Source organism: Eretmochelys imbricata, chromosome 11 (genome assembly GCF_965152235.1).
Source record: "Eretmochelys imbricata isolate rEreImb1 chromosome 11, rEreImb1.hap1, whole genome shotgun sequence".
Classification (NCBI taxonomy): domain Eukaryota; kingdom Metazoa; phylum Chordata; order Testudines; family Cheloniidae; genus Eretmochelys; species Eretmochelys imbricata.
This window is the reverse complement of record NC_135582.1, coordinates 10,028,857-10,173,035: the sequence shown is the minus strand read 5'-3', so window position 1 is coordinate 10,173,035 and position 144,179 is coordinate 10,028,857. Positions and strand designations below refer to the sequence as shown.

The window sequence follows — 144,179 nt, the reverse complement described above, 5'->3', positions numbered from 1 at the left end:
TCTAACACGACAGGACCCAGAGCCAGGTGTTGATGGCAGCTTGCTGCTCAAAGCCCTGCCTTTTAAAATGGAGGAGCACCTTTGGTGTCATGTCCTTACACGACAATCCCCGTTGCTCCTTACACGTGTTGCCAACCTACATGAAGATAAAGACAGGAAAAAAGGGCTAAGGAGTTGCCTGAATAAAATAAATTCCTTTCTCAATGTTTTCTGCATAAGACATATGTCCCAGGTGGCAAAGTCCTTCCAGCTATTACTGTATTTTCACATAATCCCTTCAAGCGTACTGTGAGGTGAATGACCATGGGTCTGCGGAAGGTATAGATCCCTGGGTTTCCTCTATTCCTTCAACAGAGCTCACCCACTGAGAGCCAAATACACCTTAGGAGTTGGAGGGCACTGTAGGCTGACCAGATGTCCCGATTTTATAGGGACAGTCCTGATATTTGGGGCTTTTTCTTATATAGGCACCTATTACCCTCCACCTCTGTCCTGATTTTTCACACGTGCTGTCAGGTCACCCTACCAACTCCTCATTTGAGACCTCTATCCAGGAATGCATCCTAGGGTATTAGCAATTTAAGCTCAAGAAGTCAAGCCAAATTCTGATCTCAGCACCACCAGTGCAGCACCATGGAAGTCTACAGAACTACCCTAGTGCAACTCAGCAGAGAATTTCCCCTATCAGCTTTAAAATGCCTCCGTGATTCAGATTCCAGTGGTATCTGATCGCCACTATGTTACACGTGAAGATAAACAAGAGGATCACAAACTCTGCCCTCAAACAGGCATGCACAATGACTGCCATGGGAACTCCATGTAAGCCGCCAGTGGCAGAGGTTTTTTCCAGCAAAGGGACTATGGCCAGAGTTGCTTCATTCAAAAATAGCTACAGGAACAGAAGGAAAAGCCCCAGCTGTGATGTTTAACTAAAGGCATGATATCAAGACAGCAAGAGGGTGACCAAACAGGGGCCTCTGGTGTCTCCCTACAGGAGACTGTCTGATGCAAACTGATCCTCCAGCTTCTCTAAAAGGTTTGCTTTATATTCACTATGGAGGCAGAAATTTAATCCCAGAGAGTGAAATCCTGGCCCCCTTAAAGTCAATAGCAAAACTCCTGTTGACTTCCAGGATTTAACCACAAGTGTTTCTGTTAAACTCTGTTATTGCTGCTAAGCATCTTTCATTTTATTCACCTTGCAACTGTGAATACCTGTAAGTATTAAACTATGACTCCTTAAGAGATGTTCTGTGGCTCTGATCACTTAAATCATATGAAGAACCTAGTTGTAATCTCTTATTGGGGTGGAGGTATTTTGTATGCACAATGCAATATCTTCCACTTAACTCAGTCACTGGTTAATTAGATTAAAGCCTCTGGAATCTATTTATTTGTATTAAAAGAGCACAATTTCCAGCTTTTATTTTGATTGCTTCAGGCAAGTAATATTGGATAATCTAATCACTGGCTATAGAAAGTTTCTATTTAATTAATGAGAGGCCAAAGAAGGAGGGAGAAGAGAAAAAGGAGCCCTTTGAAGACCCATGTGATAATTAAAGATGATTGCAACTAATAGCTGTGTTTTAATGTCAGTAACAATTTCTGAGTAAGAACAATCATGAGTCACAGAGGCATGATATGTCCCTCAGGTGCTCATATGGATAACAAGATCAATTGCGGATGTCAATCAAAGTGAGAAGAACAGGCATGAATCAGAGGAAGTTGCATTAGCACAGACTGTCAGGTCCCGTTATTATTTGGTTATTTTTAAGCATTGACAATATGGCTTAAAATATGGCTCTGTACAAAGGCCAAATGAACACAGACCCTGTTCAAAGAGCTTACAAGGCGGAAACACACACACAGATCCACTTTTTGTGGACTGCATGTTTTTCTAAAAGATCCGTTCTAGTTAAAACAGGAATTAATTCAGGGAAGTTCTATGACCTGTATTATACAGGAGGTCAGGCTAGAAAGATGATCAGTGGTCCCTTTCTGGCTTTATAATCTATGACTCTATAGTGCCTTTTTTAACCAGCGATCTCCAAGCACTTTACAGCCAATCATGAGTTAAGCTTCAAACCATACCTGGGAGGTAGAGAGGTATTATCTTTGTTTAACAGATGGGATATTTTTTGCTGGCTTTTCCCTTCTGACTTTATAATTAGGCTTGGCAGAATTCAATTTTTATTTCTTGATCATTTCAGTGGATAATATGTATGTTTATTTTAAGCACTTTTTATTGTTATCTGCTGAAATTTTTGCAGTTGGGCAAAATTATGGGTTTTAAGCATGTTTTAATTTTATTATTAATTTTTAGATGTTCACAGTTGCAGGAAATTATGGCAGGTCAACCAATGGGAGGCTCAGACAAGGATTATTTGACGAGGGTAGACACTGAGATTCTGAAGTTAAAGCTTTTTGACCACTAAAACACAAATTGTCAACATCACCTGTCAAAGTATACAAAGTAAATATCTTTACATTCAACTAGTAAGTTCTCGAGCAGCATTTTTCGTTCTTTGACGATCTGTAAATTTCAATGATCACTGATGGAAATATTTTTTTTTTGTCAGGTTGTGTGGGTCCAGTGAAATCAAAGTTTAATGATAAAAATTGAATCCATCCAGGACTATTTATAATCTAGGAACCTATGAGAGAGGGATTCTTTAGGAGGGATTTGCATGTGGGGAAGGTGATACTTTGGCTTAGCAAGAGCTTTAGAGTCTTAACAACTTAAAATAATAACGAATGATAATCGTACATTTATATTGCACCTTTGATCCAGAAGGATCCAAACGCATTCTACAAATCCCAGCATTTGCAATGGAATCTACTTGTCTCACCAACAAAATGCAACTACTTTTGGGGTGAACCTGAAAGCCGTTGAATGGGGCATTGCAACACTACACAGCTGCTCAGGCCTCTTCTACTAGACTGAGTGGAAATATACAAAGTGCCCATGAGCTGAAGCCAAGCAAGGAGGAACAGTTCAACACAGGGAGTGTATCTGAGAACACACTGAGACTCAGAGGCTTTGTGATAAGACGCAGAGAAGTTACCTGTAAAACCAGCATTAGCTATTTGTTCATATGATTCAATGTCCCACGCTAAGTGTTTGGATATGCAAAAGCATAGGAATTTTAACACCAGATTAGAGGCATGGTCTGTCTAATCCAGAGTAACAGCCGTGTTAGTCTGTATTCGCAACATACCACACAACAGAACCACTAACCCAGGAACCTATCCTTGCAACAAAGCCCGTTGCCAACTGTGCCCACATATCTATTCAGGGGACACCATCACAGGGCCTAATAACATCAGCCACGCTATCAGAGGCTCGTTCACCTGCACATCCACCAATGTGATATATGCCATCATGTGCCAGCAATGCCCCTCTCCCATGTACATTGGTCAAACTGGACAGTCTCTACGTAAAAGAATAAATGGACCCAAATCAGATGTCAAGAATTACAACATTCATAAACCAGTCGGAGAACACTTCAATCTCTCTGGTCACGCGATTACAGACATGAAAGTTGCGATATTACAACAGAAAAACTTCAAAACCAGACTCCAGCGAGAGACTGTTGAATTGGAATTCATTTGCAAATTGGATACAATTAATTTAGGCTTGAATAGAGACTGGGAGTGGCTAAGTCATTATGCAAGGTAACCTATTTCCCCTTGTTTTTTCCCCCCCTCCCCAGACGTTCTTGTTAAACCCTGGATTTGTGCTGGAAATGGCCCACCTTGATTATCATACACATTGTAAGGAGAGTGATCACTTTAGATAAGCTATTACCAGCAGGAGAGTGGGGTGGGAGGAGAGAAAACCTTTTGTAGTGGTAAACACCCATTTTTTCATGGTTTGTGTGTATAAAAAGATCTTCTGTACTTTCCACAGTATGCATCCGATGAAGTGAGCTGTAGCTCACGAAAGCTTATGCTCAAATAAATTGGTTAGTCTCTAAGGTGCCACAAGTACTCCTTTTCTTTTTGTCTAATCCAGTATCACGTCTCTGACAGTGGTCAGCACCAAATGCTTTAGAAGAAGGTGCAAGATACGCCTACTGGACAATTCTGAATCAACCTGCTTACAGGGGAGTTTCTTCCTTACCCCTGTCAGTTAATGGCTGGCTTATTCCCTGAAGCATGAGGGTTTATGCCCCTCTGTGAAGGCGTACACTACCCTGGAAGGGCCAGCCAGGGGCCGCAATCAGAACCAACTGCATATAATCAAGGAGCCTCCCTTCTCTATCTGAGGGCTGCCTTGTCTAAAACAGGAAGAGGAAGCTGAAGAGGGGGAGATGATTAGAAGCTGCAAACTGGCAAGTGATTGCTGGTCAAAGTCTCTGAAGACTGGATCTGGTCAGATCCAGAGAGTTCTTGTTTTGGACTTTTAAATTTTGGGCTCTGAGGTAAGGGCCTTTAAACTGTTCTCCAAAGCTCCTTTCAGGGGGCTTCACTAAAGGGATACTTACTTATGGCTTGGCTTCTCTTTGCACTGCTCTAAGCAAACACACTTGTTAACACCTAGTCAAAGTAAAGCAAGGTAATGGGCAATATCTATGCCACACTTGGCTAGGAGGAGGCATAGAGGGGTGGCCCATTCCTGTACACCCTCATAAAATGTAACTGTCTGCTTTCATTATCCATATAATTGTCTGATCCTTTTATGGACTCCATTGGCTTTTGGCCTCAGTGACATCTTGTGGCAATGAGTTCCACCAATTAAATATTTCCTTTAGCAATGTTACATTTCCTGCCATTCACTTTCACTGGCTACTCTCTCGTATGATGGGAAAAGGTAGATCTGAGCACCCAACTACTTCTCTGTCCCATTCATTATTGCACATACCTCTATCCGGACCCCTCTTATTGGCCTCCTCCCTAAACTAAACAGCCTTACTCTTTTCAGTCTCTCTTTGCACAGAAATCTCACTGGGCCTCTAATCACTTTGGGTGCAATCTTTGGATCTGGGAGTTTTGCATTGATTTCAGTGGGCCCAGGGTTTCACCCTGTGTGTTTATTTCTTGTTAAACTTTATGATAAATAAATGCCCCTAGTGTGCATGAGCCACTGAAGTCCGGAAACTACACAAGTCAGAAATGTATTCTTATTTCTGAGCTCTTACTGGTACTTGTTTGGCAATGGATGGATATAATATGCCTAAATTCTCAGATCATCATAGGTTTGGCAGGGGGCCTGCTCTCTTTTTGGAGATTTTCAATTCTCATATAGGTAAAGTGAGAAGAGATCTCACTCCATGCACAGAAACAACACAGCTTGTGGGTAAATTATGCTTCCTAAGAATTACCAGTTTGCTTTGCCCTTGTGCTGTTCAAATATTGCATGAACCCTGGGGAAACGGGGAGAAGGGTTTGGTTTGGTTTTTCTAGGCTACACCCTTCATCACCTCGGTGGTCACTTCGATTTTGCATGATTTGATTTTAATATTAAATGTACCACCAAAACTTTGTCAGTAATTCTGAGGGCATGTGTTTTTCAAAGATGGAATTACTTCTGGATCTCCACAGAAGCATCCCTCTATCCCTCTCTTACTCCCAAGGAGGTCAGAAGCCTACTTACTCAGAATGGCAGACTGTCCACACTAGAGTCATACCTCATTTGCCGGTAGAGATAAGTCATTCAGACAGCTTGGAAGTAGGAGCCAGAGCAATGGTTCAGCTAGATCAGACAAGATGAAATTTCACCTCAGCTATCAGCTGACTAGATCAGCTAGAAGCAGCATGACTGTAACACCGATTAGGCCCTATCAAATTCACAGTCCATTTTGGTCAATTTCACAGTCATAGGATTTTAAAAATTATAAATTTCATGATTTCAGTTATTTAAATCTGAAATTTCACGGTGCTGGAATTGTCGGGGTCTACGAAAGGAGTTGGGGGTGGGTGTCACAAGGTTACTGTGGGGGGGGGGGGGGTTTGCGGTACTGCTACCCTTTCTTCTCTGCTGGTGCTGGCGCCGGGGCTGCCTTCAGAGCTGGGCAGCTGGAGAGCGGCGGTTGCTGGCAGAAAGCCCACATCGGCAGGCAGAGCCGCCGCCAGCAGCAGCACAGAAGTAAGGAGGGCAGGGTCTGGTATTGCCCCCCTTACTTCTGCACTGCTGCTGGCGGGTCGCCGCCTTCAGAGCTGGGCACCCAGCCAACAGCCGTTGCTCTCTGGCCACCCAGCTCTGAAGGCAGCGCAAAAGTAAGGGGGGCAATACTGCAAAACCCCCCAAATAATCGTGTGACCCCCGCCCCCGCAGCTCCTTTTTGGGTCAAGACCCCCGATTTGAGAAACTCTGGTCTCCCCTGTGAAATCTGTATAGAATAGGGTAAAAGCACACAGGAGACCAGATTTCACAGTCCATGACGTGTTTTTCATGGCTGTGAATTTGGTAGGGCCCTAACTATGATCCAAAATCCACTGATCTCATTAGGAATAGCCCAGAGGCACCACAAAACTCTTCCTCACTTGCTGTTAACATTAGAAGGCAAAACATCAGTCCTGCTCAGGGGACCACATGTCTCAGGGTAAAGGGAGATACATGCACTGGATATATGCATAGTAGAATCTTTCCTGAGAGGTGGGCAACATTTTTCAACCAAACCTTTTTTTTCAGCAAAGATGCAGATTCAGTGACACCAGAAACAGTTTGTGAATTTGTGTCTGTTTTGCCAATTTTTTTCAGCTGTAAAACACCTAAAAACCAACCCCTCACCATCAAAAAAAAAAAATTGTTTTGATATTTTTTTATATGAATCAATTTGATTTTCAACTTAAAACAACTTTTTTGGTTTGAAATTTCATTTCATTTTATTTTTAAAAAATGTACAAAAATGCTCATTCTGCCTGAAATATTTCATTTGGCCCAAAACAAAACAAAAAAATCAAATTTTCGACTGGCTGAAAATTTAATTTTTGACTCAACCCAAAACATATTAAAATTTTTTTTTTGAATTGTCAGTGAACTGAGAAATCCCAGCTCTTTATCCAGCTCACTCTTTCACTGCTAGGGAGCTAGCTTGAACCAAGACCCAGTCATTCGTGATATAAATGGTTGTCTGCTGATGTCTGCTCAAAGATGTCATATTATTTCCATAGAACCACTAAGCAGACATGGAGATTAACAGACATAAGAGAAGGCACAGTCCCTTCCTTGAGGCGTTTATGACCTCCAGTGCTCTATGTGAGCTTTGCTTGGTGGTCTTACAAACCAGTGGCAATGTACCCCCCTATCATCAAAATTAAGTGTCAAAAAAGGGGCCAATGAAAAAATTAGCACAGACCCTGAACTGACCTCTCTCCCCAAGAGGGAATTCCCATTATGAGCCAGTCCGTGGCTTTAGATCATGGCCTGTCTTGAAAGAGGGCACAGAGGGGCTATGCTGTAGGAGGAATCCTGTCGGACTCAGAGTGGTGCACCCTGGAAGGGCAGCTCCACCACACATTGAACAAATGAAGTGAGTGCTCCCCACAGCACCAGCAGAGATCTACACCCCATCCCTCCCCCACCTCCTTGAAGGGGGCTAGCATTCCTATCAGCGCAACCCTGGAACCGTGTCCCCACTCCTCACCCCAACAGTGTAGGAGTTCCAGGAAGCTGGACATCATCTTGTGCCTTCTTCCACTCAGGGCTGGCCATAGTCAGTTCCTCTGTATCCCCTAAAGATGGGAAGGAGACACCAAGCCAGGATCTACATATCTTTGCTGCATTCCTGTTTTCTCTTGCGTATTCCTATCAGACGTTCCATGTAATAGGAACTATATTCTTATTTATTCATAGGAGCTAAAATTTTGCAAGTGTCTTACTCCCATTGTTTTATTCAGTAATCAGGATTAGGCAAAAAGTCTGCAAAGTATTCTTTGTAGAGAACAGAAGTTGGGCAGTAATAGGAAGCTTTTTAGCCGTGGAAAAACTTTAGTCAGCCATAAAAGTTCATAAAATAAATTCCCTTTTCAATGGGCCCTCTGGGGCCTAAAAATAAATACCCGAGGATTCATGTAGTGGTAAAAGTCGATAAAATCTTTGAAGCAAATGGTCTATTGAGAAATTATGTGTGGAAATAAATGGATGGATTCTTCTACAAATCTCTTTATAGAGGTGCATTGACATAATGAAGACAGAGTACGTGCATTAGTAAGAATCCTCTTTTTAATGACTGCTATACCTTATGGTTTTCTTAAAGCGATGGGTTACCACTTAGCAATTTTTCTAGGAAAGAGCCTGAAACAGCTCCACTGGAATGGGCCAGTGTAAGTTAGAACTCACTCTTATAATTGAAAGTAGCTTGAGTTAAAGAGACAGGACACTGAGCCATGTGGAGATTTGGATAAGGAAGAAATCTTGGTCTCTCATTACGTTTCCGTCCCAGTCTGGTGATCATTGAGACCGTTGCCAATGGTGGGTGATATTCGCTCTTCAGAAAATATTCAGTTCAGTGAGGAAAGCTGGTCTTGGGGTTAAAGTACTGGCATGGCACTCAGGAGATCTGGGTTCTACTTCAAACACTGCCTTAGATATTGTACGTTACCTTCAGCAAGTTATTCAACTTCTCTGAACCCCAACTCCCGCTCTGTAAAATGGGGGTGATGATACGTTCTTTCTCCCACCCTTTGTTGTGCCTACTTAGTTGGTAGCTATTTGGGGCAGGGGCAGCCCTAGGTGTGTGTATAGTGCCTAGCACAAGCGAGCGCCAATTCTGGATGGGGCCTGGAGGTGCTATTGTAATATAGATAATCAACAACAAGCCCTCTCCACATTGCTGTGTAGCTCCCATTCTCCTTAGGGTTTAAAAATTCACGTCTGTGTTAACTACTAAGCGCTGATCCTGGCCCCATAGAATTCAATGGTAAAATCCCCATTTACTAGAATGAGATAAGGACAGATAAGCTAGCTTTATAGCTCTGTGTTGCAACAAAGATCTGTGGGAAAGGATGCTGAGGATCTAGCCCTGGGATCAGATGGCAGGGGTTCTCAGCGGAGGACTCTCAGGTCTGGAAGCTGCTTTCTGCCGTTGGTCTGACAGAGCCTATGTTCGTAAATCTTTAGAGCACAATGTAAAACCCCTCTTTTGCCCTGACACTGGCTGGTGAAGAGGAAGGTTATTTCTTTAAGGACGACTGGCTGTTGGTTAGATACTACCTCTGAGTTATGTTGTATTTTCACTTTATCATGAACATTTTGAACTTGAGCCTGTTACTTAGCATTTGTTCTGGTGGGACATTTTTTAATTGAAAAATATTCCTGTTTTCTGCCCAGCCCTCCTTATCTGGATCACTCGTCCACCACTATCTAAGGATTCCACAGGGCATCTATGTTTCATTAGGAATCTTGTACATTTGGGTCATGCTGACCTTGGCAGCATGATGATAAAGACAGGATTTGTTGTGGTGGATGCATTCAGAGGCTCAGGCAATGGGCAAATGTATTTATAAGTCTGAATAAGTAACTTTCTCTTCCTTTTGAGCCACATGCAGTAGCTGATCTGCTAAACCTCAGACATTACATTAGCATTCTCCTGCACCGTCACACAAGGTCACCAGAGATAATCTGCCAGCAATCTGATTTTTACCAAGGCACAGTACAATGGAAATCAATTACTGTATATTGCATAGAATACCATGCATACAGATTCAAAATTCAGGGTTTCTGAATAAACCAATGCCCAAAGTGTTAATTTAGGACCAGCCATCTGGTGTTTAAAGTGAAATAAATTTCAGATCCCCAGACATCACGTTTAATAACTTACCAAAATATTACATCTGAGTTTTACCTCTATAAATTGAATTCTTTCAGTGCTCCTAATCTCTTATTTTAACTTGGTATAAAACAAGGAAAGACAGACAAGCCAGACTAACTGGAGACACACGTCAGTTAAACTTTCCCCCTTCGCTGTGGTTTCTCTCATGGTGGGACAACAAAGTTGAGATGGGGGAACCTGCCTAGATAAAATATAGATTTTTTTTTTTTTTACCTAAAACTCAGACTATAGCTGAATAGAATGTATAGTTAATGTTATGCTGGAAATAGTGTGAGAAATCCCATTAAAAAAAACCCTCCCCTCCCAATGGGTCAAATTCTCTCCTAGTATCCTATACTTTAGGTTGGAGGTTTGCAGAAACAAACCTGTGCTAGCTCTGATCCTGCAAGCTGCAGCAGGAGCTAGCCTCCCAAGTACGTGCCTAACGTCTTGGATGGAATCATACATGGGGTGGCTATCCTGGCCTGCTGCTCGCACCCGTTAGGTTACATGCTATTTTTAGCACACTAGCTTGATCAGAGCTAGTGCAGCAATGTCTCCTTGAGCCAGAATTTACACCTCCAGCTCAAAGTGTGGACGTACCCTCAGTGGGAGCAGCTCCACCCACTTCAACTGCATTGTGCCTTCTTACTCCTGTATTTTCCTGTGAGCTGTTGCAAAGAGACCACTGCAGTTTAACAAGCACCTGGCCAATAATGTTTCTAACTGCAGAATCTGAGTAATTATTTTATGTATCAGTTGGATAGCAAACCAGTATTGTGCCTGATTATGTATGCTGTTGTGAAACCCTGCAGTTCCGCATCATTCAGAACTGGGACCAACCAACCTCTGAACATTGCTAGAAGGGACAGTTTGGTTGTGTTTGTGTGTGCAGTTCCCTGTTCCCAGCCAATGGGAGCTTCGGGGGAGGTACCCGGAGGAGCGGCCAGGGCAACACACAAACCCTTGTGCCTGCCCCCAGTCCCGGCCGTGCCCTGAACTGCTCCTGTAGCCGAACCCCCTGCCCTGAGCCCCCTGCTGCACCCCAAACCCCTCCTGCACCCTGACCCCCTGCAACACTCCAACTTCCTGCCCTGAGCCCCCTGCTGCACCCTGCACCCCTCCTGCACCCCCTGGCAGAGTTGGGGTCGGGATTTCAGGGAAGGGGTTGGAATGGGGGCAGGGAAGGGGTGGAAAGAGGTGGGGCAGGGCAGGGCCTCACAAAAGGGGCAGAGTGGGGGGTGGTCAGTGGTGCGGCCCTTGGGCTAATGTACTAGTCCTCATGTGGCCCTCGTGGTCATTTGAGTTTGAGACCCCTGTTCTATCACCATGCACTGGAGTCCATAGAAGTTCAATTTGTAGAGTTGGGCACCAAAATGTAACAGCTCTGTGGCCAGATGCATAGTTTAGCTGGTGAGACCTCTGTGTATGTGCAGGACCAAAGAGAGACGGCCTAGAAGGGTGGCCAAACTCTCCCAGAGTGAGGACCACCTTCCCTCCCGATCAGGATTACATGATATCACTATGGTAATGACAGCAATTGCTTACGTGGAAGAGTAACATCAGGGAAGCATTTAGCGTATTTAGTGCTGTCATTAAAGTGATACGTGGTTTGAAGAAAAGCCATTGCAAGACTAGTTCTGGGCCATCACACTGAATGGGTTCCTTCAAAAAGAGGGAATTAGTCTGTCTAGTTTTGTTTTCTCTTTCATCTCTCTCCTAGTCTGTTGTTCTCATGTAGAAATAAGGAGGAAAGCCAGTGCCATGTGCCCAGCCCAATCACCACTGGCTAGAATGGGCAGGGAAGCCATTTTCTTCCCCTCGGATGTGGTCCCTCCCGCATAAGCCTGACGCCCATTGGTGGAACAGGGTGGAAGCTCTGTGCTGCTACCTGTTGATAGGGAGGTCCCATGCCCAGTCCAGCATGTTCCCCTAGCCCTGAGGTCACATGAAAAATTAAGAAAAAAGAAAATATGCTGGAGATGTTTTACCGATCACAACTGCGTTTACAAGCCCTCTCTGGAAGGACTGCGTGCACCCCCAAATCAACACAAGGAAAGTCAGTTTTACATAACAGCTGAGATTTGTTACAGAAATATGGCTCATTTCTTTAATTATTTTTTATTTTAGTTTTTACAAGGAAATGCTGGGCTTCTATAAACGCCCGTGCTGACTAAGGAGTTCTCACACGGATTTTGGCTGAACAAGCATTTCACACTCAGATCTTTATGATACAACTGCATAAGTAGCCAAAAAGGAGAGTTCTCTACGTGCTTGGGTTCTTTACATTCTTGAATTCTAGCAAGGGATTAAGATTAACACATGGTGCTGAATTCTGACATTCATTTGCGGTTTATTGCATATTGTCACTGATGTGTTCATCCTCTTTAATCTCCTTTTAGAGGTGTTTTGCTATAAATTATTTATGTAACAAAACCATATGGATAGGAATTAGGTACTTTGTTACTTCCTGTTTCATTGTCTATCCAGATGCCAAATGTACATCTGCGTGAATGTGGTGGTTTAAAATGACACAACATAAAAAGAGCATGTTGTTAAGACACACTATTGAGGAGACAAATTGTTCCTTAGTGTATGTTGAAGAATATTTTAACAGTCACCATGTGATCCCCTCATAGACTCTTTCTAGCAGCGGTATTAACAAACGAGCGCACAGTCCTTACTCAGGAAAGCACCACTGAACAGAAAAGGAGTATTGCCTGCAAGATCTGACCCTTGCTTCCTAGAGTATATTCTAAAAATACACATGATTTGCTTTCTTATGCTGTGGTGGGAGTCAGGATGGTCCGAGTAGCTGCCTAATTAGTAGATGACGTTCAAAGATGTACAAATACCCTTGATTTTGGTCCCCCTCTACACACTTTCCCTGTTCATGCAGGCTTCGGGAGATTGGGGGGTGAACTCACTGCTCATGGATCTGCCCTTTTTTTACATCGAGCTGCTTCTTCGGCTACCTGCCCTGTTGATTTTTTTAATGGACTACAGACTCTGTAAGATGAAGTTCTCAGCCTTGCTACATATTCTTTCTCACTACTCTGTTACAGATTCGTCTGGCCCACAACTCTCAACTTGCCAAGGCCCACGTGTGGGACTCAATGCATGGGAAAGACTGAAAATGAAGGACATAAACAAATTATCTACACAGGAACTTTCAAATCCTGTGTGTTTTTTTTTTTTTTTTTAGTGTAGATACTCCAGTAGCCTCATTTTCACCATACTAGCTTTCTGATGTAAATAATCTTCAACAATAAAAGAGAGAAAACCAAATTTCTGTGGAATATAGTTAACTTTGGGGCTAAATTTAGGGAAATCCCTCAAAATGAGGGACATTAGAGAGATATGATCTGCTGGTAGCAGAGATGCATTTTATTATGCTTGCTGGGAATATAAATACAGCAAGTTCTTACATGTCGAAAACACGTATATGCTCCTGGCTTTGGCCAGCTGCCTACAGAAAAATGCTCAGCTTATTGAAATGACAATAAAATGAAAATTCAGCAAATAAATACTTGAAACTGAATAAGATTCCAAATCAATAACAGAATAAAGGTGAATGGGAAAGTGGTTTTTAAATGGTGACCTGCAAATGTTGAAAGCCAAAATCCACTCCCTTTCTAAACAAAAGAAACTCTTGGAAGATCCTTAGAGGAAGGAAAGTAGATAGCCATTGTTTAAAATTAAATGCAATAAGGCTGATCATTTTAAAACGCTTGTAATACATGCATGCAAATTCCTACAAACCAAAACCCACACAGAAGAAAATGTTTCAGAGTAGCAGCCGTGTTAGTCTGTATTCGCAAAAAGAAAAGGAGTACTTGGGGCACCTTAAAGACGAACAAATTTATTTGAGCATAAGTTTTCGTGAGCTACAGCTCACTTCATCGGATGCATTCAGTGGAAAATACAGTGGGGAGATTTATATACATAGGGAACATGAAACAATGGGTGTTACCATACACACTGTAATGAGAGTGATCACTTAAGGTGAGCTATTACCAGCAGGAGAGCGGGGGGAATTCCCCACTGTATTTTCCACTGAATGCATCCGATGAAGTGAGCTGTAGCTCACGAAAGCTTATGCTCAGATAAATTTGTTAGTCTCTAAGGTGCCACAAGTCCTCCTTTTCTTTTTACAGAAGAAAATGGCTCACAAATGCTTGGGAAGCAAAGCTGGAAGCCCAGTTCTGATTCTAGCCCTGATTCAGGACAGCATTTATAAACATGAGCTTAAGTCAATCCAATCACTATATTGGATTGCATGTACTATCACCTCCAGAATGAGAAGGGGGAAAAGAGAGCACTCACCAGTTGAAAGAGGAGGAAATGCACCAAGCTGCATACAGCTCCAAAATGGCCCCATAGGGGCTGCAGGGGCCTGTCTCTGTCAATTTTAAAGGGCCAGTCCCCAGAAAGGCATGCTGGGAAGGAGTTCCTATAAGAAGGCAGCACTACAATGAGACACACTAGTAGGTAACAGGAAATCACTAAGGAGTTGAGTGGACTGAACTCTGTTTCTGTGATAGTCACATCACCAAAAATATAACACAGCATAACAATGAATATTGTTCATTCAGCTCAGAAGTTGTCATCTCCTGGAGGAAGTATCCACTGTCTTATTTGTACATCTGGTGTTATGTGATCTGAACTTACAGTGTCAGAGTTTGGATCTGAACTGATAAGATTTTTCCACAAGTAAACATTTTACCTTTGAGCCACTCTGCTCCTGAGGCCTTGTCAGGGAACAGAGCAGAAGCAACTATTGGATTTCCTTAATTAGCTGCCATGTTCAGTAACATACCTAAGACACATTCATTATTGGGACTGACCTCTCTGACCCTAACACTTGTTAGATACATTGGTTGGAAGCTGTGAGTCATCTGGCCCAATGGGAGAGAAACAGGAAACTCTGAGGAGCAGTTCTTCCCTCAGCTACACCACACACCCCAGGAGAAATCAGTGGGTGTTTACACTAGTATAACTAAGGTTTCAAACTGTCTGTACCCTCCCAGAGCCCTGCTGAAATATGTGGAGTGCTGTGCAGATACAGGGGTCCAACCATGCAGGATCAGGGCCTAAGAACTGAATTCAGCCCTCTTAAAGTCAGACCCCACATTTCACCTACTTATTTAAGCTATTCAAACACAAGCACAAACTGGTACTAATTAGCCACCTTACTGACAGTGAAGATGCTGAGGGTTATTTTGTAAAGGGACTGCTCTGTACAATAAAAATAAGCCTGCTCACAGTACAGCAGGCTGGGAACTTGCTGCTTCATCACAACAGAAATGGGGGTAGGGGGAATGCCCATGAATTAAACAAGTAGCAAGGAAGGGTGGGTGCATGGCTCCAACCCATAATACTCCAAGTAAGCCAGTTAAGAATCTGGCCCCTTGCTCTCTAGGGCTGTTAGGGTCACAGCTCTCCCCAGCACTGAACTCCCATCATGAAAACTAAATTCTTTATAAAAAAGAAAAACAAACAATCTAAAACTAGCTACTTTTGAATAATAGCATCCCTTGAACCGTCCAGATCAGGCCATCATTTCGCTGTGTAGAACTAGGAAAGGGTTGGTGGAACTGATAATGAAGCTAACTCTGTGATGGAATTGTAGTCTGATGTCCAGCTGCAGTTGGGCTTTCTGTACTTCAGTCTCCATGGGACAGATATTACCGATTCAGCTCTGCACTGGAAATTAGATCTAGTTGTATCATAAGTAACATATTAATGGTCAAGAAAAACTGATTAAGTTTAAAAATATTAGTAACATTAAAAAAAGAGATTAATCAACAGGCACCAGGTACATCGCTGGACCCATCTGTCTGCTGATCTCTCTGCTCTCAAAGTCCATACTTCATGTCCAATCTCTGGTTTGATCATTTCTTGGGCAAGCTCCTATACTTTGACAGTTCCTGCTATTTGCTTTAGGGGAGTGAGAGAAAACCACTTTCAGAACTGCCATTTGCTTCAAAAGGAGAATTATATACTGAGGTCTTATGTGATTTGTTGGACAGGTTCAGCAACCAGCGACTCCGCAGTAATTGATCAACTTCACTTTCATCAGTAGCTAGCATGGTTGTGGCCTGAGGAAAGACGAAGTATAGCCATGAACAAGGAATGAGACCCGAATTGGACTATTACTGCTGTTAGGCATAATGTATATTTAAAACGGAGAATAGACAATCCACGTGAGGGTCCCTTGGGCAGCAAATGACCTGCATGCAACCGAGAAAAAGAATAAAAGTTCTTCATATACCATGAGGCAAGATGCTAGAGATGGACTCTGCTTGCTGGCTTTCATACCTGGTGGTGTGGAGCCAGGCTACATGGCAGCCAAAGGATGAGAGTTGTGCTGCTGAAACCCAGAATCCAAAGCCTGATAGGTAGGAAAAACTATTTATTAGAAAGTCTGACTCTGAATTTTGTGGATGACACATGAAGCAGAATAAAATGCTGCTCATTCTTGCATAGTTACATCAACTCTCCAATTCTGACAGTAATGAAAAAGGTAACATGCAAAGGCAAAGAGCAGCTTCCAGCTGAGACAGGCTCAGCACGGCTGACTGAACACAGCCACCCGGGGTGTGTTTTAGCTCACCTAGCAGAGCTGCTGTCTATAGACAAAGAGAGACCGGATTCAAATCTTGATAGGAAGTCAACAAGAAGGATGCATACAAGCATCAGTTAAGCCACCACATGACTCCATTAAACGACTGATTGTTCACTGTAATAAACTATTACCACCCAAGCAAGCCCTGCCATTTTTTTACCGTTGCCCTTCTGACCTTAATTAAACTTATAACTACACTGAAGTATAAAATACTTTCCAAACATTTGATCTAATGCAAACCCGGATTAAATCAAGAAAATGTACTTCTTTAAAACTATAGATGTATACATACACACACAACTTACTCACGTGTATAGATGTCTGACAGATTGTGCTCTTACAGCATGGGTCCAAAGCCCATTGAGTACGTCTATTGGCACCCATGAGCTTTGGATCAGGCTCAAGGCTAGGCTGCTTCCTGTGTTGTTTGCGTGGATGTTTCACACATGAAAAGATGAGAGGAAAAATATCTGAAAAACAATCATACAGGAAAATGTGATTGCAAAACCACAACATTTGGCAGGGGTCTCAGATAGGAGTCTTTAAAAGTACTTTAAATTCAGTATTTGAAGTTGACTGAAGCCGTGAATTGGTGAAACACTCCAGTACATCAAAACATTTAGGCCCGGTTTTTAAAAGGAGTTTAGGCTTTGCCTTGCTCCTAGATTTAGGAGCCTAAATCTCATGTTTCAAAAGTGATTTAGGCATTTAGGTGCCAAAATCTTATTGACTGTTAATGGGATTTTGGCTCCTAAGTGTCCCGACTTGATCAGCTGGCAGGGCTCAGACAAGCAGCAACACAAGCCCCAGCCTTGCACAGGGGGCAGGCAGGGCTCAGGCGAGCAACAACCCAGCCCCACGCGGGGAGGGGGGCTGGGCACAGACGAGTAGCTGGGGCCAGCCCTCCATGGGGAGCGGGGCTTGGATGAGCGGCTTGGGCCAGCCCCACATGGACAGGGGAGGAGGAGGAGCTTGGGCTACCATGGAGTGCCCCATTTTTCTTTTGGGAAATACGGTCACTCTGTGCCTAAATCACTTCTGAAAATGAGTTGTAGCTTCTAAATCAGACCTTTAAACATCTGGGCGTTAAGCACTTGCTTAACTTCAGGCCCATACTTAAATCCCTTAGGCTTTGACTAAAAGTGATTAATGTTAAACATTAGCTTCAAGGGCTTTGGTGAACTAGATTTCAAGTTGATTGTGTCCCTTTAAGGCAGTGGTTTATATGGCATAGATTAGTACTAGGCAAACAAGCTTTGTTAGACCAACATCCCCAAAAAGACAGGAGTGTAAATTTCCAGGTGATACAGATGAGGCTAGAGACAACAGATCAAACTCTCTTTTCACATTTGTGCAAGCCCATTGCTTGCATTGCATTTGTCATCGGGTGACTGAGATGAGACCTGGACCCAATGTGTTACACTATACTGCTAATTACTTCCAAGTACTTCACTATAAAACAGAGTTTGTGCCAACTTATTATGCAACTTAAAAAAGAGAGTACAACCAAAACGCATAATTAACGTTCACACCCTAAATATGGTACAGCCAGATACAGTATCATCTTGAACAGAATATTAAGTAATGTAAGTAGGTAGCTTAAACCTACCAGAATTAAATCTCTGAATCCATTTACATTTGCATATTCTCTAATTAAATAATAAACCAAAATATCACTGTCCCTATTAAATAGGAATTAATTCTCTGAAGAGAATGTTTAAAATTACATTACAAAGTCTTATTTATTAGCATGCTGTGTATCCTCCTTTAAAAAAAAATGTACAGGGAGGGACAAATTAATCCTAGAGACCCACAGCTACTGTACGTCCTTCTATTCTATTCTGGGTCTTTTATGGCCTTCATCACTGGGACAAATGCATTAAGCAATATGGCTAGCAGCTTCCCCTTCTATTGTTCTATGGGAAGTGGAGGGGTACAGTAGTGTAGGAAGTACAGTAAAAAAGAAAAAAAATGCCATTTTCCCTGAAGGCTCCAATTAGATCCCAACTCCAATTGCCAAATCATCACTAGGTGTGAGGCCTGTCATGATATTTAGTAAAGAAAAAAGCTACAAATACAAATAGGCTTCCACACAGCTTGCATTCCAGCTTTGTCTTCTTTGTTTACCAGAGGCTACACTCTGTCTGGATTTCTATACAGCACCCTGAGACATCTGGTGGCTAAATAATGTACTGCAAGTGAATAGATCATCATACGGTTGAGATTATGGAGTGCAGAGGATGAATAAATGAGGCTGAAGCTGCTCCTTGATTTCCCCATCTGTTGCTGGCCCCTCCCCTTCCCACCTGGTCAATGTGCCATGAGGGGATTTAGTGCAGGGAAAATGGTCAGTTATGTGAAGGGGAGTGAGAAATGTGTGTTGCCACTTCCCATTTATGGTGGTCTCCCTCCCCATCAGACACACATGTCCCGTTCCCTCGTAATCAAGGTGGCCATCCTTCCCTCTTCATTGCACAATGGAGTAGAGAACACAGCGAGTTGAAGGCACTTTGTGATGTGCCCAGCCTCTCACAGAAGAAAGAAAGAGGAACATGAAGAAAAGCAGCAAATCACAACAGTGGACACTTCAAGCCATCATAGCTAAAAGTCTTAGAGAATCTGGGCCAAATTCTCTCCTAGCATACCTCCAGTGAAGTTTTTATTGGATTCAGAGGAATTATGAAAACAGTTTGAACTTCTACAAAATTAAGGCACAAAGGCCCTCAACCTCAAAAGGTATTTAGGCTCCTAAAATCTATTGATTTCAATGTAAGTTAGGTGCCCTTGGGGATATGGGCCAAAGAGCCAGATTGTATAAGGCTGTGGTTTTCAACCGGGGTACACGTACCTCTGGGGGTACACAGAGGTTCTTTCAGGAGGTACATCAACTCATCTAGATATTTGCCCAGTTTTATAACTGGCTACATAAAAAGCACTAACAAAGTTAATACAAACTATAATTTCATACAGACAATGACTTATTTATACTGCCTAATATACTATACACTGAAATATAAGTACAATATTTATATTCCAATTGATTTACTTTATAATTATATGGTAAAAGTGAGAAAGTAAGCAATTTTTCGATAATAGCATGCTGTGACACTTTTGTATTTTTATGTTTGATTTTGTAAGTAAGTAGTTTTTAAGGGAGGTTAAATTTTTACTCTCCATGCAGTTTGTAGGCATTTCACCTAGTGACTGTTCCTTTTAATTTCCATTTAACTAGCTTCCTCATTTTTTGTAGTTCCCTTTTTTAAGTTAAATGCTACTATGGTGGGTTTGCTTGGCATTTTTCCCCTGACAAGGATGGTTTGCTATTACCAAGCAGTTTAGCTATATTCACTTCTTGGTTCAGATCCTGGGCTCCACTCAATTTGATTCCTCCGCTGCAGGCTAATTCTTAGGCAGGTTCTAATTAAAGACAAGGGGCTATTGTCTCTAGGAAAGTTCTGGAGACACATGTAGATCAGGCATTGAAGAACTGCAGCTAATTTGAAGTATGTCCCTGAGCATGAGCATAACACCATGCCTTAATTGCAGCAACTGACCAAAAAGAGCTATTTAAGTATTTAGCATTTTCAGAATAATTTGGCTTTCAGGTTATCTTTATTGCATCACCTTGCCTATCATTACTCTTTCAGATCATTGCTTCCTTTGAGATGCAGGGCTCAGCAGAGAGACAGGCAGAGAGACATATTATTTAAATGTAAGGATCATTTACCTTGCAAAAATAATAATTCATTTCCTCAGTATTAAATATGCAAAGCATCACTACAGGCTTAGTGTTCACAGATACAGGCATTCTCTGAGAATGTTAAGGGAAGTTTGCTTACAAATAGCAAGAGGGAATAACCAGTTAATTGCAGATAATTATCCACTGACACAACGGCTGGTGTAGCACCTGATCAAGACCAGTGAAGATGAAGTGGGGTGGGGAGGGATAGCTCAGTGGTTTGAGCATTGGCCTGCTAAACCCGGGGTTGTGAGTTCAACCCCTGAGGGGGCCATTTAGGGATCTGGGCCAAAAATTGGGGGTTGGCCCTGCTTTGAGCAGGGGGGTGGACTAGATGACCTCCTGAGGTCCCTTCCAGCCCTGATATTCTATGTTTGTTCACTGTTGTTGAGTATAGTTAAAAAATTCATAACTCACCAGAGCTAGTACTGGTGCATATTACAAGCCCAGTTCTGCTCTTAGTTGTATCAGTATAAATCAAGAATGACTACAACGGCATTGCAAAAGGGAGAGGAGAATCAAGCCTTGCATCGATACAGGCTACTACAGGCTCTTACACGGGTGTAAATCAGGAGGCACTCCAGTGGAGTGACACTGGGTCAGAGAGAGTAGAATGAAGCCCCCTAGGCCCAATAAGACAGTTCGTATAGTCAATATCAGGCAACAGAAGAATGACTTTTGCAAACTAAACAAAGGAACTGATCTCAGCAGAGCTGCACTAGTGGCAAGGGCCTGACCCCTCTCCCGCTGAAGTCAGCTGGAGAGGCTGCTATTGGTTTTATTGGGAGCGGGCCCTAAGTGAGGGGAGAATTTGGTGGGTTTCTGGTTGGATCCCTACTGTTTTCCTCTCTCACCTCACAGCTGCAGCACTAGCACTGTGAGAATCGACCCTGAAGCGGTCTGATCAGAGATGGGATGAGACTTCGCTGCACGGAAAAAAATCTGCTTGAATGATGAATCTTCTCCCACCAACGCTTTGAGCTTCTGTCTAATTCATGAATGGATGGAGTCTGATCCTTCCGCATCAGAAGACCTGGAGAGGAGGTCAGACTAGACGATCATAATGGTCCCTTCTGACCTTAAAGTCTATGATTCTATGAAAGCCTAGAGCTCATTTCCTAGAGCTCTTCTAGGAGCTTAGGGTCCCTAGGAGCCAATTCCTGTCTCTTCCTCTTCTCGGTGCATGAAGTTCACGCTGAATAATAGCTCTTTTAAAGTTAGGGATAAACTTTTCCCCTTCACGTCTCTGGGAGTTTTTGCTGTTAACTGTGCTGCCATCAGATTGGTGTCTCTTGCATTCATTCATGCAGCGAGGGGGGCTACCTGTACAATCCTGGCTACCCTCTCCATGTCCTTGACTGATTTCAATATAAAAATAATTTAGATCTAGATGCCTGAGAACACCCAGCTCTATCAGTCTAGGGAGGGCCAGGGGGTTAATCTACACAGTGCATGTTCCTTTATCCCTCACAGTGATTATGTCAGCCTCAGTAACTGCATTCAGAACATCAGAGATGATATGATGGAACTACAAAAGCAGCCGTGAAGTTAGAGAGAAAAGGATTCAGAAATAAGAGTCAAAGAGTCACTTTTCAAGTGGGAAATATGAAATGAATGGAAGTGACCCAGAAGGCTGGGAAACTGAAGTGAAAGCCCCATGGCTGGTCAACAAAACACTCATTAAATCTTTTATGTTCCCATTTCTGACAATCAAGGAAAATCATAAGGGCTCAATTCGCCATGAAAGACATGGGTCTTTCTGCACTGCACAAGCTTATGAAAGCAAGTGAAGTTCAAGAACGTCCCTTCTGCATCCAATGTGAGAAGTCGGCTAACTGAGAGGTGACCCTATCAGACACTTTACTGTTATTGCTATTTGAGTTGCAGTAGCACCCAACAGCCCTAATCAGGGATCAGGACCCTGTGGTTCCAGTTGCACTATGCACTTATACTGACAAGACATTCCCTACTTCAAAGGACCTACAATCCACACAGAAATTAGTATTTTTTTTAAATTGGTCAATTTCAAACAATGCAAGTTAATTGTGTCCCTTTAGGGAAATAGCTCAGCAAAAACATTTATGGGAATGAAAATACTATTGGGGCTAAATGTTCAAGTTCTATTAAACCTCATGTGTCAGGGGCTAAATTGAGCACACCAACAGGGGGCAGGAAGGATTATTCCATCTCAGTACAGTACCGAGCGCGACTTGACATGGGATAGTTGCCTTCGGTTGAGCAGCAGCTCTGGGGAGTCAGAAAGGAGCTTGGCAGGCAGGACAGATCCCAGGAGTTGGGCACATTTCAGGTAGATCCAAGGCACGAGAATGAGGATCCATAGGAAAAGGAACGAGTAACAATGGGTGTTTTGCAAATGGAAAAAAGATCTTATCTATTCCTGAAGCAATCTCTACAAGCCAATCAAACAAGAGACACACCCTGAGATGTTCCTTTTGTGCTGCCCCTTCCATGCAGGAAGGTCCAGACCTGAAGGATGAAATTGACTGGCTGCTCTTGAGTAAAGCTGGGCAGGAAATGGTTTTCCCATCTCACAAGAATTTTCCACATTTAAAAAGTAATTTCCCGTCCTGAAACGAGACAAAAAGTTGAAATCTTGAAAAATTTTGTGAACCAAAAAGCCCCAAATTATAACTGTGCAATCTCTGGTTTTGATTGTGGCCATTTCCCTGTGTTTTAGTGTAAATTTATCAACATTTCAAAATGGAAAGTCATTTTGACTCAAAACCCAGAAACTTTCTTGCTCCCCAATATTGAAACGTCCTGTTTCGACAAGCTCAAAGCTATTTTTAACTAAGAATGTTTCAAGTTGAGTGTTTCATCAACCCTGACACTGTTTCATGAACAATTTCGGTTTTGACGGATTGGCGTTTTTCTGCAAAAAACAATATATCAAAAAACTCCCGACCAGCTTTACTCCTGAGCACATCAGTGGCTTGTGCTTTCTATAGAAGCAAGGAGGACAGTGACTGCAGGCCAGGAAATGGAAGTCATATGACCTGCCAGTTCCAGCTCCAAACCTGCCAACAACAAGTCACATCCAAACATGCTTTACAAGCACTAACCTTTTCAGAATGTCTCCAGGAGACAGTGATGTCACTACTATTGTGAGACAGAGCTGAACTAAGGGGAGGGGAATGGAACCTGCATCACAAAATACATTTGAAAAATGTAAATGAAGTCATTAACTATTTATAAAAAAAGGTAATTAACATCAAATGATGGGAGAGACAGAAACAAATGGAAACTGCTCCCAAAATTGTTTGCACATCAACATACACTCAAAATTCTTGCTAAGCTAATGAGGAGAACCTCTGCAGTGGCAGTGTTTGGGTTGTAAGAGGAAATAAAGTAAACAGCCCATTTAAATTATATAAAAAAAACCCTCCCCAAATGTAGCTGTGCTGTGTGCAGTCTGATTTGTTTTAGCCACCATGGGAAATGTAAAGTACACCAGATGTACATTATTTATCGCTTTAGTTCCCCCTCCCTTTAGTTCTTTGCCTAGTCTGCAAGTAACAGAACAGATTGGTGTGGTCTGGACTGCCGTTAATGCATTCTAAAGCAGCAGCAGCCTAACTGGATTGAAGTACCTCAAAAAATGGGGACAAGCAGGTTGAACCAAGCAAACCAAGTCAAGCAGGTCTAGTGGATGGGGTATTGGGCTAGGAGTCAGGTATCTGCCACTGACCTGCTGTGTGATCTCAAGAAAATCAGTATGTCTCCCTGTGCCTCTGTTTCCCCATTGCTTGTTTTGTCTATTTAGAATGTAAGCTCTTCAGGGTAGGGACTATTAATATACAGTTGTACAGAACCTAGCACAGTGAGTTTCTGATCTCAGTTGGGACCGATGCTGGGTGCTACTGTAGTATAAGTAAAAATAGGCCCCGATTCTTCTTTCTTTAATACTGGGGTAAAACCCCAGTGTAACTCCATTGACTTTACTGGAGTTACACCTGATTGATACCAGTGTAGGTGAGAACAGGACGAGGCTCTTGGAATGTGGCTGGAGCACTCTGGAGATTTGGCTGAGTTCAGTTAAGCCCTCAAAATGTGGATGTTTGTGTAAAACGTTGGCTTGGTGGAGTGATGACTTCCGGAACAACCCCCCACTTGGGGTGCATTGCCAAGAAGTGGGGCAGAGCTGAGGTGGCTCCCATGTTTGCTCAACAGGGGGATCTAGGAAATTTTCGGTGTTTCAACTGTGCCATCAGACGGCTCATGGGTTTTTGTCTCCTGCGTGCTGTGAGCTTTTTAAGACGTTAGAATCATAGAATATAAGGGCTGGAAGAGACCTCAGAAGGTCATCTAGTTCAACCCCTGCTCAAAGCAGGACCAACCTCAGCTAAATCAAGTTGCATGATGGCTTTTGTTTAAAAATCTTTTATTGCCTTTACATTTGCAAATAACTGACAAAAGCAGCAGACTGCAGAGCCATCTCTTTGCCAGATACTGACATCCATGTGTTAGATGAGGCGAAGAAATTGTGTTACCACTTTAAAGAGACCTGGCTAGAGAAGCGACGGCTCTTGGTGTTCCTATACCTTCACTGAGGCTTGAGGGGCAGAGTTCAATGGGATCACATGAGTGTCACTAGGGGCAGAATTTGGCCCAGAGTGTCTTTTTTGGGCTCTATTGAAGACCAGTGTGCTTAAAGGATTGAGAGCGCAGCACAGGGTTACAAAGGACGGAATCATTCAGCTCCCACAGGGGCAAATTTTCAAAAAGGTGGCTTTGCAAGTGCGACATAGGCTCACAACATTTGCAGCCTCCCTGGAGGGCTCAGATCAGACAGAGAGAGGTGCGCACACACAGATTTGCACTTACAATTTGTTTGCAGATGTGGGTGCAAATTGCACATACAACAAAGACTCGATCATAGAATCATAGAATATCAGAGTTGGAAGGGACCTCAGGAGGTCATCTAGTCCAACCCCCTATTCAAAGCAGGACCAATCCCCAATTTTTGCCCCAGATCCCTAAATGGCCCCCTCAAGGATTGAAGCCACAACCCCAGGTTTAGCGGGCCAATGCTCAAACCACTGAGCTATCCCTCCCATTTTTATTTAAAACTAAAGGATTTCACCTCTTTTGTAGGTTTCTCTTAATCAAAGAATATCATATCCCCCTTAAAAATATAAGCACATGGAGGCTCACAGACGTTTGAACCGAGAAAGACCTGCAGTGCAAGGTCACCTAGTTGAGTGGCTTTCAACCTTTCCAGACTACTGTACCCCTTGCAGGAGTCTGATTTGTCTTGCATACCCCCAAGTTTCACCTCACTTGAAAACTACTTGCAGACACAAAAATACAAAAGTGTCATAGCACACTATTACTGAACAATTGCTGACTTTCTCATATTTACCATATAATTTATAAAATAAGTCAATTGGAATATAAATATTGTACTTACATTTCAGTGTATAGTATATAGAGCAGTATAAGCAAGTCACTGTCTGGATAAAATTTTAGTCTGTACTGACTTGGCTAGTGCTTTTTATGTAGCAGGTTATAAAACTAAACAAATATCTAGATGAGCTGATATACCCCCTGGAAGAGCTCTGAGTACCCCCAGGGGTACATGTACCCCAGCTGAGATCCACTGACCTAGTCCATCTCCCTTCCCATACATGCTTGTACCTTTATTGTACATTGCCTTCTCCATAAAAAGCATGCTCCTGCATGCTTTCTAATTGCCCCACCCCGGTTATATTTTAGGCCCCACATGTTTATCTTTACACACACAAATAGAATCACTAGAAATTTAGTTGTAGCCTACACCTATTATTGTCTCATGTCTAGTTAATAATCACCTCCTAACAACAACACGGGAACTTTCCGTGTCTCGCTAGCTAAGGTACTTATACAGCCCCCATTACTCCATGTCTGAGTACTCATAACCCTCCTGTGAGGCAGGGCAGTGTTCTTATCCCCATTTCAGAGAGCGGGAACTGAGGCACAGAGAGACTAAGGCCATGTCTAAACTAGCACTTATGTCAGCATAAAAAACACCCCTGGGAGCGACGTAAGTTTTGCTGGCAATGCGCTCATGTGCGTAGCGCTATGTCGGCAGGAGACATCTCCCGCTATCTCCCGCTGCTCGTTGAGCTGGTTTTATTATGCCAGTGGGAGAGCGCTCTTCCATCAGCAGAACACTACAAAAGGGCTCTGACAGTGGCACAGCTGTAAGCGTAGACATGGCCTAAGTGGCTAACTCAAGATCACACCAGAAGTCTGTGCAGGGAATTGAACATGGGTCTCCTAAGTCCCAGGCTAGCACACCAAACCATTGGACCCACCTTCTTATCTGTGTTAAAGTGCAGAGTAATGCATCCCAAGCTGCTGACAAAGAGCTACAGACTTCTTTTATTCTTCTAAGTCTTCCCTGTCTCCTCTCATGCAGTTAATCACGTTATTTCAATTAACGGAGCTGAACTACCAGACCTGGCTAATGTGTTATTAATTGGATCATGTCAGATCTGGATGATATGGAGCGTCATGTAACTGTGAGCTTTCATCTTTTGCTTCATACCCCTTTCATTGATCTAATCTCTACTCAAGAATCACAGGGGTCCTATTTAGTTTTCCCTTTACACCCATCTTTAAAGTAAACCGATAGATTTGCTGCATTGTCTGGTATCAATTACAGGATGAGAAGAGCAATATTTAACTGATAATACTGTACTTTCTCAAAGAAAAATCAATGATTGTTTACGTTACCATCCTACAAACCCTATTTTAAAGTAATTCATGGCAGAGCTAAAGAGATTAATTTTATTAAGCTGTTATTAGGGGGCAGATATTATTCTGCTCCATTGATCCTGAGGTGATGGAAATATGATGTAGGACCATACATTTTCTATTGCAATTTCATTTGCAATCTAGAGCCACACATTAAAAATATGCAAATTCCAACACACCAGGCCAGACTTCTGGGAATGTAAATCGGGGTAGTCCTATTAACTTCCATGGAGTGATGATGGTTTGTACCAGCTGAGAATCTAGCCAAGACTTTTGGCTTAAAATAATTCCAAAACTAAAATACTGGGATTGCTCTAAAGCTGAGCTGTTCATGACTACGGCATGTCTCGGAGAGTTTTCAGCTGGCAAAGATACCCAAATATCCTCTTCAGGACCCCGTTCATATAAACCTAGTGAGTCTGATCCTGCATTCCCAACACTGGCAAAACTTCCATGGAAGTGAATGGGAAATTTGCAGCATAGGGACATCAGCTTATTCAAATAGATTTTTATTCTTCTACATGTACACTCATTTTGGCATGCTCTAGACCAGCAGTTCTCGAATTTTTGTATTAGTGATCCCTTTCGCACAGCAAGCTTCTGAGTGCGACCCCCTTTATACATTAAAAACACATTTTTTTATATTTAACACTTTTATAAATGCTGGAGGCAAAGCGGGGTTTGGGGGTGGAGGCTGACAGTTCGCGACCACCACGTAATAACCTCATGACCCCCTCCGGGGTCACGACCCCCAGTTTGAGAACACCTGCTCTAGACTTTGAGCTATGTCGTAGCATGCAATCATCCTGGCTAATGAAGCGCTTCCCAATCCATGGAGGTCATCTCATAGTACATCTATCCCGTTCATAACTGCCCTTCCCGTGTCTCAGCCCTGCCACACCCATGCTTCTAGCATGGAAAGGGATCCCCATCAGCACAGAGGAATCACTGCGGACAGCAGCCTGTCCGTCCACCGAGGCCAGGACAGCGTTTGCCCTTAAGTGAAAGAGAGGCATCTGTGCGCCCTTGTCCGTGAGGTGGCGGGTAGTTCAGGGTGGTGGCTGGGTGGGACTCTGGTGGGGAGGACGATTCATTTGTGTTGTGTTTACGTGGTGGCTGGGATACACGATTTGACCTCATCTAAGTGACAGGTCAATTTACTTGTGTATTTTAAAAGACTGCCTAGTGAGGGGTGGGGAAGAAGTCAGTAAAAATTAGAATGAATTGCTAATTCTGTTAGACAGCAATGACTTGATCATATTTCCAGTGATCCCGTAATGAAGATCCACAGGCTATTGCTACTGCTCTGTCGGCGTGCTCCTGCCAGGTGGTGCAGAGATGCCTGCATTACATCTGCACACCAGCACATAGGCCACACGGCACTGAGCTAGGGACTCTGTCCTAACTGCTCCCAACTCGCGCTGGGGGAGTCACAGGTTGCTGTGACTCATTGACTGGAGTCTACAACTGGAAGGGTCACAAAGGGTATGCCTACACTACAATTAGGGCACGTCTACACTGCAATTAAAAACCCGCACTAAGGGGCTGGAGCCCAGGCTCTAGAACCTGGAGAAGTGGGAGGGTCCAGCCCGAACCTGAATGTCCACACTGCAATTAAACAGCCCCGCATCCCAAGCCTGCAAGCCTGAGTCAGCTGGCACGGGCCAGCCTCCGGTGTCTAATTGCAGTGTAAACATACCCTAAGAGGCTACTCGCTTCTCTGATTAGGTGGATCAGAGGAAGAAATGATAAGATTCAGATGAGCGTTCCTGAATAGCCTAAAGCTCTCCTTCTGGAGACAACTGGACAGCATAAATGGGGAGGACTAGAAATGTCAGGCCAGTCACCAGGGAACATTTCCAAGTCATCTTAGCCTCAGCAAGAAGTGGCTCCTAAAAATAAGTACTGATAGGGGCTAGCAATCGTTTTGGTTAATCAAAGGGGGTTTGTTCAATGCTTTCTATTGTTTAAAGCGTGTATGGCTCATTGCCTTTTTATCATCTCTTACTGAAACATTCCCAGAGAACCCTGACGTTCAGAACAGACAACTCAGTTTCAGTCTGGGTGCTCCACTATACACTACAGCGATGAGTCAGTTATACAGAGCTCAGATTAGCAGAGATGGTGGGAAATGTCCCATCCCCCCCTACCCCCCTTACAGGAAATGTCCGCTTTCCACCGAAAACCAAAATGCATTCAGCTGAAAAGTTTCTATTTGGGGAGGTTTTCAGTTTTCCGACAAACCACTGACTATTTTCCAGGAAAGCCGACAATTTGCTCAAAGAAGCAATTTCCCATGGAAATAAGGTTTTGATGGAAAATATTCAACCGTCCCCATGCATTAGAGCCTCCAGAGCAGGTGGCAAACAGGACTCGAACATCTCTCTCTCACTGGATTAAATGTGATATATTGTGTCTGGAACTTAAACTCCCCTCCCCCAAGGACTTCACCACGAGAATTTGCTCAGGGTGGACACACTAGAGACATATCTAGCTTTTGGAGAGAAAAATCCCATACACCTTTTACTGGAGGCTTCCAAATGGCTTTCCTGAGTGACCTCTCACGATTTGATCACTGCTTAGAAAGCTAACAACACAATGTCCTCGGATGACGCTTTAGTGAGGACAGTATTATAAGGTTATCTGCCACCCATCTCTGCTAACGCACTACTTTTATCCTCGCCTTAGTAAAGGTTGTGGCAGTGAAGGGAGGAGTGAAGGAGTAATTACTTTCCGCTATTCTTGTAGTCAAACCCCATCATCATCGCTCTATTTGCTCTCTTTTCTGCTTTAATACAACAGGGCAGGTGTGAGCTGATTCTCCACAGCCTTGCACCTGCTGTGCCCTGTTTCTTGGGCCTGATTCTCACCACAGAAGTTATCAGGAAATTTGCCATTAGCTCCAGTGGGAACCAGGTCAGGACCTTACACCTGGGCAGAGAGAGTGTAAGGGCTTGTCTACACTACCGAGCGGGGTTGATCTAAGATACGCAACTTCAGCTATGTGTATAGCGTAGCTGAAGTCAACATACTTAGATCTACTTAACATGGTGTCTTCACTGTGGTAAATCGACAGCTGACGCTTTCCTGTCGACTCCACTCCTCATTCTGGTGGAGCACCGGAGTTGATGGGAGAGCGCTCAGCTGTCGATTTATCGCATCTAGTATAGAGCTCGCAGCCCCACCAATGCAGCCATACTGCACTATGCAGACCTTCTGACTCAGGCGTTCAGCTAGAGCTGCGTCCACATTGCAAAACGACAGGGCTTGGACCTATGCCACAGTGGAACTCAGGCTCTGACCCACCCCTCTAGCAGGGTCCTAGAACATAGGTCCGGAGTGCTTGTTGACCCGAGTCAGACTGAGCTGTGTGTGGACGGAAGGGGGTTTAGGCTCAAACCTGAGTCAGAGCTCGAGCTCATTGTGGAGTGTAGCCATACCCTTAGGGTGAACCAGGCAGATGGAGTTAGCCCAGTGTAATCCCCGCGTTTAGTTCCTGCATGGGTACAGGGGTGGGGGAAGAATGCTCTTTCCAGCTCCTGCTTGCAATGTGACTCAGCACCTCTGAAAATCAGGCCAAAATGAAAGGTGATGAGCTTTTCCTGCGTTGTTTGGAGTGATGCTAATTCCCACTGGCTCAAGTTCCTGGTGTGCCCCCGGCAGCTGCTGTGGCGCACGTGCATGTTTTAATAGAAAAGCCAAGGTTAGTCTAATTGTCGTTACTTTCCTTTAAGGAGAAGTATTTAGTTTCTGTCTTAGGCACTTCCACAGTATCTGAGTATGGGATGCTCCTTTAACAGATGTATCCCCACAAGACCCTTGTGAGGAAGGGAAGCGCTATTATCCCCATCTTACAGTTGGGGAACTGCGGCAAAGAGGGACTAAGGCCCAGATTATCAGAGATAGTTAGGGGCCTAACTCCCACTGAAATCAATGGAAGTTGGACACCTAAATACTTCTGAGGATCCAGGCCTAAGTGACTTGTCCAAAGTCACACAGGAAATCTTTGGGAGAGCAGGATCTTGAATCTGAGTATCCCATATCCCAAGTTACCCTAACCCCTGGCTCATCCTTCCTCCCAATAATAAACACTGTTGATACGCCCCGTCCCGTAAAGGAAGGTGGACTTTATGCTGTCCCATGTAGGACACTAGATTTGGCTCTGTTGGACCTCTAGGAGGAGTGAATCCCAGAGCCTCACACTGGGAATGCCCTTTCAGCACGCCTCGCCATAGTTTGTAATGTGCTGTCTGAATTCTCTTCAAGCATTCCATAAAACCCTTTGACAACAGCAGTGAAAACCCCAGCTGCCTTAATCCTCTCCAGCGATGGCTGTATTTCAGTGCTGGAGGAAGCATTCTCCCTACAGCTATATGGCTTGATCTTGCTCCCATTGACATCAGGAAGAGTTTTGCCATTGACTTTAATGGAAGCAGGACAATTTTAAAAACACTCTATCTTTTGGAATCAAAGAGATGGTATAAAAGTGCCAGAAATTCTTCTTATTATTATCATCTTCACAGATGCTGTATGTTAGGTGGCACCTGGGAAGGCCTCACCTGGTTTGGGTATTGAGTTGTGGATTGCCATCATCATTTTAACGAGAGTTTGATGGAGAGTCCAGTCAGGGCCATTTTAGAATCTAATACATTTGCGAAAGGTCCTGCAGAGTTTAAACAAACAGCAGCAACCAAGGCCACTGTCTTCTGCTGGGCGAGGTTTTTGCAACCAGAAATTCTATGGAGGCATCCCACAGAATAACTTGGCACTGCTCTAACCCATATATCACTGGAACAAATACGCCGCCTGATACATTTGGTGCATTTCACACTGAAATTGATGCATCACCTTTGGAATCAAATTTATCACCTCTTCAGTTACACTTCATCTACCGAATCAGAGTCACCACCTTCTGAATTAAAAACTCCCCATGAAGTTCACATCACACCATAAATCAGGCCAAACCAGAATTAAATGAATTGTATGCTAAGAACCCATTCATCATTCCATAGATTAAATGAGAAACAAGCTAGGCCTCTTAAAACTAGCTGTGCCAAAATATAGTCTATAGGATCTACGGGTGAAATCCTGGGTGAGAGCTTGGTCACTGACTTCAATGGGGCTAGGATTTCACCTTACACCTCTGTATAGGGGGATACTCAGGGATTTAGGATGCCAGTGACTCTCCATGTTAAAACATATATTCTCTTCCTCTCACTGGTGAGAGGTTTAAGTCAGGTGGCGTCCAGCTTTTTCACATCATCCGCCCACATTTGCAATGGCCTTCCTCTTAGAGTCACAGCTCTGAAGGCCAGTAGGGACCATTATGATCATCTAGTCTGACCTCCTGCAGAACACAGGCCTTTGCTTCATTTCTCACAATGCCTGCAAATCCCATGATGCTTTGCTGGAAATCAGATGCAATAGAAGTGGAATTGGTGGAATGAGGATAATCAGTGGGACACAGTAATACCAGGGTACAAAATATATCGGAAGGACAGAACAGGTCGTGCTGGTGAGGGAGTGGCACTATATGTGAAAGAAAGCGTACAATAAAATGAAGTAAAAATCTTAAATGAATCAAACTGTACAACAGAATCTCTATGGATAGTAATTCCATGCTCTAATAATAAGAATATAGCAGTAGAGATATATTACCAACCTCCTGACCAGGATGGTGATCATGACTGTGAAATGCTCAGGGTGATTAGAGAGGCTATAAAAATAAAAAACTCAACAGGAGATTTCAGCTATCCCCATATTGACTGGGTACATGTCACCTCAGAACGGGATGCAGAGATAAAGTTTCTTGACACCTTAAATGACTGCTTCTTGGAGTCGCTAGTCCTGGAAACCACAAGAGGAGAGGTTTCAAAGTAGCAGCCGTGTTAGTCTGTATCTGCAGAAAGAAAAGGAAGACTTGTGGCACCTTAGAGACTAACCAATTTATTTGAGCATAAGCTTTCGTGAGCTACAACTCAGGCTGTAGCTGACGAAAGTTTATGCTCAAATAAATTGGTTAGTCTCTACGTGGCCACAAGTACTCCTTTTCTTTTTATAAGAGGAGAGGCAATTCTTGATTTAGTCCTAAGTGGAGCACAGGATCTGGTCCAAGAGGTGAATATAGCTGGACCCCTTGGTAATAGTGACCATAATATAATTAAATTTAACATCCCTGTGGCGGGGAAAACACCACAGCAGCCCAACACTGTAGCATTTAATTTCAGAAAGGGGGACTACACAAAAATGAGGATGTTAGTGAAATAGAAATTATAAGGTACAGCACCAAAAGTGAAATCCCTGCAAGCTGCATGGAAACTTTTTTAAGACACCATAATAGAGGCTCAACTTAAATGTATATCCCAAATTAAAAAACACAGTAAGAGAACCAAAAAAGTGCCACCATGGCTCGACAATAAAGTAAAAGAAGCAGTGATAGGCAAAAAGGCATCCTTTAAAAAGTGAAGTTAAATCCCAGTGAGGAAAATAGAAAGGAGCACAAACTCTGGCAAATGAAGTGTAAAAATATAATTAGGAAAGCCATAAAAGAATTTGAAGACGAGTTATCCGAAGACTCAAAAAGTAACAGCAATTTTTTTAAATACACCTCTACCTCGATATAACGCGGTCCTCGGGAGCCAAAAAAATCTTACTGCATTAAAGGTGAAACCACATTATATCGAACTTGCTTTGGCCTCGAGCATTTCCGTTATTAATAGTCACTTCCCGCCCTCCACTGACCCCTCAGAACCCCCGACCCATCCAACCCCCCCGCTTCTTGTCCCCTGACTACCCCCTCCAGAGACCCCCGCCCCTAACCACCCCCAGGACCCCACCCACTACCCAACTCCCCTGCTCCCTCTTCCCTGACTGCCATCCCATCCACCCCCCATCCACTCCCCCATCCCCTGACAGGCCGCCCCGGACTCCCATGCCCTATCCAGCGCCCCCGTTCCCCATCCCCTGATCGCCCTGCCCCCAGAACCTCCGAACCATCCAACCCCCCCCGCTCCCTGTCCCCTGACCACTCCCCGAGACCCTCTGCCCCTTATCCAACCCCTCGGCCCCGGCCCGGCACCCTTAACACGCCGCTCAGAGCAGCGTGTCGGAGCCAGACATGCTGAAGTGCTGATCAGCTAGAGCGCGCAGCCCCACCCCCCAGAGCGCTGCTTTTCTGCGTTATATCCGAATTTGTCTTATATCGGGTCGTGTTATATCGGGGTAGAGGTGTATATCAGAAGCAGGAAGCCTGCTAAACAACCAGTGGGGCCACTGGATGATCAAGAAGCTAAAGGAGCACTCAAGGACGATAAGGCCATTGTGGAGAGACTAAATTAATTCTTTGCATCAATTTTCACGGCTGAGGATGTGAGGGAGATTCCCAAACCTGAGCCATTCTTTTTAGGTGACAAATCTGAGGAACTGTCCCAGATTGAAGTGTCATTAGAGGAGGTTTTGGAACAAATTGATTAACTAAACAGTAATAAGTCACCAGGACCAGATGGTATTCACCCAAGAGTTCTGAAGGAACTCAAATGTGAAATTGCAGATCTACTAACTGTCGTCTTCAGAGTAGCGGCCATGTTAGTCTGTATCCGCAAAAAGAAAAGGAGTACTTGTGGCACCTTAGAGACAAACAAATTTATTTGAGCAAAAGCTTTTGTGAGCTACAGCTCACTTCATCGGATGCATTCAGTGGAAAATACAGTGGGGAGATTTTATATACACAGAGAACATGAAACAATGGGTGTTACCATATACACTGGAATAAGAGAGATCAGGTAAGGTATTTTCCACTACATGCATCCAATGAAGTGAGCTGTAGCTCACGAAAGCTTATGCTCAGATAAATTTGTTAGTCTCTAAGGTGCCACAAGTACTCCTTTTCTTTTAACTGTAGTCTGTAACCTATCATTTAAATCAGCTGCTGTACCAAATGACTGGAGGATAGCTAATATGATGCCAATTTTTAAAAAGGGCTCTAGAGGTGATCCCGACAATTACAGGCCAGTAAGCCTGACTTCAGTACTGGGCAAACTGGTTGAAACTATAGTCAAGAACAAAATTGTCAGACACATAGATTAACATAATTTGTTGGGGAAGAGTCAACATGGTTTTTGTAAATGGAAATCATGCCTCACCAATCTGCTAGAATTCTTTGAGGGGGCCAACAAGCATGTGGACAAGGGGGATCCAGTGGATATAGTGTACTTAGAACTTCAGAAAGCCTTTGACAAGGTCCCTCACCAAGGGCTCCTAAGCAAAGTAAGCTGTCATGGGATAAGAGGGAAGGCCCTCCCATGGATTGGTAACTGGTTAAAAGATAGGTAACAAAGGGAAGGAATAAATGGCCAGTTTTCAGAATGGAGAGAGGTAAATAGTGGTGACCCCAGGGGTCTGTACTGGGACCAGTCCTATTCAACATATTCATAAATGATCTTGATAAAGGGGTAAACAGTGAGGTGGCAAAATTTGCAGATGACACAAAACTACTCAAGATAGTTAAGTCCCAGGCAGACTGCGAAGAGCTACAGAAGGATCTCTCAGAACTAGGTGACTGGGTAATAAAATGGCAGATGAAATTCAATGTTGATAAATGCAAAGTAATGCACATTAGAAAACATAATCCCAACTATACATATAAAATGATGGGGTCTAAATTAGCTGTCACCACTCAAGAAAGAGATCTTGGAGTCATTGTGGATAGTTCTCTGAAAACATCCACTCAATGTGCAGCGGCCGTCAAAAAAGTGAACAGAATGTTGGGAATCATTAAGAAAGGGATAGACAATAAGACAGAAAATATCATATTGCCTCTATATAAATCCATGGTACACCCACATCTTGAGTACTGCGTGCAGATATGGTCGCCCCATCTCAAAAAATTGAAAAGGTTCAGAAAAGGGCAACAAAAATGATGAGGAGTATGGAATGACTTCCGTATGAGGAGAGATTAATAAGACTCGGACTTTTCAGCTTGGAAAAAAGATGACAAAGGGGGGATATGATAGAGGTCTATAAAATCATGACTGGTGTGGAGGAAGTAAGGAAGTGTTATTGACTCCTTCTCATAACACACGAACTAGGGGGTCACCAAATGAAATTAATAGGCAGCAGGTTTAAAACAAACAAAAGGAAGTATTTCTTCACACAACGCACAGTCAACCCGTGGAACTCTTTGCAATGGGATGTTGTGAAGTCCAAGACTATTACAGGGTTCAAAAAAGAACTAGATAAATTCCTGGAGGATAGGTCCATCAATGGCTATTAGCTAGGGTGGGCAGGGATGGTGTCCCTAGCCTCTGTTTGCCAGAAGCTGGGAATGAGCAACAGGGAATGGATCACTTGATGATTACCTGTTCATTCCCTGTGGGGCACTTGGCATTGGCCACTGTCTAAGACAGAATACTGGGCTACATGGACCTTTGGTCTGACCCAGTATGGTCGTTCTTATGTTCTTATAAGTGCCTGGTGCACCATGGGAACCAGGGCAATAGTTTATGGGCTGCTCCTGGCACATCCCTCAATGCGTTTACATCAGCAGAAGACCAGAGACCAGGAACAGGAGCAGTTTTGTGGCTCTCCATCCTTTGCCGATGGCTGGTAACAACTCTATGAGAGACAAACCCACCCTCTGCCCCTGCCCTCTGGTGGGAGCCACTTATTTAAGTCCTTAGTGGACGTTTAAGCCAAAAGTCCAGATTCTCACACTGTTCTGCAGGGTCACTAGGTTCCCGGATTTGATGAACTCTCCTTTTTTACCTACCACACACACCTTCACAAGGGATCCAAGAGTTGCAGCTCTGTTTAAACTAGGGTTTATAATTGCTTATGGGAAGTTAGAGGGCTTGCAATAGCAAGAGAGTTGTCTGCAAAGCTTGCTAGCAGCTAAGACATAATATGCGATTGCCTAGGGCTTTTCATCTTCAAAGTGCTTTGCAAACATGAAGGGCTGGACTGTGTCTGCATAGCCCCCACCCTACCCCAATGGGAGCTCCTTGAAAAACACTGCCTCCAGGAGCACAGGAAAGCACAGCTGTTGTGATGCACTTGTACAGAGTGCAGCATTCACTGTCCCACATCCTGGCTGGTGCAAGGAAGGGGTGAATCATGGCCCCACACCACCCACTTAACGTTCACTAGGCAGATGCTGCTAGACTCATGGAGCCTGATCCCTAGATTGACTAGAATTGGAGCTGAGGGTGCTCAGCCTATGGGAGCACAGTCCAACCCATGTACTCCTTTTACTCATTCCCTGCACAAGGGCACAAGTGGAGGATGAAGGCTCCTTGTTTCTTCTCCCCTCATTTTTGTGCCAGGTGCAATCAACCCCCACAACACCCCTGTGACGTAGCCCATTATTATTATCATCCCCTTTTACATGTGGGGAAACTGAGGCATAGAATGACTATTAGTGACTTGCCCAAGGCCAGGGTGGGAGTCAGAGTCAGAGTGAGGATTTGAACTCAAGAATTCCTGGCCTGAGCTAAGATTGTATATCCCTCCTCCTCTTATAAACAGCTATTATTCCCATCCTAGCAGCATCTCCTTGTGTGCATTTCGCAGTGCTGTTAGGCAGACAACATGAAGCAAAGAAATTCTCCTTTTCTGTCCCTGTTCCCCAGAGAAAAGTATTACATACCTATGTGTAGTTGGAAGGCTTATTTAGCAAGATCTGTTCCTGGAGCAAACCCAGGCTGTTTTTCTTTTATCTGTCTATTAATCCGACCCCTTTAAAAATCAGCTCGAGAGCAATTAGATCTTGTCAGCTATGAGTTGACACAGCTTTTATTTAATTAGCACTCGGTCCAATAAGGATCCTCTTCATCAGTATTTCACTTACGCACGCACAGCTTCATTTGTTATGCCATTTCTCTCTGGAGCCAGATGGCTGCATTGGCTGCACAGCATTCATCAGAGAGCCAGCAGCGTGCACGCAGCTGGGAAAGCTTGGCCAACCTCCTGCCTGAACCCAGATAAAGGTTGGGGGCATAAATGTTTCAAATTAAGAAGAAAAGAAAAGCGAAGTTAATTTAATGCAGCTGACAGTGGTGGGAGTGACTAAATCTGGAAAGAGGATTCGGTGGTATAGCAAAGAAGGGGGTAGTGCAAGATTTCCCACAATGCCCCACTAGCATGCCTAAGATAAAAGAGGAACCAGTTTTCCAGACCTCGGCCAATATGGGGGTTAACTAGTGCCAGTGATGACAGCAGTTTTGTACGTTTTTTTCCTTATTCTCTGACTCCCTTTTTTCTGTCCTTCCTGGCAATGAATCTGGCACTGAATCACAAACCCACGTTGACAAAGCAAATGTTCTGTATATTATTGCGGTATTACCATTGCCAAGTGTAGCAACCAGCAGGGAACCTGTGGGGAGAAGCACAGGCTGCATGAGGGAAGATTTGGAGAAGGGGCCAGGAAGTCTGCCTGTGTGCGCATGACTTGAATGCTAGCTGCAGTTGCAACGTCTCTGTAAATAATTGCTTTAATAAAGAGCCTGTTTAGTTTAAGAAACATGAAGTCCTAATGTTATTACCCAGCATGTGGTACATGAAACACAAAGCATTCAAAAATCATGAAATAAGCTTAAAATTCATGACATATTTGGGGTCTTTTTATTTTCCTTCTGGGTTTCAAACCACTAGGCTTCAGATTTTCAACCAAAAGGGTCAGATTTTTTTTAATGAAAGCTGAGATTCTCCCACAATCACATGACTCCAGTAGCTGAGGCTTCAGGAAAAATACCAAATAACAAGACTTGCAATAAAATCATGAGAGTTGGCAGCACAGGACCAGTGAAGAATGTAGACCTATTTGCTCCCATGAGATATGAGTCACTCGCATTGAAGATACTGGGACTGAGTCACCCTGAAATGGAAGAATAGGACCCCACGTTTGTAGGCCAAAAGGGTCTCTTTCAGCCAGACACCTAAAGAAGTGATCTTTTTAGCCTGTGAGAGAAAGAGTTGCCTAGTGGTTAGGGCACTGGTCTAGGACTTGAGAAACCCAGCTTCACATCCCTTCTCCACCACATGCTCCATGTAACCTTAAGCAAGTATCTTAGCTTGAGAGACTCAAAGATATTTCAGTGCCTAACTCTCTTGATTTATATGGGGATCTAGGCTATAGCTTCTGGGTGTCTCAGTTCCTCGTCTGTAAAATGGGTATAATAGCATTGCCCTACCTCACAGGATAAACACATTAAAGATTGTGTGGCTTTCAGATACAACGGTGATGCGAAGAGCCTAAGATGGGCCCTCAGTGGAACTGGAGGGTGTTCAGCATTGATAGAAGGCACTCAAGACTGAGTCCTTTTGGCCTGAAGGCTTGTGTAGTAGGAGTGGCTAGGATACTCCATCCCATCCTAGCAGATGAAAGCCTGTCCTCAGTTATTTCTGCCTTTGTCACCTTTAGACTGGCCTACAGTATTGTGATATACCTGGGCATGAAACCTTCAATTCTTAGGAAACTCCAACCAGGAACAAAACGCAGTAGTGCATGTCCTTAGCAACACAAGCCACCCATGGGTGCATCACACCTGTCCTCTGCTCTCAACACTGGCTCCCCAGGGAATTTCAAAACAAGTTCATGGTCTCACTCCTTATTTTCGAAACACTCCATGGCCTGGACCCAGGAAAGATCATCTAAAGCTCTGGGACAAAGACTGGTCAACAACTCCCCTCCTCTGGCACAGCGGACCTCCCTATCGTAAGGGTAAAGCGTGTCTGTGCAGGATACAGAACCTTCAGGGGGGTGGGGAGGGCACTGTCTGAGACTGTGAAATGACTCCCCCCTCCAAACTAAGGACCACTACAAACCTCATCACCTCCCGCTCCAAGTGCAAGGTGCATTTCTTTCACCAGCCTTCTCTAATATAAACACAGAACAGATATATTTATTTATTTATTTATTGTAAAAACAAAACAACAACAATCCTACCAAAACAAGATTTTCCCCCTGCACAACTCTTCTACCCCTGTGGTGAGGATGAGAGAACAAACAATGTGTGACAGATGTGCAGTCATGTTGCTTAATGCACTAGTGGAAGGAGAACAGATACTATGGTGATGAGCTTGCTATAAGAACCTATATATCTAATGGCATAGAGAGTACACTTACATAGTTTGCAGATGATACCAAGCTGGGAGGGGTTGCAAGCGCTTTGGAGGATAGAATTAAAATTCAAAATGATCTGGACAAACTGGAGAAATGGTCTGAAGTAAATAAGATGAAATTCAATAAGGACAAATGCAAAGTATTCCATTTAGGAAGGAACAATCAGTTGCACACATACGAAATGGGAAATGACCGCCTAGGAGGAAGTACTGCGGAACGGGATCTGGGGATCACAAGCTAATATGAAACAACAATGTTACACTGCTGCAAAAAAAGCGAACATCATTCTGGGAGTATTAGCAGGAGTGATGTAAGCAAGACACAAGAAGTAATTCTTCCGCTCTACTCTGCACTGATTAGGCCTCAACTGGAGTATTGTGTCCTGTTCTGGGTGCCACGTTTCAGGAAAGATGTGGACAAATTGGAGAAAGTCCAGAGAAGAGCAAAAAAAATTATTAAAGGTCTAGAAAACATGACCTATGAGGGAAGACTGAAAAAATTGGGTTTGTTTAGTCTGGAGAGGAGAAGACTGAGAGGGAACATGATAACAGTTTTCAAGTACATAAAAAGTTGTTACAAGGAGGAGGGAGAAAAATTATTCTCCTTAACCTCTGAGGATAGGACAAGAAGCAATGGCTTAAATTGCAGTAAGGGAGGTTTAGGTTCGACATTAGGAAAAACTTCCTGTGAGGGTGGGTAAGCACTGGAATAAATTGCCCAGGGAGGTTGTGGAACTAAATCATTATTGGAGAGTCTTAAAAGCAGGTCAGACAAACACCTGTAAAGGATGGTCTAATACTTAGTCCTTCCATGAATGCAGGGGAGATGACCTCTCAAGGTCCCTTCCAGTCCTATGATTCCATAAGAATAGAATAGAACGTGTGAATTAATTCTCGGTGCAGTGAAAAGTGCCACACAATTTACCTTCTACACTTTTCCCCCCTCAGGGAGACCAATCTAGATACAAATGGTTGTGGTATAATAATTTGGCTTTAATTTAGCTGGATGATCCAGTAGTTAAAATATGTAGAAGCCTTAAACACAAATTTTGACAAGTGGATGGGCCCATGTGGAACTCCTGTCATGGAAATCAATGGGAGGTTCGCCCAAGCCAGGCTTGCAGGATCCGGTTCTGCATGAATTATCTGCAGGGCATTCTTTGTGGCTTTGCCATGAAAATTAATGGAACTTAAAAAAAAAATCAGTTACAACACGACAGTTCATAGATTGCAAACGTGAATGATGGTATCTTCACAATTAATGATTATGAGAGAGCAGCTGAACAGTTCGGTTCATTATGGCTGGTTTAATTCCCAGGCTATGTGTAAGCACAGCAGGTAATTGGGGCTGTCTTATCCTTAGCGTGACAAGGTGGGTGAAGCTGAGTATGAGAAAGACAAGGTAGAGGAGGTAATATCTTTTATTGGACCAACTTCTATTGGTGAGAGAGACAAGTTTTTGAGTTTACTCAGAGCTTTTCTTCAGGTCTGGGAAAGGTACTCCCAGCAAAACACAAGGTGGAACCGAATCTTTAGCATAAGTAGTTTGCATATATTGTAAGGGATCATTCAAGATAGAGTGTTCCGTTCTGCAGTCATAGGACAAGAAGAGGGGGTTAGTGAATTACATATTGTTGTAATAAGCCATAAATCCAGTTTCTTTACCAGACGTGAAGAAGAGCTCTGTGTGGCTCAAAATCTCTCTCACCAACAGAAGTTGGTCCCATAAAAGATATTACCTCACCCACCTTGTCTCTCTAATACCCTGGGACCAACATAGCTACAGCTGCACGACATATATTATGCTTAGTGTGTCTATCTAGTGATTGCACTTTGAAAACTCTGACTAATGCCTTTTACTTTGTAAAATCCTGCTCCCCAATGAGAGCTGCAGATCTCAGGGCAGCAACATTCATGTGGCAAAGTAGATCTTGTGGCAAGGCGGGACCTGGAAGAAGGAGGGCTCCTCTTTACTATCCAGCACATACACGATCAGCAAACTTCTCAAGAATGTCCAAGGAGAAAATGGCTGCAGTTTAGTGTTATATAAATTGTGACTTTAGTGCACATGAAGGATGTTGGATTGAGACTTGGAGACCACGGGACTGCATTCTCCACTGTCTTGAAGCCTATACCTGTGCAAATCAGGACAGTAGCATTTTACCCTTTTCCCAGTGTCGGTGACTACACAAGATACAAGGCAGTGATGAATCAGGCCCTGGAATCCTTTATTTGTATATAGAGCAAGCACAAAACAGGCACAGTGGTGCAAGCTTCCCTAGCACTTCCCTGACAATTAACCCTCGCCCTGCTCCAGGGGGGGGGTTCACCTCTAGAAGATACATCAGTCTTAGTGGTCCCTGTGATCTAATCTATATCAAAGTACCTCTTGCCATAGTATTTGCACAACACATCCTATATCTCTGCTGAGTCTGCTACCAAGGGCATTAGTTAGCGCTCATAGTGATGGATTTGTAGTGTGAACAATTGCCAGCTACGAGTTGAACTGAGTACAATGCCTAGCACAGTGGGGCCCTGATCCCTGTCTGGGGCTCCTAGATGCTACCACAAAACATATGATAACTCATTTCACCTAGGTCAGGGGTGGCCAAACGTACTGGTCCTCCGAGCCACATATGACCATCTTTAGTTCGAGAGCAGAGGCACATCTGCTGGGGTCTTGGGCTTCCGCACCCTCAATTTTTGCCAGGGTTTGCTGGCCCCACTCGATCACATGGTGCTGCTGGGCCCGGCAAGCTGGGAGCTGCGGGGCTGGGCCGTGGGGAGAGGCAGTGGCAAACAGCTGGGAACTGCAAGAAGAGCTGCTGCTTTTGCTGCTGCCTCTCCCCATGGAGCTAAAGCCCTGCAGCTCCTAGCCCTTTGCTGCTGTCTCTCCATGCAGAGCTAACACTTGAGGGCTGCAAGGAGGGGCTGCTCAGGGTAAGAGGGGGGCGTGACTCAAGCTGTTGGGGGGGCTAAACCTTTAAATTGTGCCCCCCCCCACTCTCAGCAGGTGCCAGTTGCCTCTGGCAGAAGCCCCTAGCCCCACCATCCTGCCACAATGCAGAATCCCCAAGCTCCCCCCCAAGTCTGGTAGGCAGAGAATGCAGGGGTGGTGGGAGCTCCGCAAGCCACACTAACTGTAAGAGAGCCGCATACGGCTCTCGAGCTGCAGTTTGGCCACCCCTGACCTAGGGCAACAAGCAGCCATCAGCTGGTAGCAGCTTCCCTTAAGGGCCAACCTAAGCCAGATACAAACAAGTTACTTAGACGTGAAAGGATCTGTCTCCCTTCAGCAAAGCCCTGGGTCATCCTTTTCCTCAGTAATAGTTAACTTGAGCTCCTAGATATGATGTGACTGGTGCATGGTAATCATATGGCAAAGTTTTAAGCAAGTGCTAATAAGCATCAAGGTTAAGATTTAACTACAAATCCAAGATGTCTAAGATACATGGTTTATCCCAAGATTGAAACCATATATGTAGCTAAGATGAAATATACCGCAGTGTTCTTTCCCTCTTACATGTGTGCTGGAGACTGACAGGTATTACTTCCCTAATGAGGTTTCCTGATCAGATCTTGCTGCATTAGGATCTTGTATTGGAAAGTAACAGAAGGTGCATATGAACCAGACTGTGAGTGCTGTATCATTTTACTGGTTACCAAATACAACAAAAAATGAAGACTTAAGAATTAGAAACCTTACGTCTTTGTTATATAGAGCGTTATCTCAGGGCAAGCTTTGGCACTTGCCTGCTTTTGTGCCCTTATATTTATTCTTATCTTGCTTCATTTTTATTATTAAAAAATCTTGTAGCTATATTACAGAACTATATATGCGAACTCTACCAGTGTTGCCAACTTTTGCCATTTTTAGTGTTGCAATGATCTGGTGTTTTTCTCAAAGCCCCAGCTCGTGGAGTCATGTTATTTCATCAGCTTTCATTAAATAAAAAAGCAAGTTTCTAGCCCTCATTGTTGTGAAGAAAAGTTGAAAACATGACTTACACACACCCCACAGCCTTAAAAACCAGAAGGCAAATAAAGAGAATCCCAAATGTGTTATAATTTTTAAAAGTCAAATGATTTTAAAGGAACCTCATGATGTTTGGGGCCTGGTTTAAGATTTGTGATAATTTGAGGTTGGCTATACTTTGTTTCAGAATATTGCAAACAAATTCAATTTTATGTCAGAAATATAGTCCAAACACTGGTGAAATAAATGTATGCCCTATGGGTGGAAGTTCCAGAGGGAAAGAGCTCTCTACTCTGTTCATTGGTAAAAAGGGAAAAGAGCTGCCACAGAGAGCTTCATTTGCGTAGGCTATTTACCCACAATTCCTCTAGTGACACTTGGGGAATCACCATAACTAGACATGAACTTGGAATTGGGGGTAGTAGGCTCCCAGAGAGGCTAGAACTCATTTCTAAGTAGTCAGAACACTGCTCAAGCTCCTACATACATCTGGCTTCCCTCCTGTGGGGAGATCAGCGTAACAGATGATTCAGAGAACAGCCACAGAACCAAGTAGACTCCAGTGATACCTTGTCTGTCTAGCACCTTAATAAAGCTGAATTGCTAAGCTGAGTCAAGTGGTGGAGCCTCCAGGAGGAACAAGACAAACAGCTCCTCTGGGATGGGAGATAGGCCTGCAGAGAGACACTAGGATGATTGGTACTTGCCGATCCTAGCTGTAAGGGGGGTCTAGTGGATGAGTGAGGTGGTGTGGCCAAGGGACTGTTACCTGTAGGATGTTCAGATTAGTGGGTGGGAAGGGAGTTGAATGGACTGCTGCCAAAGCCACAGGAAAGGGGGGCAAGGAGTATTTGATTCTTTATATGCATATCTGTTCAGTTGCTGGGTTTTCCCTGGTTCATAACTGTGTCCCCTTTGTCATCATGCAGATTGACTTGTTTGTACACAATCCTGGAGGTGCTCGTGAGTGGGGAAATTCAGTCTCCTAAGGGCACCCCGGAAGGTGAGTTTAGTTTTCTCACATTCCTGGGTGGGGGCTTGAGCTGGTTTAATTATGTGTCAAGAGGGTCTGGGACCCTAAATAGATTGAACTTGGCCCTAGCGGCCCCAGCTCAGAGCAGAACCACAGCGTGGTAGGGGCTGTCGGCAGTACTTACCGATCGCCAGGTTCGGTGTAGCCGCTCTGCTTGCCGTGCTGTCTCTGTCCCGCCCTGCAGCCACTTCACAGGTTGCCCACTCTGAGGCCAGGAGCGTGTACTTCTGACACCTTAGGTCCAAGCGACGTAGCACAGCTCTCAGACACCAGGCAACGGGGGGACCTTGTTGACTTCAAGCCACCTTTCCACCCTCCCAATACTGGGCAGCCACAGGGGTTGCAACAGCACCCAGCGTAACAAAGGCAGCCCTGAAGGCCCGTCTCAGTTACAGCAGCCTGGAATCTAGGCCCTGCTTCATACTGAGGCCCACCCCAGCCCCACTCCTGGCACGCTTCCTATGCCTTTAGCTTGTGAGGGGGCCTTCGGAAGGTAGCCTTACAGCTGTTTTTGATTATGTCTGAATCAGGAGGAATCCTCCCCCAGCTGGACATAGAGCTCTTAAGGCCTCTTTATAGCTCTCTAGACCTTACCATGTTAAGAGCTCCGTGTACAGAGAAAGCCATTTCCAGTGCACCACAATAAGAAGCTTTAGGGCCTCACAAATTCCAGAGATATGTCACCATCTATTGGCACCTTATCTATTAACTAACTAATATTTACAGACATCGCCTTTATGCAGCAGTCCAGTTACAGGTGCTGTACATATACACAGTATCAGACAATCCCTACTATGAAGGCATTACGATCTCCACAAACAAGACAAACACAGGGTGAGAAAGAAAAAATGGATCTGTTTGCAGGATCTTAATGTCAACGTTTTGCATTTAAATAAAAGGAATAAAGAAAGAGACTAAACACTTTAACAAGCAAATAAGAATTTTGATTGGAAGATTCAAGGTGACGATAAGGATGAAAAAGTTGCTCCCAGGATGGGATTTAATTCAAGCTTCCAGTGGTCTTTATTCACATTGTTTCTGTAAGCATAGAGGACAAAATTACCTGCAACAAAATTATGTTTTAAATAAAATAATTACTAATCCCAGCCAGCTCTGGTAGTCAGAAAGATTGAGATTTCAAACCAAAATGCCCGGGGGAGGGGGAAAAGCAAGCTTGTTAATTTGTTTGTTAAATATTTGCAAACTGTCACATCAATAATGCATAATAAGAAAATCCTGGTGTTCCAGAACCAATGCACACTACAAAGCCACACAATATTACACCTAAGCCATTATCAGCAGCGCATTTATTATTATAATAGATGAAAAACAAGCTTCCTGGCTGAAAAACAAGATCAATTGGAGCTCAAGCTATTTCCTTATAGTCTAAGAGCTGTAATTAAAATGCAGAATATATGCTCCTCAAAAGAAATTATGAAAAAAACCTGCCTTATTGCAATCAGCATACACCTTCCAGCTCAGAGGCAGCAGCCATAGAGGAGGCAATGTGCCCCCTGAATTCAGTTTTCTCTGCATCAGGGGCCCGATTCAGAGCCCATTGAAGTTAATGGAAATCAGGCCATGGGACTGCAGGATGAGAAGCCTCAAATGTATGTAGCTTGCACTGAGCTGGCCAGTTTAGATTATGAATTGGTTAGAGTCTAGCAGATGCAAATTGGCCTTAAATCACAATGTTCCTTCCTGGCCTTAAAAGCTATGACTGTAAGGATGTGAAAGCGGGTTCAAAAGATTCAGTTCAATTTAAAGTCTATTACAATAACTGAATATCAATAGATCAGGACACCTGAGGAGTTGCACTTTTACACAGTACAATGATAATTTCCAATACACAGCCCAATATTGCAGGTTAACATTGACTTCTCCCAGGAGTTTTATCAGAACAGGGCCTGCTGGACAGGCTCTATATATTATAATCAAGCTCTGAAACCATCCTGCAAGTGCTGAGTGCCCACTTGTTATGATTTTCCATATGCTATGGGCAAGCAGAGACCTTCAGTTTAACTAACCTTTACTGTATATTAGAAGAACAACAAAAGAGGAAAAAGGAAGGTCTGCAGGAGAGAGACAAAGTTGTGTTTGTCTCTCTCCTGTAGCTGGCTGCATCTGAACCTAAAATGGCAGCTGCATCTGTAGCAGGGTCTTCACTCAATTTAAAGATACATTGCACACAAATCAAACTGCAAGAGATCCAGTTTACAAATGCCACCCTAGATGACTTGGGAGTTGTCGGCACTTAGTAATTTGCAGACAGTTGCTCAGCACCTTACAGGCATGGGGTTTTATTTTGTTCAGACAAATAAGTGACTACTGAGTTCTAGAAATCTCTTGCTAGCTCTAGACAAACTACAGTACATTGTCTTTTGATGTTTAATCCCAATCCCCATGAGATCTATAATACCACATACACAGTGCAAATTGGCTCATCAGATCGGTTTCTCAAAAGAACCTAGCTGAATCTCACTCTTGGATGAAGACAGTGCCTTTTAAAAGTGACCCTGGTTCTAATGATTTGCTTAGTTTACTCTGTTTAAGGTTCTGTGGCATGAGTGTGCTTAGACTGAGACCGAGGGAGCAAGAATGGGAAACCATGACTAAGAAGATGGAAGTGTCGACAGTTTGACAGCATGAACCAGGGGGAACCAGATGAGAAGCCCAGAACAATAGAGGAGATTGAAGAGATGAAATAAACATGGGGATGGATGTCACCATTAATAAAAATCAGGAGAGCAGTCAAACCAATGAAGAATAAGGCTCTCGAGGAGTGAACAATCAACTGCTAAGAGAGATCTACAACACCCAGAAGTGGAGGAAATGGCTTGGGAGAGTCAGAACTCAGGCAGAAGGCAGCACAGTGCTAGAAAGCTAGAGAAAGGTTACCGTCCAGTGCAAAAAGGAAGGAGGGGCAAATACAACAGTGTTAGAACACCCAGGATATATTCTGCTCTGAGTGATGCAACCCAAGTGAGACCAGTGCACACTGGTATAACAGAGAGCAGAATTTAACTGATTTAATAGTTGGGTGTGAATGGATAATTTCATGCAGAAGAACACGAGGCTCTAATGGTCTGATGGGGAAAAGGGAGCATCATGTGTATTAGGAATTCATATTTCTGAGGGGGTTTGTTTTAGTTGCTTCTTTTAAAAACTCTCCTTTCAGATACACCAGTGTACTCAGCAGGAATTTAGAACATCTTGTTTTGAGTGGACTATATCCGTCGTTTCAGAGTCTGACAGCCTTTTGCATACTAAGGCTATGAAGTAAAGCTTACAGTCCTAGACTGGTTAGCAACCAAGGGAGGGTCTCTTTAAGAATGCCCTCAAAAGGCATACAATTGGTTCATTTCCATGTTGATCAGCTGAGCCGGGCATGTAATGCTCCGGGAATGAGCAATTTTTTCTTAACACAGTGATTGTTTTATTTCCTGTAAGTTCTGTAATACATTGTGATCGCTTGTCAAGGCAAAGCATGAGACAGGATTCCGCATTATTCATTTGAGAAGCACTTGCAAGAGAGATGAATTTAGATGCCCGCATTAGGAAATGGTTGGTTTGCTTCAATAATCAAGTGATGTTATCATTACTATTAATCTAGTTTAGTTATGAGTATTTTATTTTTTAGAAGAATCTTTTTTTAATAAATACCTATGGTAATTAAAGAGGGCTCACAACATTTGCAACTCTGGAGATGCATGCGGGAAAGCAAATACCTGGCAGTTCAAAGTGGCAGAACAGTTAATGGTCTTTAATCAACAGGTTTCAGAGTAGCCGCCCTGTTAGTCTGTATTCGCAAAAAGAACAGGAGTACTTATGGCACCTTAGAGACTAACAGATTTATTAGAGCATAAGCTTTTGTGAGCTACAGCTCACTTCATCGGATGCATAGAATGGAACGTATAGTAAGACAAATATATATATATATGTATACACATACAGATAAGTTGGAAGTTACCATACAAACTGTGAGAGGCTAATTAATTAAGATGAGTTATTATCAGCAGGAGAAAAAAAACTTTTTGAGTGAAATCAAGATGGCCCATTTAGACAGTTGACAAGAAGGTGTGAGGATAATTAACATGGGGAAATAGATTCAATATGTGTAATGACTCAGCCACTCCCAGTCTCTATTCAAACCCAAGTTAATGGTATCTAGTTTGCATATTAATTCAAGCTCAGCAATTTCTCGCTGGAGTCTGTTTTTGAAGCTTTTCTGCTGCAAAATTGCCACCCTTAAATCTTTTACCAAGTGGCCAGAGAGGCTGAAGTGTTCTTCTACCGGTTTTTGAATGTTATGATTCCTGATGTCAGATTTGTGTCCATTTATTCTTTTGCATAGAAACTGTCCAGTTTGGCCAATGTACGTGGCAGAGGGGCATTGCTGGCACATGATGGCATATATCACATTGGTAGATGTGCAGGTGAACGAGCCCCTGATGGCGTGGCTAATGTGATTAGGTCCTATGATGGTATCACTTGAATAAATATGTGGACAGAGTTGGCATTGGGCTTTGTTGCAAGGATAGGTTCCTGGATTAGTGTTTTTGTTGTATGATGTGTGGTTGCTGGTGAGTATTTGCTTCAGGTTGGGGGGCTGTCTGTAAGTGAGGACTGGTCTGTCTCCCAAGATCTGTGAGAGTGAGGGATCATTTTTCAGGATAGGTTGTAAATCTTTGATGATGCGCTGGAGAGGTTTTAGTTGGGGGCTGAAGGTGATGGCTAGTGGCGTTCTGTTATTTTGTTTGTTGGGCCTGTCCTGTAGTAGGTGACTTCTGGGTACTCTTCTGGCTCTGTCAATCTGTTTCTTCACTTCAGCAGGTGGGTACTGTAGTTTCAAGAATGCTTGATAGAGATCTTGTAGGTGTTTGTCTCTGTCTGGGGGACTGGAGCAAATGCGGTTGTATCGTAGAGCTTGGCTGTAGACAATGGATCGTGTGGGGTGATCTGGATGGAAGCTGGAGGCATGTAGGTAAGTACAGCTGTCAGTAGGTTTCTGGTATAGGGTGGTGTTTATGTGACCATCGCTTATTAGCACAGTAGTGTCCAGGAAATGGACCGCTTGTGTGGATTGGTCTAGGCTGAGGTTGATGGTAGGATGGAAATTGTTGAAATCATGGTGGAATTCCTCAAGGGCTTCTTTTCCATGGGTCCAGATGATGAAGATGTCATCAATATAGCGCAAGTAGAGTAGGGGCTTTAGGGGACGAGAGCTGAGGAAGCGTTGTTCTAAGTCAGCCATAAAAATGTTGGCATACTCTGGGGCCATGCGGGTACCCATAGCAGTGCCACTGACTTGAAGGTATATATTGTCCCCAAATGTGAAATAGTTGTGGGTGAGGACAAAGTCACAAAGTTCAGCCGCCAGGTTTGCCGTGACATTATCGGGGATACTGTTCCTGACGGCTTGTAGTCCATCTTTGTGTGGAATGTTGGTGTAGAGGGCTTCTACATCCATAGTGGCCAGGAGGGTGTTTTCTGGAAGATCACCGATGGATTGAAGTTTCCTCAGGAAGTCGGTGGTGTCTCGAAGGTAGCTGGGAGTGCTGGTAGCGTAGGGCCTGAGGAGGGATCTACATAGCCAGACAATCCTGCTGTCAGGGTACCAATGCCTGAGATGATGGGGCGCCCAGGATTTCCAGGTTTATGGATCTTGGGAAGCAGATAGAATGCCCCTGGTCAGGGTTCTAGGTATGTGTCTGCACAGATCTGTTCCTGTGCTTTTTCAGGGAGTTTCTTGAGCAGATGGTGTCATTTCTTTTGGTAATCCTCAGTGGGATCAGGCACAGGACCAGATCTGCACAGGGGTATTCTATCTGCTTCCCAAGATCCATAAACCTGGAAATCCTGGACGCTACTTGAGTAAAGCAGCTTGAGCACACTAAGGCGAGCTCCCTGTCGCCATGAAGACAAGCCCATAGCGCTGCTGTTGAAATCATTTCACAATAGTGACTGTTGTGCTCCTGAACTAGAGGGCATGTGTAGGCCACAATTAGCAGCCACGGCAGTTGCCATGGAACTGTGCTGCCTGATTTAAGCTTCCATTTAAAAAAAGTTTCTTGTGATTGTGAAGATAAACTTGTGAAGGTGAAGAGGAGGAAAAGACCCTCATATCTCACTTGGATGTTAACTCTGAAACCTAAAGATGGCCATTCAATATCAACCCCATCAGCTGTCTGACAGCTGATCATTTTAGCAGAAACATCCAGCAAACGTGCTTCGCTCGCAAGCCCACTCTGTCTCACAGGCCTCCCCCGGAGGGGACATTTAGTATGCCTCTAACACAGGCACTGCTGCACTGAGTGTATCATTCATTTTCACATTTGATGCATTATAGTTGTTGCATTTCAATTGAAATGAGTCTGAATTTCTGACTCACTGCATCAGTGCTGTGGAACCATTTCTTCAGGAACCTTTCTGCAGAATTCCAGCTTGCTGCAGAGTCATGGTGCAATAGTTAAAGATACTGGCTTAGTAGCCCTGAAGCCCTCTATAGCCACAGGGCAGGTGCACTTGGGCAGTAACAGTGAACAGTCCCCCAGGCTGCCCCACTCAGTAACATTTTGAGTCTGCTGGTTTTTCCTTGGGAAAGCTAAGAGAGGCCCCTAATTGGCACCTCTAGGTCAGTCTTGGTGTCATGAATTCTTTAGTGTAATTTGTAAGCTATTACTTGCCACGCTTTGGGAATTTTCTCTTTAAAACAGTTTACAATCCCTGTAGCAGTCCCCTTTAATGTTTTTTCCAAAAGGTCTGGAGTCCGCCACTATTTAATCAGCTGACCTTTCCAGGTCTACAATCTCATTTTCTCTTGGGTTAATGTGCCACAATGACTTCAAGCTACTTAAGAGCATTTTGTTTATCGGAAAGTTGGGAAGACCTTGGTTGCAGGGACCTTTCTCCCCACCTCTACTTGTGCATACCACACGTGACTCTCCTTGCCAGGAAGTCCTCCACCTTCTTACACAGCATCTGAGGTCAAATCACACGCAGTGACAAATTCTATTGGCTCCTCTTTCCCTGTCACAATTGAATTAGTTCCTAATGTATTGCCCAGGAAATAGATGTCTTGGTAGACAGGCCCAGCACAAAAGCCAAGCAAGCCTCCCCAGCTCCTGTGCCTCAACCTCATTCAGGTGGGATTAGCTCTAGGGTTGAGAGACAGGTTAGCCCCCCATGCCCATTCACTCTCTAGGCTTATAGCCAAAGCTGCCATTTAGTGCTAGTTGGGTTAGGTGATGAACCCGTCTGCTGGCATGAGACCCAACAAGACAGTGCCTTGCCCAGTGGGCAGTGCACAGCTGTATTATCATGCACTATATATGCAGCACCATAGATGGGATCGGCACTTCACAGACAGCTAAGAGACAGGGGTCAGACTTCCAGCTGCTGTAAATTGACATAATGCCATTGACATCAATGGAGCTATGCCAAGTTACACTAAGTGAGGATCTAGGGTCTGATTCTAAAGGGATTTAGAAGCAGCTAGGTGCCTAATGGGATTTTCAAAAGTGCCTAGGCACTAACAGCCAGTGAAATCAACGGGAGTTAGGCACGTGGACACTTTTGATAACCCCTCCAGCACCTAAATACCCTTTAAAAATCTGGCCCTTGACCTGTGGTACAGTCCATGTTAGAGGAGGCATGCTGTGACATGGGGAGAGATTACATTCGACAAGGTGGGATGGGAATGGGAGGGAGGTTTGCTCACTAGAAGAGCCCCAACATTACTTGTTTTCATATTAGACAAATTATGTTCTGTTACGCTGGCATGGGAATGTGACACAGCGCTGGAAAGAGAGTTGAAAGAGGTGGGGTTCTGCATAGGAAGTGGCTTGTGTATAATGAATGAGCAGCCTGTTTTTGGTCTGGTTCTGTGTTGCCAAGTCTTGTGATATTTTTCCCAAAGCCCCCATTGGTGGGATCAAGAGACTGCATGCAAATCTCAGCCATCCTTTTACAAAAACTAAATAAGTTTCTAGACCTCCTGGCTGCACAAAGAAGCTTGACCTAAGTTCAACCTAAAAACCTGAAAACTAGAAGACCAATCCCAAGAACCCCACATTTATTTATTAATTTTTAAAAAACTATGGTTTTTAAGCCATCTCATGAATCTTTTGGGTCTAACTTATGATTTTTGAATTCTTTGGGTTTGCCATACTGCTGGTTGTGCCTATGTTTTCCAAAGCAAATCTGTCAAACAGCAGTTAGTGCAAGTGAAGAGACGATTCTGCATGGGAATCATCATCAGGATGCAACCCTGTAAAATCTGCTACAGAATTCTACCATAATGGTCCAAACCACTGCCGTTTATATTAATACCATTCTGACAGTAACTTGGCCCATTGCTCTGGAATCCAGTGGTGTTTTTTCCATAAGGGTACACCGAACCAGAACAGGAACACCACCCTGCCAGTGCCATGGAGGAAGGGAAGCATGTGGCAGGAGTGAAGAAATTAGAGCCTCAATTTGCTCACACTAGAAGGATGAATGTTGTTATTCTTTCCTAAAAGTAATGGTAATGGCTCAGAGCCTGACAGGTTTATTCAAGAAAGCTTCTGTTGACCAAAATGGGAGTTTGTCTGTGTGATGGCTGTGTGAAAAACTGAGTAAGGGCTTCACGATTTGGCTCATTGTTTACAGCTCATAGTCTTTATCTCTGAAGGAATCCTGGGTTGGAAACCAATCCAGATCAGCTCTAGCTCCTGAGCACTGGAACTGGAAATGGACTGGGTTTGTTTTCCATGTGTGACCAGCAAGCTGAGCTCCCTCAACTCTCACTGAAATCAAAATACAATTCAAATTGATTTCTGGGAGTGGGAAGGTGCTAAACACTGTGCAGAATTGGGCCTTCAATCTTTGACCCTTAATGCATTTTAAGGAGACCAGGGCCTTACTGGGGTTATACTGTGTAAAACTGGAGCCAGGCAGTGTTGACTGCTGGATGTTGCACACCTTTTCCCCTCCTGGATTATTCCAATTCATATAAATAATCCCCTGCTGGGTCTGCAGGGTCAGGCCCCAGTTAGTACAAGTGGTTTATTATATCATTTCATGAGTCTACAGTAATTTTAATGGCGCACACAAAAACAATGAACAACTCTTATTATTTTGCCCTAATGTTATCATGATGGCTTGGTACACAGAGAAGTTTGGAATGGTGCAATTTGGCATCTGAAATGTATAGATTCATATCACATGTTAAATGTATCTTTTATGAGTTTGGAATGATGCCTGTAATTTAAACTCAGAGTGTGCGACATCCTCTGCTAATGCTGCCAAGGAGCTAAAAAACATTTGAAAAAGGAGCTTTTGGAGGAGATGCGGCTTTTAAGAAAGCCTCATTTGGCCACTAGCCTCTTCCTCTTGCAAATCAGTTGTCAGTACGCAGTCTGCTGATCGCTTCCCTAGGAAAGTGCTCCAATAATTTTCAATTGCTTTTTACTCTGCATAAGCCCTGAAACTCCAAACTGCTTCCAAATTCAAAGCTTATAAAAATGTAAATGATCCGATAATTTCAACTTGAGTCTGCTCAGTGTGGCTGGAGCTTGTCCTTCATTCCACCACTTTTCGGGGAGGAGGTGGGGGGGAGAAGAGGAAGAAGAAGGTCCGTTTATTAGTGCTTCACTTTGGAAGTGAGTCAAATAGCATCATAGCAGAGCACTTCAGCAGTCGCTGAGCTGATTCTCAATGTATCATAAAAAAAGATTAGGAAGGCAAGATGATTGCCTTGAGGGGAAAGAACCTACAGAGTCATGGCAAGAGGAGATTAATATGAAAAGAAGCAAAGGGCATAATCCTGAACTGGGCTCTGAAGAGTGGGCTGGGTGACCGAATAGATGGTTTTGTATATCCTTTACTCACTGGTGAGACATAGCTTCCTCTGGGGTGGAACCCAGCAGCTGTTCAACAGCGCACAGAACATTAGCTAAAACATATACAGAACCATTGCAGCTATGCAATGGTTTAGGACAGGAACTGAAGGTAAACATCAGACCCAATTGAAATTGCAGAAGAAATGAAGGCAAGCAGAATGCAATTATCTGGGAACTAAGTAATTTGGTCATCTCTCATGAAATGTGCCCTGAGTCTGGACAGCATCCCTATTTAACACAGCTCTTAAGCACATCAAGTTAAGCTAAGAGCTGTCCAAAATAGGACTGGGATTAAGCACGTGTATCAGCACTTTCCTGAATTGGGGCCACAATGGCCACCTTTGCGATCAAGGCCTGACTTCTGTATCATTTGAAAGATGAAAGTCTCTTTGAAAGTCTATTCACTATAAATCTGCCTCATCTGCAAAGTATTCTAAGAAAATGTGCTGAGAGCACTGTCACAGCTAAAAGGCTGTGATACGCCCTTGCCACCTGAGACCGCAGAGCCTGGGGGAAGGGGGGGCACAGAGGAGGGGGGGCACCTTCCTGGCCATTTTGCTAGACCAATAATTATGAGCTTATTTCTAGCCCGAGCAAGAAATCTTGTCCTCATACAAGCTAGAAAAATTGGATAATTATATCACAGTTCTGCTAAAATAGCTATTTCCTGAATCTGGTACTGAGGCACAAAAGAAAAGACACACCTTTGATGAAGTTAAAAAGAAAGCTACACGAGCAAAATAAATCCCTGATGCAGTGTTCTGCCTTGCTAGGCTGAAAACTGAATAGGATAATAAAGTGCATCCTTGTTTAACCCTCCGCAGGGTGCCTGGAATTTTACAGAAATTGTTGCAACATTTCTCCCAGTGGGGAACAACTGAAGCATAGGATGAGATGCATCAAAAAGAGCTATATCCTAACCTGAAGGGGCAAGGGTATAATGTAATACCAAATGCCCAGTAAGGTTTTACTACTTAGCAAGGAGTCTGGGTCTATGGGATTAAAACATAACCAGTTCCTTAACTGTAGCTTATTGAAATAGGTCATGAGGCTGCAAAGCCCACTAAAAACTCTGTACATGAGACAGATTAGACTAGTGGTTCTCAACTTTTTTTGGACCAGGACTCATTTGTAAACATTGATGGCCAGTCCCAATGCTGTAAATAGCTAAGTAGAAAATACACAAGTATTTTGGCCCCGAAAGATGTATTACTCTCTACACGACACCATCAGTCCCTCCCGCCTGCTGCCTTGCGCACACAGCCCTAGCCCTGTCACGGACCCTGCAAGGGCTGTAGCCTCCCCCTGCCTTTATTCCTCACCCACCGCGTGGTGCTCTGTGCAGCCTCCCCAAGAACATGGTACCAGCCTGCAGTGGAGTGCAGTCCTGGAGCCTCTATCTCTGCCCCCTGTTGCCCCCAACGTTCTGCTGGGTGCTGTGCCTAGCTGCCCCCAAGCTGCCCAACTGTGCCAACTTCTCAGAAAAGGCCGAACGCGGCATGCCCCAGCCCTGGCTCCCAAGCGAGCCCTGCGGCACTACCAGCAGGGCCAGAATGTGCATGGCCAGCCCCAGCTGCACTGCAAGCGCCCAGTGCACCGGGCAGGGCGCCGCGGGGCCCAGACACCTGCGGAACACCAGGTGCATTGGCTGCAAGAGCGCCCAGTGGGGACTCTCACCTTCCCCCAGCTCCCCTTGGACGCCAGCCCCTCAGGATTCACGGTATCTGCCACTGCCTTGTGAGGCAGGAATAATCCCCCTTTCTTTCCCCCAGTGCTTACCAGCTGCCCCGGGTCAGGAAGGGGCTGCTCAGGAGCATCCTCCCTCTCGGAGCTGCTGCAGCCCAAGGCCGGGTGATGAAGGTGGGGACGCTGAAAGTTACTGGGGCTGGGTGGGAGATCGATGAAGCTCCCTCCTGCCAGGCTGCCCTTGCTTTCCTTGTCTGCAGATCTCCAGCTCCCGCTCTCACACCTGTCTCCCCTCATCGGAGCCGCCACATGTCCTTCAGGTTGCCAACTTTCTAATTGCTGAAAACCAAACGCTCTTGCCCTCCATGTGGCTCCAGCCACAGCTGCTGCCTCTTCCCACCCCGAGTGGCGGAGGCCGGTTACTGTGGCCCAACCGAACGTTTAGTGTCCAGCCAGCTGTGCTGACTGGACGCTGCCAGATTCCCTTTTCGACCGGACGTTCCTGTAGAACCCTACATGTCCTCTGAGCAGTAGGCCGCTTGCAATGCAGCTGGGCAAAGGTCACCATGCACATGGCAGAAACCGGTGGCTGGGCCAGTGGTGCCTGCCATGTCCCTTCCTGAGCCAGGCAGCTGGGGGGGCTGCGATGGAGGAACGCTGCTCCCCAGTGCAATCTTTTCCATAACTCTTCACATGCTGCATTCGATTGGCTAATTGGTGGCACCCGCATGTTCAAATAACTTTATTGGTATGCACAGCATTAACATACGGCGAAGTGCAAGAGGCATCTGTTTTAAAAAACTGTATGCACAATATGATCCATTTTTAAAGTTTGCGACCCTTTCGTGCATTCTGGGTTGTGACCCCTGGGTTGAGACCCCTGGGTTGAGAAACGCTGAATTAGACAGACAGATTGCACCGTGCACATCTTGTAGGGTCGTTTCTGGGGGACATTTTGTCCTGCAACATTTCATTGCCCATTATTACATGTGGATCTGGAGGTAGAAACCATAAACCAAGACCCCTTGTAATATGTAACAATGGGGGCAAACTGCCCAGAAAAAAAGTCACATGATGAAATCTTCCATGATTATACATAACTTTTCCCGACCTTACTGATGACACGGAAACCTCCTACCAATCATTCCACCAAATTGTTCTTCAGTAAATTCCATCCTATTCTCCCAAATGCCTACATAAATCAGCGGTGTTGTCTCACAGTCTAGTGTACATACTTCCCCCTGCTGCTAAATATACATTTAAAGCCAGTCACAGAAAATAATTTATTGGCTAGAAAGGGTGGGCTGATTTAAAATTACATTGTATTTATTTGTAATAGTGCCTTTAATACTAGGGGAGCTTTCCCAGGCAGTTTTACACAATTTTCAGACCCCTTGTTTGGGGAAAAGGGGGATATTTCTTCAATTTACTAGGAAGATACATTTCGAGTGAGAGGCCAGAATGGAAAAACCCTGTCCCCGAACCTCCTTCCTCTTAATGTGCTCTGTTTAAAAAAAACAACCAAGCCCAACCCACAGTCATGTTATAGCTTTGTTTTCCGGGGAGCGAGCCTGATCTCATTTCCATTACTCGGCATCTCTTTCTTCTCTGCTTCTTCTTTTGTCAGTTCTTCGGGATCCACGGTAACGTAGAAGTATCCCATGATGGAGAAAATGATACACACGGCAAAGAGAAGGCAAGCGAACAAGACAAACTCAGCCCACTGGAGAAGAAAAAGAACAACGCTTTGAGGACCCCGTGCCTAATGTGGAGGGCATCACACTTCATTTTAAAGTGGCTCTTTAAAAGCAGTACCTTGACTTCAAAAAGTGTTTATGATGGAAGTCATGAGTGTCGTTTCTTGCAAGCCACTTAGAAGCCTGCCTTACATATACCATGCTAATTATAAACAGATGGATTATAGATAAAACTAATTGGACCAATCAGATTAGTTTAATTAGGGCTTCTCCTCAGAAGTGTGCCCTGTCTGCTTCCACCCTTTTCAATGAATGGGAACACACTCTAACAGCTTATGGGCTAGGCAAAAATCTATTCTGTTCCCCGTGTGTTTGAATTTAGTGTTAAATTTTAACTAGAAATCAATCCCAACCAGAACCTTTTCTGCAAGCCCCACAGGATACTGACAGTCTGCAGAAAACGATAACCAAATCCAACCCCGACTGATCCAGACCAACAGGGACAGCTACCCCTCGGGGGCTAGTGGGGCTCAGCCTGACCAATAATGACACAGGTGTGTTGTGTGACGGGTGGACTGGAGGTTGCAGTACCCTTTGCTGCCACCGGAGATCTGCTGGTGGGGCTAGAGATAGCTGCACAGTCCCAAGAGGCTGCAGTATGCTTGGCTGCCACCAGCAGGGTGCAGGCAGCCGAGGCAAAACCCAGGGATTAACAGACTTCTGGGAGAGTGTTGCAGCTCAGGCCCACCGAGGCAGGGGATATGCAGCGTTCCGCACATGCCCCCTGCTGCCTCTGCTCCAGTGACACTGCAGGTACTGAACACCAGCCACTACGGACCAATGAAATCACTGAGCAGTCTCAGCCCACCTCGAATTTGAACTGCCTGATTGGCTGGGGGGCCGAGAACCCCCTGCTCCTGCTGCGGCCAGTGGGGCGGCTGCGTGCTTGGGAAGAAAGCAATTGGGCCCTAAATCTACCAAATGCTTTGCTAGCGGAGACCTGGTCTTGGGATTCTGCCAATGTCCTGACCCCGATTCGAACGTGGCCAGTCATATTCAAAGCCATACCTGTTCCAGCAGCGCTGCTTGGGCAACAATGAGCACAATGACGTTTCCAAAGGCCACGGTGAGCAGCCAGCCTGCCTGAAGCACTGATTTCATGCTGATGGGAGCCTGAAAAGAACAACCCAGAGACCTGATAAGTGGGTTTCCCTTTGTTTTCGTGTTCAGCTGCTTTCCTTCCCTGTTATTTCCCGGGTTACAGGTATGTGGAGGGGTGGGTGTTCTACAGACAGAGACAGGACTGAGGTTGGAGGAATTTTCCTCTCTACCATGGCCATTTTCTGCCAGGCCCATGGGTGCAAGGTGATTACCAAAGGGTAATTGTTCCCCATTCCTCCAAGCAGAGCACACCCCTGGTCCCAACCAGTGCCTGGATCATGAGCACAGGGGCTTTCCAGGATGTGTGTAAAGTGGGTCCAGGATGGGGTGTGTCGGGATAAAGCAGACATGTCTGGGACAGGCCTGTGCCCCCTCTAGCCCCGTGGCTACAAGCCCCATAGATTCATACATTTTAAGGCCAGAAATGATCATCTAGGCTGACCCCCTGCACAGCACAGGCCATAGAATTCAACCCTATCAATTCAACCGCTCTAGCCCAATACCTTGTGGTTGAGTCAGAGCCAAAAGACACCCCATCGTGACTGAAAGTCTCCCAACTGATGGAGAATTTACCACATCCCTTCGTAAACTGTCCCAATGGTTAATTATCTTCACGGTTAAAAATGCGTACCATAGTCCCAGTATAACTTTGTCTAACTTCGACTTCCAGGTGACTAGATCTTGTTATGCCTTTGTCTGCTAGATACCTTCTCTCCATATAAGCACCGATAGACCATGTTCAAGTCGCCTCTGGCCTTCTCTTTGCTAAGCTTGTCTAAGCTCCTTTAGTCTCTCATTGCAAGGCAAGTGTTCTTGTAGCTCTTTCTTGAACCCTCTTAAAATTTACAACATCCTTTTTAATGTGGGGACACTAAAACTGGACCCCAATGCTGTACACAGAGGCTATATAAGTATATCTTCTTATTCCTACTCAGTATTCCACTATTTATACATCCAAGGACCACCCCCATTTCTCTAGTGAGAATCAAACTGAAAAGACAGGAAAGAGTTAAAAAGTAAGCTTTTAGAGCCCAAATCTCCCTTCCATTACACCCGTGTAACCTCAATAACTGCAGGGAGCGTGCACAGCTGTAAATGCAATGGGCCTACACATGAGTAGCAGCAAGGGCTCATTTGACCTCTAGATAACAGGTCAAATTATCTGCTGGTGTCAACTGCAGTCAGTAGAGCTGCACCAACTTGCACCCGCAGTGAACAGAGTCATTCATGTTATATTTTGGTTGCTGTCTCTATAAAATATGCACAAAAAATGTGAAGAAGAAAATCATCTTGGGGGAAACTGATGCTTTGGCATTTGGGTCCTTCCCCTTAAAAAGTGACTGGCCCAAATTCTGCTTGTTGTTTCAGTCCTGACTTGACGGGAGGTTGCCTGAGTATAGTTTAGAGCAGAATCTGGACCATCTACGTTAACCATTTCCCCAAGTCTGCCTCACAATCCCCAGTTTCTTATAACTGCAACCCAGTAATATTTTGCCCTCCTAAAGCATCCTTCATCCAGGGGTCTCAAGGCACTTTCAACGCTTGACTGAATTTAGCTTCACACCCCTTCTGTGAGATAGACGCATCGCTATCCCCAGTGTAAGCTGAAGCACAGAGATGTTACCACTGTCATGCTCAAAGCCTTGTTACAAGTCAGTGGCAGAGGCAGGAATAGAGAAAAAAAGGAGTCAAGACTCATGGATTCTAAACTACAAGCCATCAATCCCAAGTACAACACCTGAGAATAAGAGAACGCTAGTCCCGTAATGGAGAACATCACTTCCCCGGCTGATATTAACAGGTACTGTGGCAATTGCCAAGCAATATGGATACTGTTGGCCAGGATATCTTCCATCTTCCGTGCTTCAACAGGGTTACCAGAAGTCTAAGTGGGAAAATAAAAAGTCATGTTGATTCGCTGTTGAGATCTATATTACATTGGCTTACATGCAGAATTAACCAAAAACGGGTTTTCCTTTAAAGATTGAAGCAAAATCCTGCCCTTGAATTCTCTAGGTGAATCTGAACTGTGCTCTTCTTCTCTACTAGCAAAATTCTGGGTAAGTCAGGAGGAATCCCAATCTATTGCACAGATCCAAGAGAGGATTATTGTTCTAAACCTCTGCCAGACAGACCCAGACGGTTTATTGTAAATTCATTTACAGCGCTTTTATTTTGTTTTCCTAGATTTCAGGAAAATCTGCTCAAATTTAGAGAGAGAAAGATTTGAGTGGTAGAAAACACTGGGCTACACTGACTTAAAGTCAACAGCAATCAACAGCAAACTCTGCTTTCAGGTAGGATATTATGTAGAACATAAATGAGCAGAAGATGCACTAAAGGGAGGCAAATCAAGAGAGTGTATTTTAGAAGGCTAAAAGGGGGGAGAAGGGTTCTAAAGAGGATGGATCTATTCTTCTCAGTGGTAGCAGATGACAGGACAAGGAGTAATGGTCTCAAGTTGCAATGGGGGAGGTTTAGGTTGGATATTAGGAAAAACTTTTGCACTCAGAGGGTGGTGAGGCACTGGAATGGGTTACCTAGGGAGGTGGTGGAATCTCCTTCCTTAGAGGTTTTTAAGGGTTTTTGACAAAGCCCTGGCTGGGATTATTTAGTTGGGGATTGGTCCTGTTTTGAGCAGGGGATTGGACTAGATGACCTCCTGAGGTCCCTTCCAACCCTGATATTCTATGATTCTAGACCCAAAAGAAATGTCACTAACCCCTTAAAATAACTGGAGGTTGATGAAAGTCAGATGGAGACAGCGTCCCTAGTGATTTACATCTTACAGTTCAATTGTGCTAACATGCCATACATGGTGTGTCGTTCATTTATTTATATGGCACCCATCACAGTGGATCTGGGTGCTGTACAATTCATAGTAATAATTAGAACTGAACTGTGCCTGGAGAGAAATGGCCACTCAGGCAACAGAAAAAAAAATTTGCCCAGAGGTGAAGAGATGGTCATGACTGGCCATCTCTCCAGCTGCCTGTGGCTTCCCTCAATACCCATTTACTTGAAGAGCTGCTGAAACTCTTGGAGCGAGTTTGTTATTTTTATGCACTGGTACAATATTGGCCAACCACTGTGGGGATAAACAAAAGTGAAATGAACATCCTTGATTTTCAATGTCCAAGCTGAAAGAAATGCTCCAAAAAAAGTAAGGAAAGAGCAAAAAAAAGGAAAGGGTTTGGGAAACTCTTGCATTTTTAGTAATTTAAGGGGGTGGTGTTAATATTGTAGGTCAAGAAATGCATTTGTTTACAGTGCCTGGACTTTGCGTTAGTGGCCCCTTACTGATGGAGGGCCAAAATTAGGAAGTAAACAAAAAATAGTCATGTTGATTTCTGTTCTTCTGTGCTATAGGCTTGTTGGAAACAATTGGTCTTTGTGTGCAAAGGGGTGCAATCTTTTTTGCCAGATAAGAAATCCCCCAAATACACATTTTAAAAATGGTTAAGGGCTCCCTGAGTCCCCACCAGCCCTCACTTCAATTTGTTTATGTTCCCCCTACCCCCATTCATAGAATATAAGGGGTTCTCTAAGCAAAACAAACAAACACGAAAAAAGGTCCTTTTCTCAGGGGAAGGATCACTAGATTATTACCGGTTCTGTTCATTCCCTCTGGGGCACCTGGCACTGGCCACTGTCGGAAGATAGGATACTGGGCTATATGGACCTTTGGTCTGATCCAGTATAGCCGTTTTTATGTTCTTATGTTCTCTTTTCCTTATGAGATGGGAATCCAGATGAAACAAAAAGGAAGATACAGGTGGCCTGTCTCTTAGGCAGTCTTTCACAAATCAGCCCTTTGGGCTTGGGCTTTCAGCAGGTCTCCTGCCTTTAATTAAACTCTACCTCCAGCCACTCCTCTTGGGGCATTCTGCTCTACAGCTGGTCCATGCAGTTCCAGGGACGGTGACACCTGCACCTGTGTTCCTCTTGGCTGATCTCTCTCTGTGGTCAGTAGTCTCTGACTGTTCAGCACCCCCTTCCTGTGGCAGGTTTTCCTTTTTTAAACTCCCCCCCTCCCTTACCCTGCAGGCAGAGCTAGCTTTATAGGTGCGCCTCATTCGTGCTGAACAAGCCCAGAAATGCTCATGAGTTTCCTCTCCACCAAATTGGGGGGGTCGGGGGGGGGGGGAAGGTGCCCCTGCACAGTAAGACTAATTTAAGTTCAGTATCCTCCATCCAGGAAGAGCAACATCTACCCTAAAAATAGTGGGCTGGGTCTAACTAGTGCTAACCGGTGTTGCTCCATTCAAGTCAATCCAGCTGCACCAGTTTAGACGGCTGATGATCTGGCCCAATATATCATAATGAATCTGTGTCCACTTAGGACTACACAGATGTTACTCTTCTGCACAGCACTGACAATAGGAATAAAATCCAAATTCTCGTGCCTCCAAAGCACAGACCTCTACCATTTAAAATAAAGGAGAAACACCATTAGCTGTCAGGGCCTATGATACATAGCTGAAGTTGAGCAGTCCTGATTCCATCCAGTAGAGGGCAGCATTATGCATATATCTGAGTTAGCTCATTCCAACGTGATTATTTACACTATAAAATGACTTTTACTTAATCACACTACTGATTACATGAGTTGCAGAGATAAGAAAAGTATCCCTTCGCAGAGGATAAATAAGTAGGCCAAGAGCCAGTTGCTGATTTGCAGAACTGGAGCAAGGTTGTTAAGGTAACCAAAATTGTAACAGTTATCTGAGCAAAAAGATACCATGCAAATGATGCTGTTATTTATTGTGGCAAATGCAGATAGGAGGCACTTGGCATATCAAAGATTAATGCATAAAGTTTGGAATGCTTGGAATTCAGAGACAGATTTAAGAGTATATTCTCAAGGACTTGGTGAGTGTGACTCCTGATAGCATTTATGGGTTAGCTACATAAATCCCTGTTCATAAAGATGACAGTGTATGTCTATTCCCTCTAGGATTCTATGCCCCATTCTAGCAGTGGCTGGTTATTTTGTGGTTGAAGTTTTTTCCTTAGATCATTGGGCTTTCCAGACATGGACATATCCTATTAATTACCCAATAGAGAGACTTTATTACCAGGGAGTAGCTAACGGCACTTTGCTAGCCGAATCACAAGATTGTGGTCAGAGACAGAGAGAACAGTTGAGCAGTGTGTCCTGTCAGGTCTGGTTTATCTGTATGGCTGTGTGCTGGAAAGGCTTAAATAGTAACTGATCTGATCACATTTATATACTTAGCCTTTGCCAACCAGAACAGAACGGAAGATCTGAGCAGGGGCAATCGGTCAAAAGGATCTGCATGGCTCAGGGGGTGCTCAAACCCCAGCAAGGGGTGGTTTATTCATGAAACTCTTCCTTTGCATTACTCAACCAGCCAAGTAAAAAGGCTTTCCTTACAGCCCAAATTTACTACATAGACCCCTGCTGAGGACTGGAAGGACAGAGAAAGGTCTTTCCAACCTTACTCACAGTTTTGCACCCTGCCCCCATCTCAAATCCATAAGACATGTCATAGTGGCCTAAAATTTGGTAGGTTAGGTCTGGGGACATGGTAGAATGTTTCTGCAAAGTGATGTGGGCAAGCGATTTCCATTAGGACAGTATTTCAGTGATCACACATAGACAAGACCAGAATGTCTCATCCAAAAGATGGTGTCTCCAGCAGCACAGTGCCCCCTAGTACATGCTGGGTAGTATTAACTCAGCGCAAACAGTGTTGCTTAGTGAAACTGCCAAGAGCAATTCATGGGTCACATGGTTTTCTTTGGAGGATTCCCATCCAATGTACTGGCCAGACCTTACCCCTTGTTTAACTTGAAAGATCTGATAAGATGACAGCTTGTGGTGGGATGGCTGCAGGCTGCATTAATTCACATGGTACCAAAAATCTTCCTTAAACTCCCATTGACCCACATGTAAATCATGCCTTTAGATGGCCAGGGCAAAGGAATAGTTAGCAGTTGCCAGTGGAAGAGCTAGAGCACTGACAGATAGGGGCTGAATGCAGAATGGAAACAACATGTTAAAATAAAAGGGTAACTTACGTTAGTTATAACAATGGTGTACGATGCTCCAAAGTCAAGCAGGCCTAGGTCCAGGCTGAATTCCTCAGCTTCGGTATTGCATTGTACATTGTATCTTGATACAAGGACAAAGTACAGTATTTCCTGGTTAGTTTCGTAGACACAGAGCACAGAACACAGCCATTAAAAATACTCCTGAAGTGGAGTTGGGGGATTGAATAGCCTACAGTTGTAGTCATATAAATCTCCATGGGCTGCTCTAGAGTTTTTCCTATTGCTTTGAGTTTCCTTCCTTTTAGGACTACTTTGTGAGTATTGGTTAAATTCAGCTTATGGTACATTAAATTCCTCACAGTTTTTAAATGATTTCTGCTTCCATCTGGCACTGATCTCCTTATTTCCTAAGTTTATTTTTCTTCCAAATTAAATCCCGCTCCTTCAAGGTGTGTGGACCAGACAATTCAGAAGGGCCCATAGAGTCTTCAGCTCTCTTAAGAAAATGAGCTCTCCACCGCCACAATCTAGTTAACCATTTGCTTTCAAAAGAACAGGACTTGTCCACAGCAAGAAGAACACCCCTGAAGGCAAGTGAGATTTCCATTCAGATGCACAGGGGCTGGACACAGTCACCAGCGTGGCGGCTGAGTCTCCCTAATTTCGGCAATAAAGCTCTTGGGCAGAGGTGCTTAGGAAGGGGGAAGTTGTGCAAACTTTTTTTGAACCGAACAGGTGTTAGAGTAATGGGCACCTTAGAAATACCAGCGTATTCAGTTCAGGCAGTGCTGCCAAACCTAAAGCCCAGCTGAGATGGGGTGAAATACCAGCATGGCATCTCCCACCCAAGCTCCAGCATTATGTGGTGTAGAATATGAATGGCTATGGTGCCGAGAACTCAGTGCTGATTATAGCTTGAGCCTCACAGAGAATCATGCTTGTTATCATTGGTCTGGCAGGGGCACCGTGCAGGGCTCTCTCATCCTCCTGTTTAACAGATAACCATCCCTACAATTCCCCTAGCTAAAATAAGATACTGGGCCAAACTGCTATGTCTTTACTCTGGTAATGGAAGTCCAGATTATGGATTTCAGAATTTGCCCCCCTTCACTGTATCCTAATCATATATCACAAGCAGTAACAGCCTTGAAGAAAGAGCAAGTCTTGGCATTGCCCGGATGCTGAATTAATCTGGCTACAGATCACACAAAGGGACCTTCATCTGCTGGACACCCCATGGAGTAACAACACTGCTTCCCTCCAAGTCTATATGAATGGGACAAGGCTCTTGTTCTGCTCTCCACTTGGCCGACGTGTCTGCTTTTACAAATGTAGTGAGCAAACTGGGAGATAGTGCTAAAGGACCTTCGTATCAGCCCAAGAGAAGCCCCACCTAGTCTGAGGAGGGAATGAACTTCAGATGTAGACGTTAGCCAAGTTAAGGAATCTTACTTTCCTCTCTTTAACATTGTGTAATTTGCAACACTGTAGTTCTTATCAACACTGATGATCTGGTCTTTGTCCATGGTGATGTTGACATCTTGGTCCAAAGCATTAATGAACCTGCAAGGAAGCCATATTTTATTATGGTGTCATATGAATCTGGAGAAATACAGCACCAGATATTTAACATGAGCCACTCAATCTCTCCTAATGCGCTTTATACCTTTGTGACAGGGTCAGGCCAGATGCCTATAGGAGAGTGATAGAAGGCAGATATATTAGCCCCAGGGTAAATAGGTCCCTTTTCCCTGGGTAAGGTAACAGGGAAGGTTCCAGAACAATCAGAAACTTTCTGGAAACAATTAAGACAGACAGGCTGATTAGAACACCTGCAGCCAATCAAGAAGCTGCTAGAATCAATTAAGGAAGGCTAATCAGGGCACCTGGGTTTAAAAAGGAGCTCACTTCAGTTTGTGGTGTGTGCGAGGAGCTGGGAGCAAGAGGCACAGGAAGCTGAGAGTGAGAAGGAGTACTACTGCAAGACTGAGAAGTACAAGCATTATCAGACATCAGGAGGAAGGTCCTGCGGTGAGAATAAAGGTGTTGGGAGGAGGCCATGGGGAAGTAGCCCAGGGAGTTGTAGCTGTCATGCAGCTGTTACAGGAGCCACTGTAGACAGCTGCAAACCACAGGGCCCTGGGCTGGAACCCGGAGTAGAGGGCGGGCCCTGGTTCCCCCCATCCCTCCAACTCCCTACTTGATACCTGAGGAGTTGACCTGGACTGTGGGTTCCACCAGAGGGGAAGGTCTCTGGCCTGTTTCCCGATCCACTAGGTGGATCAGCAGAGACTGCGGGGATTGTTCTTCTTCCTTTCCCCCATGCTGGCCAGTGAAGAGGCTAACTGAGTGAACAGCAGATCTGAGCCACGAAAGTGGCCAAACTGAGGGCTGCCATGAACCTCTGAGGCGAGCAAATCTGCCAATAAGCGCAGGACCCACCAAGGCAGAGGAAGAACTTTGTCACACCTTTTAATTGTTTTGGCCTGCCAGATGCCAACATTTAAGCCTGGGCTGTTGCCCACCTATTCATTCTATGATTACTGGTTCCCACCCTCATATAATTTAACCCCTTGTTTTCCCCAGAGTTGACTGCCACTGCACCCCCTTTCTCTCCGGTAAGCTGACTGTTAGAACTTGCAGGCAACCTCTGCTGAGACACTTTCATGGACTGACTGGCAGGGCCGCTCCAAGAGAAGATTTGACCTCTTCCAAGGAAACTAGGCCTTATCTGCACTAGAAAGGGTTTACCAGTGTAGCTGTTCTGGCAAGTTGACATGCAGTTCATATTGGCAGTGCATTTGCCGGGATAGCTTATACCAATTCCGACTGAAATAAGTTATACCAGCAAAAGGACTTTTTGGCCAGTATAACTGTGTTTACACTAGTGTTTTTGCTTGCATTTTGATGTTGGTCATGGGTGTGACTTTTTTTCACGCTCCTAACAGACATGGCTATTTCAGCAAAACGTGTAAGTGCAGATCAGGCCTAAGCACTGGTTATAATTTTTTTAAAACAAAAAATGGCTTTTTCATCTACATGGACGTTTCCATAGAAATGTCTTTTCGACACAGTATTTTGGATTGTTTGTTGAAAAAACGACGTTGTGTCAGTTGCCAAAAACTGAAAAAAATGTAGGTGGTCAGGAAAAAAGTTTCAGTAAAGGCAAAAATGTTTGCCCAAACAGTTGAAATTGTTCAGTTTTCAGTTATCAAAAACTGGAAAAAAATTAAACTGTTTGGTTTTTTTGGCAAATGAATTAAACCAAATAATGTTTTCAGTGAAAACCCCAAACATTTTGAAGAAAAAAAATCTCAATGAAAACTGTCAGAATTTTCCCCAGGAAAATAAAAAACTTCCTGATCAGCTCTTCTAAGCATGTCTTCCTGTGATGTTCAGTCATGACTGACACTCCCGCACAGTGGTTATGAAAATGCTACTAGATACAGCTAACCCACAAGGCAATGAATGATATACTCTACTGGGGCTGTGCACTAAGATATCTTGCCATGAGTAACGTTTGCCTTCAGCAGAGAGGTTCTTCTTCAGACCTTCCTTCCAACAGGCACTTACACTGCAGAGTTTGAAATCAGTACACAGTTTTACAGTACTCAGTGCTGCTTCTAAAGCAGCCTGGGCACAAGGGGCAGGCCTCGGGCTGGGCATTCTGGAGATGGGAGGAAGGAAGTGGGAGGAAAGGGGGTGCCGCCAGGGCAGATCAGAATGTGACAGATTGTCAATATCCTGTAATGTACTAAACAGATCTTATAGATTTAAGTTAAACCTTATTTAATTTGGATTAAGACCTTTGGGGTATGCAGTGTTAAAAATGCAACTGTGTATGTGCTGTTGTGACATTGTATGTACCTGCTATAGTAGTGAGAGGGGAGGCTAAAGAACTTTCTCCATTATCAACCCTTTGATGTCCGTCCCTCCCCCACACCAGGGGGAAATGCACATACTCGTTCAAACTGGATTCTCCAGAGACCAACCAGGGTTTAGATAGACTCAGGGCCATCTTCCTGGTCCAGCACATGACCAGGCCCCCATACCCCGGAGGGCCCCAGTCCTTAAGGGAGGATTGGGAGGAATTGACCTTCTTGGGCCTCATAAGACCATGTGCTTGTTCTGATCTGAAGTTCTGATGAGCTTTTAACCACAAGGATGCCCCTTGGGCGAGGTATGAAAAGACTGCACTTGCCAGAACCCACATGAGAGTTCGGATGAACTCTGGGAAGCTTATTAACCTGCGTGTAGGGTTCTTTCATGGTTTTTAATTTGTTTCCTCTGTATTGGTTTCACCTTAGGAACAAAGGCTGGCTTAGAAAGAGCTGTGTGGTGACTTAGATCTGTAGCACTTATGCTGCTATCCATCTCTGAAGAGAAAACAAGGAAGTATCCTAGGGCAACTGTCTGGCCTGGGAATACGCCGGTCAGAAGGGAGAGAGGCGTGTCTCCACCCAAGAGAGGCAACAGCCAAGTGTGGGTGCCCTAGCTGTATCACTGAGAAGAAATGCCCTGAACTGTGACACAGCACTTATGTACAACTCCAGCACTGAAGCCGGGGCGCAAGTTAGGTCAACCATGTGCCAGGGGGCAAAACTGAGTAGGGGAAGTGCAGGTTGCCTCTCATTAACCTCAGTGCCATCCTAGCAGTGGTACCAGCACTGAATCCATCCCTGGGGGCCTGATTCTCTGCTGCCTGACACCTTGTATAATCCCTTACACCTGAGCAACATGGAGGTCAAACTCTGCCATCACTTGGAATGGAGAATTCTGGTTTGGTAGCGGTAGACAGACGCCTGCAAGGGTCAATGACTGCACAAGGTGCAGGAGAGAGGAGAATCAGTCCTGAGCTGGGTTGGGATGAGTGATCATCGTGGGTTGGGCAATTTCCAGAGCATCAGTGACAGGCCCAGTTAGCTGGTGCAGTTTTCCAGCCTGCTTGCTCCCTGGTGCTGTCAGGTCAGGTGCAATAGAGGGCTATAGTGTCCTCCTCCTTCAAAGGGACAAGAAGGTAGTTGTTGTATTTTTTCCCCCATCTCAATCCTGAACTTCTTAGGAGGTGACTGCTAGTAATACCTGATTCTGCATGGCAAGTTTGATGGGAATTTTACAGCTCACCAGGGACTGAGCCAGAGCGGCTGACACCTGAAGCCTCCTTTCACTCAGGAATATTGATTGGATTCAGAAGTGAGCTGTAGCTCACGAAAGCTCATGCTCCGATAAATTGGTTAGTCTCTAAGGTGCCACAAGTACTCCTTTTCTTTTTGCGAATACAGACTAACACGGCTGTTACTCTGAAACCTGGCTGAGAAGGGCATCCAAGTTCCATTATCTCCAAACCCCATTAGACAGCACCATACAAACAAACCAAAAGCAATTCCCACCTGACAGCTGACAGCCCCTTGGCTGGTTTTGTTGCCATGTCTGCAATCTAGAAATAAATCAAATAAATAATTACTATTGTTGCCATTCAAACGAGGTGCAGGGGAAAATGTAGAAAACAGGGGAATTAGGAACCTGATCCAAAGCCCACTGAAGTCAATGGGAATCTGCAATAGGCTTTGATTCAGGCCCTAGTGATGAAATCCTGACCCCACTGAATTCAATGGCAAAATTCCCATTGACTCCAATGGGGGCAGGATTCATAGATTTTAAGGCTAGAAGGGACCATTAGATCAGCTAGTCTGACCTGCTGAGTAACACAGACCACAGAATTTCACCCGATTACCCCTGTATTGCGCCCAATAACATATGTTTGACACAAGCATATCTTCCAAAAAGGCGTCCAGTCTTGATTTGAAGATATCAAGAGATGGAGAACCCACCACTTCCCTTGGTAGTTTCCTCCCAATGGCTAATCACCCCCACTGGTAAAAGTCTGTGCCTTATTTCTAATTCATATTTGTCCGGCTTTAATTTCTTGCCATTGGTTCTTGTTATGCCTTTCTTTACTAGATGAAAGAGCCCATTCGTCCCCAGTGTTTTCTCCCTGTGAAGGTGCTTATACACTCTAATCCAGAAACCTCTTCATCTTCATTTGGATTCACTGAACAGGTTGAGCTCTTTAAGTCGCTCACTATAAGGCATTTTCTCCAGCCCTCAAATCATTGTTGTGACTCTTCATTTAATCATCATTTTTTGATCACTTTATGCAGCTCCTTGATAGGACCCCCAAAGGGGACATATGGAGGTCATGCAAATACACCCTGGCGATGAGAATCATAGCAGCAATTCTAAGATTAATTATAGATTTATAGATTATAGATATATTAATTAATTATACTTCCTCTTTATTTGAGGAAGGTGAACTGGGTGTTCAGGGCTGGGAAAGACAGAGGAAAACACGGTCCCTACCCAAATGGGTAATAAAATCATAGGGACAGATCCTCAGCCAGCATCGCTCCATTGATGTTCCGTGGCCATTGAAGTCAATGGAGCTATGCCAATTTACACCAGCCAAGGATGTGGCCCGTACCATACACAAGGTGATCAGAATATGGGTTTCTCTCAAAATAGTGCAAACGTTTTACATTCCCCACCACCAACACACACACTCTTTCTCTAGATTAGGCTGAGTTTCTCAGGGCAAGGACCTTGTCTTCTGACATGCCTATAAAATGTCTATCATGTTTCTGGTGCTGTATGCTTCTCTATACATAATAAACAAGCAGTCATAACGGATAATAAACACATGTATAATAAATAACAGCAGCATTTATTTAAATGGTGGATACATGGGAAATAACATCGCCTTTTAGTGGGGCAGACCAGTTAAATTATTATTGGCTGTAATCAATGCACCCTAGACCTGTTAATTTCTTTATCTACAGTTCAGGGGCTCCAAAGATGGGAGAACATCACAGAAAGCTTCTCCAGGCTGGCTCTCACGAGCAAAGCCCCACAGACCTGTGTCAGCAATGGGCAAACCCAGCAGTCCCTAACGACGGTGAGATATGTCCTGCTCTCAGTGCCAGCAGCCCAGTTCCACTGACATCATAGAATTTAGCCAGTGAGAAAGCTGGCGCATTGCCTGCAGTGTAAATGAGAATATCATTTGGACCCCAGGCTTTAGAAAAATAAAGGGTCAGATACAGCTCAGAAGTGTGAAATTTGCACCTCTATTCCTAGGCTGGTGAACTGGATGGAGGGGTGCCTCTCTCTGAGTGCAAACCCTGACCCCTGGCTTCTACCTCTGGGGTAGGGGGCCGGTATAAATTCCAAATGAGGCTGCATAGCAGCCCTGTCAGCTGATGCTGCCTAGGTGATGAGCTCAATCTCACAGTCAGCCTTGCCCGGCTCCTCCCATGTTTCTCTTGAATTTGTGGCTGTCCTGGGTAACTCAGGCCCCAAGGCAGAGTAGGGCTTGCTGCAAAGGTGCCAAGCTGGCCCTAAAATTTACAGGCGATGCTGAGGAGCACTGAATCCTGGCATGTTCAGAGCTGCTCTCGAAGCTCTTCCGAGCACATGTCCAACATAGTACTACTTCGTTCTTTTAAGGGAGAAGATGACAGAGTTTTGTGCTGCCAACTCTTGTGATTTTATCACGAGCCTTGTAGTAGCTAATGTTTTTTCTTAAAGCCCCAGCTTCCGGAATCAAGAGATCTCATGAGAATTGCATGTTTGGGTGTTTTTTTTTTCAAGTGAGTTTCTAGTCCTCATGTTTGTGGAGAAAAGCTGAGAACAGGACCTGAATGCAGCCTAAAGGCTCCAAAACCCAGAAAGACCAAGAGAATGAACTTCAGATGCAAACTGACTTTTTCTTTATAATCTCCTGATATTTAAGCCAATCTTGTGATTTTGAGCATTCTAATGCACAATTTTCGAACGCGTGGGGCTGGCAACACGGAGCGACAAGGCTGAGGACTCCCAGGAGGAAGCGGGTTTCAACCCGAGGCCAGAGTCCAATCACATTTACCACGAGGTCAAATCCGGAGACTCTCAATTTGCTTCAATAGAGTTTCTTTGGCTTCATATAGGTGATCAGAATCTGGCCCATAGTGTCCAATATACATCTCCAAGGCCATTGCAACAATTCCAGCACACCAAGCGGGCTCTGCTGCCGGCGCAGAGAGAAGCTAGTGTAATCGTTTGTCCTGTTCAGTAAAACGAATGGGCCTTCTGTGCGCTTTTATTAAAGACGTGTAATAACTAAACTGACAAACATTCTACTGATGTTTTCATTCTATGCCGGGCCCCAGAGTCTCTTTTTAACGTCATTGCTGTAAAGCAGCTCAGACGCTCAGCTTCCCTATCTTCTGCGGCTCTGCTGCCTGGCAGGCACTATTCTGCTCTCTCACTGCAGCATACACCAGTTTAAACAGTGCCCAGCAACTCGGATGCCATAAAAGCGGCTAGTTCATTGACCACCAGCAGAACTGAGTCCAGATTCAATGCTGCTAACTGAGAAGTCAAGTTTACAGCATCTGAGAGCAATCAGACAGACTCTGCAACTGAGTGAATGAATTAATGAACCCATTACCCCATCTCAGCCATTCAATGAATACTGTATTTACACTTCAGTCTTCACTTACTAAGTGGCTTGATAGGATTCCCTCTGACTTGCAGACAATTAAGCTGTATACTGATTTTTCCTGCACCGTGTGGTTAAAAGTAAAAACTGATCCTTGGAATTGCAGATCAAAACGAAAGTTTTGTTGTGCTCCATCCAACGTTAATTTTGAATACTCAGCTGGGTCCTGCAAAAAGAAAACAGGCTCTGTTACATATTTTCTTCATAAGAAAAAAGATCAGGTTCTTCCTGGGGACCTGCAATCCCATTCTGACTTCCAGGAAAGTTGTAGAGACAGATTAACAGGGAGGAAGGGTTAAGGTTAGCTGAAAGTATCCCAGCCTTCTTGATAAATGGCCTATGTTGACCTATGTGCTTGATGCTAGTCCACCCAGAGCTCAGAGCGACTCCTCCAAGTTCAAGACTACCCGCTGCTCAGGGCATACTATCTGTGCTTGCTGCTACTCCAGGACAGATCTTCCCCTGGGCTTGTTGCGCCACTCAACAAACTCTATAGCTACAAAAGAAAAGTATGGACAGTCAGTGGCCGATGCATTACCATGCTGAACACCTAACAAGGCTGGCACACAATGTACTTGGGATCCTGAAAGGAGAGAGAACTAAGCTGCCAGGTTCAAGTTTAAATAAACCCCCTCCCCTCCTTTTCTTTTATTCTTTCCAGGTAAATACATTTAAAAGCTAAAATCCAAATCCCAGCAGTGACATTTGATTTACGTCTAAGCAATGAGAGATGCAGACTGAATGTGGGGTTTTTTTTTCTCCTGCACGTGTTCATCCTGGGACAATTATCCTTTATTCCTAGTTATAGGTGAATGCAGTTAGCCATCTGTTCATCTTCTGCTTAAATGCAACTCAAAAATCTCTGTTTAAATTTTGCCACCGAAGACACAGTGCTCTGTCTCCAGAAGGCTCCGTGTCACTCCTTCCAGGCAGGGCTGGCTCAGGGACTGCAAGGTAACAGCTTTCTGAGTCTCTAAACATATGGGAATGGGAATGCTTCCTCTTTCATGTGGGAGCTGCAGGGCCCCACCTGCTGAGATGACACCTGAGCTTTCTGTGCATTAGGATGTCTATGTAGGATGTATTCCATTTAGAAGAATACAAATTTGGGCTAATATTTGCTGCATATATTATTTGAGGTGCCATTACATTCCTACTGCCACTGTCTAAGGGCTTCATCTAAGGCCAGTGACGTCACTGGAAAGAATCTCTTTGGTTTCAATGGACTTTGCATCAGGCCCTTAACCCAAAAATATATTCTTACCTGAAAAGCCGCAATGGGTTGCTGAAATAAGTCTTGGCCCGGTATTGTCACTTGAATACTGTCATTTGCCAAATTCAGGACCTGAATGAAACTTTCTTTCGGACCAGGCGGGGGCACTATGGTTTCCTGATTAAAACAAAATGCTTTAAGTGCTAGTTGTATCCTTTATTATGCTGCTTAATACCACTCAGCTCATAGCTGTAGTATTCTGCTTCTCTGCAGTGATGGTGGTTCCAGGTTACCAGTTCCACATCCTCTCCTCTAGACAAGTTGCACTGTGAGACAGAGGATCATAACTCTGATTTAGGAAGAGCTTACTTGGTAGGAACCTCACTGCCTGATCTACCATTCTTTGGAAAGGTGATCTTCACACCCACCTCCATCAAATACACCAGAGACAATGTGTAGCTGGGATACTTTTCCTGGATAGTTGGAGCCAAGCTGATTTTCACACTGTACATTTCCGAAGTGCAGAGGTTTAATTGGATTGTGTATTATCATGTTAGATAGAGAGAGAATGATAGTGATGTCCATAGGTAGGGTTTTCGAAAGCACCCAGCATCAATCTAACTCTGTTCCCATTGTAGTCAACAAGCATAATTCCCATTGACTTCAAATGGGAGCAGAATCAGGCATGCTGAGCACTGTGTCTCTATGTCTATAGGAGATATTTCTAGATTACACATACAACACCACAATATGAAAGGGCTATTTATATATGTCTTTATCTATTGATAGAGAGAGAGAAACAAACAAAAACATACATGTACTTAGATCCTTATTGGAAATAATTTGCTAGAAAGAGCTTTTCAGAAGCATCTTGCATTATTTGCACACCTAAAGCCAATCAGCACCATCTGTTTTTAACCAGCACACCCTACTTTTAGATGACTGCAAAGGCTGCTGTAATGCCTGGTTGGTTCTGATTTTTTTTGTCTGATGTTATAAATCAGGTATCTTTGATAGAGATTTGAATGGCAAAAATGCTTATGGGGTCTGTTTTCCACACAAGGGTGCAATGCCTCACCGGGAAATAACCACAAACTGGGACCAATGCTCAGACAGAACTCTCATTGATTTCAGTGACAGAGTTTTGCTTGGAAAAGGACTACAGAATGGGGAGAAGAAATGAACCCACAAAATCTCATTTCAGCGAGTGATTTGCCAATGATTTCATGAGAGCAGCAGTAAATAAAAGCCCAACTCTATGGGCCATAGCAAGTTAGGGATTACTCTGTGTCAAATATATCTTGAGGGGTTCGGTCTTTTATCAGTCTCAGTGGAAGTTTTAAAAATTAATTCCTTATTAATATTTTATAAAGGAAAAGATCAACCTATGTCTGCAAAGTACTTGCCATGCTCAGAATGCCTAGAATGCCTAGAAACAACATATAGTAGTAACATGTATGACAAACATACAGAAATTGCAAGCTATTTGAAAACACCCAGAAAATAGGACAACCTTGTCAATTACAAATGACTGTAACTAAATAAGTCTGAATATATTCAAACCCATTATTATTGAAAGAATTATCCGTGCAAACAAATCTAATCCTAATGTTTCTGAAAGGACCAAACCATCCCTACTTAAACACAGACGGGATAAAACATTAGACAGAAGATAGGAAACACTACCTATTTGGAATTAGCCACTAGTGTTAATTAGATGTTTGTAAAGCACATTGACAATAGAAAGCACTATATACTATAAACTAATACAGATGATTGGCACATCATAATGGCAAAGATTAGGAGGAGAGAGAAGCAGACAAGGTGATAAGTATTATTAAAAGTAATAGTGTGTTTCATTGTAAAGCATATGTTAATGAAGGAGATCAAGCTGTACAATAGTTACAAGGAGTATTATCCAATGGACATTAGTAAAATAGCCCAATGGAAGCTATGTATCTATGTGGATTTGTATGTATCTCCACATGTGCAACTGCTCTGTACTTACACTTGCTTTGATGTCTACAATGGCTGCAGCTGCAAATGCCAGACCTGCAAGGATCATACCTGTTGCCATTTTTCTAATAGGCCTGCAGAGTGAATGGAAGAGATTTCATTAATAAAAGCGTAATGTAAAATGTGTAATACCATCCCTCAGAGTCAAAGATATTCCAAAGGCATGTATTAAACTGTCCAAACAAGTGGCATTGTGGATGATGTGCTGTTGAAATTGACAATCTTTTAATTTCAAACTATTCTAATATATAGTACAAGTCTAGCACTGAGGCCAATTAAAATTGATATGGCATGAAAAAAGCTCTTTGCTTGCAAGTTTAATATTATCTTGTTCCGAGCTCTTCTAGTGGGAATAGATTCTGGTGTTATGTTAACTTGTAATTTTGGAAACACCACAAATGTTCTATCTTCAGGTCCTTTTGGGGAAAGACAAAACTGGTAGCAGGCTATTTAGCTGCAGACTTCAAGAACAAAAATTTAGTTCACATCATCAAAACTTCCAACTATCTGCATTATCTGTGCTGTTATTTCTCATGCAAATACATTTAGAGTCTGATTCAGACCAGGCTTACTGTACTTTGTGTAAACCAAGAGTAATTCCCCTGGAGTCACAGGAGTGATACTGTTGTGGAACCAGTTCAAGTGAGATCTGAAGTCAGGTCCAGGCTGAATATTTAAATTAGCACTAGACCAAAACAACTCTGGATGCTTAGGCTGTTCAAAATCCAAATGTAGATCCATAACCAAACAATGCAAATGGCCCCAGATCCAAATTTCCTGAATGTTGGGCTGTTGGAACTCCAGCTATGAAGCCAAATTTTCAAGTTTGAGCTTGTCTCTGTTAAGTGTAACAAAAAACACTTGGTTTCAGAGTAGCAGCCATGTTAGTCTGTATCCGCAAAAAGAAAAGGAGTACTTGTGGCGCCTTAGAGACTAACCAATTTATTTGAGCATAAGCTTTCATGAGCTACAGCTCACTTGTTCACTCTTTATGCTGTTGTAATAAATGAACACTTTTTGGCCCTGATCCTGCATTAGGTTCTAGCAATCCAGACCCCTGCAGCCCCATGGAGTCTTTTGGGGACCCTGCATAGCGCAGGGTATGTGCTAGCAGATGTGAGTGTAAGACAGGGAATTGATTTGTCAGCACCTGTGTCTTGGGGAAGGAAAGAGACTGAGTTTAAATCAGAATTATTTTTAGAGGATTCTTTTTAGATACAATATAATGCTAAGATGGAGCAGGGTCTGGAGCATGGAGCTTTCTCTGGTCCCTGCTGTGTGGCAGAGCTTTTAATCTGTATGTGAATTTAGGGCTCATGAGTGGAATGGACGAAGAACTGGTTATAATGTGGGTAGATGTCCGATCAGCTCTGCCAGCGTAAGGCCCTTTGAGGCGTGGTGGTGAAGCGCTGCTCCAGTGTGTGCTCCAGAGGGCACCATGTCTCAGGAGAGTAAAACGCTTCCTAGCTCTCTGAAGGGCTCATGGGGGAGTGTGGCCGTGACTCCACTCTGGAAGAGGGCACAGCTTCTTGTCCTCACTGCGCCTTCCAGCTCTGGTCACACAAGCAACTTGCTCTCTGAGGACCTGATCCAAGGGCCACCAAAGTCAATGGAAGACTCCTGAGAGCAAGGACTGCCCATAAGTTTCGCTCCCTTCCTCCCCAGAGGGGCCAAAGTGGGGAAAGCCTCCATCAGGCCCTAAAACAGGAGGTCAAATATTTAGAGTAGTACAAGAGGGTGCAATGAGGAGCTGTGGGATAAAATTAAGAAAGGGAGTGATGAGACTGACTGCTGGGGAAAATTCATGGTCAACAAGATCTGCTAGCGCCTGGGACACTCTGCTGAGGCTTGAGGAATCCTTGTTTCATGAGACATTTACACTGGATTAGACAAAGCCCTACTGAACGCTCAGTTGGGAACAATCCTGCACCCTTAGTAGGGAACAACCCCCTGGTGCGGAACTGGAAGAGCTGACCTAATTGCTCTTTTCCCTCTGTAACATCCAGGAACTATGTGTTAGCTTGGTGATGTTGACCAATGCAGGACAGAAGGCTAAGTTAGAAGCAAGAATAGGATGCGGAATGAATGGAAGCTTAGGTGTCTTGTCCACTTGATCTCGTATAAACATATGTTTCTGGGTGGGGGGGGGGAAGCTGCAAAGGAATGAAAATGTGGCAGAACGCACTGCCGCTAATACTTACGTGAAATTAATTCTGCACATTTTGATCAGGGGGTAAAGCCCAAAGTCAAAAACTGGGATGAAGATCAGAATCAGGAGTGGGTTCAAGACCTGCAGCACCAATGAATGGGAGAGATTAGACAATACGAAGTGATTTCCTGTAATTAAACCCATAAAGCAGAAATAATTCCATTATAGGAATGACACAAACAAACACTCAAAACCTCCCTTAAAAATATAATCGTACTTTGCCCTTCAATAACTTCTTCCATTTAAGGTTCACAGACATGAATATATTCATCCTTACAACACGCCTAGGAGGTGAATAAGTATTACGAGCCCAGTATTACTGATTGGGAAACTGAGGCACTACATTTTTAAAGTGCACAAAGAAATGCCTTAATAACAGAGATGGGAGAATTTCAACAGGTTCAGAGCTCTGATTAGGGAATCAACCCAACAACTCTGATGTTTAATCAACAATGATGCACAAATCTTGGGTCTTCATTATAGGGTTAAAAATCTCATGAGAACAGACTTTTTTTGTGTGATTTCCAACACAGACTGTTTCCAGTCTGCTCCGAAGTCTCATGGGAGCAGCTTTTCTCCTGGGACATCCGTGTGCGTGCTGCCTATAAGCAGTGGAAATACAGGGAAATGAATAATGGCTGGGGGAGCAAACATCAAGGAACGTTCAGCTTGAATTCTGAGTGAAGACTGCAGGGAAGAGATGACTTTGAATTTCTCTGAAGCAGTTCAGCCACCCCTAGAGAGCACACAAGTGCTGTAATCAACACTGATTACACTGCACAGTCCTGGAGCCTTAAAATTCCACCTTCCCTGCCTGTGTTGCTGAGCACAGCCCAGGGATCAGGAGAAAGGAGAGGTGGCTGGTGCCTCTTCTATGCAGGGGTTGGTTCCACCATCAGTGAATGTTGGAGCAGCTTGGAGGCCCACCCTCATTTGTACCCTGGCTGCAAAGACCCTGAGGAACCATTATGATGACAGAGAATAGTCAGGGAAGAGAAATGCCGTGGCTGCACTCTCCCCCAAGCCCCCAACCCCAGCTCACATTGACATGCCCTTGACACATTTCCTGCATTGGAAATTCCTGGGGTGGTGGTGGGATGAAGCTGGCTGTGCCATCTCTGCACCGGCGAGCAAATCCCTCTGAGCTCACCCATATTATGTCAGCATAACAGGGCTGCAGCATAATCATTTGGTCTTGCCTCAGAGCAGAACGCTGGACTAGGTGGCCTCTTGAGGTCCCTTCAAGCCCTATGTTCCTATGATTCTAGGAATTCCCTCTGAAGTCCCTTGTTTTCCAGGAACTCACCATTAGTCAAAAGAATTCACCTAGTACGGTAGGAAATCCCCTAAGCACTAGGGGGAGTTTTAAGGCCAGAGGACTCAGTTTCACCAAATACATAGCAAAATTAAGGCATTGATCCTGCACCATTAAAGTCAGTAGGAATTTTGCCATTGTCTTTAATGAGAGCAGGACTGGTCTGTGAGTATAAATGAATGAAATATCAGTAAGAAAGTCAGCATATTTACAAGGATTGTGCACTTTGCCCTATGGGTTCTTTTACCTGCATTTGGTCTGGCTGAAAGACTAATCCTCCCTGAAATATACAGACATTCAAACTGATTAGTAAACACAACATAATACCATGTCTATTGATAGCAACTAAGCAAACAGCCCACAATACAGACCTTGGTAGCTGAACTGTCTTCTCAGGTGCTTTACCTTTGCTTGAGTGGTGGATTCTGTGTTCTCCCTGACATTTCTCTTCTAAGGATGTGGTGTTTGAACTGAGTCCTTTGCAGAAAGGACATAAAGCCTGGGATAGAGGACAATTGGGGGAGATCTGATCCCTAGAAATGTTTTGATAACACTAGAAGCTACTGCCCCAGATTTGAACAGCCTAAACTTGGTAGGGAAGGAAGAATCGGTATTTTGGAATCCAGATTGGGATCCAAATGTTGAGCTTCCCCTCTACATCCATAATGGGATGAGCCAAAACTCTGCAACATAATGCTCCCAAACTCTGGGCAGCTTCAAAATATGATTGTGGGGTTGTTTTACTTAAGCCCATTTCTGGACAATGCCTGCCAGGTGATCTTCAGTGGGATTCTGCCTGTTCCTAGAGAAGGGCAACAAAGGTGTGACAAGATTATGACTATCAACAGATGGCTCAGGCAGTGGTGCTATAAGGAGGGCTTTGGGATGTACGGCCACTGAGAGGCATTCATGGACAGAGGACCGTTCTCTCGGGATGGACTTCATCTGAGTAGGGAAGGAAATAGACTTCTAGAATGGAGGCTGGCACAACTGATTAAGAGAGCTTTAAACTAGGAATTTGGGGGAGATGTTTGGGAGATGTCCAGGTAATCTCCAAGCTGGATTTTAGCATTGAGAGGGAAGAAAACAAAGTAAGAAAAGATACAACCGTGGGTGGGAGAATGGACATAAGGAGGAAGGGCAATGTGGATACCAGTCTAATAGGTCATACTGGCTGTAGAATGTCCATGCCTAATTGGGTAAAGAATGTGAGCGAGGCCAAACAGCAAAAATTAAGATGTTTATACACCAATGCAAGGAGCCTAGGTAACAAAATGGAGGAACTAGAGCTACTTGTGCAGAAAGTGAAACCAGATATTATAGAGATAACAGAAACATGGTGGAATAGTAGTCTTGACTGGACGACAGATATTGAAGGGTATGTGCTGTTTAGGAAAGACAGAAATAAAGGTAAAGGTGGTGGAGTAGCATTGTATATCAAGGATGAGGTAGAATGTAAAGAAGAAGCAATGGAATGGATAAGACAGAGTCCGTCTTGGCAAAAATCACATTGGGGAAGAAAACTACGAGAGCCTCCCCTGTGATAGTACTCAGGGTGTGCTATAGACTGCCGGGATCTAATTTCGATATGGATAGAGCCTTCTTTAATGTTTTTAATGAAGTAAATACTAATGGAAATTGCATGATCATGGGAGACTTTAACTTCCCAGATATACACTGGAGGACGAGTGCTAGTAATAATAATAGGGCTCAGATTTTCCTAGATGCGATAGCTGATGGATTCCTTCATCAAGTAGTTGCCGAATTGACTAGAGGGGATGCCATTTTAGATTTGGTTTTGGTGAGTAGTGAGGGCTTCATAGAAGAAATGGTTGTAGGGGACAACCTTGGTTCAAGTGATCATGAGCTAATTCAGTTCAAATTGAACGGAAGGACAAAAAAATAAATCTGTGACTAGGGTTTTTCATTTCAAAAGGGCTGACTTTCAAAAATTAAGGAAATTAGTTAGAGAAGTGGATTGGACTGAAGAACTTGTGGATCTAAAGGCAGAGGAGGCCTGGGATTACTTCAAGTCAAAGCTGCAGAAGCTATCGGAAGCCTGCATCCCAAGAAAGGGGAAAAAATTCATAGGCAGGAGTTGTAGAGCAAGCTGGATGAGCAAGCATCTCAGAGAGGTGATTAAGAAAAAGAAAAAGCATACAGGGAGTGGAAGATGGGAGGGATCAGCAAGGAAAGCTACCTTATTGAGATCAGAACATGTGGAGATAAAGTGAGACAGGCTAAAAGTCAAGTAGAGTTGGACCTTGAAAAGGGAATTCAAACCAACAGTAAAAGGTTCTATAGCCATATAAATAAGAAGAAAAGAAAGAAAGAAAGAAGTGGGACCGCTGAACACTGAGGATGGAGTGGAGGTTAAGGATAATCTAGGCATGGCCCAATATCTAAACAAATACTTTGCCTCAGTCTTTAATAAAGCTAATGAGGATCTTAGGGATAATGGTAGCATGACAAATGAGAATGAGGATATGGAGGTAGATATTACCATATCTGAGGTAGAAGCAAAACTTGAACAGCTTAATGGGACTAAATCGGGGGGCCCCAGATAATCTTCATCCAAGAATATTAAAGGAATTGGCACATGAAATCGCAAGCCCATTAGTAAGAATTTTTAATGAATCTGTAAACTCAGGGGTTGTACCATATGACTGGAGAATTGCTAACATAATTCCTATTTTTAAGAAAAGAAAAAAAAGTGATCCGGGTAACTACAGGCCTGTTAGTTTGACATCTGTAGTATGCAAGGTCTTGGAAAAAATTTTGAAGAAGAAAGTAGTTAAGGACATTGAAGTCAATGGTAAATGGGACAAAATACAACATGGTTTTACAAAAGGTAGATCATGCCAAACCAACCTGATCTCCTTCTTTGAGAAAGTAACAGATTTTTTAGACAAAGGAAATGCAGTGGATCTAATTTACCTAGATTTCGGTAAGGCTTTTGATACGGTGCCACATGGGGAATTATTAGTTAAATTGGAAAAGATGGGGATCAATATGAAAATTGAAAGGTGGATAAGGAATTGGTTAAAAGGGAAACTACAGCAGGTCATACTGAAAGGTGAACTGTCAGACTGGAGGGAGGTTACCAGTGGAGTTCCTCAGGGATCGGTTTTGGGACCAATCTTATTTAATTTTTTTATTACTGACCTCCGCACAAAAAGTGGGAGTGTGCTAATAAAGTTTGCGGATGATACAAAGCTGGGAGGTATTGCCAATTTAGAGAAGAACCGGGATATCATACAGGAGGATCTGGATGACCTTGTAAACTGGAGTAATAGTAATAGGATGAAATTTAATAGTGAGAAGCGTAAGGTCATGCATTTAGGGATTAATAACAAGAATTCTAGTTATAAGCTGGGGATGCATCAATTGGAAGTAACGGAGAAGGAGAAGGACCTTGGAGTATTGGTTGACCACAGGATGACTATGAGCCGCCAATGTGATACGGCCATGAGAAAAGCTAATGCGGTCTTGGGATGCATCAGGTGAGTTATTTCCAGTAGAGATAAGGAGGTATTATACAAGGCACTGGTGAGACCTCATGTGGAATATTGTGTGCAGTTCTGGTCTCCCATGTTTAAGAAGAATGAATTCAAACTTGAATAGGTACAGAGAAGGGCTACTAGGATGATCCGAGGAATGGAAAACCTGTCTTATGAAAGGAGACTCAAGGAGCTTGGCTTGTTTAGCCTAACCAAAAGAAGGTTGAGGGGAGATATGATTGTTCTCTATAAATATAGCAGAGGGATAAATACCAGAGAGGGAGAGGAATTATTTAAGCTCAGTACCAATGTGGACACAAGAACAAATGGATATAAACTGGCCATCCAGAAGTTTAGACTTGAAATTAGATGAAGGTTTCTAACCATCAGAGGAGTGAAGTTGTGGAATAGCCTTCCAAGGGAAGCAGTGGGGGCAAAAGACCTATCTGGCTTCAAGATTAAACTCGATAAGTTTATAGAGGAGATGGTATGATGGGATAACATGATTTTGGCAATTAATTGATCTCTAACTATTCATGGTAAATAGACTCAATGGCCTGTGATGGGATCTTAGATGGGGTGGGATCTGAGTTACTACAGAGAATTCTTTCCTGGGTATCTGGCTGGTGAATCTTGCCCACATGCTCAGGGTTTCAGCTGATTGCCATATTTGCGGTCAGGAAGGAATTTTCCTCCAGGGAAGATTGGCAGAGGCCCTGGGGGTTTTTCGCCTTCCTCTGTAGCATGGGGCATGGGTCACTTGCTGGAGGATTCTCTGCACCTTGAAGACTTTAAACCATGATTTGAGGACTTCAGTAGCTCAGACATAGGTGAGAGGTTTCTTGCAGGAGTGGGTGGGTGAGATTCTGTGGCCTGCATTGTGCAGGAGTTCAGACTAGATGATCATAATGGTCCCTTCTGACCTTAATATCTATGAGAACTCAGCATGGTGCTCTGTCCCCCTCTCCTGGTGGTAGAACCCTAGTTCCAAAAGCATGGGCCTCTGACTCTGTTAGCCGAGGCTGTATCAGGCTCAACCACCTGGCTATGAGGCCAGATTAAGAGACGAAACCCCCCTAGGGAGAACAAAAGTAAAATCTCCATGAAAGAACACAGTGTGCGTTTGTCTCCTCTCTGAGAGTCTGCACTGTGCTGAGTGCAAAATGGCTGCCTGTCTCCGCAGACTGCAGAATCCTGGAGAGTTAAAATTGTAGCGCACCAACAGTTTCAAAGCTAAATATGCCGTGGCAGGGAAATACCCACCCCTCCTCCCATCAGGTTGTGTACTGAGTGCTAATCTGGCATTAGTAAATAAGAGTCTACATATTTCAGCTCACACAGGAATAGATCTGACTTTCCTTTCTCCTGTTAATGCTCACTCCTTACTGAAGGAGAACGCTTGACTGAGAAAGCAAGGGTGATTTTACAAAGAGAGGTTTCAGAGTAACAGCCGTGTTAGTCTCTATTCGCAAAAAGAAAAGGAGGACTTGTGGCACCTTAGAGACTAAGGAATTTATTTGAGCATAAGCTTTCGTGAGCTACAGCTCACTTCATCGGAAGTGTAGCTCACGAAAGCTTATGCTCAAATAAATTGGTTAGTCTCTAAGGTGCCACAAGTCCTCCTTTTCTTTTTACAAAGAGAAATGCCAGGAGGCCTTAAAGAGACAGTTTTCCCTTGATGTGCACAGAGGAAGTGGGACAAGTTGATATATGAGCCAAAAATCCAAAGGAACTGTTGGGACAAAAAGCCCAGAACCGTTTTGTTTTCCGCCAGAGAGTGTTTAGTAAATGAGTTCTGTTGATTCTTAGATGTTTCATTAATGTATCACTAAACACATGCTCCCAGAAACACAGACTACAGTGTTTCTAGCTATCAGTCACAAGGGCTGTGTGAACTTTCATTGACTTTCCTTTCAGGGAGGGAGGTATAAAACACACGGAGTTGCAATCTTTTCATTCCTCGCTTGGATTAATTACCCTAACAAGTGACAAATGCCATGGGCCCAATCTTCAAATGTGAGTGATATAGCAGGGCTCACACTTTGGAGATTAAATCCGAATTTACACAAAGAAAGTGGCCATTTACATGCCTAAATACTGATCTGAGTGTCCACATTTAAGATCTGGATGGCCTATTAAGACACACATGCAGTGCTTAATTTGTCTCAGGGCTTGCTGGGGTTGAGTCCCGGCACCTCTTGGTTTAGCAGTTCATAGCTCCGGCCCATCTGAGATTGCTGCATCAGTTATGAAAGTAAAAAAATTGTTTGAGCTTTGACACCTAATTGCTTGATCCCTGGCACCTCTTTCATTACAAATTAAGCACTGCATACACATCTGTAAATGAGGCCTTGTGTGAAAAAATCCTTACCCAGCCAGTTTACACGCATTCATACTTGACTGCATGCTGTTCTATTTGCAATTTACATCTTCAAAGGATTTTATGGATATTATCTAATTGATTCTCACAACATCCCCATATTTTACACCTGCGGGAGAGAAGTTAAGTGACTTGCTCAAGGTCACAGAAGTAGAACTCAGGTAGTCCTAGCTCACAGGGCTGGGCCTAGTTCCCTAGACCTCACTTCTTTCCATAATGTTTCATGATCATTATGAATTCTGGTATGTACATCTACAACATTTTTTTCTAATCCATAAACTCTTACAAGGTTGTAAAGCAGCAGGTTTAACTATTGTGAACAATTAATTTCAAAAAGCCAGGGTTACTACTAGTTTTATAATCCCTAATAATCTTAAGTACTTACAAAGTCTGCATTCATTCTGCTAGCTTGCAGAGTCCATCTAGATCCCTAAAGACAAAACAGACCATTGTAAATACCCTGGTGTGCTCAGAGGGATGGGAGAATAAGGGAACAGAGGAGAAGTGAGTGCTGGAAGGGCTTTCTTCTCTTCCTCTTCCTTCACTCATTCTCCCAGTATCTCTTCTGCTTGTTTCTCCCACCTCTGCTTCCCTTTTCTCTCAGCCCTCTTTTTCTACTATTTATAGGCATGGCACCTTCTTTTCAACCACCTCTGGCTCCCACCCCATCCTAGAAACCAAGGAGGAGACTGAAGGCCAGATGACCATGAATGGCAGGTGCTGCCTCATCAAGGCAAGCAGATATCTAGTGTTGAGATGAGACCTCTGATGCCCTCAATGCACTGTGATGTCCATGGAGTTACCCCAGATTGACATTGACATAACCAAGATCAGAACCTGGCTCAATAACCATGTCTGTAATTTGTTATACTTTACCTGTTGATCAAAGAGGGCCCAGAACATTGGCAGTGGGATAAACAGGAAGAGAACTCGTGTCACCATTTTAATCTCATTGATCTGTTGCTTCTATTAAGAGAAACAAGCAGAAAGATAAAATGGGGGGTGGAACAACAATTTCAGTCCCCATGTGTGAGGGTCCCTAATTAACTCCAAGGAATGGTGTGTCAAATATTTATCATACTTATACATGCTACTCCCACTATTTGCATTACAGAGAGCCTAGAGACTCCAGTCAGAATCAAAGTCCCATTGTACTTACACAGAGGTAGACATGGTCCAGGTCCTAAGGAGTTTAGAGTTTAGGAAGGCAAGTAATAAAGAGAGGCTGGGGGGAGAGACAATCAAATATATACAGTATTTATATACATAGGCCCTATGAGATACTCATGTACTGGAGATGCTGTGTAGTGCTCAGTGCAGCATGGCTTTTTAGTGTTGCATTTGTTTTACATCTTGAAGTTCACTAATGTTAATTAATTTCAGTGTAAGGGGAAATTTCAGTGTTAATTTCAGTGTACGGGGAAATTCATCTGCACTGGTGATTGCTCAAAGGCTCAGACACACAGCTTGACACAAGGTGTCCCTTTAAGGTTACCCTATTACAGCCCAAGAACCCAAGGCACCACACAGCCCATGCCAGATCACAGAACCAGACACTCGGTCACTTACATGTAAGTCATCACTTACTGAGTATTTTTCTGATGCCCAATCTAACCAGTGTTCCCTCTTCGGAACCTGTTTGTAGAAATTTTTCAGCCGGTTTCTAATAGCAAACTAGAGGAAAGAACAAATGAATAACAGGGGTAACTTAAGTGTATTTCAACCAGTTAGACCATCTCCCTTATCCCATCTTTCATCCCCCCAATCCACGTAGAATTCCCAGATCAAAACTCCCCTCATCATTCTCAAACCTCCATAGTATGGTCTACGCAGCCACAGAAACGATGCAACCTTGGAGTCCTTGTGGCACCTTAGAGATTAACAAAAGTATTTAGGGTGTTGATCACGTAGTTCTGCAGTTTCTTTGAGATCGTGTGGCACAATCTCTCACCATAGTCTGTGTGGTATGTTGATTGGAATGGATATTTTACCTTCAGTAAAAAACCTTAGTCTCTAAGGTGCCACAAGGACTCCTCGTTGTTTTTGCTTATACAGACTAACACGGCTACCACTCGGAAACCTATGCAAACTTGTTTTCTTTGTTCTGTGCCTCTATGTCCCTAGGAGTCTTCTGACTGCAGGGGCAGCTGCCTTTTTGCCAGGCAAAGTCGATGCTGCATGTTATACAGGAGACACACACAATGTGCTCTCTCTCCCATGGAGACTTTTCTTGCTTTGCAGTTTTTCTAAATCAAACTGATATGGTTGTCCTTTGCATGTGGAAACATAACACATGAAGTCACTCTATTTTGCTGACCTCAAAATATCTACCTGCATCTTCCTGCACCCCCTCCCTTCAAATGCTCGCTCCATCACCAGATCTGCCCTTCCCCTCAGTATTATACATTTGGGTATTATCCCTCTTCATGCCCTGCTCCCATCCATTGGCTCTCCCACCAAACGAACCTCTGAATCCCTTCCTCGTTTTAATTATCCCTGTATTTTTCCCCCTGATCTCTTTACTTTGGGACCAGTACTGGGAGTCTCTGGCATCTCCTGAGGGATGCTCACAACTGAAGTCAGTGGGAATTGAGGGGTTGCAGGATAGGCTCTTTGTGAGTGATTCTCTCAGGGAAGCCTCTTTTGATGCTGCTCTGATTAATTGGGTCAGCTACATTCTATTCTTATCTCTCAAAGGCAAAGGTGACACCAGTCACCAAAAACATTTCCTACTTGTTTTAAAACCAGTCACAGGAAAAACCTTCTTATTTGAAATTCACTAAACATCACTTCATTTAGTTTTCTTTTCTAAAAAGCACAGTTTGAATTGACCATTGGCCGGAAGGAATAAATGCCTCATTATTTACAGCAACTTCACAGCCAGAGGCTATGTCTACACTACAGACCTTAGAGTGGCACAGATGTACCAGTGCAGCTGTGCTGCTGTAAGGTCTCCTGCATAGCCGCTCTGTGTCGATGGGAGAGAGATCTCCTGTCCGAATAACTAAACCACCCCCCAGTGAGCGGCGCAAGAGTGTCTCCCACTGACAGCACTGTCCACACCGGTGCTTCTGTGGGTGTAACTTATGTCAGGCAGAGGTGTGTTTTTTTTCACACCCCTGACCAACAAAAGTTTTACTGACAAAAGTGCTAGTGTAGACACAGCCAGAATTTTCATTCCTCTGTTTTTCTGCAGGCCTGTTTGTAGATTAATGCTGTTGTTCCTTTCTCGAGCAGTAGCTGATTTCAGGGCCTTGCAGCTTGGTTTCCCATCGGAGGACAAGTCGGTATTTTCTACGTGTGATTTGTTTATTTACACTGTATACAGCAGTCCTTGACAAACCAATGGCCCGTTCCCAGGAATCAACTCTGGCTCAAGGATTGACTCCAGTTAGAGACATTAAGGCAGACGGAAAATGCTTGCTGTTTGTAATGTTACGAATTATACCTGATAGGTCACGCACACAACTGCTGCGAATTATACCTGATAGGTCACGCACACAACTGCTGCAAATTATACCTGATAGGTCACGCACACAACTGCTGCGAATTATACCTGATAGGTCACGCACACAACTGCTGCGAATTATACCTGATAGGTCACGCACACAACTGCTGCGAATTATACCTGATAGGTCACGCACACAACTGCTGCGAATTATACCTGATAGGTCACGCACACAACTGCTGCGAATTATACCTGATAGGTCACACACAAAACTGCTGCGAATTATACCTGATAGGTCACGCACAAAACTGCTGCGAATTATACCTGATAGGTCACACACAAAACTGCTGCGAATTATACCTGATAGGTCACACACAAAACTGCTGCGAATTATACCTGATAGGTCACACACAAAACTGCTGCGAATTATACCTGATAGGACACGCACAAAACTGCTGCGAATTATACCTGATAGGACACGCACAAAACTGCTGCGAATTATACCTGATAGGTCACGCACACAACTGCTGCGAATTATACCTGATAGGACATGCACAGTTTGAATCTAGGCTGAGACACATGAACAAAGTCCACAACTGCAGAGTTCCCAAAAAACACTAAGTTTATTACGCTCGAGCGTGGTGCTCCCTGCTAGCCAGGAGGGGACCCCGAATACAGATTATACAAAGGTTATATACCTCTTAGCAAAGCATGTTGCCCTCGTGCATCGGAAACCTTAGCCAATAAACAAACCCTTTTCTTATCTACCACCCATCCCTGCTTGGTGCATCAGTAACTTTTATTACCAGGATGGGAGGACTCACATCAAAGGCCAGGAGATAGGGAGTCAGGGACAGACAAAGAACAGATACCGGGAGTCAAGGCAGGCTGGAGACAAGGGGGAGGATTTTCACAGGAATGCAGTATCTAAGGAACACTCCTCCTGGTGCATGATGTGCTTGCTTTTAGGCAATGGTGGGCCCCAAACCAAAATGGAGTCACATGTGCTAACTTTTCCTTAACAGTAACAGCTCCCGCAGATAGAAACTATATGGCAAAACTAACAATACAGCATTTCTTCAAAGACTGTACACTGCTTGCATTCCAGGAAAAAGAACTAGTAAAATGGTGTGTTATCGTGCACTGGTGACTGCTACCATAACAAAACCAAGCTGAGCTTGGTGGGGGAATATGTGTACTACTGCTCTCTGCTGAACTAATCAGCTTTAGAAAAAAGTTACAGAACATCAAAAAGAAAAATGAACCTGTGATTCGACAACTCTATGACTTTTCAGAGTTTCCTCTCAGAGAGCGTAAGGGTCAGATTCTACCATCCTTACTTTGCAAGTCACCCCACTGACCTCAGGGGAATGTCTTGTCGAGTAAGGCATCATTCAGCATGAGGAAGGGTGTCAAAAATCTATCCCCAAATGAGTTCCCCTTCCTCACATCTCATCAGTGGCACCACCGAGAGCAGAACCCAGGAGTTCCTGGCTCCCAGATATCTCCAGATTACATTATTATAGTAAAAAGGTACAACACTTACCCCAATGAAAATGTGCTTTTACAATGCTACAACCTGTGAACTGTGCATAAAAATGATGGGACAGAAACAAGCTCACCTCAATGCACTGGCAAACTTCGAGTAAGACGTTCCCTCGTGGTGGAGTTTTTTTGTACATTCCACTTCCAGAAATAAACACAACTGTAAAACATTAGAATCCAAATCGGGAATTCTTCCCAGTGCCACATGGCTGTGAGCCTCCTCCTGCGCAGAGAACTCCCAGTGACTTCAATGGGAGTTGCACTCGCAGCAGGATTGGACCCAGGGTATATATAGCATAAAACAAACACATAAGCATCCATGCACCTCCCCTCACCCAGACTGTGAATATAACGTGTCATTTAGATGTATTCAGTGGCACACACCGTATATAGGGAGATTTTCAAGGGCTCACAGGGCAGTTTGGCACCCAATCCCCCTTGGAGATCAATGGGGCACCAAACTCCTATGAAAAGAACGCCTTTGAAAAGAACCCCCACTTTACATGGTCTGAGGCAAAATTATAAACAGCCATGAACTAGGCAGGCCATTCATCCAGTTTTAAACTGGACAGTCCTCTCTTTGGTTGGTTTGTTGCCCGTCCAGTAAGGAGATAAAACTGGATGCAGTTTTGTCCAGTATCAAATGGGTGGACACCACTGTGAAGAGCATACTGCTCCGCGACCACCAGCGTGTGCATGAGAGGTCACACTGTCAGGAGTGGAGAAGCCTGCTCTTCAAAATGGCACCCACATGGTGCATACACAGCCCATGCCACTCCTGGAAGTTCCGGAATGTCTGGTATTCTGGGAATGGAGGAGTGGCCACTCTACCCTAAACCTGGGGGTTGCAATCTGAAATTCGATCCAGATCTAAATGTTGCATTTGGCCCTTATCTGCAAAACAGGCTGGGCCAAAAAAAAAACCACCCCAGTTATGAACACCTAGAACTCTGGCGAGTGGAATCCAGATGTAAAACTGCATCCAAATTTTGCATCTCAAGTCCATTTCTAGCATGATCAGTCAATCCAAGTTGTTTTTTCATCGATTCCAAGGCCGAAAGAGAACACTGTGATCATCTAGTCTGGCCTCCTAGATAACACAGGCCATTGAACATCCCCCAAACAATTCCAAGAGCATATCTTTTCAAAAAAATCCAATCTGGATTTAAAAATTGTCGGTGATGCAGAATCCACCGCAACCTCTGGTAAAATTGTTCAGTGGTGCCCACTGGAGTTCACAGAGATCAGCTATGAGTATGATGGGATGGACAATTTGAAAGACCTTTCCCTGCCAAATCCTTCTTCCCAAGCACCAGATATATGCACAGCAGAGCAGGCTTCCTAAAGTGTTTGTCTGAGATGGGGATATTCAGGATGAAGTATCTCAAATACCAAGGTTACCTTAATTACATGCATTGGCAAAATGCTGACAATTTTAATGGTGAGCTGGATCTCCCTTTTACAGATGTGTAAAATGAAGCACAGAAATGGCTAAAAGCCTAAAAGACTTGTGCAGAGTCACAGATTCTGAAACGCATGGAGTCTTGATTTCTAATCCCCTGCTCTAGCCACTAAACAACACATGTAATGCAGCTTGTCAGGGGGTTAAGCTAGATGACCCTTGTGGTCCCTTCTCACCCTATGGTTCTATGATTTCCAGCTTTCCCTTGTAAGGAGTGTATATTCAGTGTCCTAACATGTTGCGGCAGGACCCTGGACCCCATTTATTTTGACATTTTGTCAGCATGCTGTGAATGCTGTAGTAGAACCACAGCAGAAAATAGATTTATAGTCAATTTGTGCCATGATACTGTACAATTTTTGCAAGTCAGTTTTCCCCAGGTACTGATACCCTGCTAGAAATACTTGGCATATACTTGTGTAGGAAACATCCAGTACTGTCTTAACCTGATAGGAACAAACCATGTGGGAAAATGGGAGGCTTCTCAGAGTGAGTGACCATGCACTCTTTGAAATCAATTGCTGTAACATTCATCGTTGGCTTATTATCCTTTTCTAGTGTCCTGTTCTGTTCTGTTTGCTGGAGGCTGTCCAGAAAGATGCCACGTCCATTATCTCTGGAAGAGCGAATTTCCAGGTCACTGATGTTACGGCTAAGCCAATATTTTTTGAAAACTGCATGACCCCTTGGACTGTTAATTAAACTAACAATCTGAAAGAGAACTCACACAATGCAGCGATGAAAATTCTTGAGTGCAGCATAATAAGGGGGATGAATGGGTCTTGTTCTCAATAGTAGTTAACAATTTTAATAGTGAAACAAACAAGTCGGTGTTTCTGTTGGTCACTGAGAAATGGCAACAGAAACGCAGCCAGTATTTGCTATTTTATAAGGCCTATAAGAGGAATATGTAGACAATATGATAGTGGGGAGAAAGTGTGAGATTTGGGAAGCTGTGTAATTACAGCTAGTGCCTGAGACTGAGGAATAGGAATGTACAGTATTATTACTGTAACATAATAGGCTAGAACAGTAATTGCGTGGGCAATTACAGCCAACCAAAGCAAGACAGCTCAGAATTACGGCAGTTTATCTAGTCTCGGTTAAATCCCCTGTGGGTATAAAGTTGAGATGCCCTGAGCTGCAAACTGTGTGAGTTTGAGGTAGAAGCACTGTGATAAGCTTCCATCCCACACACTGGGGAGCCTACTGTGACAGATATGGTAATTTCCTGAAATATGTTTGGACTATCTTACTGTACGAAGTGTACGTATCATTGTGGGCCAGGGACTGTATGTCGTTCCCTGTGGGAGGGTGACTGCAGCCCTTCCAGGAACTAAGAACAGTGTGTGTGGTGGGGGGTTGGCAAATTCACTCAGGTTGTAACATCCCCAAAGACCTACCACCCTGGAGAGGCTCGCATCTACTGGTTCAGACTGGATTCTCCAGAGTCCAGACAAAGAAAGGATCTTTGGATAAACAGCCTGAGTTTAAACTAACTCAGAGCTTTGTTTCTGATCCAGCAGACAGACAAGACCTTCTGTCCAAGGGGGCCCCCAATCTTTCTTGGGAAGGGTTGGAAGAACTTTGGCCTACAGAGACCCCATAAGACTGATGGGGTGACCTCTGGTAAGCATCTAGGAACTTTTTTTAGATCTATGTTTTCGCTGAAATGCTTTCACCTCAAGAATAAATGTGCTTGCTTAGAAAGAGCTAAGTGCTAATTTATAACAGCTGGCAATTCCACTGTTCATAGACTTCAGAAAGAAAGAAAAGTACAGACACCACCTAAATAGTATAGACTGTTTAGGCAGCCTGGCTTGCTGGAGATATCTCAGTGTAGGCAGGGAACTGTGCAACCTGGAAAAACCCCAGGTCAGGAGGGAGAGAGACACAGGTCTCCACCCAAGACTGGTGACAGCTGAGGAGTCAGCAGCCTAGAGTGAGTGCCCTTGGTGGACCACGAGGGGGAAATCCAGATGCAATTGCCCTGAACTGAGAGACCTAGGACTGCAAATTGTGCAGGCCCCAGAGACCAAACTTGCTCAAGGACAATGTTGCAAACCACCGCACTGGGACATTTGCTTTGCAGCCTCTCGAAGCAGAATCATGTGAGGCCATCATATTTTCAGACACACCTCACAGCATCAGCAGCCAACTGTCACAACATGGCACATGCTGCAGAAAGGCCATGATGTGACAGCCGCTGATATATTTCAGGATGTTTTCCACTGTTGTTCTGAACTGCTGTCTTATAGGACATAGCCAGGCCCCTCCTGTGAAAGTGACAACAGGTGGCAAGGCAACCCCTTGCATAGGGGGATCAGAGGAACAGAAGGAGATGTGGATTGTCCTGCCAGTGGGGTTCTGTGCGGGGGCTTCGACACTTCATTTGTTCTCTGTGGAGGGGGCGGGGGGGGAGAGAAGGTGTACTGGGCAGTGAGAGTGGACAGCAACACTCTAAACACCCTGAATGCAACATTCTAAGCATTGTGATTGTTTCCACTTACCCAGGGCTATAACCATGAGTGCTGCTGGGACACCGAAAGCCAAGGCATAGCAATCTCCTCCAAAGCATTTCACATCCCCTAAAAGATAACGTCATAAAAGCATCTCATTTCACCATGTTTAAATTCAACCATGCTCCCCACCCTGATGCCTCCACTGCGACCTCTGCTGAAGCAGTCGCCTCTCTCAGCTCTCCACCTCTGCCGCAGGTTTTGACATTGGGCACCGAACCCACATAAAACAAGTGCCCTGGGGCTCCACTGATGGTGGCAGTTTGGAAGCAGGGCTGGAACCGCAACCTCTTCCAACTACAGCAACGGTGAAAGGGGCCAGTCCTCACCACGGTATGGTGATGAGCAGTAACAGATGCTGCATGGGGCAGAGAGTGCTACCACTTAAAGGAGTGAGTAGCAGCAGGCTAAGGGGAAGCAGGGGAGGGCCCCTTGAGTGGGTAAAAAAAGTTCTACGTACAAGAAACTGATCATTTTTAAAAAGAAAAGGAGGACTTGTGGCACCTTAGAGGCTAACCAATTTATCTGAGTGTAAGCTTTCATGAACTACAGCTCACTTCATCGGATGAATGCAGTGGGAAATACAGTGAGGAGGTTTTATATACACAGAGAACATGAAACAATGGGTGTTACACACTGTAACAAGAGTGATCAGGAGAGGTGAGCTATTACCAGCAGGAGAGCGGGGTGGGGGTTGGGGAGGACCTTTTGTAGTGATAATCAAGGTGGGCCATTTCCAGCAGTTTACAAGAACAATAGGAAGGGAAATAAACAAGGGTGAAGTAAGCTGTAGCTCACGAAAGCTCATGCTCAAATAAATTGGTTAGTCTCTAAGGTGCCACAAGTACTCCTTTTCTTTAAGGGGAAATAGTTTTACTTTGTGTAATGACACATCCATTCCCAGTCTTTATTCAAGCCTTAGTTAATTGTATCCAGTTTGCAAATTAATTCCAATTCAGCAGTCTCTCCGTATTTTAATGGGCCTGGGTAATCAGTACAGTGGTTCTCCACCATTTGGAGGCATCTTATCTCACTTCCATCACTGTAATCAGGAGTAGCTAGTGTGAAGCCATTGGTACACCAGGCTAAGTGAGATCACAGAATCAGACCCTAAGATTTCAGCTGTATGAACCAAGGCCCTCTGTATCCTATTGACTTGTGTCCCCCCTGGCCCCCAGGGAAATAGCCTGCTCCAAACCCCAGTCCTGTGATAACTCATAATGAAAGTAGCATTGTGAGAATGGGGATTGGAGCAGTTCAAGCTACAGTACAGTGTGGGAACATAGCACAGGGTTGTACCATGACCCAGCACAGCTCCATTCCTGTGGGTGCCTGGAGAGCCAGTCCCAAACAGAAATCCAGTAATATGGTCTGCATTCCAGTGGTTAGAAACTACTGCTATTCATACACTCAGTAGTAGTAAATAAATGTGGTTTAAAAACCCACATAGCTAAAGCAAAACAGGAAACCGTCTAGCGAAACCTCCAGTCATTACTTTGTATTATTCATATGCAAAGACACGGTCAGTTTCAGAGTACTGTGTGTCTATCATTTATCTGGCCACTTTCCAAAGAATTAGCTGAAATCCAATAAACCAAACAGTGACACTTTAACATGTACATTTAACTTCTGACATACAGCATGGGCAGAAACGGTTGGATTTTGCCATGTTTCACATGGAGCTGCCAAGTTTCAAAGGAATTGCTTCTCTCTCTCTCCTCCAGGAATTGCAGAAAATAATTTTAAAACCTAAACCTCCCTTTCTACTCTCACCCTCCAGTTTGGTGTGGTTATTGGTTTGATGTTCCACTGCACTGACATAGAGTAAAAGTTTTAAGGGAACTGGATTTTCATCCACCCACAGAACAAATTTAGCAACAGCCTCTTAGCACCAAAATGTTAACACAGGTGTGTGTGTGAGAGAGAGAGAGATGTAGTTTGTCTTTTGCTGTGTGCTTTGGCACAAATACAGTGGACACACACACCTCTAGCTCCAGGAAACAAGCAGGATATTAAAATAATCACTCAGAAGAAAACCTTCTGGAAGATGTCAGAGAAAAAAACGCTGTTGAATGTGCCAGGTACCTCAGTTTACGGGGCACTGCCCTCTTCTCTGTATGTTTGGATATTTATAGGTAGGGCCCTACCAAATTCACAGTCCATTTTGGCCAATTTCATAGTCATAGGATTTTAAAAATCGTAAATCTCATGGTTTCAGCTATTTACATCTGAAATTTCACAGTGTTGTCATTGTAGGGGTTCTGACCCAAAAGTCACTGGGGGGGGGGGTGTCTCAGGATTATTGGGGTGGGGGGGGGTTGCTTCTGCACTGCTGCTGGTGGCAGCGCTGCCTTCAGAGCTGGGCCCCTGGCCAACAGCCGCCGCTGTCCGGATGCCTCGCTCTGTAGGCAGCACAGAAGTAAAGGGGGCAATACCGCACCCCCCTGAAATAACCTTGTGACCCCCTGCAACTCCCTTTTAGGTCAGGACCCCCGATTTGAGAAACACTGGTCTCCCCTGCGAAAGCTGTACAGTATAGGGTAAAAGCACACAAAAGACCAGATTTCATGGTGGGAGACCAGATTTCACGGTCCGTGACACGTTTTTCATGGCCGTAAATTTGGTAGGGCCCTATTTGTAGAGTGCCAACCACTGAGGTGTTCAGGCACTGAAATACAATGAAGTAAGTGCTGCAAGAGTCAGAACAAAAATGGGTTCTGCACAGTGGGTGGAATGCAAAATAGGCCTTAAGTGGGACATAGGCCCTGTGCGGGTCCTCAAGACAAGCCACTCTAGGCCATGATCTGCAACCTGATCCATGCAGGTTGACCCTTAGGCCTGTCCAGAGTCCCACTGAAGCAAGTGGGGCTCTGGCATGAGAGCAGGGGTCAGTTTGCAGAATTGGAGCCCTAGGCAGCCCTGCTAAAGTAACCCAGAATTAAAGCCTACAAGGAGTAGGGTCAGATCAGTCATTATCAATGTGTTACCTACGGGCCGCAGAACATGCCAATCCCACATTGGCAGGGAGATGGCCTGATGGGTCTTCTCCAGCTCTAAATTTTTGATTCTATGTCTCAGGCTGGCTTTAAAGAAAATTAATGCAGCTTGTAGCATGGTATGTCTGACTCTTCTGCTAGTTTCCATAAACCTGTTATGCAGCTACAGCAGGATTAACAAGGCGTAAATACAACCCACTGGTCGCTCAGAAGATAACGTAATCTCGGACAGTCAATCATCATGAGATCCTGACCATCCACAGCAGAACAGTCACAGTGCAGGCAATTTAGTGGTTCATTCTCAGTCAACACTGACCTTTCAATACAGGAGTAACAAATGTGGAGATCAAACTTCCCGCATTAATAGCTAGATAGAAGACTGAAAAGAATTTGTTCCTTTCGTAGGCCTAAAATGAGATAAGGCAACATCAGTTTCATGGACAAAGCACAGCACTGGATTTGCAAATGGAACACTATCAATTCTCTTGTTCGGAGGGCTGGGTTAATATTGACACATGGTGCATAAAATGCAAGCTAAAAGCAGGCAAACCAGCTTGCTTTTAGGTGATGGCATAGGCTCACACAAATCAGTTCATGTTACTGAAAAGCACTTCGGGTCTCTTGGCATTTTGGTGGAAAAACTGCTGCTCTGTATCTGTCAGGAAGTTGGAGGGGGAAAGTGTTTACTTATTCAGAACAAGTAGCTTGATTCAGATTCACTGTCACCTAATTCAATCCAATTTGGCAGCGCTTGACAGCTTGTCATTTGTTCCCACGTCCTGGCTTTTTTTTTTCCTAAATAGAAACAGAAACCTATGCATTTTGAGGAGCTTGTAATGACAGCACAAATGAAAGAATGTGTGAGAGAGACTGATCTGCTGGAGGATCTGGGAGGAGAAGCTAAGAATAATGAAACTGAGTGTTGTGACGATTTAACCAGCCCCAAACAAATAGGATCTATTCTGCAAAGCAAATTATGCAGGCCCAGTGAAACTCCTGTGAGGAAGAAAGGGCCTGAGGATAGGTCCCCTGGTGAGAGTCAACAGTGCAATATTCAGTTATTAATAAACCCCGTAAAAAGAATTCAATCAAATCATTCTTCTTTCCAGTCACTTAGGGCAACACACCCTCTGTAAAAAGAAAAGGAGTACTTGTGGCACCTTAGAGACTAACAAATTTATTAGAGCATAAGCTTTTGTGAGCTACCCTCTGTCTGATTCATGCTTTAGCAATGGTAAGGATCAAGTATTTCCATGTTAATTTTGATCAGCTTAGTAGGGGGAACCTCCTGCTAAGAGTGATCCCTCCTCACGCTTGCTGGCCATGCTAGCTTTTGCCATATGTCCAATGGGATGCACAGGGGGTATAGGGTTGGGGTCAGCCAACAGAAGTCACATTTGCCCTGTGTGTGTGTAGCCCCCCTCCCACACCAGGCACAGGGGAGACAAATAGGGTTTCTTCTATGTCTCATTCCCCTCCGCTCCTCAGGCAGAGCCATACACACACATGAAAGGTATATATTTCTGCCTCTGTAAAAGTCAAACCATGAATCACATGTTGGGCCCAATTAAGATGCTGAGTGCCTTCTTCTGAGATGCTGAACATCTCACCTCAGAGGGTCAGGTCCCTCCATATATCAGCGTTCTGTAGATGCTTCCGGTTGGCTCAGAGCATGAATTAAAAGCTCTTCCAGATGCTAACCAAAAAGTGGTACTGGAATCCTCTGGATTTTTCACCATGTAACTGGAAAGACCTCTGGGCACTGGAGCTGGTGGAATTACACTGGGAAAGTTGATTTTCTCCAAGGTCTTCACAAATGAAGTTGTTCAGTGTGTGTGCGACCAGCTCTCTTCAATACAAAACAGAGCGTGAAGATGTGCACGGAGGAGGAAATTTTCCCAAGTGTCTGTCTCATTTGGCTCTCAATGGGGTCTATGTCACTTAGACACTTTGGAAAAGTCAGTTCAGGCCCAGGGCATCCAGAAAGGCACATTTTGAACTAACTGGTCAATGCAAGGCACTAACATTTTCCTTTATGAGAAATGCTCCTAAACTGTAGTGTCTAGGAGGCTTTTTTCCCCACTCAGACACAGCAATGTAATCTACAAAGCACAGCAAAGAATGTACATAGGGAGCTAGGTTATACTAGTGAAAGGGTGGATGGCCTTGTGATTCAGCACTGAAGGGGGGCTTGGCAGCTCTAGCGGGCTCTGGAAGGGACTATCTGTGTGACCTGGGGCAAGCCAATTTGGGCCTCAGTACATAGTGGAGGATCAAGCCCTAATCCTCAAAAGTATTTAGGCACCTAACTGCCATGGGAGTTAGGCACCTAAATATAATTAAAGATATGGGCCTGAGTTCCCGACAGACAGATGGTTGCAGTCCCTTGATTCTCAACTACCTGGCCCCAATGTAACAAAGCTAAAGGGGGCGGGGGAGAGCGTTAACTCAAGCCCTTGGGAGAAGGCCTTGCTTTGCCTCACCCCTTCTCCAACTCAGATCCTTGTCCTTGGTCCCATGATGCAACAGAAAACTGCTGTGGTAGGTGAGGCTGGGACAGGACTGGGGGAGCTCACACAGGGGGTTCCTTACACACTCATGCAAAGTGGGTGCTTGGGGGACAAAGGGAACAGTCAGGGTGGTACCAGCGGATCTGCTACTATGTGGCTTCACCAACCATTGCTACCCTCAGAGGAGTCACGGAGGCTACTGCAGTCTGTGCGGGGAAGGTGCTTTGGTCTCTGGCCTCTGCAGTGAAGTGAAGAAAGTGAAGAGCTGGACTGTTCACTGACCTCCTGGATTTGGCCCCTACAGAAGGTTTAGGCCTTGTCAGTGCCAGCCAATCTAGCCTGCATATTATTAGTGAACGGGTTATCTAGGACCAAGGAACCTTTAGTCAGATACTTTCTGCATAGTTCACTTCTTTGGTTAACGGTAAACAGCGCCAGGGCTATTAAGTCCATATCTCTATTTTTATCTCTAGCTATCCATTTCAGTTAGCTAATAATCTTCACTGCCAGTCTATATAGTTAAAATATTACATTTTTCTAGCCACCCTACCCCTGTGAGGTATTTTTTATCGTTACAAGGGGCTGAGGGACCTAGCACTGATCCACCCCAATAGCAGGCTACACTTTTACAACAGGATAAAGATGGGGTGGAAGATTACTCCTCTGCCCGCTTCGGTTCTATCTAAGTTCTCATACCACATCTCTAACCCTTGGTATTTGAATGCCACTGCATTTTTTATTTGCTTGGCAGGATTCAAATCCATGACCTTTGACGTCATAAAATGGCTGAGCCATGGAGCCCTCTGGATGAGAGAGTTTAGTCTGGTCTCCTCTTTCACTTTCCAGTATGCAAAGGGTAGCTTGAAAGGAACAGCCAAAGAAAGCTCACTTGGGCCCTGCTGGTTTTGAACACAAAATATTGCATTGAATAAACTGGCTCCCCAGGGAAATTAAGAGCATTGGTAGCAGTGACAGTTTAGGCTTTGAAAGAGGAGCTAAGAGCAATTTTAACAAATACAAATAACACTCACCTCATTGTGGCCTGGTTTCTCAGAGAGAACCTCTGTGAAATTAGTACGGCACTTTGCGATACTTGGATGTTAATGAAAGGGGGTAGAACTGTGTCTTTAGATATAACAGGGTGAAATCAAATAGACTGAATAGCAGAGAAAATATCTTAATGGTGAGATCTCTTTGATCCTGCAAGAGTCTCCCAAAAGAAGTGTGAAAGACCATTTGCTTGAGGCATTTAAAGTGAGACTGAAGAAAGCTTTAGGAAATATATAGGATATATAACCCTGCACAGGCAGGTGGGTGAACAAAATGACCTCCCTACCAACACTACAAAAAGAAGGATTCTAGGTGGACTCCTCCTGAAGGTCAAAACAGCAGACTGGACTTCTACATAGAGTGCTTCCGCCGATGTGCACGGGCTGAAATTGTGGAAAAGCAGCATCACTTGCCCCATAACCTCAGCCGTGCAGAACACAATGCCATCCACAGCCTCAGAAACAACTCTGACATCATAATCAAAAAGGCTGACAAAGGAGGTGCTGTTGTCATCATGAATAGGTCGGAATATGAACAAGAGGCTGCTCGGCAGCTCTCCAACACCACTTTCTACAAGCCATTACCCTCTGATCCCACTGAGAGTTACCAAAAGAAACTACAGCATTTGCTCAAGAAACTCCCTGAAAAAGCACAAGATCAAATCCGCACAGACACACCCCTGGAACCCCGACCTGGGATATTCTATCTACTACCCAAGATCCATAAACCTGGAAATCCTGGGCGCCCCATCATCTCAGGCATTGGCACCTTGACAGCAGGATTGTCTGGCTATGTAGACTCCCTCCTCAGGCCCTACGCTACCAGCACTCCCAGCTACCTTTGAGACACAACTGACTTCCTGAGGAAACTACAATCCATCAGTGATCTTCCTGATAACACCATCCTGGCCACTATGGATGTAGAAGCCCTCTACACCAACATTCCACACAAAGATGGTCTACAAGCCGTCAAGAACACTATCCCCAATAATGTCACGGCTAACCTGGTGGCTGAACTTTCTGACTTTGTCCTTACCCATAACTATTTTACATTTGGGAACAATGTATACCTTCAGATCAGCGGCACTGCTATGGGTACCCGCATGGCCCCACAGTATGCCAACATTTTTATGGCTGACTTAGAACAACGCTTCCTCAGCTCTCGTCCCCTAACGCCCCTACTCTACTTGCGCTATATTGATGACATCTTCATCATCTGGACCCATGGAAAAGAAGCCCTTGAGGAATTCCACCATGATTTTAACAATTTCCATCCCACCATCAACCTCAGCCTGGTCCAGTCCACACAAGAGATCCACTTCCTGGACACTACAGTGCTAATAAACGATGGTCACATAAACACCACCCTATACCGGAAATCTACTGACCGCTATTCCTACCTACGTGCCTCCAGCTTTCACCCTGACCACACCACACGATCCATCGTCTACAGCCAAGCTCTGCGATACAACCGCATTTGCTCCAACCCCTCAGACAGAGACAAACACCTACAAGATCTCTATCAAGCATTCTTACAACTACAATACCCACCTGTGGAAGTGAAGAAACAGATTGATAGAGCCAGAAGAGTTCCCAGAAGTCACCTACTACAGGACAGGCCTAACAAAGAAAATAACAGAACGCCACTAGCCGTCACCTTCAGCCCCCAACTAAAACCCCTCCAACGCATTATTAAGGATCTACAACCTATCCTGAAGGATGACCCAACACACTCACAAATCTTGGGAGACAGGCCAGTCCTTGCCTACAGACAGCCCCCCAACCTGAAGCAAATACTCACCAGCAACAACATACCACACAACAGAACCACTAACCCAGGAACCTATCCTTGCAACAAAGCCCGTTGCCAACTGTGCCCACATATCTATTCAGGGGACACCATCACAGGGCCTAATCACATCAGCCACACTATCAGAGGCTCGTTCACCTGCACATCCACCAATGTGATATATGCCATCATGTGCCAGCAATGCCCCTCTGCCATGTACATTGGTCAAACTGGACAGTCTCTACGTAAAAGAATAAATGGGCACAAATCAGATGTCAAGAATTATAACATTATAAACCAGTCGGAGAACACTTCAATCTCTCTGGTCATGCGATTACAGACATGAAAGTTGCGATATTACAACAAAAAAACTTCAAATCCAGACTTCAGCGAGAAACTGTTGAATTAGAATTCATTTGCAAATTGGATACAATTAACTTAGGCTTGAATAGAGACTGGAGACTAAGTCATTATGCAAGGTAACCTATTTCCCCTTGTTTTTTCCTACACCCTCCCTCCCGCTCAGATGTTCTTGTTAAACCCTGGATTTGTGCTGGAAATGGCCCACCTTGATTATCATACACAGTGTAAGGAGAGTGATCACTTTAGATAAGCTATTACCAGCAGGAGAGTGGGTTTGGGTGTGTGTGTGTGGGGGGGGGGTTGAGAAAACCTGGATTTGTGCTGGAAATGGCCCACCTTGATTATCATACACAGTGTAAGGAGAGTGATCACTTACATAAGCTATTACCAGCAGGAGAGTGGGGTGGGGGGAGGTATTTTTTCATGCTTTGTGTGTATAAAAAGATCTTCTACACTTTCCACAGTATGCATCCGATGAAGTGAGCTGTAGCTCACGAAAGCTTATGCTCAAATAAATTGGTTAGTTGCTAAGGTGCCACAAGTACTCCTTTTCTTTTTGTGAATACAGACTAACACGGCTGTTACTCTGAAAAATGACCTTATGGTCTTTCCATGTGTAATATATATAATGTCTACTAGATTAGCAAAAAAGGTTAACATTAATACTTTTAATTTATATAGCACAGAAGTAGAAGTGCCTTACAAGTACCTACAATTTAAACCCTCACAAAACCCTTGAAAACACTTAACAGATAGGTAAACTGAGGCACAGAGTGGTTCAGTATCTTGCCCAAAGTCACCTTTGTACCTGAAACAGGAGTAGACCGCAGGAGTCCTGGCACTCAATTCCTTGCTCTACCCATCAGGTAGGAATTGTGCTTCTTGCACATGATATTGCAAACAGATTGATCTTTGTAATAACATGATTATTTTACCAGCACATTGCTATTTTTTTTTTAAGAGAATGGTGATTTGTAAAGAATTTTGATCATTTCATTTCACACATTTACAGATTTCAACTACTTCAAAAAATGATCTGAATGCCAGAAGTGTGAATATACAAAATGACCTAGCAATTTTTATATTGCACTCATTAGAAAAAGATATCCTTCCTTGCTTTATTAATCTTTGCAGCACACATACATTTATATCATGATTTGGATTAGCTAATTCTGAAAAAGGTACCATTCATGATAATCCTGATCTCCCTAGCAACAGGAAAATAAAGAAATAAAGAAACGGTTTTCAGTATTATACAAAGCATAGCACATTGTTTGAAAGCAGCTCTGGCCCTTAATTAATATGCACAGAAGCTTTTGCATTTACACAAAATCTTGCCAATATTTGGTTCAGCCATATTTAGCCTGGACGACCAACTCTACAGACAAAGATGCTTGGAAAGGAAATTTCCTGCAAATAAATCCTTTTTGTGTGTGTGTGTTCTAAAGATGCAGCTCTGAACCAGTGGCCACTATCATTGTTCATGGAACCACTGCTTGAAACATGGCAGGTCCAAGGACAATTATATTTATAAAGTTCTTTGAAGAAAACAAGTGTTCAGTATTAGGGATTAAATTCAGGCTTGTTGTAAGCAGCTGACACTCTACTGACATCAGTTCAGTTGTGCCCAAATGTACCGCAGAATTGAATTTGTCTCTAGATAAGAAACTTTTCAGTGTCCCCATGAGGTAATTAAAGGAAGGTTATTTATCAGAGTTACAGGAGCACTCTGGTTATATGGTCTCCACAGGTCCTAACTTGGATAAGTAGGGATCTGCAGAGGCAGTTTTATGTATGTAGAAATATCACTATCTCCACCATTTTACATATAGAGAAATTAAATCAGTGATCTTAAAGTACTTGCTGAAGGTCACAGGAGTCAGTACAGCTGGGCGGGAACCAGAATTTTTATTTTGCAGGGAATTTCATGATTTTAAAATTTCTCCCATTCCAAAATGGGGAGGGGGATCTAAATTGCCCACAAAATGGAATTCGGGCGGGGGGGGGGGAACAAAACATTTCATTCCAACAAAATCAGAAAGTTTTGTTCCTATTTTGACTTTTTAAATTTTATATTCTATGATATAATAGAAAACTTTTTACAAAAGAAACACAAAGTTTCAAAATGGAACGTGAAAATGTCAATTCTGTAAAATTGCCACAAAAAGCATTTAAGTTCAAGTCAATTTGACATTAATCTAAGCCTGCCTGAACTGCTTTGGTGCCTCATGGGAGTTGTAATTTGGGTGCATCACGCCCCTGTTCTCCTCTATGGGCTGGGCTCCCTGGCTGGACTACATATCCGATGATGCACTGGTCTCCCTCCGGCTGAGCCATTTTGGTGCATCATGGGAGGTGCAGTCTGGCTAGAAAGCCCAGCCCACAGGGGAGAATGGGGGCATGAAGCACCTGGACTACAGTGCTCATGAGGCACTACAATAGCTAAGCTAAAATGAAACATTGTGCTATTTCCAAATTGAAATGTTTCAGAACTTTCTGTTCTGTGAAAAATTTAGACATTTTGACTTTTTACCCTGATTTGGTTCTAAAACAAAATGTCGACATATTGGAATTATCCATAGGATAGAAATTCTGATTTCTAATCAGCTCTAATAAACAGGGAAGCAACTGGCTGGATAGAAGACTTCAATGAACACCTAGGATCTTCAGTCAGTGGTGCTGGTGATGTGGTAAGTAGCGCTCTCCTGTCTGGCTCTATACTGAACCAGCGTTGCTAAGGGTCACAAAGACAATGAAAGTGCTGCCTTTTGGATAAGATATAAAGCTGAGGTGCTCACTACTTGTGGTCATTAAAGAGGCAATTTCACACATACAGAGGTGACAATTTTGGTGTCTTCCAACTCAGGAAATAATCTGTCTACCTAATACTTCCCTGTGCCTCAGTTTTAATCAAATATAATATTTTTCTTTACTTACTGCCCCCAAATTATTATTTTGTGTTGCAACATGTTAGTGACAGAGTTACTGAGTTGGCTCAGAGACAGCTGCAGTTCAGTGGTGACTGAAGCTTTACCTCTCTCAAACGTACCTGTTGTGAGGGCCCATTAATTAATGTTTGTGAAGTGCTTTGAGATTCAAGACGGAACTGTGAAGTATTATCATCTCTCTTTCCCAAGGCAGAGCATGCGATCATTTGATTGCAGTTGGATCACATCATATACCTCCCCATACATTAATACACCAGACACTGCATAGTTTAGAAAATAAAATCTTACATGTTCTTCTTCAAACTGGTCCCCACCAAAGGCAGCCACACAGGGTTTGATACCTCCCGTTCCAAGGGCAATCAAAGCCAGGCCAAGCATGGACAGACCCCTTCAAACAGAGATGAAAAACTTCAGCACCACAGAACCCCTTTAGGATAAAGCAGAGCGCTTTAGCTACATCTTAAACTAGATGTATCATTTATTAATCTACACATTGACTGTGAGTGAAGAGCAAGCTGAGATGGGCTAGTTATAGGAACAAAAGAATTATCCCCAATCCCATTCCAAACCATCACAACATAAACCGAACCATTGTTTTTGGAGTGTTGGATACATTCAATTAACTTTGTTGTTTTCTTGCAGTTCTGCGCATCGGCCAGGCATAAAAGTGGAAGTGCAGAGTTGCATGAGAAAGTCGGTCTCTGGCCTAGCTGGGAGCCGGAAGTACCAGAGGTCAAGAGAGAGGGTGAACCTTTTCTTGTAAGATTTCCTGTCCAGATTTGCCAGCAATACAGATTTGGATCAGCATCACTTTCGGGCGCTCTCTGCACCCAAACTCCTAACCTAGTGAGATCCGTCCATTGCTAACTAGTGGCCTCCCAAATCGCACAGTGGCCTCCCAAAATTCTTCCCAACTAGCATGAGAATACACGGAGCTGGGTGGGCCCAGGGAACTTAGAAAGGTGTCTAGTAAATGTGATGTAGTTTTGCCTGGTTGTGTACATTTTCTGAGCTGTGCCCAGCTAGACAAAAATACTGGCACTTTCAGACATGCTAAGAAGCAAGTTGTGGAACTGTACTGGGGAGAAGACTGACAGAAGCTCTGGAGGGAGAGAGGGGAGATGCACTAAAGAACAGATAGGTTCCTTGTGGTCCTGCCAGTTTGTTTTGGAAATATGCTCAAACTGGTGATTTCATGCTCCACTGACAGACACACACAAAGTTGTTTGCACTTTCCCTAAACTTCACCCACGTCATTCTGCCTGACGTTGTCTTAGCAGGTCTCGAGACTGGCCATGATTTCTAGCACAAGTTATCCGCTTGGTTTACGATTATGAAGCTGCGTAAACTGCAGGATGTATATGAATAAAAGCATGTTGTGAAAAATCCCCAAGGCTGATAACCTGACAAAGGGAAGACACTATTAGAGATGCCTATTTGGGTGCTATATCAATGAATAACCATAATAATGTATCAAAACACCAGTTCCAAGACTTACTTACACATGAACAACCTGGTCTCCCACAGTTGGTATCGCACCGACAGACTTTATCACATGCCCAATCACATAAACAATGGAGAGGTAGATGATTGTCCTGAGAAGAAAGAAAACAGTAGCAGGTGAATACTGTCAGGTAATTTATGACCTGCAAGCAGAATGCATATCTGCATTTCCTGATACAGTGGGATTGCTTGGCATTCACACTGGTAACTGGCCAATCCATAGCACTGGCAGCTCCCAGGCCTGTAACTCCTGTGTCAGCACTGAAGGTGTCATAGGAAAGAGAGAGGCAAATGGGTTCAGATGGTGGGGTTAAAATTAACAGAGAGGGACAGACATTGCTTTGTGCACATGTAGATCTCCAGGTGGCATTAACTAACCATGTTCCAGTTCAAAATACTGTTTTAGGTGGGTTATCCAGGTCACACTTAGTTGATTAACACACAGGCATTTGCCAGGCCACCTGCCAAATGAATGCGTACTTTGGAGGGTGCATATGTAGATTGTATGTCCATACACTCCAAAGAGGTACACGGCATCTGTGTTTCAGGCAGATGTTTTTAAGAGCAGCATTGACAGATGCAGGGGTTAGGATAACACAGTATAATGAAAGCATTCTGATGATCTAACAGCAGCTGAGGCTCTAGAAGACAACTTGTGATCCAGTGGTCACAGCAGAAGTTGGGAACCTAAATGAGTTCAAATCCTGACTGACTCAGCTAATTCATAGGAAAGTAAGAATTGCCAGATGGGATCAGACCCTGCCTAGACCAGTAGCCTGTCTTCATCAGTGGCCAGTATCAGCTGCTTCAGAGGAAGAAACCCTGCAATAGGCAGTTGGGGCATAACGGCCCCAGGGAAAGTTTCCTCTGAACTCCTACTACTTAAGAGATCTGCTTGAGGGTTTATATCCTTCAGGTCACAGACACCCTTGTATATCAGTGAACTCAGCTGTTAAACCTGAGTAACCAAACAGCAAAATAAAACCTCCAGGATTATGTTATTTGTTTGAATGGACAAGGAAGTTTTGGAAGCTGGATTTAAGCATAAGGGAAGAGGATACTGGCGGCCTATTGGGAACATGCTAGCAGGAAGAGGGATCCAAACTGGTTCTCTTGTTCAGACCCTTGTTTCTAGGACAGCATGAAACTGGAAGTCCATGATCAGTTCTGGAAAGAAGAGAGATCTTCATGTTGTTTTTGAGAAGACAATATGGTCTAGACATCAGAACACAAGACTGGGAAGCAGGACTCCTGGATCCTTATCTCCACCTCTGCCACTGACCTTGGGCAAGTCACATGTTAATCTCTCTATACCTCAGATTTCTCATCTCTAAACTGGCGATAATAATGGTTGCCTCCTCAGAGGGAACTTATGGGGTTTAAGTTATTAATCATTGTAAATCATTTATTGAGCCTCAGATGGAAGAGAAATACAGAGCATTATTAAGAGCAGTGCTCCAGCTCTCGGTTTTTTTTACCAGGCCTACCACCATGCTATACAGCTGCCTTGAGCCTCAGGGGGTATCTTTGAATCCTGTGTATTATCACCACAATATTATGCCACACAATATACACATCATAATTCCCGACATGCGGGTGCTGAAGCACTTATTTTATGGGAGCCCTGAAAACGATAGGCTTCAGCAAGCATATCGGCTGTTCACCCATTATTGGGGAGGGGAAAGCAGGCGGTTAGTGTATTTGAACTAAAGAGGTTTCTTTCCTTACTTGAATTTTCCAAGCCATGTGTCGGCGATGAGAGCTCCAAGGACAGGTGTGAAATAACACAGGCCGGAAAAGGCATGGTAGATGGTGGTGGATAGGTTTTCATCCCAGTGGAGGAAATTGAGAAAATACAAAGTCAGCAGAGCTTGAAAAAAAAGGAAACAAATGAAACAGGTCAGATAATCCATACACAACCAAGCAGGTGAACAAGGTGGGTTAAATCACTGTGACTAAGGTCAACCAAATTGTTTGTATAAGACTATGATGCACACAATGTCATGGAAAGAATTAAAAGTCTTGGACTCGCCTTTGTGACTTTTCTTTCCCCACCTGTCATGCAGTCAGGTATCATTACACTTCTCATTAGATCCTTTTCATACTATAGTAATAGGGCCCCTGGCTAGGATCAAACCCAGGACCTCCATATTTAATATCATGAGCCCCTCCTACGTGAGCTAAAGGAACAAGTCATCATCTTGGACACAGAAGCAGACTTATAAATTCCTAAACCTAGTCCGGCTTTTAGAGGGGGACAAAGACCCACATTCTGCCAGCGTGCAGTGCACTCCCCCTGAGGACACTTGCCCTGAGCCTCAGTGGTCCACAGCAGTTCAGTATTTACATGTGGACAGTGAGGTGACATGTAATGGGCCTGTTTTCTTTTATGAGGCTGATCCTGAATTCAGCTGGCTTTGTCTTATACAAGGACAGGATCTGGATATCTGCCACCTGAAAGTATTCAGTAAGGCTGATATTCACCCTTCTGTGTAAGGCTGGAATAAGGACAGCCATGAGGTTTAAATCCACAGGGAGAGGGTAGCATGGTATGCAGTAGGGGTGGAGTAGTCATGCGGTGGATCTCCACATTATCCTGTGCAGCAACCAATGTGCAAGGTCAGTTTCAAGGGAGACCAGGGCAGGGCTACAGGATTTGCATTTATACATATCCTGCTGCTTAGAAACCTACATAGGTGTGTGGAACAGAAGCAGCTGCTTCACCAGCCTACGCGCTGGAACTGGGGCTGCCAAAGATTGTGCTGCACCCTGTAAGCAATCCAAGGAGGTTGTGATGGGATCAGGTTAAGACTAGGGCTCATTTCGATACCGTATCAAGGATTAAGATTTGGATTAGAATTCATTATTGTCCACAAATCTGCAAATGTTTGGACCCAAATGGCAAAGACGTCCTGAAATCAGTCGATACTGAATGGTGGAAATCTAGCAAGACCAAGTGAATCTCTGAGACTGCAACCTCAAGGGGAGATTCCAGCCATGTCAGATAGAAGCCCCCTTCCCAGTTTGGCATCTGATCTGAAACCAAACCTGTAGGCAGCTGGGGCATAACATCCCCAAGGAAAGTTTCCTCTGAACTCCTACTACTTAAGAGATCTGCGTTGTGGATCTGTGGCTTCAAATCTGACCCCCCCTGAAATTGGGAGGGATTCTGACTGGCTAGTCTGGTTTCAGGCCCCCACTATTTGTAAGCGTATCAATGTCCAGAGTGCATAAAGGGACATATTTTCCCACCAGCCTGATCCTAGCCTCTGATTTTACGCAAGCAAGTTTTGGGTAAGCATGCCCTTGCCCACATAGGGTACCACATTGCTCATGTAAATACAGTAAGTGCACACACAAACCAGAGTCTATGAACAAAATTAGAAGCCCCTGGGAAACCTGGCCCAGGGGGCACATCAGGTTTAAATGAGTTCAGCTGATACTGTGAAGAACTCTCTCTGAGTCAATGTACAATGCAGCAACGGGAGTACATGTGAAGACAACAGACCAGGGTGAGTGGGGCCCTGCCAAGAAAAGTAAAGCAGGGTTATTATTAGATACACCATGTACCTTTCATGCCATAGTAGGAGAAGCGCTCACAGAACTCGTTCACCACGATGAAGGCAATGCTGAGCGGGTAGTTGGTGCCGCATAGTTTCTGTGGGAAACAAATAGGAACATGCTGGCTTTGTTCTGTCGGAGGTGGGTCCAGTCCAAAACCCCACAGCCAAGCACCCCAAATTCCAAGTGTAGATCTGGCACGCTGGTAAAAGTCACGCACTGGGGATGGGCTGCTCCCTGCCAGCCATGGTTACTGCGGCAGTCAAGGTTCTCCTGGGTGGGTCGCCTCGGGTTGCTAACTTTCTACTTGCACAAAACCAAACACCCTTGCCCCTCCCCCTGCTCACTCCATCCCCTCTCCCTCTATCACTTGCTCTCCCCACCCTCACTCACTTGCTTCTTTCACTGGGGTGGCTCAGAGGATTGGGGTGCGGGAGGGAGTGAGGGCTCTGGCTAGGGGTGAGGCTCCAGGGTGGGGCCAGGGATGAGGGGTTTGGCATGCAGGAGGGGGCTCCGGGCTGGGGGGTGGAGCCGAGGGGTTCGGAATATGGGAGGGGGCTCTGGGCTGAGGCAGGGGGTTGGGGTGTGGGAAGGGGTATGAGCTCTGGGCTAGGGGTGCAGGTTCTGGGGTGGGGCCAGAAATGAGGGGTTCAGGGTGCGGGAGGGGGCAGGGGGTGTGGGCTCTGGTGTGGGGCCAGGGATGAGGGTTTTGGAGTGCACGACGGGGATCTGGGCTGGGTCAAGAGGTTGGGGGTGTGAGGGCTTCAGCTGGGGGTGCAGACTCTGGGGTGGGGCTGGGGATGTGGGGTGTAGGGTATAGGGAAGGTGCTCTGGGCTGGGACTGAGGGGTTCAGAGGGTGGGAGGGGGATCAGGGCTGGGGCAGGGGGTTGAGGCACAGGAGGGGGTGAGAGGTGCAGGCTCCGGGTGACACTTACCTCAAGCAGTTCCCGGAAGCAGTGGCATGTCCCCCCTATGCGGAGCCACAGCTAGGCATCTCTGCGTGCTGCCTCGTCCGCAGACACCGCCCCTGCAGCTCCCATTGCTTGTGGTTCCTGGCCAATGGGAGCTGCAGAGCTGGTGCTTAAAGCGGTGAGCAGCGTGCGGAGCCCCCTGGCTGCCCCTAAGATTAGGAGACGAAAGGGAGACATGCCGCTGCTTCCGGGAGCCACACGGAGCCACAGCAGGCAAGGAGCCTCCCTTAGGCCTGCGGCACCGCTGACCGGACTTGCCAGGATCCCTTTTCAACTTGGCATTTTGGTCGAAAACCAGACACCCAGCAACCTTAGGGTCACCTTCCCTCCCTAAGGCATGTTCCACCCGCTGAGGCTTGGACTTCCTTCAGCTTTTCTTTTGCTCCCTCACTCCCATGGCTACTGCTCCATCAATGAGCCAGAGTCAGCGTTCATCTGCTACTCCTGCTGGGGCTGGGCTTCCCTCCAGTGGGTCCCCTCCTCTCCTTCTGCTGAGGCCTTCTGAGCAGGACACCAACTCTTCCTCCCCACCTGATGCTGCTTCTTCCACTGAGGAGTCCTCTTAGCAGTTCCATCACTCTCTGTAGCTGTGGCTGCCCGCCAGGCTCTCACAGCAGCGCTCCCCCATCTCCCACCAGGCTCTCTTGCCCCAGACACACGGAACTGTCCCACCAGGTTTACAAAGAGGGAGAAGACCAGCTCCTTCCAATTTTGCCAATCTGTATCCCCTGGCCCAATTCATCTATTCAGCGCTCCCTTCTCTGGACAATTCAGTTCTGCCCACTCACCAGTTCTGCACCCCTCTTCCCCCAGATTCTGTCTCTAGTTTACTCCTACTGTGGCTGGAGTTGGTACTTAACCTGCCTTTATCACAGAGTAACTGCCCCTCTCTCTTATTCCAAGAACAGAGCAATGTTGTATCGGAAGATTTTTTTTTTTTTTAAATACAACTGGTGTATAATTCCTTTGAGCCTGAATCTCACCTAACTGAATCTCACCTAACCAAGGCTAGCTTTACACTCTCAGAGTAAAACTCAAGGGATTTAATTTAAATACAAATGAGTCTTGACAGGACCACAGAGTGTGCCTCAGTCATTCCTTCTATATGCTCTTTGTCCAAGCATTGCTGCTTAGCCTCACTTCCTCACAACAGGGGATGTGCCTCTTCACAACACTGCCTATCCCATACCAGATAGGGACAGCCCAAGGTAGGAAGAGAGAGGGACTCATTACACCCGGAGGCTGGGTCTACACTGCGAAGTTAGTGGACACAAGTCACCTCGCATCGACCTAGTTGTGCACGTGTCTACACTTTCATTTTAATCCCACCGATGTAAGCACCTCATTACGGCCATGCAGTAACACCCAGCTCCCCCATTACGGCCACGCAGTAACACCCAGCTCCCCAAATGGCATTGAGGACCTGGTGCTTGCAACACTTGTGACAATAGTGCAGAGCTTTGCAGGTTCCATCCTACTGTCAGAGATGGCAGACGGCAAGGAGGGCTGTGTGAGCTCCTGGGATTTTTTAAAAAGGCGTGAAAATGATGGGGTATGGATGACATTATGGGATGGAGAAAATTGCATGCTGAGAACTTGCTCCCAATTACTCTGCATGACCAATTTCTGCGTCACCATGCATTGCCAAAACTTCCCCAAAGACAGTGCAGTGGCAAACTGCACACTGGGATACCTACCCATGGTACACCGCACTACGCAGAGACACAAGTACTCCTGGTGAGTACCTGTAGAAGCTGAGTATTCATGCACATGAGTGACATATTAACTGCAGCGACTTTATGCCAACATAACTTGTGTCAGCCAAAGTTCGTAGTGTAGACATGGTCTGACTCATAGGTAGGGCTCCATGTCTATCTCTGAGGTAATGGAAGTCATGGATTCCGTGACTTCTGCAGTGGCCAGCGTGGCTGACCCCTGGGCCGCCCAAGCAGCTGGCTCTGGGGCCAGCTGCTCAGGTGACCCCGGGGACAGCCACACCAGCCGCTGCTCAGGCAGCCCCCTGCAGCAGGCCCAGGGTGGCCGGAGCAGCCATGATCTGCTGGCCCCGGCAGCGGTCCCCGGGTAGCCGGCCGAAGGAGTCACGGTCTGCTGGCCCCTGCAGTGGTCTCCGGGCAGCCGGCTGGAGGAGCCAGGGTCTGCTGGCCCTGGCAGTGGTCCCAGGGAGGCTGGCTGGAGCAGCCAGGGTGCACAACCCACAGCAGCTGGTACTGCTGGCCCCGACCCCCCACAACAGTCCTCCTTCCCCCCAAGATTTAGTCACAGGTATTTTTAGTAAAAGTCATGGACAGGTCATGGGGCTGTGAATTTTTGTTTATTGCCCATGACCTGTCCATGACTCTTACTAAAAATACCAGTGACTAAATCATAGCCTACTCATGGGTGGTGTTTGTGTTTTTAATTTCTTAAAGAGCCATATTATGGGGCCAAAATGACATGAGATCTGGTCTTCCCAGTGGATTTTAGCTCCTGAAAGATGGAAATACTGATCTCTTGTTTTTTCAGCCTCAAAAATGGTTCACAAAACACAAATACAGATGCCAAAATAGATATGTTTACTCAAGTATACCCAAATATTGAGGCATTTGGGTTTATTTTCATTCCTGGAGTGACAGAAGATTTTAATCTCAAATACCAGTTTAACAATACTTTTTTTTGGCCAGGAATGTACAAGGGCAATGAAAGCCAATATGAGTGAACTAAAAAAGAATAAAAAAAATAAACCTTCAAGAATTTAACCCCATTTGTCTAAACACAAATATTTTGGTGCATCATTTCAAACACATTTTTCATCTCTTATTTATGGGATAAAGACTTCCGCCATCATACCTATTTCTTCAGAAACCTTCTGACCCTGTGCCCTGGTTGAGCAATTGTTATTAATGTTATTTGTTATTTACTCTGTAGCTATAAAGCCTGGAATACAGTTTGTAAGCAAGATCCTACACAAGGGGGCTGATTCCTCAGATTTCTGCAGTAGCACCCCTTGTTAATTAGCCCCCAAAGCCTAAAAACTTGCAAATATTGCAAATGTGGATGCACACCCAGGCACACACACATACACATTCACACCCCAGAGTGTAATAGATTCATAGATACTAAGGTCAGAAGGGACCATTATGATCATCTAGTCCGATCTCCTGCACAATGCAGGCCACAGAATCTCACCCACCCACTCCTGCGAAAAACCTCTCACCTATGTCTGAGCTATTGAAGTCCTCAAATCGTGGTTTAATGTCTGCCTTTCTCCACCAAGTTGTTTGTAATCAAGAAAAAGCAGAGAAAGTGAACTATGCAATTCTGTCTTTTTTTGCAAACAGAAATAAAAGCACACTACATGAGCACTTCCGCCCATCCAGAAATTTGCAAGAGATTCCTGATTTTCAGTCCTGTGCTGCTAGCATGCAGCAAATTTAAAAAGTTACAAATTTAGGGCCCAATTCTGCAGACGCTTATTGCCACGTTTAGTGATGACTACCCACTGAAAGTCAAATTTCACTTGCTCACATCAGTGATCACTAACAGAGCTGTGCAAATAACTGACTTTTTGGTTCTCTGGTCATTTGGAAAAAATTGCGCGCGGTGGGGGGGACGACGACGGGGGACGGAATTGCTTTAGGTCAACCAGAAACAAAAAGGCTTTGGCAAATCAAAAAATCATTTTGGGGCACCCAGTGTTTTGTTTGACTTGAAGCAAAACATTTCCTTTCGTTTGGGACGATTTTTTCCTTTTCTAATTTTTTTAAATAAAATTGAAGTAAATTTCAAAGTGGAAAGTCACTGTGAATCAAAGAGATCAAAATGCTTTGTTTCAAACAAAACAAACATTTCAAATGAAACAAAACATTTAGATTTTTTAGGGGAAAAAATCCTCTTTTCTTCCGACCAAAACAATGGCAAATTCGACACGGATTTGTAAAATGTTTCGGTCGCCCTGACTGCATTTTTCAGTGAAAAAAGTTACATCTGAAAAACTTCACCCAGCTGTAACTACGAATGCTGCGTGTAGCAATTGTCTGCAGTATCAGGGCTTCAGCATCATGATGTGGCAATGTTGTGTAGCGAGGAGCCAGTGAAGTGGTATCTTCCCAAACTGATGCTGCATCAGCATGTGGTGTCATCTAGGAAGCAGAAGGAGGCAGCATAATTCAGAGAAATAAACACAGGCTTGACCGTTAAGAAATCCTGCGTCGTTGTCCCAGCTCAGTCACGGACTTGCTCTGTGGCCTTGGGGCAAAACTTTCAAACTTGGGTATCTAAAATTAGACACCTAAATCCATACTTAGGACCAGCTTCTGCCACACTTACGGACACTGAGTAGTAGCACTTCACTCTGCAACTAGTCCCATTGAAATCAGTGGTGCTGCTCTTGGAGTAATGAGCTACTCAAAGTATACAGAGGTGGAAGAATCTGTTACCTAGATAAGGGCATGATTTGCAGAAGTGTTGAGCGCTCACAGATCCCAAGGAAGTTGATTCTCTTCATGTTTGAAAATCAGGCCCCATATGAAGGTGTCTGTATATTGATTTAGGGCCCAGATCCTCAAAAGTATGTTTTAGGTGCCTAACTCCCGTTGGCTTTAGAATTAAAAGTAAATATTCCCATTTATGAGCACAAAATAGCAGCCATTTGTATGGGCCCCAGAAGTCAGGCCCAGAAAAAGCAAACTCAGTGGAAGCACAACAAAATGCATAGGTCTCAATCACTTGATGAAAACTCGCCTGAGGGGCGGCACACGTGTCAAAGCTGCATGGTGAGAAAATGATTTGCTAGATCTGCCTTTAAATCTCAGCTGAAGATTTAAACCGGAGCCTCTCACTCTGGACAGGGAGCACTGGAATGTGCAGCAATGGCCAGGGCTAGCACCGCATCTGTTTCACTGCTCAGCAGCATCTGGAAACTGCCTCTTTACTGGCTTTACAACAAACTGTGCAAATAAATAGGCCCACTCCCGAGCCCCTACGCTCCTCCCTGCCCTCCAGATCTTCACTTCAAAGGAACCATCCTGCAAGAGAAGGAGCCTCCAGCAGAAAGGTATGAATCAAAGCTGCATTTCCCAAAGAATCTGACAGCTCGTTTTCCCCCATAAACTGCCCTTTCTTCATTTAATCCCGTTAGCAGAGGGGATTTTGTTTTGAGTTTTTAATGCTCATTACAATCCGAGGCAAGGAGTGTCTGTCTGCAGGCACAGCACGACAGGGGAAAGAACAGAGTGATCCTGTGAGGTTTGGCGTGAACAAAACAGAAAGCAAAAAAAAAGGGATCTCGATGTAATACTCACCCGGGATTTTTTCTGAGAAGAGAAATCTCCTCTGGGGGGACCATCTCCTGCAGGAATAAAAGCAAATAAAGCTTCCGTTGGTTTGTTTTTCTGAAAAGCGTTCATCTCCCTTCTTGCCTTGTCTCACACCATGGTATGTGGCTGTTGTGAGTTGACTGGAAGACTTCCAACTGCAGGGCTTGGAGTTTGATTCAGTTAAGTTAACCCTAATCAAGTGCATTTCTGCACTGGTGGGGATGATACTAGGAATGACAACAACAGAGTTGTTGTAGTAACTCATCCTAAATCACTAATGGATTTGGGTTCTCAGCACTTTGCATTGTTTGTTTGGCACTCCCCCGGCTATTGTGCATGAACTAACTTGACAAAGAACTGTGTGCCACAAAGATATGATCCCAAGAACAAATGCCAGATCCAAACATCCCTGGAGACTGTGGAAGCTCAGATTGAGGAGCAAAGTTTGCATCTCAGGCCAATCTCAGTAATAAATGATTTATTAAATTCTTTCCAGAGCTAAATGGTGGGCTGGAGAAAAGTACCACATGGATAGCACAGTGACAACATAAAAGATATTACCTCACCCACCTTGTCTCTCTAACAAGCTACTTGTGGGTTATACTTGCTGCACCAACCTGTGTTGCTCCTTTCCCTTTCAGACCTTAGACCTTATGGGTTCCTGCACCCCATTAAATAAGTCCCACTCTGCTCTCAGCACATAGATACACTAGATATTTTCCCCGCATTCAGCCCCCCCATAGCAATCCTGCATTCCCCTGTAGAACCATTTAATCTTCTCCCCCCCGTCAAGGTTCCTCCCCCACTCTGAACTCTAGGGTACAGATGTGGGGACCTGCATGAAAAACCTCCTAAGCTTATCTTTACCAGCTTAGGTCAAAACTTCCCCGAGGTACAAAATATTCCACCCTTTGTCCTTGGATTGGCCGCTACCACCACCAAACTAATACTGGTTACTGGGGAAGAGCTGTTTGGACACGTCTTTCCCCCCAAAATATGTCCCAAAACCTTGCACCCCACTTCCTGGACAAGGTTTGGTAAAAAGCCTCACCAATTTGCCTAGGTGACTACAGACCCAGACCCTTGGATCTTAAGAACAATGAACAATCCTCCCAACACTTGCACCCCCCTTTCCTGGGAAATGTTGGCTAAAAAGCCTCACCAATTTGCATAGGTGACCACAGACCCAAACCCTTGGATCTGAGAACAATGAAAAAGCATTCAGTTTTTTACAAGAAGACTTTTAATAAAAAAATAGAAGTAAATAGAAATAAAGAAATCCCCCCTGTAAAATCAGGATGGTAGATACCTTACAGGGTAATTAGATTCAAAACATAGAGAACCCCTCTAGGCAAAACCTTAAGTTACAAAAAAGATACACAGACAGAAATAGTTATTCTATTCAGCACAATTCTTTTCTCAGCCATTTAAAGAAATCATAATCTAACACGTACCTAGCTAGATTACTTACTAAAAGTTCTAAGACTCCATTCCTGGTCTATCCCCGGCAAAGACAGACACACAGACCCTTTGTTTCTCTCCCTCCTCCCAGCTTTTGAAAGTATCTTGTCTCCTCATTGGTCATTTTGGTCAGGTGCCAGCGAGGTTACCTTTAGCTTCTTAACCCTTTACAGGTGAGAGGAGCTTTCCCCTGGCCAGGAGGGATTTCAAAGGGGTTTACCCTTCCCTTTATATTTATGACACCCCCATACAGAGCCCTCCCCCATGGTCCACCAGGACAGCCCCAAGTTGGACCCCCCACAATTCACTGCCACATTTCCCCCTGAAAGAAGGCCTAAATCCCTCCCCCTGTAGAAAGGGGAGAGTGATCACTTAAGGTGAGCTCTTACCAGCAGGAGAGGGTGGGGGGGAGGAACCTTTTGTAGTGATAATCAAGGTGGGCCATTTCCAGCAGTTGACAAGATCGTCTGAGGAACAGTGGGAGTGGGGGCGGGGGGATAAACATGGGGAAATAGTTTTACTTTGTGTAATGACCCATCCACTCCCAGTCTCTATTCACGCCTAAGTGCCCCTCTGCCATCTACGTTAGTCAGGCTGGACAGTCTCTGCGTAGGAGAGGGAACGTCTATGTACCAGCAACGCCGGTACAGGTAAGTAACTGTTTTCATGTTCTCTCCACAGGTACCAATGCGGAGAGTGGACCAGATGATACATCTGAGGGAAGGGAGCAGAAGGAGACTCCGCCGATTGGAAGGCATGAGATGCACTGTCCTAGGGTTGGGGGTTCCATGACCACCGCTCCCAAGAGAAGGAGGAGGGTGGTGGTTGTCGGGGACTCTCTCCTCAGGGGGACTGAGTCATCTATCTGTCACCCCGACCGGGAAAACTGAGAAGTCTGCTGCTTGCCAGGAACTAAGATTCGCGATGTGACAGAGAGACTGCCGAGACTCATCAAGCCCTCGGATCGCTACCCCTTCCTGCTTCTCCACGTGGGCACCAATGATATTGCCAAGAATGACCTTGAGCGGATCACTGCAGACTACGTGGCTCTGGGAAGAAGGATAAAGGAGTTTGAGGCGCAAGTCGTGTTCTTGTCCATCCTCCCCATGGAAGGAAAAGGCCTGGGTAGGGACCGTCGAATCGTGGAAGTCAACGAATGGCTATGCAGGTGGTGTCGGAGAGAAGGCTTTGGATTCTTTGACCATGGGACGGTGTTCCAAGAAGGAGGAGTGCTAGGCAGAGACGGGCTTCACCTAACGAAGAGAGGGAAGAGCATCTTCACAAGCAGACTGGCTAACCTAGTGAGGAGGGCTTTAAACTAGGTTCACCGGGGGAAGAAGACCAAAGCCCTGAGGTAAGTGGGGAAGTGGGATACCGGGAGGAAGCACGAGCAGGAGTGCATGGGGGGGGGGGGGCTCCTGCCTCATACTGAGAAAGAGGGGTGATCAGCGAGTTATCTCAAGTGCCTATACACAAATGCACGAAGCCTGGGAAACAAGCAGGGAGAACTGGAAGTCCTAGCAAAGTCAAGGAATTATGATGTGATTGGAATAACAGAGACTTGGTGGGATAACTCACATGACTGGAGTACGGTCATGGATGGATATAAGCTGTTCAGGAAGGACAGGCAGGGCAGAAAAGGTTGGGGAGTAGCACTGTATGTAAGAGAGCAGTATGACTGCTCAGAGCTCAAGAATGAAACTGCAGAAAAACCTGAGAGTCTCTGGATTAAGGTTAGAAGTGTGAGCAACAAAGGTGATGTCGTGGTGGGAGTCTACTATAGACCACCAGACCAGGGGGATGGGGTGGACGAGGCTTTCTTCCGGCAACTCACAGAAGTTACTAGATCGCACGCTCTGGTTCTCATGGGAGACTTCAATCACCCTGATATCTGCTGGGAGAACAATACAGCGGTGCACAGACAATCCAGGAAGTTTTTGGAAAATGTAGGGGACAATTTCATGGTGCAAGTACTGGAGGAACCAACTAGGGGCAGAGCTCTTCTTGACCTTCTGCTCACAAACCGGGAAGAATTAGTAGGGGAAGCAAAAGTGGATGGGAACCTGGGAGGCAGTGACCATGAGATGGTCAAGTTCAGGATCCTGACACAAGAAAGAAAGGAAAGCAGCAGAATATGGACCCTGGACTTCAGAAAAGCAGACTTTGACTCCCTCAGCGAGCTGATGGGCAAGATCCCCTGGGAGAATAACATGAGGGGGAAAGGAGTCCAGGAGAGCTGGCTGTATTTTAAAGAATCCTTATTGAGGCTACAGGGACAAACCATCCCGATGTGTAGAAAGAATAGTAAATATGACAGGCGACCGGCTTGGCTTAACAGTGAAATCCTTGCTGATCTTAAATACAAAAAAGAAGCTTACAAGAAGTGGAAGATTGGACAAATGACCAGGGAAGAGTATAAAAATATTGCTCGGGCATGCAGGAGTGAAATCAGGAAGGCCAAATCACACCCGGAGTTGCAGCTAACAAGAGATGTTAAGTTTTAGAGTAACAGCCGTGTTAGTCTGTATTCGCAAAAAGAAAAGGAGTACTTGTGGCACCTTAGAGACTAACCAATTTATTTGAGCATGAGCTTTCGTGAGCTACAGCTCACTTCATCAGATGCATACCGTGGAAACTGCAGCAGACTTTATATATACACAGAGAATATGAAACAATACCTCCTCCCACCCCACTGTCCTGCTGGTAATAGCTTATCTAAAGTAATCGTCAGGTTAGGCCATTTCCAGCACAAATCCAGGTTTTCTCACCCTCCACCCCCCCACACAAATTCACTCTCCTGCTGGTGATAGCCCATCCAAAGTGACAACTCTTTACACAATGTGCATGATAATGAAGTTAGGCCATTTCCTGCACAAATCCAGGTTCTCTCACTCCCTCACCCCCCTCCAAAAACCCACCCCCATACACACACAGACTCACTCTCCTGCTGGTAATAGCTCGTCCAAACTGACCACTCTCCAAGTTTAAATCCAAGTTAAACCACTAACCCAGGAACTTATCCTTGCAACAAAGCCCGTTGCCAATTGTGCCCACATATCTATTCAGGGGACACCATCACAGGGCCTAATAACATCAGCCACACTATCAGAGGCTCGTTCACCTGCACATCCACCAATGTGATTTATGCCATCATGTGCCAGCAATGCCCCTCTGCCATGTACATTGGTCAAACTGGACAGTCTCTACGTAAAAGAATAAATGGACACAAATCAGATGTCAAGAATTATAACATTCATAAACCAGTCGGAGAACACTTCAATCTCTCTGGTCACGCAATCACAGACATGAAGGTCGCTATCTTAAAACAAAAAAACTTCAAATCCAGACTCCAGCGAGAAACTGCTGAATTGGAATTCATTTGCAAATTGGATACTATTAATTTAGGCTTAAATAGAGACTGGGAGTGGCTAAGTCATTATGCAAGGTAGCCTATTTCCTCTTGTTTTTTCCTACCCCCCCCCCCCAGATGTTCTGGTTTAACTTGGATTTAAACTTGGAGAGTTGTCAGTTTGGACGAGCTATCACCAGCAGGAGAGTGAATTTGTGTGGGGGGGTGGAGGGTGAGAAAACCTGGATTTATGCTGGAAATGGCCTAACCTGACGATTACTTTAGATAAGCTATTACCAGCAGGACAGTGGGGTGGGAGGAGGTATTGTTTCATATTCTCTGTGTATATATAAAGTCTGCTGCAGTTTCCACGGTATGCATCTGATGAAGTGAGCTGTAGCTCACGAAAGCTCATGCTCAAATAAATTGGTTAGTCTCTAAGAGATGTTAAGAGTAACAAGAAGGGTTTCTTCTGGTATGTTAGCAACAAGAAGAAGGTCAAGGAAAGTGTGGGCCCCTTACTGAATGAGGGAGGCAACCTAGTGACAGAGGATGTGGAAAAAGCTAATGTACTCAATGCTTTTTTTTGCCTCTGTCTTCACGAACAAGGTCAGCTCCCAGACTACTGCACTGGACAGCACAGCATGGGGAGGAGGTGACCAGCCCTCTGTGGAGAAAGAAGTGGTTCGGGACTATTTAGAAAAGCTGGACGTGCACAAGTCCATGGGGCCGGATGCGCTGCATCCGAGAGTGCTAAAGGAGTTGGCGGCTGTGATTGCAGAGCCATTGGCCATTATCTTTGAAAACTCATGGCGATTGGGGGAGGTCCCGGACGACTGGAAAAAGGTTAATGTAGTGCCCATCTTTAAAAAAGGGAAGAAGGAGGATCCTGGGAACTACAGGCCAGTCAGACTCACCTCAGTTCCTGGAAAAATCATGGAGCAGGTCCTCAAGGAATCAATTCTGCAGCACTTAGAGGAGAGAAAGGGATCAGGAACAGTCAGCATAGATTCACCAAGGGCAAGTCATGCCTGACTAATCTAATTGCCTTCTGTGACGAGATAACTGGCTCTGTGGATGAAGGGAAAGCAGTGGATGTGTTGTTCCTTGACTTTAGCAAAGCTTTTGACACGGTCTCCCACAGTATTCTTGCCAGCAAGTTAAAGAAGTATGGGCTGGATGAATGGACTATAAGGTGGATAGAAAGCTGGCTAGATCATCGAGCTCAACAGGTAGTGATCAATGGCTCCATGTCTAGTTGGCAGCTGGTATCAAGTGGAGTGCCCCAAGGGTCAGTCCTGGGGCCGGTTTTGTTCAATATCTTCATAAATGATCTGGAGGATGGTGTGGATTGCACCCTCAGCAAGTTTGCAGATGACACTAAACTGGGAGGAGAGGTAAATACGCTGGAGGGTAGGGATAGGATACAGAGGGACCTAGACAAATTGGAGAACTGGGCCAAAAGAAATCTGATGAGGTTCAACAAGGACAAGTGCAGAGTCCTACACTTAGGATGGAGGAATCCAATGCACCGCTACAGACTAGGGACCAAATGGCTAGGCAGCAGTTCTGCAGAAAAGGACCTAGGGGTTACAGTGGATGAGAAGCTGGATATGAGTCAACAGTGTGTCCTTGTTGCCAAGAAGGCCAATGGCATTCTGGGATGTTAAGTAGGGGCATTGCCAGCAGATCGAGGGATGTGATCGTTCCCCTCTATTCAACACTGGTGAGGCTTCATCTGGAGTACTGTGTCCAGTTTTGGGCCCCACACTACAAGAAGGATGTGGAAAAATTGGAAAGAGTCCAGCGGAGCGCAACCAAAATGATTAGGGGACTGGAACACACGAGTTATGAGGAGAGGCTGAGGGAACTGGGGATGTTTAGTCTACGGAAGAGAAGAATGAGGGGGGATTTGATAGCTGCTTTCAACTACCTGAAAGGGGGTTCCAAAGAGGATGGCTCTAGACTGTTCTCAGTGGTAGCTGATGACAGAACAAGGAGTAATGGTGTCAAGTTGCAGTGGGGGAGATTTAGGTTGGATATTAGGAAAAACTTTTTCACTAGGAGGATGGTGAAACACTGGAATACGTTACCTAGGGAGGTGGTGGAATCTCCTTCCTTAGAAGTTTTTAAGGTCAGGCTTGACAAAGCCCTGGCTGGGATGATTTAGTTGGGGATTGGTCCTGCTTTGAGCAGGGGGTTGGACTAGATGACCTCCTGAGGTCCCTTCCAACCCTGATATTCTATGATTCTATGAGAGTGGGTGGACACAGATCGGACGTCAAGAATTATAACATTCAAAAACCAGTTGGAGAACACTTCAATCTCTCTGGTCACTCAATTACAGACCTAAAAGTGGCAATGCTTCAACAAGAAAACTTCAAAAACAGACTCCAAGGAGAGGCTACTGAATTGGAATTAATTTGCAAACTGGATACAATTAACATGTTTATCCCCACCCCACCCCCCACTGTTCCTCAGACGTTCTTGTCAACTGCTGGAAATGGCCCACCTTGATTATCACTACAAAAGGTCCCCCCCTACCCCCCGCTCTCCTGCTGGTAATAGCTCACCTTAAGTGATCACTCTGGTTACAGTGTGTATGGTAACACACATTGTTTCATGTTCTCTGTGTATATAAATCTCCCCACTGTATTTTCCACTGAATGCATCCGATGAAGTGAGCTGTAGCTCACGCAAGCTTATGCTCAAATAAATTTGTTAGTCTCTAAGGTGCCACAAGTACTCCTTTTCTTTTTGCAAATACAGACTAACACGGCTGCTACTCTGAAACCGTTCTTTACGATGTAACTGGGGAAACTGTTTCATGAACCTCAGAGTTACAAACACCCCAGGAATGGATGTTGTTCATAACTCTGAAATGATCGTGATGCGGAACAGAACGTTACGGCTGTTCTTTCCAAAGTTTACAACTGAACATTGACTTAATACAGCTTTGAAACTTTACTATGCAGAAGAAAATGCTGCTTTCAACCATCTTAACTGAAATGAAACAAGCACAGAAACAGTTTCCTGACCTTATCAAATCTTTTTTTTTTAAACTTTCCCTGTATATTTTTACTAGTTTACATTGAACACAACACTGTACTGTATTTGCTTTTTGTGTGTGTGTGTGTGTCCCTCTCTGCTGCTGCCTGATTGCCTACTTCCAGTTCCAAATGAGGTGTGTGGTTGAGCAGTCAGTTCGTAACTCTGGTGTTCGTAACTCTGAGGTTCCACTGTAGCTGTAATTTCCACCCCACAGATGTCTGTGCATAGGACTCACAGGGGACTCTAACAGCATCCTATGGGTTTGAGTTCATAGATGCCAAAGCCAAAAGGGACCACTGTGATCATCTAGTCTGATCTCCTGTATAACACAGAGGCCATAGCACTCCCCCAAGAGCAAATCTTTTAGAAAAACATCCAATCTTGATTTTAAAAAATTGCCAGTGATGGAGACTCCACCATGACCCTTGGTAAGCTGTTTCAAATTCATTCAAGTTAATTAATGATTAGGGCATTTTTCATTATTGTTCTTCTCCAGTCCTGCAGATCTGATATCTAGTGCAGTTTCTTGTTTGCTTTTGATTCATTGGATCCCTGTCTGAGGCATGACAAACTGCAAAATCCTGGTATTTTTGTTATGGCTCTGGGGCAGGCTGCTGTGTGTTGGGGTGTTGTGATGTGTGACTTGCAACAGAGTTAGATCACAAGGGGGCTGTTATAGGTAGAGCCCGTGCGGATACAAATTTATATCAGCAGATGCAGACATTTACAGATATAAATTGGCTGCAGGGCTCTACTGGGAACTGCTGTGGGGAAAGGAGCAGCACGCTGGGCTGCCATTCCCAGGAAATTAATTTGTATCCGCGCAGAGCTCTAGTTATAGGAACTGTGCCAGAAAGGTAAATAACGGACACGGATAAAAGTCCTGGAGGAAACAAATAGAAAAGCTATTTATTGGGGAATACCCCCAGCCTGGCTCCATCCAGGAATATGCTAAAGCCTGGGATCAGAGGGAATTCTCTAAGAGCCTAGAAAAGACAAGGTGACTGAGTGAATTAGGAGGGGCTACCCAGGGTATATCAATGAAAAGCTGGCAGGTGAGTAAACACACAGAGAGACAGAGGGGATATGCTGCAATTGAGATGGGCTGGTTCTCCCGACTCTAAGGTCTAATCTCCCTTAGTCAGCATCACTTCACTGGGTATCTTGCTTCCTTTCCCCGTGGCCAATGCATTTGTGTACACTTATTTCCACTCTGCACTTAGAGAAGATTTGCTACTAGTGATATCATTCACTGCAATATTTTCATTGTTTTGCTGATCTTCTTTTTGACTTGATTCAGAGATTCCAAGACCAGAAGGGACCATTGTGATCATCTAGTCTGACTTCCTGCATAACACAGGCCAGAGAACTTTCCCAAAATAATTCCCAGAGAGATCTTTTAGAAACATATCCTATCTTGATTTAAAAATTGTCACTGATGCAGACTCCACCCAACCCTTGGTAAATGCTTCCAATGGTTAATTACTTGTAAGTACTAATTTGTCTGCTCCTAAGGCAGAGGTGGGCAAACTACGGCCCGCGGGCCACATCCAAACCATGGAACCGTCCTGCCCGGCCCTTGAGCTCCCGGCTCGGGAGGCTAGTCTCCGGCCCCTCCCCTGCTGTCCCCCATCCACCACAGCCTCACCACCAGCGCTCTGGCCCGCTGCTCCTGCTGGGCAGTGTGGCGGCATGGCTGGCTCCGGCATGGTAAGGGAGCAGGGGGTCTCAGGGGACAGTCAGGGGACAGGGAGCAGGGGCGGTTGGATGGGGCGGAGGTTCTGTGGGAGTGGTGGCCAGGGGATGGGGAACAGGGGGGGTTGAATAGGCGTGGGAGTCCCGGGGGGCCTGTTAGGGGCGGGGGTGTGGATAGGGGTTGGGGCAGTCAGAGGACAGGGAGCGGGGTGGGGGCATTGGGCCCCGGGAGGGGGTAGTCAGGGGACAAGGAGCAGGGGGGGTTGGATGTGTCGGGAGTTCTGGGGGGGCAGTCAGGGGGTGGGAAGTGGGAGGGAGCGGATAGGGGACAGGGGACAGGCTGTTTGGGGAGGCACGGCCTTCCCTACCCAGCCCTCCATATAGTTTTGCAACCCCGATGTGGCCCTAAGGCCAAAAAGTTTGCCCACCCCTGTCCTAAGGCAATAATAATACAGCGCCCTATGAAACATTTGAATCCAAACATTTTTATGTGTGTAAATTTCCAGATGAACTGAGATACAGAGGGACAGATTCTTAGATTATGTGAAATATCATAACTACATTGACTGAAACAGAGCTACACTGATTTACACTATCTGAAGATCTGGTTCAATGAAGTTAAGTGATTTGCCAAAGCTAAGTAGCATATCAGTAGCAGAGTCCAGAATAGAACCCACATTCGAACCACTAAACCCCATAGCCAACAAAGATGAAAGAAACCCTGTCCTGCTAGACTCATCCGCATTTTCTTTGCATCCTCTCTGTCTTTTCTTTAATTAGCAAGGAAAACAAGTATAAAATCTCTCACCAGTTTGTTTTTTCTTTGCTGTTTCCTTTGTACCTTTCTCCTTTGCCATGTTTGCAATTCCCTGTGCTGTGTGTGATCCCAGCCCTGTGTGGCTGAAAATTAATCTTGCTGAGTGATCCTGCCTGTCTATTTAACTCTCGTTAATATTTCACTTTACTGTAGTGACAACTTAGTCACCAATAAAATGCCATTGGACAGTCTTTGATTTTTCACCCTCAAGAGGAGATGAAGTTATTTATTCTCAACTTCTGTAGACAGAAAATCATGCATGGACAGGCCACACATGTAACCTATTGGTAAATTACAGTCAGCTCATGCTCAAATAAATTCGTTAGTCTCTAAGGTGCCACAAGTACTCCTTTTCTTTTTACAGTCATAAATGTTCCGTATGTTTTTCATGGTAGATATTCTCGAGAAATCACATTTATTTTCAGCTGCCGGGGGTGGGGGGGTGTTAAATAGAATTGTTATGCTGTTGAGGGGACAGGCTTTTGACCCAAGACTAATTAGGGCCAGATCTACAGCTGGCATAAACCAACATAGCCCAATTGACTTGTACACAGCAGCTGCAGATCTGGCCTTAATTGAATGCATGTGACAGTAGTTAACTCTGTTCTGAGAGGGGCTTCATCAACTCTTAACAGGCCAGCTTTAATTCTAAGCTCTTCTTGCATCCTGTATACTAGCTTTTATTAAATTCATGCCCCATTCATCATGCACAGAGTCCTTTCTTCATCTACCAAACCTTTATGAAACAAGGAACCCTACATAGAAATAATTTCTTTTGCACAATTTTTTTACTTGCCTTTCATGTTTCTCCCGAACTAACCTCTAAAGGGAAGCCACAATATCTCCCTACAGAGAAATGAGTGCCTGTCTTTCCCTGCCCCCACCGCTGCCCCATGAGCTGCTACCATCTTCCAGTAATGACCCAAACATCTTGATATACTTAAAACAATGCAAGTTTGCTAATCCACAGTTATCAGAGTGCACTGGACAATAGGAATTTTAATAAACAGAACCTAATTTTATTGGGTTTATTTATAATTATTTATTTTTAAAAAACTCTATAGAAAGATTATCACTTTCTATTCTAGTCTATAGGGCTTTTCCCATAGGGGAAGGCCCCTTCTCCAAACAGTTTTTGAACACTCAGATGAAGGGGGAATGGCTTGCAGCAAAGCTCAGTTGGCTGAGCAGTGGTGTGAAACACAGGTCTCTAATGACCCCTTTGTTGCCACATCTCAGGGCTTCTAATCCTCATCCTCTTTGAGCTCTCCTCTCCTTTGACACCGCTGACCACACCCTCCTCACCTGCCCTGAGTTTCCAGGATCCTGTCCTCTATTTTTCTTCCCCCTAGCCCATCTCATCATCATCATCTCCCATCTTGATTTTCGCCACCTCCTCTTTTCCAGCCTCCCAAGCCTGACTCCAGTCCTCCAATCCATTCAAAACACGGCTGCCAGGATTTTCCCTCCATCACTCTAACCTCATTACCCCAGTTCCCCTTCTCTGCTGATTTACCCTTTTCCCACCATATTATATTCAAACTTCTTGTCCTCATCTTACAGACTTTTCACAGCTCTGCCCATCCCTACTTTTCTGTACTTGTCTATGATTGCATCCTTCGTGTCCACTCCAGTGTGCCAACAGGCCCAGCCTCCTCCATCTCTTTGTCCATTGGTCCTACAAATATCTGCCTTTTCTTCCATTCTGTATGGAACACTTTTCCCTGAACTGATCCATCAACCCACCCCTCTCTCCTCTTTCAAATCCATCTTCAAGGCTCACTGCTTCCAGCCAAGCCTATATGAGATCTGCTAACAATGTCTTGGCTTGGGGGGGGGAATAGTCATTTCAATAGGATTATGTGAACATAATATTCATGTTCAATTGTTGTCTGTATGTTATAGCTTTCCCTCTTTCTCCTCTGTCATGTGGCAATTGTCTTCTTTGTTCCTGATCCCACAGATTCCTAAGCATGTACATAACTTTATATAATTCCATTGACCTCCATCTGTCAGGATGGATAGAAGGGAAAAAATGACAGTCAGAGGGAAATAAAAGGAAAGGGTGAAAGGTAAAAGTTGTAGTGGTGAAAGGAGAAGAAATCCAATGGGGCTGCTCACAGGGATAAAGTTACTCCTGTGCTTCAGTGTTTGTAATACCAAGGCCTTTGATGGTACGCTCTTCAAGGCAGGGACATTGTCTCCCCAGTATAAGCACGCAGGCTCCTGATTGGGGTCTATGGTAATAAATAGTGCTAATGACATGTGAGAGATAGCGGAAAGCGGCTGGGGTTGAGTTTCTTCTCTTTAAGTTTCTTCTTCATTCACCACTACAAATGTTCCTTTTCAACCTTTCCTCTATTTGCCTGATATTGCAATTCTTTCCATTCAAAGATTTGCTCAGAGGTGCCTCCAATTTTAAACTTACTGTAGAATGGGTTTTCTACAGAGCTTTCAGCTTCCGTTCCTTCCTTCTTTGCTCTCCTCCTTTTCTCCCAACTCTTTGCAGCAGGGACAGTCTGTTATGTGTTGAGTACGGTGCATAGCCCAATAGACCTGATCCTGACTGGCACCTCTAGGCTTTACATCAATACAAATAAAGACACTTTTGTAAGCCCCTGACCCTAGGGGCTAATTCAATCCTTGGTGTAAGTTAGAGCAGACTCAGCTGTAAAGTCATGTGCTCTCAGAGCATGATTTAAGTGGCAAAGCCAATCAAGAAATTTATGACAAAATGGTTTTTCATCTAAAAATGCCAATGTGGGAAAGGGTCCGTTTGGACCAACATCCTGCGTCAAACAAAAATTGAAAAAAATCTTTTAAATTGTCTGAACTGCCTGTTTTGACATTGTCCAAACAAAAAATTCTGATTTTTGGTTCAAAGTGACTTTTTGTTTGGAAATTTAAGTAAATTTTTAGTAAAAATAATCTTTTAACAAATTTTAAAATAAAACTGAAATGTTTCAAAATAATCAAAATAAAATGTTTGGATTGACCGGAACCAAAACGTTTGTTCAAATCATTGGGTCATGAAGATCTGCAAGCATTTGACTTCCCTCCTCCCCCAATTCAGAATAGGAAAATTTATTTGAAATCACCAAAAGTTTCCCAGGAGCGGAAAACTGTTCCCCACCCAGCTCTAACGAGTAGGACTCAGTTAGTGCTTAGATCTAGTGCAGGTCCTCAGCACAGGAGTGAATTTCACCTGATTTTCCATTTCTCCCTCGAGCAGCACTTCATTCATTCTGTCTATGACATATCAGATTTGAAGTCAAGCCTTACACCGTGGGATGATCTATATGGGCTTGATCCAAAGCCTGCTGAAGTCTGTGAAGAGACTCTCACTGATTTAAATGACCCTAGGTGAAGCCTTAGAATTGAACAACTAATTGTGAATGTTCCGGCCCTTGCTCTTCAGCTTGGATTGCCTGAACCTGCCATGTCCCTTGAATGGTGTACATTTCAGAACATGCATTCTGTTGTCCTGATTTGCCTTCCTTTTGTCTCCATCCCCTTTGGTAATGCAGAGCACATTGTAAGAGTTTCTGGGATGCAGCACATCTTTCCAACATAATCACATCTTGGCTAGATCAATAAACATTTTGTGAGGTGAAAAGTAAAAGTAAGGTCAGCGGCAAACTGATGGTTTTCAGCAAGAAAAGGAGAGATGGGATAAGGAAAACAGAAAGTGAGCTAGACAATCTATTAGAAAATAAGCCTGAAGTTTGACTTATAAGGATATAAACAACATATTCTGAAAATTTTTTTCTAGGCTCCTAACAGATTAGGGGCATTAAACTTTTGTCAGTCCACATACACAACAGCCTGTATTTCTTTCTGTCTTGAGATCAGCATGGCTTGGATTATACAACAACTAGAAACAAGCTGTAAACTGTCCTGTTCATACCTAAACTTGGAATGAGGGAATCAGGCCATGTCTACAAGACAGGCACTACGGCTATGGTGCCGTAACTATGCCACTGTAGCACAGATGCTTCCCACAGCACCAGAAAAGGTTTTTCCATTGCTGTAAGTAATCCACCTTCCCAAGCAGCTGGAGCTAGGTCACTGGGAGCATTTTCCCATTGACCTAGACCCATCTACACCAGGGGTTAGTTCAGTAGAGCTGCAGTGCTCAGGAGCGTGTGTGAAAAATTCACACCCTTGAACGCCGTACCTATATCCACCTAACTTTCCCGGGTAGACCAGGCCTCAGACCAATCAAAAATGGGAAACACCTATGAGAGGTCCAATCCAGTCCACCTGACTTGGGCTGCTGCAAGACTGTTCCCGTCACAAAGTTTTCTAATATCTGGCCAAATCCATTTGTCGATATCACAGGAGATGGGGCCTCCCCTCCCATTTGCCATCAGGCCAATCCCACTTCCACACCCATTCACGATCAAATAATGCAATAATAATTATTTGTATTCCCATAGCTCCTAGGAGCCCTAGTCCTGGACCAGGCCTCTGTTGTGCTACACGCTGTACGAACACAAAACAAAAAGACAATCCCTGCCTCAAAGCCCTGACAATTGAAGTATTAAAACCAGGGACAACAGATGGATGCAGAGAGACAGAGGGTGAAGTACAAGGAAACATTATTGAGCAGCCTGCGAGGCAGTGGTCTCAGCACACCAGCAGCCGAACCTTTGTCCATTTTTTGGTAGGCATCACGGCAAAGGAGAGTTTGAAGGAGGGAATTGAAGGAGGCCAATGAGGTAGCTTTGAGGATGTTTATGAGGAGCGCCTCCCAAGTGCGAGAGGCAGCAAGGGACCAAGCACGGAGGTTCTTGTTTGAAAATTTAACAAGCGGGCGATGATGGAGGCTGACGCCATGGGCCGATCAGGACTCGACATTTCAATAGCGAACGAGAGATGCTAGGTAGGGTGGGGATAGGTCACGAAGGGCCTTGGATGTGAAGCCACACGGTTTGTGTGTGACGCAACAGAGAAAGGGGAGCCAGTGGAGGGAGACAAAGCGAGGGGTGCCATGGTCAAAGCGATGGGCTAGGAGAATCATTGCAGCAGCATTCTGAATGGAGGTGAGCGGGACAAGACTGCATTTCTCAAGGCCAGAGAAAGGAATGTTGCAGAAACCGAGACGTGGTATGCTGAGAGTTTGAGCTGCATGGCTGGCTAGGAAAGGCCTTATGTCAGAGATGCTATGCAGAAAGAATTGGCAAGTTTACACACAGCTTGGATGCAAGGACCTAACTTCCTTGTGACAACCACAACAATTGCTTACATGGTGGAGTAGCACTGCAAGAGGAGTGATGTGTTTACGCTGTCTCTGCAATGATAAAAAGTGAAGAGATTTGTCTGCTTTTGCACTTGAATTTGTCTCATCTGCCTTCCTACCCCTGTCCCCTCATCCCATTTCTGGGTCTCTTCCCCCTGAACATGCTGTCCAGGATGCTTTTCTCTCCTATTCCCCTGTACCTGGCTACTTGTTAGGAGACTTGGAGTCAGGATCCTGGGTTCTATTCCGTCTATGCCACTACTTTGCTGCACATCCTTGAGCAAGTCCTTCAACTCTCAGTGCCTTGGTTTCTCCATCCATAAAACTGGGGAAAACAACATTTATCTATCTTCCAGCAGGGGTCAAAGGTTTGATTCATGAATGTCTATAAAGTATCTGGGAGATCCTCAGATAAAAGATTTGTTTGTCAGTCAGCTGTGCCTGGGAAATTCTCTGACATATTTTCACGGACTGTGACCTTTGTCAGGACATCTAGATCCAGGTCTATAAGACAATTGCTGTTCCTACACTCCTTTGCAGATGCAAAACCTGGGTGGCCTATCGACAGAACCTCAAGAGTCTGGAGAGGTGCCACCAAGGATGCCTCTGGAAGATCCTGTGCATCAAGTGGGAAGATCACTGCACTAATGCCAGCAATGAGGCCAATGTCACCAGCTTTCAAGCAATGATCTTCATGCACCAACTCCGCTGGGCTGGACAGTGTGTGTTGATGCCAGACTCTCACCTCCCAGAACAAGCCCTCTAGTCTCAGCTCACCCATGGTCAGAGATCCCCTGGTGGTCAGAGGAAATGCTACAAAGACACAGTGAAAGCGTATCTCAGGAAAACTGATGTGGATATCACAAGCTGGGAGAAGCAAGCCACCAACCGACCTCAAGGGCACCACATCCTCCATCAGGCAGTGGCCCACTTCAAGGAGCAGAACCTTGCCCTCGAAGCTGAAAAGAGAGAGATGGAAGGAAAAAGAAAGAACTTTCTCCCAGCTGGCAACTGACCCACCAGGAAATGTCTGTACATACTGTGGGCTGATCTGTGGTTCTAGGATTGGTTTCCTGAATCATCTCAGGCCCCAGCTGTAAATCCGTGGTAGAGATCATCCTTGAATCGAGGGATCGCCAATGATGCCTAATCCTCCCCAGGATGAGTGCTGGCTATCACTCCTCTCCATATCCCGGGGACTGCCATTCCTGCAGAGTGTTGAATCCACCACCCCTCTCGCTATGACCTGCTACCCTCCCACACTATCCCCTGTCTGCATTGCCATCCAGAGATCCAGGAAGCACAGGATTTCATCCAGTGGAATTCAGAACATCTTCCTCCCCCCAATTTCAGAAGTGAACTGTAATTTGGGGTAACTCCATTTTTCATCTTCCCAGTTTTAGCTCTCTGACAGCCTGATTTTCAGACAGGCTGAGCACCTGCAGCTCCCATGGACGCCAGCTGGAATTGGAGGTGCTCAGCCTCTCTGCAAATCAGGCCCGAGGGGCTCAAAGTTGGAGGCACCCCAAAATAGAAGCACCAAAAAGTAGAGGCCCCTTTTAAAAATACTGGCCTAAGTAAACAGCCCCTGAGCTCAAGCCACCCAGCTCATGTTATGCAAGTGTACACAACATATGCCATTGTTATGGTTATACCTGGGCTGGAAACCTACCCACACTGAAGTTAATGAGAGACAGGACAAAATATATCCATCCTTTCCTGTTGCTTTCTCACTGCCATGGACTTAATCCTGCAAGGGGCTGAGCGCCCTCAAGTCCCGCTGATGCCCATGGGAGTTAAGGGTGCGCAACCTTTCCCATGTATGCACATTGCCTCTTTCTGTTCTATATCCTCTCGCAAATTGGCTTTGGGTTTATTCGATTTGCCTTTCTCCCAGAAATAACCATCCCCCCTGTTATGGCAGCTTCAGCCAAGTGTCATCCACGTGCCTGCACTAGAAGATTACATCAGGCACTTGGCAAATTTAGGGCCCCCGGATTTGCATGTGGGGATTGAAGGGAGCTCCCTGCGTGCACGCCCCAGGACAGAATTCAGCTGCATTATTTCAAGGTTGCTCCATCACACGATGGACCAAGCCCAGTGCTAACTTGGGCATATGCAAACACTTATGCATGCATTTAGTTCTATTGCACATACAGCCCCTTTGAGAACAACAGGATTACACCTCTGCATAAACTAAGCACCTACATTTGTGTTTGCAGGATCAGGCCCTTACCGTAAGCAGTTCCATAGATCCCAATGGGTTAGAGATCAGTGTAGAATCTGGCCCAGTTATTTTAAAGAGACAATCCACAAAGCATTTCCAGTTAAAATACGAGTGACTGATCAGTCACTAGATCTGTTACCTGTTTTCCTATGCCTATAATTGCAGGCCTCCATCCTGCTCCATTGAAATGATGGGTGTGTTACCATTGCCTGAAATGGGAGCAGAGGCAGGCTCCTTGGGATCAAAGTGCTTAAACAATCCTTTCTCTGTCTTGCAAATGACAAAGCGCTCTCAGACCATCAGCCCTGCTCTGGTGGCAGAAGGTTAAAGCAAGGCATCGAAAGCCAAATTCACTCCATTGACCTTGGCTCTTTAGGATTTTCTAATTCATCTTTAAGCAGTTCCTCATTTCACTATGAAGGGTAACAGTCCTCCACAGATTGTCAGGATAATCCTGTAGACAGCAATTAACCACTGATCTGATCATTCCTTCCCTCGATTGCCCATCACCCGCCAATCCTGGCAACTGCAAAAACCATTGTCTGAGCAGAGTGTGATACCATGATATGTTTCAGAGTAGCAGCTGTGTTAGTCTGTATCCGCAAAAAGAACAGGAGTACTTGTGGCACCTTAGAGGCTAACAAATTTATTAGATGGGTTTCAGAGTAGCAGCCATGTTAGTCTATATTCGCAAAAAGAAAAGGAGTACTAGTGACACCTTAGAGACTAACCAATTTATTTGAGCATAAGCTTTCGTGAGCTACAGCTCACTCCATAGAATGGAACATATAATAAGAAGATATATATATATATTATATATACACACATACACACACACACACATACAGAGAAGTTGGAAGTTTCCATACAAACTGTAAAAGGCTAATTAGTTAAGAAGAGCTATTATCAGCAGGAGAAAAAAACTTTTGTAGTGATAATCAAGATCATAGAATCATAGAATATCAGGGTTGGAAGGGACCTCAGGAGGTCATCTAGTCCAACCCCCTGCTCAAAGCAGGACCAGTCCCCAACTGAATCATCCCAGCCAGGGCTTTGTCAAGCCTGACCTTAAAAACTTCTAAGGAAGGAGATTCCACCACCTCCTTAGGTAACGCATTCCAGTGTTTCACCACCCTCCTAGTGCAAAAAGTTTTTCCTAACATCCAACCTCAACCTCCCCCACTGCAACTTGAGACCATTACTCTTTGTTCTGTCATCAGCTACCACTGAGAACAGTCTAGAGCCATCCTCTTTGGAACCCCCTTTCAAGTAGTTGAAAGCAGCTATCAAATCCTCCCTCATTCTTCTCTTCCGCAGACTAAACAACCCCAGTTCCCTCAGCCTCTCCTCATAAGTCATGTGTTCCAGTCCCCTAATCATTTTGGTTGCCCTCTGCTGGACGCTTTCCAATTTTTCCACATCCTTCTTGTAGTGTGGGGCCCAAAACTGGACACAGTACTCCAGATGAGTGTTAGGGTGCTTATTCCTTCACCCTCTTACTTCCCTGGTCCTTCTCACATGAACAGAGAGCAACAATACCCGAAGTCCAAAGGTGCAAACAATTCAATGTTTATTGGGCTGAACTTCCAGCAATCATGATTCCAGTTTCCTTCCTTAGTGTCCCCCTTCCCAGCTCTGACACCACAGAGCCTTACACCCGTGTCCTTGTTCCCATTCCTGCCCTTAGCCAAACATGATTCCAATTTCATTACCCCCATTCCCTATTCCCATTTCCCCTCCCCACACCTACCCACACACCCCCTACCCCAATTGACTGCAGACTGTAAAGTAAAACTTGAGTTCTGCTTAGCTATACCTTAACCAATCATTTTCCTGAAAGTTAACTAACAAATCCTAACGTATTGTAACATGACTATGTAACCAATTATATCTCACCACCTTAATTAGTTTACACCCAGCAAAATTAATTATACAGCAGACAGGAACAATCACAGAACCAGACAGAGATTATACAGACAAACAATAGCAAAGTGGGAACTATAATGACAAAACAATACAGAAGTGAGAATTTCACATCCCAGCTATTGATAAGTGAGTTCTTGCCAGACAGGATGCTATCAAACTAAGTTTCCTTTTACATCTTCTAGGCACTTCCCTTTCTCTGGAGGCGATAGGCATTATCAGGACAGGATTATATTCCTAACAGCCCAATAGCACCTTCTTTCAATGTGACTAGTTTGGAATGTGAGGATGTGACCGGTCACTTCCCAGCTTATGGCTGCCTCTGCTGCTTAGCCAAAGAACAGGGCCTCAGACTGTCACAGTAAGAGAAGGCCCTTACACCAGCAGACAGTGATTTTGATTCTTTTATACCTTTATAACTAGCCAAGTGATAAGAATACACCTAAATTCTTAGAGTATAGGCCTTTACAGACAAACCTGAATATCTATATCCTAACAATGAGGCCTCACCAATGTCAAGTAGAGGGGAACGATCACGTCCCTCAATCTGCTGGCAGTGTCCCTACGTATACATCCCAAAATGCCATTGGCCTTCTTGGCAACAAGGGCACACTGTTGACTCAACAAGGGCACACTGTTGACTCAAGATGGCCCATTTAGACAGTTGACAAGAAGGTGTGAGGATACTTAACTTAAGGAAATAGATTCAATATGTGTAATGACCCAGCCACTCCCAGTCTCTATTCAAACCCAAGTTAATGGTATCTAGTTTGCATATTACTTCAAGCTCAGCAGTTGTTCCTTGGAGTCTGTTTTTGAAGCTTTTCTGTGGCAAAATTGCCACCCTTAAATCTTTTACTGAGTGGCCACAGAGGTTGAAGTGTTCTCCTACCGGTTTTTGAATGTTATGATTCATATTCCGACCTATTCATGATGACAACAGCACCTCCTCTGTCAGCCTTTTTGATTATGATGTCAGAGTTGTTTCTGAGGCTGTGGATGGCATTGTGTTCTGCACGGCTGAGGTTATGGGGCAAGTGATGCTGCTTTTCCACAATTTCAGCCTGTGCACGTCGGCGGAAGAACTCTATGTAGAAATCCAGTCTGCTGTGTCGACCTTCAGGAGGAGTCCACCTAGAGTCCTCCTTTTTGTAGTGTTGGTAGGAAGGTCTCTGTGGATTAGTATGTTGTTCAGAGGTGTGTTGGAAATATTCCTTGAGTCGGAGATGTCAAAAATAGGATTCTAGGTCACCACAGAACTGTATCATGTTCGTGGGGGTGGAGGGGCAGAAGGAGAGGCCCCGAGATAGGACAGATTCTTCTGCTGGGCTAAGAGTATAGTTGGATAGATTAACAATATTGCTGGGTGGGTTAAGGGAACCATTGCTGTGGCCCCTTGTGGCATGTAGTAGTTTAGATAATTTTAGATAAATTGGTTAGTCTCTAAGGTGCCACAAAGGAGGTGCTGTCGTCATCATGAATAGGTTGGAATATGAACAAGAGGCTGCTAGGCAGCTCTCCAACACCACTTTCTACAAGCCATTACCCTCTGTTCCCACTGAGGGTTACCAAAAGAAAGTACAGCATTTGCTCAAGAAACTCCCTGAAAAAGCACAAGAACAAATCTGCACAGACACACCCCTGGAACCCCGACCTGGGGCATTCTATCTGCTACCCAAGATCCATAAACCTGGAAATCCTGGATGCCCCATCATCTCAGGCATTGGCACCCTGACAGCAGGATTGTCTGGCTATGTAGACTCCCTGCTCAGGCACTCCCAGCTGTCTTCGAGACACCACTGACTTCCTGAGGAAACTACAATCCATCGGTGATCTTCCTGAAAACACCATCCTGGCCCCTATGGACGTAGAAGCCCTCTACAACAACATTCCACACAAAGATGGACTACAAGCCGTCAAGAACACTATCCCCAATAATGTCATGGCTAACCTGGTGGCTGAACTTTGTGACTTTGTCCTCACCCATAACTATTTCACATTTCACAATGTATACCTTCAAATCAGCAGCACTGCTATGGGTACCCGCATAGCCCCACAGTATGCCAACATTTTTATGGCTGACTTAGAACAGTGCTTCCTCAGGTCTCGTCCCCTAACGCCCCTACTCTACTTGCGCTATATTGATGACATCTTCATCATCTGGACCCATGGAAAAGAAGCCCTTGAGGAATTCCACCATGATTTCAACAATTTCCATCCCACCATCAACCTCAGCCTGGACCTGTCCACACAAGAGATCCACTTCCTGGACGCTACGGTGCTAATAAGCGATGGTCACATAAACACCACCCTATACCGGAAACCTACTGACTCCTATTCCTACCTACATACTGCCAGCTTTCACCCAGACCACACCACATGATCCATTGTCTACAGCCAAGCTCTATGATACAACCGCATTTGCTCCAACCCCTCAGACAGAGACAAACACCTACAAAATCTCTATCAAGCATTCTTACAACTACAATACCCACCTGCTGAAGTGAAGAAACAGATTGAGAGCCAGAAGAGTACCCAGAAGTCACCTACTACAGGACAGGTCCAACAAAGAAAATAACAGAACACCACTAGCCATCACCTTCAGCCCCCAACTAAAACCTCTCCAATGCATTATCAAGGATCTACAACCTGAAGGATGACCCATCACTCTAAGAAATCTTGGGAGACAGGCCAGTCCTTGCCTACAGACAGCCCCCCAACCTGAAGCAAATACTCACCAGCAACCACACACCACACAACAGAACCACTAACCCAGGAACCTATCCTTGCAACAAAGCCCGTTGCCAACTGTGTCCACATATCTCTTCAGGGGACACCATCATAGGGCCTAATCACATCAGCCACACTATCAGAGGCTCGTTCACCTGCACATCTACCAATGTGATATATGCCATCGTGTGCCAGCAATGCCCCTCTGCCAGGTACATTGGACAAACTGGACAGTCTCTACGTAAAAGAATAAATGGACACAAATCAGACGTCAAGAATTATAACATACAAAAACCAATCGGAGAACACTTCAATCTCTCTGGTCCCTCGATTTCTGATCTAAAAGTGACTATTCTTCAACAAAAAAACTTCAAAAACAGACTCAAACGAGAGACTGCTGAATTGGAATTAATTTGCAAATTGGATACAATTAACTTAGGCTCGAATAGAGACTGGGAGTGGTTGAGTCATTATACAAAGTAAAACTATTTCCCCTTGTTTATTCTTCCCACCCACCCCCTCAACTGTTCCTCAGACGTTCTTGTTAACTCCTGGAAATATGCTGGAAATGGCCCATCTTGATTATCACTTCAAAAGGTTTTCTCCCCACACCCCACTCTCCTGCTGGTAATAGCTCATCTTAAGTGATCACTCTCCTTACAATGTGTATGATAAACACCCATTTTTTCATGGTCTGTGTGTATATAAATCTCCTCATTGTATTTTCCACTGAATGCATCCGATGAAGTGAGCTGTAGCTCACAAAAGCTTATGCTCAAATAAATTGGTTAGTCTCTAAGGTGCCACAAGTCCTCCTTTTCTTTTTGCGAATAGGTACGAACACGGCTGCTACTCTGAAACCTATATATATAATCGTCTTACTGTATGTTCCATTCTGTGCATCCAATGAAGTGGGCTGTAGCCCATGAAAGCTTATGCTCTAATAAATTTCTTAGTCTCTAAGGTGCCACAAGTACTCCTGTCCTTTATACCATGATATTCAACACATGCAGATTTTGGCAGTTCCAGTGAGGCGCTTGAAATCTTTTGAAACTGGTGCCTTTGGAGGAAACCACTGCTAGGTAGTCAGGTAAGTGGAGCTCAGCTGCATTTGCAAAAAGGAATGGATGTACCAACTATGAGCTAGTGTAGGGAGAGGCAAATTGCAGCACTGGATGCTGTGTGGCAGGTGGAGAATTCCGTCATTTAGGGAGGGCAGGTGATGGTTCACCACACACTGAGCCTGGGTGTTTTGGCAAGGAAAGGCAGCGTTCATTTTCACCAGGGATTCCTTAAGAGGATACAGGGATGATGCCTCTTCCATAACCAGTGCTGTTCAATTCTGGGAATGCGTTGGCACAATCTCCCCCCAGGTCCTTCTGTCACTTGTGCCCTGTAATAAATGTTTACTTGTGGTATATTATTCGCCCACCAGATGTGTCTCTGTACTGTAAAGCATTCCAGGCAGGGTATGGTCCCTGGTAAACACAGGACACAAAACTGGAATTCATGCTGTGTAGAAGACTGTTTGTTGGTGGCTGTAGCTATTATCTTTAATAACTCTTCCTCTTTAAGCACATCTGTGGTTTTCTACATGCCCTTTTCCTGGGTCTGGACTAATGGAAGCCAGCACAAGCCATGAGTTGATCTGGTCATGCCAAATTTGGGCCCAATACTTTCAGGTGTAGGTGGTCTCCTGAGATGTATAAATCCAGTTGATCTAAATAAGATTGTGTGTGCTTAGCAACTTGCAGGACTGGACCGCATGTTTAGAGAAAATAATCCTTCTTAGAAGTAAAATGCACAGAGCACATTTTCTCCATCTCTCGTTCAGTTTTATCTCTAACTATAAGTCAGTGGATAATTTCATCATGGAATGTCTTAGAATCATATTCAGCCATGAATATCTTTCGGCTGATATGCAGCTGTACAGACTCAGCGATTAAAATTCATTCTCTCCAAGATAAAAACATCTAGAAATAATTCAAGGTAATGAAACCCATTTCCAACATTCCTGACATTTCCCATTGTTAACAAAGAGAAGATCTAAGAATAGTAAAGTCAGAAGGATAATTTCTCTCTTATATTAGGTCTGATTGATTGAACTTATGACAGAGACTTTATTACTTTTTGTCCTTACACCACATTTTCAAAGAAGCCTTGTCTAATATGGCCTAGGCTGTGTTTTGAGTCCTAACCTCTCAGATAAGCAGTTTCTTCAAATTCATAGATTTAATTCAGAAAGGCAATTTTCCTTAAAGTTATTCTAATCAAGTAGTCAGGGCCCAAATCATAGTAGTTGATTGACTGCCAGCAACACTTAGATCTTTCTAAAAGAGGCTAGTTTTAGTTTCAAAGAGGAAAACAATGGTTATTTTTACACAACCAATTTCTTTTGTATTAAATGTGTTGGAATGTCTTCAAATATTTGTATTTACTGCAGAGTTGCAGAATTATCTCGAGAGATAAAAAGAGGACTAATATATTAATCACTAGCTTTGTTTAATAAGAGGATGGATGGATAGATAGCTCAAGACGAGTAGTGTGTAAAAGTAATGCTCTTGTCTGTGTTTATTAATGACTCACCCTATATACTAGGGAATGTACAGCACTCTTGTAAATTACATTAATGGGGTGACACATGGACGCCTACAGGAGAATATAATCCTATGTGTATTTCTGGAAAAGTGTATATTCTTCTCTTCAACCATCTCCAATTTGACATTTCAGTGCTCAGTAGTAGATTATAGAGGTGCAAAATTAGCAAAGCAGGACAACAGAGGTTTATATTAAAAAAATGCAGGCCCAGTTGTGCACCTACATGCAATGCATTATTGTTATTATTCGTATTGCAGTTGCACCTGTACACTCCAACTAAGCCTGTGCTAAACACTATAAAAAAAAATCACACAGTAAGAGACAGTCCTGTCCTGAAAAACTTGCAATTGAAATAGACAAGAGAGGCAAAGGTGGGAGAATGAAAGTATTGTTATCCCTATAATATAGGTGGGAAACCAAAGCAGAGTGATTAAAGCTCAGATCTTCCAATGTATTTGGGTACCGAACTCCCCTTGAAATCAATG

General features: G+C 44.5%; 1 protein-coding gene across 1 annotated transcript; it reads right to left on the bottom strand.

The window, feature by feature from the left end:
- Positions 1–58,119: 58,119 nt before the first annotated feature.
- SLC15A2 (solute carrier family 15 member 2) lies at positions 58,120–118,718 on the bottom strand. The gene is given in 22 exon segments (XM_077830100.1): positions 58,120–58,299; positions 59,342–59,446; positions 61,173–61,319; positions 65,480–65,573; positions 66,905–67,015; positions 70,843–70,889; positions 73,990–74,154; positions 75,253–75,378; positions 77,210–77,291; positions 79,419–79,507; positions 80,989–81,021; positions 87,007–87,051; positions 87,498–87,587; positions 88,209–88,295; positions 91,692–91,774; positions 95,587–95,664; positions 98,908–98,998; positions 107,539–107,638; positions 108,753–108,845; positions 110,482–110,623; positions 112,324–112,411; positions 118,587–118,718. Coding segments are annotated over 22 exon segments (2,208 nt in total).
- Between the last annotated feature and the right edge of the window lie 25,461 nt (positions 118,719–144,179).